General features: G+C 44.0%; 7 protein-coding genes across 14 annotated transcripts; 4 read left to right on the forward strand and 3 right to left on the reverse strand.

The window, feature by feature from the left end:
* Positions 1-15,377: 15,377 nt before the first annotated feature.
* LOC123445663 (cyclin-A2-1-like) lies at positions 15,378-20,323 on the forward strand. The gene is made up of 12 exons (XM_045122681.1): positions 15,378-15,551; positions 16,356-16,667; positions 16,767-17,070; positions 17,382-17,488; positions 17,668-17,760; positions 18,430-18,563; positions 18,767-18,842; positions 18,939-19,015; positions 19,100-19,133; positions 19,222-19,371; positions 19,448-19,588; positions 19,731-20,323. The coding sequence occupies exons 2-12, from the start codon at positions 16,362-16,364 to the stop codon at positions 19,827-19,829; spliced, it is 1,521 nt and encodes a 506-aa protein (XP_044978616.1). The 5' UTR covers positions 15,378-15,551; positions 16,356-16,361; the 3' UTR covers positions 19,830-20,323.
* Positions 20,324-57,960: 37,637 nt separating this feature from the next.
* On the forward strand, positions 57,961-61,548 carry LOC123445664 (pentatricopeptide repeat-containing protein At3g59040). Its single transcript, XM_045122682.1, has 7 exons — positions 57,961-58,123; positions 58,834-59,158; positions 59,328-59,618; positions 59,920-60,168; positions 60,258-60,382; positions 60,591-60,689; positions 60,780-61,548. The coding sequence occupies exons 1-7, from the start codon at positions 58,062-58,064 to the stop codon at positions 61,459-61,461; spliced, it is 1,833 nt and encodes a 610-aa protein (XP_044978617.1). The 5' UTR covers positions 57,961-58,061; the 3' UTR covers positions 61,462-61,548.
* Positions 61,549-64,210: 2,662 nt separating this feature from the next.
* LOC123445665 (pentatricopeptide repeat-containing protein At1g11290, chloroplastic-like) lies at positions 64,211-66,501 on the forward strand. The gene has a single exon (XM_045122683.1). It carries the CDS (start codon positions 64,327-64,329, stop codon positions 66,049-66,051), a length of 1,725 nt encoding a protein of 574 aa, XP_044978618.1. The 5' UTR covers positions 64,211-64,326; the 3' UTR covers positions 66,052-66,501.
* Positions 66,502-66,604: 103 nt separating this feature from the next.
* LOC123445667 (glycerol-3-phosphate dehydrogenase [NAD(+)]) lies at positions 66,605-71,606 on the forward strand. Of its 5 annotated transcripts, XM_045122688.1 has the most exons (12): positions 66,605-67,434; positions 68,021-68,097; positions 68,193-68,265; positions 68,590-68,807; positions 68,895-69,002; positions 69,235-69,298; positions 69,380-69,417; positions 69,502-69,622; positions 69,693-69,747; positions 69,959-70,007; positions 70,087-70,216; positions 71,327-71,606. In XM_045122688.1, exons 1-12 carry the CDS (start codon positions 67,320-67,322, stop codon positions 71,335-71,337), a joined length of 1,059 nt encoding a protein of 352 aa, XP_044978623.1. In that variant the 5' UTR covers positions 66,605-67,319; the 3' UTR covers positions 71,338-71,606. The 5 variants fall into 5 exon arrangements, with proteins under 5 accessions (XP_044978623.1, XP_044978620.1, XP_044978621.1 ...); XM_045122685.1 differs by having other exon boundaries at positions 68,590-69,002; XM_045122686.1 differs by lacking the exon at positions 71,327-71,606 and having other exon boundaries at positions 70,087-70,540.
* An 873-nt stretch (positions 71,607-72,479) lies between these two features.
* LOC123445668 (cytochrome b5-like) lies at positions 72,480-74,561 on the reverse strand. Its single transcript, XM_045122690.1, has 3 exons — positions 74,343-74,561; positions 73,111-73,177; positions 72,480-73,013 (listed from the first exon to the last, which is right to left on the reverse strand). The coding sequence occupies exons 1-3, from the start codon at positions 74,436-74,438 to the stop codon at positions 72,757-72,759; spliced, it is 420 nt and encodes a 139-aa protein (XP_044978625.1). The 5' UTR covers positions 74,439-74,561; the 3' UTR covers positions 72,480-72,756.
* A 19,254-nt stretch (positions 74,562-93,815) lies between these two features.
* Positions 93,816-94,499, reverse strand: LOC123442285 (Werner Syndrome-like exonuclease). Its single transcript, XM_045118307.1, has one exon. The coding sequence runs from the start codon at positions 94,497-94,499 to the stop codon at positions 93,816-93,818; it is 684 nt and encodes a 227-aa protein (XP_044974242.1).
* Positions 94,500-97,446: 2,947 nt separating this feature from the next.
* On the reverse strand, positions 97,447-99,698 carry LOC123445669. Of its 4 annotated transcripts, none has more exons than XR_006631132.1 (5): positions 99,197-99,697; positions 98,925-99,098; positions 98,284-98,483; positions 97,904-97,981; positions 97,447-97,822 (listed from the first exon to the last, which is right to left on the reverse strand). XR_006631132.1 is itself a non-coding variant. In XM_045122691.1 (4 exons), the coding sequence occupies exons 1-4, from the start codon at positions 99,623-99,625 to the stop codon at positions 97,857-97,859; spliced, it is 852 nt and encodes a 283-aa protein (XP_044978626.1). In that variant the 5' UTR covers positions 99,626-99,698; the 3' UTR covers positions 97,447-97,856. The 4 variants fall into 4 exon arrangements, 2 of the variants coding, with proteins under 2 accessions (XP_044978626.1, XP_044978627.1); XR_006631133.1 differs by having other exon boundaries at positions 97,447-97,830; XM_045122691.1 differs by having other exon boundaries at positions 97,447-97,905; positions 99,197-99,698.
* Between the last annotated feature and the right edge of the window lie 44,481 nt (positions 99,699-144,179).

Genomic DNA, 144,179 nt, shown 5'->3' on the forward strand with positions numbered 1-144,179 from the left:
TATGTTCCTAGAGAAAATTTAGTTGAAAGTTGATAGTAGCAACTTTGCGGACTGAGTCCATAAAACTGAGGATTGTCCTCATTGCTGCGCAGAAGGCTTATGTCCTTAATGCACCACTCGGTGTGCTGCACCTCGAGCGTCGTCTGTGAATGTTGTGAACATCCGACATACACGTTTCTGATGACTACGCGATAGTTCAGTGCAAAATACTTGATGGCTTAGAAGCAAGGCGCCGAAGACGTTTCGAAACGTCACATAACATAAGAGATGTTCTAAAGAGATGAAATTGTGATTTCATGCTCGTGCCCTTGTTAAGAGGTATGAGACCTCCGACAAGATTCTTTGTCCACGAAGTAAAGGAGAAAAGCTCAATCGTTGAGCGTGTGCTCAGATTGTCTGAGTACGACAATTGCTTGAATCAAGTGGGAGTTAGTCTTCCAGATGAGATAGTGATGGTTCTCCAAAGACACTGCCACCAAGCTGTGAGAGCTTCGTGATGAACTATAACATATCAATGATAGATACAATGATCCTTGAGCGATTCGTGATGTTTGACACTGCGAAAGTAGAAATCAAGAAGGAGCATCAATAGTTGATGGTTTGTAAAACCACTAAGTTTCAAGAAAGGCAAGGGCTAAAAGGGATACTTCATGAAACGGCAAACCAGTTGCTGCTCTAATGAAACCCAAGATTGAACCCAAACCCGAGACTAAGTGATTCTGTTATGAGGGGAATGGTCACTGAGGCGGAGCTACCCTAGATGCTTGGTAGATAAGAAGGCTGGCTAAGTCGACAGAAGTATATTTGATATACATGATATTGATGTGTACTTTACTAGTACTCCTAGTAGCGCGAGGGTATTGGATACCGGTTCGGTTGCTAAGTGATTAGTAACATGAAATGAAAGCTACGGAATAAACGGAGACTAGCTAAAGGCGAGGTGACGATACGTGTTGGAAATGTTTCCAAGGTTGATATGATCAAATGTCTCACGCTCCCTCTACCATCGAGATTGGTGTTAAACCTAAATAATTGTTATTTGGTGCTTGCGTTAAGCATGAACATGATTGGATCGTGTTTATTGCAATATGATTATTCATTTAAAGAGAATAATGGTTACTCTGTTTTCTTGAATAATCACCTTCAATGGTTTATTGAATCTCGATCGTAGTGTTACACATGTTCATGATATTGGTGCCAAAAGATACAAGGTAATGATGATAGTACCACATACTTGTGGCACTGCCGCTTGAGTCATGTTGGTGTAAATTGCATGAAAGGCTCCATGCTGATGGATCCTTAAATCTCACTTGATTCTGAATCACTTGAGACATGAAAATCATACCACACGAGCAAGGCCTTGTTTTCATTGAGATGAAACAAGAAAGTAACTTGTTGGAAGTAATACATTATGATGTATACCGTCCAATGAGTGCTGAGGCACGCAGTGGATATCGTTATATTCTTACTTCAATGACGATTTGAGTAGATACAGGAGTATTTACTTAATGAATCACAAGTCTGAAATATTGAAAAGTTCGATTCTGTTTCAGAGTGAAGTTCATCGTAACAAGAGGATAAACTGTCTATGATATGATCGTAGAGATGAATAGCTGAGTTACAAGTTTTGTTACACAATTAAGACAATGTGGAAGTTGTTTCGCAATTCATGCCACGAGGAACACCATAGTGTGGTGGTGTGTCCAAACGTCATAGCCGCGACCTATTTGATATGGTGCATACTATGATGTCTCTTATGGAGTTACCACTATGGGTTATGCATTAGAGACAACCGCATTCACTTTAAATAAGGCACCGCGTAATTCCGTTGAGATGACACAGTATAGACTGAGGTTTAGAGAAATCTAAGTTGTCGTTTCTTGAAAGTTTGGGGCTGCGACACTTCTGTGAAAAAGTTTCAGTCTGATAAGCTCAAACCCAAAGCGGATAAATGCACCTTCATAGGATATCCAAAACAGTTGGGTGCATCTCCTATCTCAGATCCGGAAGCAAAGTGTTTGTTTCTAGAAAACGGGTCCTTTCTCGAGGAAAGGTTCCTCTCGAAAGAAATTGAGTGTGAGGGTGGTAGAACTTGATGAGGTTATTGAACCATCACTTCAACCAGTGTGTAGTAGGGCGCATGAAGTTGTTCCTGTGGCACCTACACCAATTGAAGTGGAAGCTGATGATGGTGACCATTAAGCATTGGATCAAGTTACTACAAACCTCGTAGGTCGACAAGGTCGCAAACTACTACAGAGTGGTACGGTAACCCTGTCTTGGAGGTCACGTTGTTGAACAACAATGAACCTACGAGTTATGAAGAAGCAATGGTGGGCCCAGATTTCGACAAATGGCTGGAGGCCATGAAATCCGAGAGAGAATCCATGTGTGAGAAAAAATTGTAGACTTTGGAAGAACTACTTGATGGTCGTAGGACTATTAAGTAAAGATGGATCTTTATAAGGAAGACACACGATGATGGTGAAACGTCACCATTAAGAAAAGCTCGACTTGTAGCAAGGATGTTTTTCGACAAGTTCAAAGAGTTGAGTATGATGAGACTTTCTCACTCATAGCGATGCTAAAGGTTTGTTGGAATTATGTTAGCAGTTGCTGCATTATTTATGAAATATTGTACATAGGATGTCAAAACATTGTTTTCCTCGACGAAAAGGTTGTATGTGATACAACCGGAAAGTTTTGTCGATCCTAAGGATGCTAACAAGTATGCAAGCTCCAGCGATCCTTCTATGGACTGTTGCAAGCATCTCCGTGTTGGAATATATGCTTTGACGATTCGATCGAAGCTTTTGGGTTTATACAAGGTTTGTGAGAAACTTGTATTTCCAAAGAAGTGAGTGGGAGCACTATAGAATTTCTAATAAGTACATGTGGTTGACATATTGTGGATCGGAAGTAATGTAGAATTTCTGTAAAGCATAAAAGGTTGTTTGAAAGGAGTTTTTCAAAGGAATACATGGATTGCGCTACTTGAACGTTGAGCATCAAGATCTATGGAGATAGATCGAAACGCTTAATAGAAGTTTCAACAAGATGCATGCCTTGACAAGTTTTTGAAGGAGTTCAAAATGGATCAGCAAAGAAGAAGTTCTTGGTTGTGTTGTAAGGTGTGAATTTGAGTAAGACTCAAAACCCGACCCCGGCAGAACAAAGAGAATAGGCAAAGGTCGTCTTCTATACCTTATACGTAGACTCTAAAGTATGCCATGCTGAGTACCTCACCTGATGTGTGCCTTGATGCAAGTCTGTTAAGAGGTACATAGAGTGATCCAGGATTGAATCACTGATCAACGGTCAAAGTTATCCTTAGTAACTAATGGACTAAGGATTTTTTTCTCGATTATGGAGGTGGTTAAAGAGTTCGTCCTAAAGGGTTACGTCGATGCAAGCTTTGACACTAATCTGAATAACTATAAGTAGTGAAACGGATTCGTATGGTAGAGTAGATATTTGGAATATTTCCGAATAACACATAGTAGCAGCATCTATAAGATGACATAAAGATTTTTAAAGCTCACTCGGATCTGAAAGGGTTCAGAACCGTCGACTAAAACCTCTCTCACAAGCAAGACGTGATCAAACCCCATAACTGTAAGGGTGTTGGATTCGTTAGAATCACATAGTGATGTGGACTAGATTATTGACTCTAATGCAAGTGGGAGACTGTTGGAAATATGCCCTAGAGGCAATAATAAATTAGTTATTATTATATTTCCTTGTTAATAATAATCGTTTATTATCCATGCTAGAATTGTATTGATTGGAAACTCAAATACATGTGTGGATACATAGACAACACACTGTCCCTAGTGAGCCTCTAGTTGACTAGTTCGTTGATCAAAGATGGCCAAGGTTTCCTGGCCATAGGCAAGTGTGGCAAATGTTGTCACTTGATAACGGGATCACATCATTAGGAGAATCATGTGATGGACAAGACCCAAACTATGAACGTAGCATATTGATCGTGTCGTTTTTTTGCTATAGTTTTCTGCGTGTCAAGTATTTGTTCCTATGACCATGAGAACATATAACTCACTATCAAACGTTGCAACGTAACTGGGTGACTATAAAGATGCTCTACAGGTATCTCCGAAGGTGTCCGTTGAGTTAGTATGGCTCAAGACTGGGATTTGTCACTCTATATGACGGAGAGGTATCTCGGGGCCCACTCAGTAATACAACATCACACACAAGCCTTGCAAGCAATGTGACTTAGTGTAAGTCACGGGATATTGTATTACGGAACCAGTAAAGAGACTTGCCGGTAACGAGATTGAAATAGGTATGCGGATACCGACGATCAAATCTCGGGCAAGTAACATACCGAAGGACAAAGGGAATGACATACGGGATTATATGAATCCTTGACACTAAGGTTCAACCGATAAGATCTTCGGATAATATGTAGGATCCAATATGGGCATCCAGGTCCCGCTATTGGATATTGACCGAGGAGTACCTCGGGGCATGTCTACATAGTTCTCGAACCCGCAGGGTCTGCACACTTAAGGTTCGATGATGTTTTAGTATAGTTGAGTTATATGTGTGGTTACCGAATGTTGTTGGGAGTCCCGGATGAGATCACAGACGTCGTGAGGGTTTCCGGAATGGTCCGGAGACGAAGATTGATATATTGGATGACTTCATTTGGTTACCGGAAGGTTTTCGTGCATTACCAGAAAAGTTTCGGGCTCATCGGTAGTGTACCGGGAGTGCCGGGAGGGGTGTCACGCCCCAAGAGGTCTCATGGTCTATGGGGAGAGATAAACCAGCCCCTAGTGGGCTGGAATAAGTTCCCACTAAGGCCCATAAGGTTTGAGAAGGAAAAAACACAAGGTGGAAAGAGTTTCCAAGTGGGAAGGTGGAATCCTACTCGAAGTAGGATTTGAGTAGGACTCCTCCACCTCCAATTTCGGCCAAAGCAGTTTCCAAGGTGGAAAGAGTTTCCAAGTGGTTTTGAGGCTACCTCCTCCCCTCGCTCCTTCCTATATATAGTGGAGTTTTAGGGCTGATTTGAGACAACTTTTGCCATGGCAGCCCGACCACAAACACCACGGTTTTTCCTCTAGATCGTATTTCTGCGGAGCTCGGGCGGAGCCCTGCAGGAGTAGATCCTTCACCACCACCGGAGCGCCGTCATGCTGCCGGAGAACTCATCTACTTCTCCGTCTTGCTTGCTGGATCAAGAAGGCCGAGATCATCGTCGAGCTGTACGTGTGCTGAACACGGAGGTGCCGTCCGTTCGGCACTAGATCGTGGGACCGATCGTGGGACGATTCGTGGGACGGTCGCGGGGCGGATCGAGGGACGTGAGGACGTTCCACTACATCAACCGCGTTTCTTAACGCTTCCTGTTGTGCGATCTACAAGGGTATGTAGATCCAAATCTCCTCTCGTAGATGGACATCACCATGATAGGTCTTCGTGCGCATAGGAAATTTTTTGTTTCCCATGCGACGTTCCCCAACAGTGGCATCACGAGCTAGGTTCATGCGTAGATGTAATCTCGAGTAGAACACAAAGGGTTTTGTGGATGGTGATGTGCGATTTGCTGCCCTCCTTAGTCTTTTATATATTCCGCGGTATTGTTAGATCGAAGCGGCTCGGACCGACATTACTCGTACGCTTACGAGAGACTGGTTTCATCGCTACGAGCAACCCCGTTGCTCAAAGATGATTGGCGAGTGTCGGTTTCTCCAACTTTAGTTGAATCGGATTTGACCGAGGAGGTCCTTGGAGAGAGGTTAAATAGCAATTCATACATCTCCGTTGTGGTGTTTGCGTAAGTAAGATGCGATCCTACTAGATACCCATGGCAACCACGTAAAACATGCAACAACAATTAGAGGACGTCTTACTTGTTTTTGCAGGGTATGCTTGTGATATGATATGGCCAATGACGTGATGTGATATATGGATGTATGAGATGATCATGTTGTAATAATTAATATCGACTTGCACGTCGATGGTACGGCAACCGGCAGGAGACATATGGTTGTCTTTAAACTAACGTTTGTGTTTGCAGATGCGTTTACTATATTGCTAGGACGTAGCTTTAGTAGTAATAGCATAAGTAACATGACAACCCCGATGGCGACACGTTGATGGAGATCATGATGATGGAGATCATGGTGTGGCGCCGGTGACAAGAAGATCATGCTGGTGCTTTGGTGATGGAGATCAAGAAGCACATGATGATGGCCATATCATGTCACTTATGAATTGCATGTGATGTTACTCCTTTTATGCACCTTATTTTTCTTAGAACGACGGTAGCATTATGAGGTGATCTCTCACTAAAATTTCAAGACGAAATTGTGTTCTCCCCGACTGTGCACCGTTGCTACAGTTCGTCGTTTCGAGACACCACGTGATGATCGGGTGTGATAGACTCAACGTTCACATACAACGGGTGCAAAACAGTTGCACACGCGGAACGCCCGGGTTAAACTTGACGAGCCTAGCATGTGCAGACATGACCTCGGAACACAAGAGACCGAAAGGTCGAGCATGAATCGTATAGTTTATATGATTAGCATAGAGATGCTTACCACTGAAACTATTCTCGACTCACGTGATGACCGGACTTGAGATAGTGGATTTGGATCATGTACCACTCAAATGACTAGAGAGATGTACTTTTTTGAGTGGGAGTTCTTAAGTAATATGATTAATTGAACTAATTATCATGAACATAGTCTAATGGTCTTTGCGAATTACGATGTAGCTTGCGCTATAGCTCTACTGTTTTTATATGTTCCTAGAGAAAATTTAGTTGAAAGTTGATAGTAGCAACTTTGCGGACTGAGTCCATAAAACTGAGGATTGTCCTCATTGCTGCGCAGAAGGCTTATGTCCTTAATGCACCACTCGGTGTGCTGCACCTCGAGCGTCGTCTGTGAATGTTGTGAACATCCGACATACACGTTTCTGATGACTACGCGATAGTTCAGTGCAAAATACTTGATGGCTTAGAAGCAAGGCGCCGAAGACGTTTCGAAACGTCACATAACATAAGAGATGTTCTAAAGAGATGAAATTGTGATTTCATGCTCGTGCCCTTGTTAAGAGGTATGAGACCTCCGACAAGATTCTTTGTCCACGAAGTAAAGGAGAAAAGCTCAATCGTTGAGCGTGTGCTCAGATTGTCTGAGTACGACAATTGCTTGAATCAAGTGGGAGTTAGTCTTCCAGATGAGATAGTGATGGTTCTCCAAAGACACTGCCACCAAGCTGTGAGAGCTTCGTGATGAACTATAACATATCAATGATAGATACAATGATCCTTGAGCGATTCGTGATGTTTGACACTGCGAAAGTAGAAATCAAGAAGGAGCATCAATAGTTGATGGTTTGTAAAACCACTAAGTTTCAAGAAAGGCAAGGGCTAAAAGGGATACTTCATGAAACGGCAAACCAGTTGCTGCTCTAATGAAACCCAAGATTGAACCCAAACCCGAGACTAAGTGATTCTGTTATGAGGGGAATGGTCACTGAGGCGGAGCTACCCTAGATGCTTGGTAGATAAGAAGGCTGGCTAAGTCGACAGAAGTATATTTGATATACATGATATTGATGTGTACTTTACTAGTACTCCTAGTAGCGCGAGGGTATTGGATACCGGTTCGGTTGCTAAGTGATTAGTAACATGAAATGAAAGCTACGGAATAAACGGAGACTAGCTAAAGGCGAGGTGACGATACGTGTTGGAAATGTTTCCAAGGTTGATATGATCAAATGTCTCACGCTCCCTCTACCATCGAGATTGGTGTTAAACCTAAATAATTGTTATTTGGTGCTTGCGTTAAGCATGAACATGATTGGATCGTGTTTATTGCAATATGATTATTCATTTAAAGAGAATAATGGTTACTCTGTTTTCTTGAATAATCACCTTCAATGGTTTATTGAATCTCGATCGTAGTGTTACACATGTTCATGATATTGGTGCCAAAAGATACAAGGTAATGATGATAGTACCACATACTTGTGGCACTGCCGCTTGAGTCATGTTGGTGTAAATTGCATGAAAGGCTCCATGCTGATGGATCCTTAAATCTCACTTGATTCTGAATCACTTGAGACATGAAAATCATACCACACGACAAGGCCTTGTTTTCATTGAGATGAAACAAGAAAGTAACTTGTTGGAAGTAATACATTATGATGTATACCGTCCAATGAGTGCTGAGGCACGCAGTGGATATCGTTATATTCTTACTTCAATGACGATTTGAGTAGATACAGGAGTATTTACTTAATGAATCACAAGTCTGAAATATTGAAAAGTTCAATTCTGTTTCAGAGTGAAGTTCATCGTAACAAGAGGATAAACTGTCTATGATATGATCGTAGAGATGAATAGCTGAGTTACAAGTTTTGTTACACAATTAAGACAATGTGGAAGTTGTTTCGCAATTCATGCCACGAGGAACACCATAGTGTGGTGGTGTGTCCAAACGTCATAGCCGCGACCTATTTGATATGGTGCATACTATGATGTCTCTTATGGAGTTACCACTATGGGTTATGCATTAGAGACAACCGCATTCACTTTAAATAAGGCACCGCGTAATTCCGTTGAGATGACACAGTATAGACTGAGGTTTAGAGAAATCTAAGTTGTCGTTTCTTGAAAGTTTGGGGCTGCGACACTTCTGTGAAAAAGTTTCAGTCTGATAAGCTCAAACCCAAAGCGGATAAATGCACCTTCATAGGATATCCAAAACAGTTGGGTGCATCTCCTATCTCAGATCCGGAAGCAAAGTGTTTGTTTCTAGAAAACGGGTCCTTTCTCGAGGAAAGGTTCCTCTCGAAAGAAATTGAGTGTGAGGGTGGTAGAACTTGATGAGGTTATTGAACCATCACTTCAACCAGTGTGTAGTAGGGCGCATGAAGTTGTTCCTGTGGCACCTACACCAATTGAAGTGGAAGCTGATGATGGTGACCATTAAGCATTGGATCAAGTTACTACAAACCTCGTAGGTCGACAAGGTCGCAAACTACTACAGAGTGGTACGGTAACCCTGTCTTGGAGGTCACGTTGTTGAACAACAATGAACCTACGAGTTATGAAGAAGCAATGGTGGGCCCAGATTTCGACAAATGGCTGGAGGCCATGAAATCCGAGAGAGAATCCATGTGTGAGAAAAAATTGTAGACTTTGGAAGAACTACTTGATGGTCGTAGGACTATTAAGTAAAGATGGATCTTTATAAGGAAGACACACGATGATGGTGAAACGTCACCATTAAGAAAAGCTCGACTTGTAGCAAGGATGTTTTTCGACAAGTTCAAAGAGTTGAGTATGATGAGACTTTCTCACTCATAGCGATGCTAAAGGTTTGTTGGAATTATGTTAGCAGTTGCTGCATTATTTATGAAATATTGTACATAGGATGTCAAAACATTGTTTTCCTCGACGAAAAGGTTGTATGTGATACAACCGGAAAGTTTTGTCGATCCTAAGGATGCTAACAAGTATGCAAGCTCCAGCGATCCTTCTATGGACTGTTGCAAGCATCTCCGTGTTGGAATATATGCTTTGACGATTCGATCGAAGCTTTTGGGTTTATACAAGGTTTGTGAGAAACTTGTATTTCCAAAGAAGTGAGTGGGAGCACTATAGAATTTCTAATAAGTACATGTGGTTGACATATTGTGGATCGGAAGTAATGTAGAATTTCTGTAAAGCATAAAAGGTTGTTTGAAAGGAGTTTTTCAAAGGAATACATGGATTGCGCTACTTGAACGTTGAGCATCAAGATCTATGGAGATAGATCGAAACGCTTAATAGAAGTTTCAACAAGATGCATGCCTTGACAAGTTTTTGAAGGAGTTCAAAATGGATCAGCAAAGAAGAAGTTCTTGGTTGTGTTGTAAGGTGTGAATTTGAGTAAGACTCAAAACCCGACCCCGGCAGAACAAAGAGAATAGGCAAAGGTCGTCTTCTATACCTTATACGTAGACTCTAAAGTATGCCATGCTGAGTACCTCACCTGATGTGTGCCTTGATGCAAGTCTGTTAAGAGGTACATAGAGTGATCCAGGATTGAATCACTGATCAACGGTCAAAGTTATCCTTAGTAACTAATGGACTAAGGATTTTTTTCTCGATTATGGAGGTGGTTAAAGAGTTCGTCCTAAAGGGTTACGTCGATGCAAGCTTTGACACTAATCTGAATAACTATAAGTAGTGAAACGGATTCGTATGGTAGAGTAGATATTTGGAATATTTCCGAATAACACATAGTAGCAGCATCTATAAGATGACATAAAGATTTTTAAAGCTCATTCGGATCTGAAAGGGTTCAGAACCGTCGACTAAAACCTCTCTCACAAGCAAGACGTGATCAAACCCCATAACTGTAAGGGTGTTGGATTCGTTAGAATCACATAGTGATGTGGACTAGATTATTGACTCTAATGCAAGTGGGAGACTGTTGGAAATATGCCCTAGAGGCAATAATAAATTAGTTATTATTATATTTCCTTGTTAATAATAATCGTTTATTATCCATGCTAGAATTGTATTGATTGGAAACTCAAATACATGTGTGGATACATAGACAACACACTGTCCCTAGTGAGCCTCTAGTTGACTAGTTCGTTGATCAAAGATGGCCAAGGTTTCCTGGCCATAGGCAAGTGTGGCAAATGTTGTCACTTGATAACGGGATCACATCATTAGGAGAATCATGTGATGGACAAGACCCAAACTATGAACGTAGCATATTGATCGTGTCGTTTTTTTGCTATAGTTTTCTGCGTGTCAAGTATTTGTTCCTATGACCATGAGAACATATAACTCACTATCAAACGTTGCAACGTAACTGGGTGACTATAAAGATGCTCTACAGGTATCTCCGAAGGTGTCCGTTGAGTTAGTATGGCTCAAGACTGGGATTTGTCACTCTATATGACGGAGAGGTATCTCGGGGCCCACTCAGTAATACAACATCACACACAAGCCTTGCAAGCAATGTGACTTAGTGTAAGTCACGGGATATTGTATTACGGAACCAGTAAAGAGACTTGCCGGTAACGAGATTGAAATAGGTATGCGGATACCGACGATCAAATCTCGGGCAAGTAACATACCGAAGGACAAAGGGAATGACATACGGGATTATATGAATCCTTGACACTAAGGTTCAACCGATAAGATCTTCGGATAATATGTAGGATCCAATATGGGCATCCAGGTCCCGCTATTGGATATTGACCGAGGAGTACCTCGGGGCATGTCTACATAGTTCTCGAACCCGCAGGGTCTGCACACTTAAGGTTCGATGATGTTTTAGTATAGTTGAGTTATATGTGTGGTTACCGAATGTTGTTGAGAGTCCCGGATGAGATCACAGACGTCGTGAGGGTTTCCGGAATGGTCCGGAGACGAAGATTGATATATTGGATGACTTCATTTGGTTACCGGAAGGTTTTCGTGCATTACCAGAAAAGTTTCGGGCTCATCGGTAGTGTACCGGGAGTGCCGGGAGGGGTGCCGGGGACCATCGGGAGGGGTGTCACGCCCCAAGAGGTCTCATGGGCTATGGGGAGAGATAAACCAGCCCCTAGTGGGCTGGAATAAGTTCTCACTAAGGCCCATAAGGTTTGAGAAGGAAAAAACACAAGGTGGAAAGAGTTTCCAAGTGGGAAGGTGGAATCGTACTCCAAGTAGGATTGGAGTAGGACTCCTCCACCTCCAATTTCGTCCAAACCTTGAGGTTTTGAGGCTGCCCCCTCCCCTCCCTCCCTCCTATATATAGTGGAGTTTTAGGGCTGATTTGAGATAACTTTTGCCACGGCAGCCCGACCACAAACACCACGGTTTTCCTCTAGATCGTATTTTTGCGGAGCTCGGGCGGAGCCCTGCAGGAGTAGAGCCTTCACCACCACCTGACTACTGTCACACTAACGGAGAACTCATCTACTTCTCTGTCTTGCTTGCTGGATCAAGAAGGCCGAGATCATCGTCGAGCTGTACGTGTGCTAAACGTGGAGGTGCCGTCCGTTCGGCACTAGATCGGAGCGGATCGTGGGACGGATCACGGGACGGTTCGTGGGACGTTTCGCGGGGCGGATCGAGGGACGTGAGGACGTTCCACTACATCAACCGCGTTTCTTAACGCTTCCTACTGTGCGATCTACAAGGGTACGTAGATCCAAATCTCCTCTCGTAGATGGACATCACCATGATAGGTCTTCGTGCGCGTAGGAAATTTTTTGTTTCCCATGCAACGTTCCCCAACAAGTTAAACACTCATTCATATACGAAATGACTACTCTACCCATCTTCATCGATGTCAAAAGAGTAGTTGAAACTCAGATCGCCACAGGTCTTCAGGCAACCATCGAGCATGGAAAGTCATGAATTTCCCCAATTTCCTTCAAGGTTGTGACTTGTTAACTTTCCTAGTGACCCAAGTACCAATAAATAAACTGATGCATATATCATCAATAAGATGCCCATGATCCACACACCTTTTCACATGACTCAACATATGAGCTCATCATGATCCTATTTTTAAGACATATGTAGAATTCTTCTCTTTAATTATTCTCTCAAGATCTTGAGCCGTCATGGTTTAAACCATAAGCGAAAGCATGAGAATGTCTAAGATCCTCAATGAACTCCACATAGATCACATCTTGTTCATCACATGGAATTCATCTTGATCGTATCATATTTGATTCAATCATTAAGCTCATCCTTGATGCATGCACAACAATATGTATATGACATTCATTTAGAATTCATTAGAACTCCTTCTTGCATCTTCATGGAACAAAACATCCTTCAAATCATCCAATATTCTTAATGCACTACAAATAGAACATTCTTTCAAATGTATAACTCAATGCAAACATTAGTCCATTAGGATTGTCATCAATTACCAAAACCACGCATGGGGACTACATGCACTTTCAATCTCCCCCATTTTGGTAGTTGATGACAATCTCAACAAGAGGATTTATATAATGAATTTTGACACAAGTATGCAATTTACCAAAGTATACATTCAATACTTGGGATGGTTTTGATAGCATCAAGTGTCACAAAGATACTTGAGTTTATCACACTCGATGTACTAACATCAAAATATTACACAAGGATTTTATGTTGGTAGAACCACAATATATAGAGCAAGCTCCCCCACAATATATGCATATGTGACGAACTATGAATTTCCTTGCATATGTTGGTTGAGATACACTAGGTGGAGTTACTCTATATATATTCATCCATGCAATAAACAATAAGCCATACTCACTTTTAGATTATCTTAAATCCTGTAAGCTTCTCCCCCATTGGCAACATGCCAAAATGGGACAAATCTCGAAGACAATGAGTTCCTCCTTGGAGTATGCATATTACACGATGTGAGTGAAATAAAATGCACATATTCAATGACAGGAAATTTGAGGAGATCGTGATATAGAGATTGCAATAAGTATGATATGAAAATAAGCATTTGACATCTGAGGAAAACATTCAAAGATCCAAACAACATATTTTGGATAAAATATAATGTGAATATCCAAATCGATCACATGATAAGTATGGGTCCAAAATACATCCAAACACACCAGTGCATAAAATTATATGCAAAACATACAAGCACTCACTTCACAACCTCTTATCAAGACCATCAATGAATCAATAAGGAAGGAACCAAGTGACCGACAAGGATCAAGTGATACCAAGAAAAGATGGGATCTTACTTATGTGCACAAATTTCTAGGTGTACAATAGTAGTCTATGTATCCACAGAGAAACTTGCATACATAAAATAGTCACAATTGATAAGACCATGATATGCACAAGTGAATCCATTATCATACACATGTGATCCTAACATAAGAGCAAGGCATATGGCACAAAGAACATGACACTGATTGATGTCATTTGTATAACTATGAATTGCTAAGTAAGACAACAAATACCATGCAATTTCATAAAAAATTGCACATGAGAGAACATTTTAGGAATTGATATGCAATGAATTGCTACTCTCCAGCCATGGCCACCCGCCAAATGTGGCGTAGCGACTGGACATTGACATGTTGACTGCAATTCAAGTATAGAGCATGCATGCTCATCTGTTGGTTGGAACACAAGCACATAGCTATGCGATTTGTTCATCTGCATCCGTTTATTCTGCTGGATATGCTTGTGTCGAGGTTATCCTCTTATTAATTGACTACTGGAGCAAAAATAAAATGCACAAAGCATGTTGCTCTGTTGAAACCGACGGAAGGCGGTCACTAGAGTGACAAAAAGGAAGACAGAAGAACAAACAATCTGTTGTTGTGCATGCCTCCGTCGATCAGGATTCAACGCTTTCTAGAAATTTCCATGAGAAGATTTCACTCAGCGAGAGCAAACAATGAGGAACTCAAGTCCAATAGCTTAGGATAATAGATACTCTGTTCATTTTCCTTCAGAATTTTCTGCTCATACGAAGATAGGATAGTTGATGCAATGTGTGGAGCTTTCTTTTGTGTAAGTGAACTTGATGTAAATTGCGATAATATCTCCTGGTATTTGAATCTCTTGTGATAACAATGGTACACAACTTTGCAGTGTGTATCGTCGTTGCGAGCTCTTGTGATAAAACGTAATCAAGTATCAACCAAGAATATAAACCACCAGCATGCATACATGTATGCCTGAGAAATGATAAAAGATAGTATCATGGAATGCACCCTGGCTAGGGACACTCTCTTTGCGTGTAAGTCATCAAATATTGCCAATTACGCGTTGTATTGTCGATAAATAAGGCCATGCACGAGACTAAAAGGGCCACGACCATCACAAAGGAACGAGACAGAGCCACGAGACTAGTATCCCGTGACTTGCTTTCCTTTCTCATGCACAAACCTAACGCGAGGGTTCCCTCCTATCTCTGGGCAACAGAATGACGTCGGATGCCCGAAGGGGGGCCCGACCGACTAACGCGAGGAAAAAAAAAGTGTGAGTAGATGAATCTCACTAACCGTGGGCCTGGGTAGGGCCAGGCCTGGCAAACGGATTGAACCCACGAGACGAGACGAGAGGAGAGGAGAGGGGGGAGGAGCGTCGTCCTCTTCTTCTACGGCCGCCCCAAATCATCCCGCCTCCCCCCTTCAAACTTCAAACCCCGAAAGCTTGGTGGTCGCCGCCTCCGCCTCCGCCGCCCATCCGGATCCAGCCGGCGCGGGGGAGTCGCCATCGCTTCCGCACAGATCTGGACGGGCGCCGCTAGGGTTGGTTCCCCGCCGCCGCATCCCCCCACCCCCCCTCATAAACCCTAGAGCCCGCACCCCCCCCCCCCACCCCCACCCCACCCCACCCCACCAAGAAGCCCCGGCGCCCCGTCCCGCTCTCGGCGAACGGCTCCAGCGACGGCGGCCGGCCTCCTCCAGGGCCGCCTGCCGGCACATCCTCCCTCGCCGCCAGATCGACGGCGGTACTGTCTTTTCTTGCTCGTTCCTCTCGGGCCTCGGCAGATCGACGCCGGCGGCGACTCCTATCGCCCCGCCCGGTGAGTTCTTTCTCCACTCGCCCCCCCTAGATGCAACCCTTCCTTGCGCACCGTGGTCGCCGAATTTGGGCTTTCTTGGTTTCAAGAAAGGGATTTGGGTTTTCTTTTTCAAGAACTGGGGCCGACCTGCTCCTCGTCGCCGAACGAGGCTGCCATCCTCGTGCTGCTCATCCCCACCCACATTTTTAGTTACTTGGATGTGATTTAGTGCTAGCTATTAGGCTCGATGGCTGCTGCCCTTTCTGCATTTTCTTTTCACTTATCTGAAGATGCCCTGTCAAGCATGATTTGGGGATTTTTCTTTTCCCCAAATAGTGCACTCGATCTATCAAATTGTAGATGCACATTTCTTCTACGTGGTCAACATGATTTTCTTCTTGCAAGACATCTGGTAGTGGGGATAAAATGCAACCCAGGGCATTAAGCTTATCCAGAACCAGAAAGAACTACCTTTTCCACAATAGAAGAAAGAAAAAGTCACCTGTATTCATATACTCCCTCAGTAAAGAGATAATATGCTCTTGTATTTCTTTACGGAGGGAGTACTTTGATATAATTCAAGTTGTGCATCTTGTGAACTGGGTTTCATGAATATGGGTTTTCATTATTTATTCCATAGATACAACACCAGAAAGTAATTTTATTGAAATGATGTGTCGCAATGTAATTTAGCGGTTGCTGATATGATTTTTTATGACCTGAGGATTTAGTCTTATTCCCCTTTCAGTTTTGAAATGCTACTTCTTGCTATCTTGGTTGCTCAGTGCATGAATCCGTAATGCTGTTTTCATTTCACCCATTCAGGCTTAAATGGCTGCAAGAAAGGAAAATGCAGTCCTTATTGCTTGCCAAGCTCCCAATGGCCGTGTCACACGAGCTCAAGCTGCTACAAATCGTGGAAGGTTTGGAGCGTCTCTCCCTGCACAGGTACCTGTAAGAACTGAACGAAAACCGGCGACGAAAGGAAAGGCGAAACGGGGAGCTTCGGATGACAACACTTGTGCAAGTGCTCTAATTTCAGCTCCACCTCCTAAAAGGCGAGCAGCGCTCAAGGATGTGACAAACATAAGCTGCGCAAACTCCTCCAGAAATTCAACTGCTGTGACTAAACATCAGGTACCAAGATCCACACATTATTACAGTACCCTATTATGATTTTGTTGACCAATACATTTTCAATGTCAACTAAACAAAAATGTATTTCCTTTGTTCCAGGCAAGGCCCACCCAAAAGGCAGGGCGAAATCCGAGTAAAAACAAACAGTGCATGAAGAAGGTCCCTAAGCCACCTCTTCCTGCTGTTAGTGGAACTTCATTTGTTGTGAATGATTCTCATAATGTTGAAGAGGCTCAGAAGGCAGAGCTTCTGCCACCAAAAGAGGAACCCACTGCTCTGCTCGAAAACAAGGGGTCATTCTCCTTATGGAATATTGCACGGAACAGGGAGAGTGGTGTTCATGAGCCATTCTTTCAGGGAAGAAACACAAGAGATAAATCTGAAACTGCTGACTCAAACACTGGTTAGTTAAGTTGCATTTTCTCTCTCTCTACTGTTTAGCATCTGGGCTTAAAGATAGGTTAGAACTTAAAAATTCGGGAAACTGTTCGGAGCTTCTCTTTGCTTGTAATGTTACACTTCATTGCTGGCAGTCTAGTTGTATCCTGAGCACAGAACTATTGGATCTTTATGGTCTTTCTGTGGCCACAGAACTTAAAACAACAAAGCATACTGTAAATGTTTTTGTTCACTGCTCATTCCAGAGAAACTTGTAGATATTTTTGTATTCTGTTTTTTGGGGCACCAGCTAAAGAATCTGTATCTTTGTTCCAGGGGACTATGTTGGCTTAAATGTTATAGACATTGACAAAGATAATGGCAATCCACAAATGTGTGCTTCCTATGTTGCAGAAATATACAGAAACCTGATGGCCGCAGAGGTATGTTGATATTCTTTTGTAAAAGGGAAGAACTTCTTCTACTGTTTAGACAGACTTATAATTTCCTCATATTTTACATGCCTTCTAAATGGTGTTTCGTTTCTGTGCTGTACTATTAGTTTTTTTTTTTTGTGTGAAAGCATTCAGCCTCAATCTTATATGCTCATGTTACTCCACAGCTTATAAGGAGGCCTAAATCAAATTACATGGAGACTTTGCAAAGGGATATCACAAAGGGCATGCGAGGAATCCTCATTGATTGGCTTGTTGAGGTTTGTATGGACTGCTTCCGATTAAATTTATGCATAAATAGTTAAAATATGTTTTTAGAACTATGTGAGCATTCATCACTGCCATTTTACTGTGCAACTTCACATACAAATTTGATGTATATAACGTCCAAATATGAAGTCATCAATTACACGTCAATGTGTTTTTTTAATCAATTACACGTCAATGTTTTTTTTACGGATTGTTGGAGCCTTTTGCCAATCATTTCTGAGAGGAATAGAGTTCAAAGTTTCCACATCCGTCCTAGATGGACTCAATATATCACATAAATATTCTTTACATTCCTGTCCATGTAGTTTATTCAATTCCCTTTCAAACCTCATAACTCATCCATTCTTCTTGCACCACATAAGTTGCTCAATGCCAAATTCAAATTGTGCCAAGCGCAACATGATCAAACTCGTGCTGTGGTGGTAACGTGTGCCGTATGCATATATAGAAACCCACATAAGCCGTAGAGGCCCCTGTGATAACTAAGAGGTCAGAATACGATGACAGTGATCTTCAGCACCAGAAACGTACTCTACATTTCTCACATGCATATGGGAGACCTGCATTTTCTTTTGCCGCAATTCAAGACCCCTGTTGAAGTTTAATCTTCACTGTTCATGAATCATGAGTTCTTAGCTTATGAAGTTCTATATTTGCAGGTTTCTGAGGAATATAAACTTGTGCCAGACACACTGTACCTCACTGTATATCTTATTGATCAATTTCTTTCTCGGAAATATATTGAAAGACAGAAACTACAACTTCTTGGAATAACTAGCATGCTGATTGCCTCGTAAGTTCTTATTTGTTTGATTTTAATATTTGAACATCAAAAGCTTTGAAATTGATAGGAAGATGTCTCATGAAAAGGTTTGCCTAGTTGCTGAAGGAGATTACTTTGCGGCAAATGCATGAATTATGTTTATTGTTTCTGCTGGCATTGGCGTCAGTGATATATGTCAGTAGAATCAATTAAAGATCTACTTTCTTCTGCAGAAAATATGAAGAGATCTGTGCGCCTCGTGTTGAAGAATTTTGTTTCATAACTGATAACACATATACAAAAAATCAGGTACTTGTTACATGTGAAGTTTGAAGGATTTTTAATTACACATATGTGAAGTGTCATTGTTGATCTGCCATAACTGATATCGTCCTGGTTCAATAGGTGCTGAGAATGGAGTGCGAAGTGCTTAATGATCTGGGGTTTCATCTTTCTGTTCCCACAATCAAAACGTTTCTCAGGTTAGTTACTCAGGATGACTGGACAGATCCTATTTCTTTTCCAATATGACGTCACTGACAAGTGTTTCCTTGAAATTTTATTAGGAGATTCCTTAGAGCAGCACATGCTTCTCAGAAAGTAAGACTGACGCCCAAATATTAGCACAGTTTTCATTCAATTTGTATGTTTGGTGCCTGATCACTAAGTTCCCAAACTACATTTGCAGGCTCCTTGTGCAACTTTGGGCTATCTTGGCAATTATCTCGCGGAGCTGACTTTGACCGATTACAGTTTCCTGAAATTTCATCCTTCAGTGGTGGCAGCCTCGGCGGTGTTCCTGGCAAAATGGACACTTGACCAATCAGACCTGCCATGGGTTCGTACGAGAACTCTGGATGCAGATCTCTGTACATCATGTACTATTTGCTCTTCTAATGTCATGTCTTGTGCAGAACTGTACTCTCGAGCATTACACCTCATACAAAAGTTCCAATATCGAAAGATGCGTACGCGATCTATGGGAGCTGCAGCAGGGCAACACCAGCGGGAGTCCCCCCCTCAATGCTATACGCGAGAAGTACCGGCATGAAAAGGTATGCCCAAATCACCACTTGCTGCTTGAGTACCAATATATAAACAGAATGCCACAGCATGAATCTTTCTCAGTGCAAGTCATGCATACATACGGTTTTAGAATAACTTGACAGCTTATTTGTGTTTTCCATTGCATTGCAGTTTGAATGTGTAGCCAACATGCTGTCGCCGGCCATGCCTGTGTCGCTCTTCCGTAGGCAAGCTAACGACACCACCCCCTTGCTGATCAACGACTCCTAGCAGCACAGCATCAGTCCCCTGCTGATCAACAGCTTGATTTTTTTCGAAGATCTTGTAGCATCCCCTTCCTCCCCCCGATCTGTCTGTGTTGTGTTTTGCTCTCCTCCTGAGCTGAGCTGTTGTTTTTTCCCGACCTTTTTCGAGTCGTGCAGTCGTAGGCGATGGCTCGCATAAATGTTGATTTGAGTTGGCGTGTAGGCTGCTGATGGATGTGCCTATGGCTGGTAATTGTATGATGATGATCCTGTCTGTCTGTATGATAACTGAGTGAGTGCCGCTTGATTTAACGTAGGTTTGGGCGCCTTTCCTAGAGTCTAGTGTGTGCTGTGCAATTGCAGTGCTCTTGACATTAGAAGAGCACCTGAGTCCAGGATGGTTGATTTGATGTAACATGTTGTTACAAGAAGATACATTGTTGTTGCTTGGTTTGTAAATGAACATAAATGTAGCCTGACTGTCTACATCATGATGAACACAGCTGGGGTTTGTTTGTTTGTTGTTTTCTTTTCTTTATGAAATGAAATGAAACTAAGCAAGTGAAGAGCCATCAACTCAAATAAAAAGCATCAAGGTAAAGTTTAATAATTGCTTTGCAAACTAGCTTTTTCCCCTCATATACCGGGTTAATTAATACTCCCTCTGTTCCTAAATATAAGTCTTTGTACATATTTCACTAGTGGACTATATACGGATGTACATAGACATATTTTAGAATATACATTCAATCATTTTGCTTCGTATGTAGACACCCAGTGAAATCACTTAAAAGACTTATATTTAGGAACGGAAGGAGTAGGATGCATGCAAATTAGAGAAAAATGAGTGGATGTGAGAAATGAAGTAATTGAATGTGTCATTATATCATCCAATGCATGCATGGCAGTAGTTAAACCATGGGTTGCTAGTACGAGACAATGCCATTAATTGTTGCCTCATTTACTGTTGATGTCCTTGTATACGAGGGAGTACTTCCTCTATCGTCTATATAGTGTCAAAAAATGTCTTATATTTTGAGACGAAGGGTATGTAATAAGTTTTAATAACTGTATGAAATTTTGATTTCAGTTGAGGGAAAAAAAAAGTGAAAGACATTTTCAGTCGGTACTAGAAATGGCGCTCTGGTTCAGAATTCAGAGGCAACAGATTTTTGTAATTTAGTAAAATGAGGGGAGCTGAATGAATTCAGCAATGAGTATTTAAATATGACGGTCAAGCGGTCAACTGACACAAAGTGACGGCACTTGGTTAAACAATACTCTGTGAAGCCAGACTGGCAGGCACGTTACGCCACTAGTACTTTATTAAGGTTTGGTCGGTTTGAACACATATCCCATCTTTTAAGAGCATGGTTAATAGTATAGCCAACTGCTGGCTATAAGCAGTCTTATAGCCCGTGTAGGTAGCTTGTATAATAGTTGACTATAAAAGAGTATTATTTTTATCATATATGGCCCACCTTTCATTCTTATAAAACACCTAGGAGCACGTGCTAGAGCTGGCTCTTCACAAAGAGCCCGCTTCCCTTCTCTCTCATCCAACTCAGCAAAAATATAGTATTTTAATCCTTACAGCCTGCTGACTGTACCTTTTTGTACTTGCTTTAAGCAGTACTGTTCCGGTGTGGTTAAAACTCGGCGCACCACCTGTAACCGGTAGTGGTCGCATTTTATGACCGGCAAAGGCGAGCCGACGAGGCTCTGGGTCAGCGCCGAGCCCGGACGAAGGCCGGGCGTGTCTTTGCTGGCTAGTCGCCGACGGGAAAGATTCAAGTGGCTAGAAGTGGAGCCGGTACCTGCATGCGACACAAGGCGTTGTCGGGGCTGTGCAGTCCGGTTCATGGCCAATCCATGACAAGGTGCATTTACCGGAGGCCGGAATCACCAAATCCGACGGCAATGGCTGCAGCCGTAGATCCATCGGTTCTGCATTGCGGATGGGACGAGGAGGCACGTGGATGCACAAATCAAAGTGTCGACAAAGCCTAGGGATTGTCCGCGACAATGGGAGGGTGTCGGCGGGGGGCTGGAGGGGTGGAGCCGACACATATGCGACACATGAGTGGAGGAGCGGCATGACTTTTACTCGCGTGCCGAGCGATGGAATGTATTTAGGGGGAAGTTTGGGGCCGGAGTAATTTTTTAACTCCCTTACGGCAGATAAGGGATCAACTAGGTCCCTATTAGTGAAGTAAAAATGATTTTTTACTCCACTAACCGGTTATAGGGGATCGGTTAGAAATGGCCTTAGAGCATCTCTAGTTGGTCACTTAGAAATCTTTATGCACTTTAGCTAAATGTCAGCCAACTGAAAATAGGATTTGGTGTTGGTCGATTTTAAGAGTTTGCCGGAGTGAGCTGGAGGGAAGAAATCAAGGAAGGAGAAGGAATTGGGCTACCCCATTTTATATCTTAGGGTTTAGGATGGGATGGTGGGTGCAATTTCGCCGAAGAAGAAACCAAGACGCGGGCGGGGTTAAAGGGATGGCCCGGGGCGGCAACAAGATTGGCGGTGGGGAACGGTTCCAGGTAGGATGGGGCAGCGAGGTTGCACGAGAGCATCGTCGGATGCGGGTGGCGATCGCAGGCAGTTCGGCTAGAAGAAGGTGGAGAAAGAAGGGCTGCTCACCGTTCAATCTACATCCAATGGTAAAAATGATGGACTGACCCAAATTTAAATCAATCGACTGAATAATGTGTAGCCGTTTCCATCTTTATTAGAAGAGTAAAATTAAGAGCATCACTAGTAGATTTCTTTAAAACTTTTAGATTTAGAGGAGTAAATTTAAGAGCTAGCTGCACCTTACCGATCCCACAAACCTTACCTTTAGATGAGTAAAAAAATTAGGAGTCACCTCACAAATGCAACATAAGTGTCTTCTTTTGCCTATCCACCTCGTCTACTATGGTCCTTGGACCATGAAGGGGCAGTGGATCCCTGTCCTTGTAGGTTTGAGGCTTCGATTTCAGGTGTTTTTTTAGTTTTGTTAGGGTTTGTGCCATGCTCAAAAGGATGAGGTGGCAGCGGCTTCTTGTAGATGAAATAAGTTGTTCCCTACCTAGCCCTGTCCCGACGATGCTTCTAGATCTTTGGTGGACGTGTGGAGGTGTGTCTCCAGCGGATCTCATGGAATTCAATCGGCGTTTGTCTTTGGGGGATTCCCTTGGATCCGGTTTTGTTCATCTACGTATGTGGGTGTCTGCGGGTTGAATCCTTCTGATCTATGCGTTTCTTCACCGGTGGGAGTTGTTGTTCTGATGTGTTGGTTCTATGGGGTCTTAGCACGGCAACTCCCCGACTGTTTACTACAACAATGTTTTTCTGGCTTCGACGAGGGAGGGGCGATGACGGTGACATGCCTTCGGCTCACTTCAGTGCTTATAGTTGTCATTAGATGGTCAATGGACTTCGATGTAGTTTTCACTTATGGTGTTCTTTGTACTAGTTGGTGAATAGATCAGAAGTTTTCTCATAAAAAAAGCCTTATTTTGACCCCGGTGCCACTTTCGAGTTTTTTTTTCATTTTCTTCTCTCTCTCTCTGGTGTGATGCTTCTTCCTCCTGTCCACTGCCATCGGAACCTGCACCGCTGACTGCCCACCTCCCCGATGACAGAAAAATGGAACCCCCAACACCCCCGTAACTCCAACAGCCCTTTGCCGGCGTTGGATTCTCGCAGGTGGCGACGAATTTGGAGGATTTTGGGCAATGCACGACTCGGATTTTGCGCAATGCACAACTCATGCGTGTATGCGTGCTTGTGTGCTGATGCGTGTGTCTGCGTGCTACTGCTCCTGATGCGCGCGTGTGTGTGCTGATGCTGTTGTTGCTGCGTGTGTGTGTGTGTGCTGCTACTGCGCATGTGTGTATTGTGCTGCCGATGCGTGTGTGTGATGGGTATGTGCATGCTCCGCGACCAGCGCACAACCGTGATAGAACCGATGCGGCGTGGTGCTACAACCAGCGCAGCGGCGGCGACCACTGTCAGCCAAATGCTACAACCATCGATGTCGATGGCTGCAACCAATGGTGGCAAAAGCTACAACCCCTTCCTCGGCATTGTAGTGATGCGCATACCGGCGATGCTACGAGCAGCGAGGCAAGCTCCTACTACCGGCAAGATTTTTGCTGGAAACGGCGCCCGATTTTGCTGGAACCAGCTAACACAGAGGCTGCAACAACAACGACTCATTGGATGTTGCGTGCACTTCACCACGTGCTGGAACAGACGGGCAATTTCATTCGGATTGGAGGGTCTGTTTCCTAGAAGCCGCATGCCAATTTGCTGGCAACGACATGCCTTTTTCACTGGGATGGTGGAGCATCGAAGCTACAACCATTGTTTCGCTGAGCTGCAACCGGTGTATACAAGAGCCACGACCTGGCGAACGACAGTGCCGATAGTGTTGCAACCCCAACAGATTTCGGAAAGAACCCACATAGACCAAATAAATTTTGAATACGGGGTCACCTAAAAGTAATTAGTCTCGTTAGATTTCGTCGATTACATATTGTAGCAGTAGGTCACGATTTCAACATGCATATCTATTTTTATGGATGCCAACAAATGAGGATTTTAGTAGTAAAAATGACTCTTATTTTCTGCACAAAGAGTACAACTATATGCTTGAAAATCCACACAAGCAGTAGAATTTTAGAACTGATTTTGCAGGAGGATTGCCACAAGTGTAGATACTCTATAAGCTATCACTGATAGATTTTTTTTTCCCATGAACTGCTGATGTGCTTTGCATGCAGACATAATTCACATCAAATTTTAATATATGTCAAATAAATGCCGTTGTAAAGCACAGGCATATGTGACGTCGTAAAGCACAGGCGTGTAAACTTGAATGTTCTAGAAAAAACATGAGGCCATGGCTCCAACTGACATCGCACCGTTGCGCGCGTGAGGCCATGGCCGTTGCACATGATTTCTATCCGCGACGTCGACATGCTCAACCAATTTTATTTTTAAGAAAGTTGCGATTCCACGGCGTTGCTGGAACCGGCCGGACAAAAAGCTGCAATCACACAGACCAATGTTGGAATCGAAGAGCGTCGAGTCGTTCTCGTCGGCGCCGACTTTGTTTTTGCTACAACCGACGAGTTTTCTGTTAGGACCCGTCTGCAGCAACACATGATATTTATTGCAACCGGCGATTTGTTTTTGCCGCAACGGGTGAACTTTTTTGTTGCAACCGTGCAGTACGTAGTTGTAACCCTAGGCAGACTACTCCAGGGTCCTGTCCTCCTCGGATCACATCAGATCGGATCGTCCAAAGACACGGCCGGCGGCGGCCATGCCGGTCTCGCTCCCGCACGACCTCCTCCTCGACATCCTGCTCCGCGTGGACGACGCGGCCGCGCTCTTCCGATGCGCCGCGGCATGCAGGCAGTGGCACGGCCTCGTCGCCGACCCCGCCATGCTCCGCCGCCGGTGGCCAGAGGACAGGTGCCCCTCCCTCGCCGGCTTCTTCATCAAGAACCGGGCTCGCAATCAAGAGGCCAAGGCGCTCGTCCCCACGCCACGGTCGCCGCAGCCTCCGCTCCTTCGTGCCCACCGTGCCGGACCGCGCCGTGCCGCTGGCCTCCCGCCGCGGCCTCCTCCTCGTGCGCCTCGTCCCTCCCCGTGAGGCCGACCTGGACCAGACGGTCCTCCGCCTGGCCGCGTGCAACCTGCTCCTCGGCACCTGCGACCAACTCCCTCCTCTGATGCGCACCACCTCCGTCAGGTACCGTGACTACGGTTGCTACTGCTGTGCCGTTCTATCCGGCGACGACTCTCGCTCCGGCAGCGTAGGCGCCGACGAACAGCCACCGGGCAGCTCGCCCTTCTACAAAGTGCTAGTCATCACGGCCGGCCATGAGGGCCAACGGATCACGTTCGACACCCACACGTTCTCGACCGACAAGCCGAGCTGGAGCACAAGTCGCTCCTTGCAAACTATCTTCTCCAGTACCATCGGGTCATTCTGCCGGACGGACGCCATCGTGAGCGGCGGCATCATGCACTGGCTGTTTCGCGACGAAGCGGAGCGGTGTTTCTATGTCGTCCAAGTGAATGAGGAGGACAACCATGTCAGTTTCGGGTGGCCCAGGGTGACGATGCTGCCGCACCGCGATCCCCGGCCGTGCCTTAGCCTGAACGGCGACGGCACGCTCTCGGTGGTGCAGATGGAGAAGACAGGTTCCTGGCTAGAGATATGGAGACCGGATGGCCAACGGTGGCTCCACCAGCAGACGATCGAGCTGATACAACCGTACTGGAAGAAGAAGAAGAAGACCCAAGGAAAAGTCAGGTTTTACGTGCTGGGACTGGGAGAGAAGGGTGGCAAATTGCTAGTCATGAACGTGCGCGGGCACGTCTACGCCGCCGACCTCGAGACCGGAGCAATGAAGGAGGTGGCGGATGGGCCTCATGTACGCCCCAACAGCCCCCTGGATGCCGTGCTCTTGGAGATGGACTGGCCGGCGTTCTTCGTTTCACGTCTTGGTACTGGCAGGTATATATAGTTAGCCACGCCTTGTAGGTTGCTTCTACTTGTATACCATGGTTGATTGAAATATGGTTGTTGCTTGTGTTTTTCTTGTTTTGTTGGCGAATCCGGGACTTCCCCTCTCTCGTGTCCCAGTGGAGAGGCAGCTGCAAGACCAAGGCAACACAAGGGAAGAGGCGCTAGAAAGACTAGGAGTCGTGCCTAGGCAGCAGATAGAGGAAAGTACATTACCAGCTGCTCCACATAGAGATAATTAATACTAGTTCGTGAGTCTTTGATCTAATTTTTTTTTATTATAGACAATCGAATAAATAAGGATCATAGTGTGTTAAAAACAAATTATATAAATCTTTTTAAAGATTTCATTATGGACTATATACATAGGGATTGCCTGCAACTCAGCCAGCTGAGACACAGTTATGGTCTCAGTCGGCTGACGTCACCTGGCTTATTTTTTAATTTAAATAGGAATTTTTAGTTGGTCAGCAACCCGCTCGTTTCCTTCGATTTTTATCTGTTGTGTCTTGTCTTGTGGGCGTTGTCTAATTATGAGCCTCGTCGTAGGTTTTTTTACTAGGTCGAGCTTCCGTCCATTGGTTGACACTCTGATGCAAAAAACAATATGATGTTTCCTGTGAGAAAACATTGGAGTTGGGTCGTGTGGATGTGTATGCAGAGTATTTAGAGCGTGCCAAGTAATTCATGTTGAAATTGAAATCATGAAATTAAAAGTTCAAAATTTCAAAATGACATGTTCAAATTGTGCCCTTTTTAAATCATAATTTTAGAAATAAATATCCTTGAATTTGTTCATAAAATATCATGATTAAAAAGATGGATTTTTTAAAGGAAAATTTAAAAAAAAATCCTCATGAGATTAACAATTGTAAAAAGGTGAAAAAAGTTGCGAGTTTAAAACAATATTCACAAATTTAAGAAATGTTCATCGTAGTTGTAATCGGCTAAAATATGATTTACAATTGCGATCCCGCCTTAGAAAAATGCAATTGCAACCCACCTTAAAAACATGCAACTGCGACCTTCCTTGAAAACATGCAGTTACGACGCCGCCTTACAAACATGTAGTTGAGACCCACCTTAGAAACATGCAACCAACCCCTCTTGGAGACATGCAGTCGCAACCCTGCCTTAGAAAAATGCAGTTGAGACCCTGCCTTAAAACATGCAGTTACGACCTTGCCTTAAAACATGCAGTTGCGACCCTGCCTTAAAAACATGCAATCGTGATCCCGTCTTTGAAACATGCAGTTGCGGCCCTGCCTTAAAAACAAGCAGTTCCGACCCCGTTTTTAGTAACATGCAGTTGCGACCTTGCCTTAAAAACATGCACTTGCGACCCTGTCTTAAAACATGCAGTTGCGACCTTGTCTTAAAAACATGCAGTTGCGACCCCGTCTTAGAAACATGAAGTTGCGACCTTGCCTTAAAAACATGCAGTTGCAACCCCGTCTTAAAAACATGCACTTGTGACCCCTCTTGAAAACATGCATTTGCCCCGCGTTAAAAATATGCAGTTGCGACCCACCTTAGAAATGTACAATTGTGACACCTCTTGAAAACATACAGTTGCGACTTTGTCTAAAAACATGTAGTTACGACCACGCTTTAAAAAACATGTAATTATGTCCTACCTTAGAAACATACACTTGCGCCCCCTCTTGAAAAACCTAAGAAATCAATTTAAAATCACAAGTAACAAACGAATATTAATCTAAAACAAAATAAATATACTAAAGTTGATAAAAAGAGAAAATAGTGAAACAATGTTCTACTATATATATAGTGAAGTAAGAAAAAAATATAGATTTTCAACAAATGGCCCCGCTTTCAATGCGGGTCGAAGCCAGCAAAAACAAAAACAGTAATTAATCATGAAAAAATTGTTTTAAAAAGTTATTACAAAGATCTTACCCTTTCACCTGCGAAAAAAAAGAGCTTGTCCCTAGAAGCTATATAGTGAACAGATGACAACACATGCAAAAAGCAAGCAACGTTCCTTGGATCCTCATCTCCCCTTTTCGGTCGGTAAAAAAAAGAATAAGAAAGCCCACGTATTTTAGCTCAGGCAAAAGAGCAAAGGCTCGGCTTAAACTCACACATGGGCTGTTGCTCGTACGAGACCAACCAGGCACCCAGCAGCTCCCGAGATAATGAAAATAAAATGAATCTAGCAAATATGGAAGGTGAAAAGTGATTGAGACCATAGTTGAAACTCAGCTAGCTGAGTTTCAGCAAAACCGATATACATATCTATATATTTTAGAATATAGATTCACACGTTCTATTCCGCATATAGTCCCTAGTAAAATCTTTACAAAGACTTATATTTAAAAACGAAGGAAGTAGTTGACATGCATGGTTCACAAATGTACCGCCCCTTTCATTTAGTTGGCGCCCATGATTGTTGGTACAAAAGACAGCTGCGACCTCGCTCCGGGATAATGTTCTCCTTGTGATCCTCGTTCGTCCAAGGCCTTCCCGGTGCAACCTCTTATGCTATGCCAAGTTATCCTTCTTCTGCCTCAAAGGACCGCAACCGTATTTTATTAGAAAGAAACAAAACTCTTATAAGGTTTTACAATCTATGAGATCTAGATCGAGCATTACAGGAGCAAACCTCAGAAATGGAACAACCAGCTGTTAACCAAGATCGGTTATCAAACCAACCGATTTCCAAGAGAGAATATCCTCCTGGATTGACTGGAAGACCTGGGCAGCCGAGAAAATTTTATTGTCAAAAGTCTTGGCGTTGCGCTCCTTTCAAAGCTTCCAGTGCACCAGAATAACCACCGTGTCGAAGTTCCTTCTAGCATTCTTGTGCACCTTCTCCCTGGTCCGCGGTCACCACTCTTTGATAGAGCCGAAGGCCGAGCATGGGATAGGGAAGTCCACAACTGACCATGCTCTGAGCTTACCCCAGACCTCACAAGAGAACCGACAAAGGATGAAGAGATGATCACGGTCCTCCGGCTCTACATGGCAAAGTGCGCATAAGGGATCGCATGGCCAACCCTGATGCTGAAGGTTGTCCGCCGTGAGGCACTTGCAATGGACCGCCAGCCACATGAAGAACTTACATCGCGGGGTCGCCAAGTTATCCTTCTTCTGTCTCTGCTTGCTGGAGCATACTTGCCTCTTTCTAACTAGTTTATTTACCAAGGAGCAGTGCCATTTGGTGGAGCCGGAGGGGTCTTTCTTTCTCTTATGTTTCAACCTATGCTGGACTGTGGTCATCGCCACGACAAGCCTACCATTGACTCGATCCTTCTCGCCCCTACCTTAGCCGACCTACTAGACCGGGTGGTCTACTGCAAGAGGATTGGACGTCGAGAACACATGCAGTCGAGTTAGGACGAAAAAAAAGGTAACATGAAAAAAGAAATATAAACCTCAAAAGTTTTGGAGAACTAGTACTTTTCAAAGTGCCAATCTTCATAAACATAATGGAAAATCCATGAGCTACATTCAAGTTTGAAAGATCATTTCCACAACTTTCACACTTGATTGCCACCGGTGGTGATTCGTTTTTCATGTTACCTTATTTGTGAGAGAGGGACCATAATTAATGTGTGAGAGAGGCAAGGGGATAGGAGCGGGAAGAGTATGCGGTTGTGGAAAGGGAGCCTTAGCTTCATGGTTAGGCATGCAGTTGTGCAGCCTAACCATCCCTAAATCACTTTTTAAAATTGACAGGTGATGCACAGAGGTTTTCCTTCATTTATTGAGTATCAAGTTCGGTGTGTGATGAAACCACTCATCAAAAAATATACCGATACTCGTAAAAAAAGTTCTTTAAAAAGATCATGCTTATCTTGATACTCATATTAAAAATATATGTGTGCGTCTATAATTGATGTAGACGAGAGAAGAGGAGGGGGCAGAGCTAGCTATACGTGGGCGGACAACCCACGATCGGAAAACTCCCACGTCTCCCTCCCAACCCTAGCCGCCTCCCCCTCCCCCTCCCTTCCTCGTCGTCGCCTGAGGCAGTTGACGGGCAAGCCCGGGGCGCCAAGGATGGTGGCGGCGGGGCCTAGGCTGCCCTGCATCTGCATGCGGAGACCCGGATATGGAGCGGCGGCTCCATTGGCGAGGCACGGCAGGCTAGCAGCCGTGCGGGAGGTGGATCCGGCGTCTCGGCCGCGTGGGCGGCGAGATCCGGTGGTCGTTGGCGTCCTGCGGCGGCTTTTGCGGTGGCCGGTGCGCGCGATCTGGCGCCTCTCCCCTCCTCCCCTGTTAGGCGTGCGGGGCAGCCTGGTCGGGCCGCGCTTTCTTGGATTGCCGGTTTTGTACAGGAGGTGCTGCTGGTGGTGGGGATCTAGTTCGGGCGAAATCCCTGGTAGGCCATGGCCGGCCGCGTCGATGGCGATGCCTGAGGGCGCCGTTCCCCTCCTTGGAGGCGTCGGTATGGACTGATCCCCTCACTTCCCCTTCCCCTAGGTCTCCCGGGCGAAAGCCTTAACTTTGTTGGGCGGCGGCGGCGCTCACGGTGCCGTTTCCTTCTTGAGGGCGCCGCTTTGGGAACCTTGGGGTTGGGTGGCGCTTGTTGGTGGTGGGCGACGGCGGTGGTGCGGCCCTATCCTAGCACGGAATATTTAAAATATTCAGAATAATTAAAATATTTAAAATTAATCTAAACTATATTAAGTTACAAATTCAGGTTTTAATGTTGATATACGTGATTACGTATACGAGTTATTAAAGTAAATACAAAGTTATTTATTTATTTTATATTATTTTAGTACGAAGTGTTTTTAAATTATTTTGCTTATATTGCAGGATCTTTGAGGGGCTGTCGAGGCCAACAAGACGACTGAGGTGTACGCAGTGGTGTAATATCCTACTCAGTACTCACCATATTTATCATTATGTTGTTTCAGATGTAGCTAAGTTTGTTCACTTGATGTTTTAGTTGCAAATTTATGGAGTAAATTCCTATCGTCTTCCCAGGCAGTTCCACCCGAAGGGAACACTTCTCTACGGCCATAAGGTTCTCATTCAAATGCCATAAAAGGCTACACATAGAACTACCGGCAGAGTTTTCTCCTATAGGATCCCTAGCATAAGAACTCGTTCCATAAATTCAAAAATAAAATACCAAGTGAAAACACGAAACTACATCATTTCCACAACATAATTTACATATGGTTTTCCCTTTCGGGAACCCCCGAAGGGTTTACACAAGGATAAAGAAATTACCTTCTAACAACCTTCGCGAGCTTACAAATGCTCTAAATATTGTAGCTCTTTATTACACGATAAGGAAGTACTACTACTACTACTACTTGAGCAGAGAGCTTGCTAGCTGAGTTGCAACTCTGTGCTCTATCTGTGGCTGGTTCTTCTCCGTCTGGTGTCTCTCTTCGCAGCAAGGCTCCTCCTTTTATAGGCAAGAGAGCACCTCTTGGATGGCTTCCGGGAGAAGGCTCCTCTATTATTTTCTCCTTCTTTCTCCTTATCCATCATGCACCTAGTTTTTAGGCCTTCTAGGCTTTATAGGCTTTGTAGCCATTATAGCCCTTCTTTCTAGGGTATTGAGTGCATGTTGGAGAGGTTCGCACACCGTGTCTTGGCTGCCAATGGAGGTGGCATTGTCTTCTTTTTTGATTTTCTTCTTCGTCATGATTTTGTCTTGGACTTTAATCTTCAGGAATATTACAATCTTTGGATATGCATGTGCCCGTACACTGCCTGCTGATATGTGTATGCTGGCATACTTGGCTGGAAACATGCACATGTGTGTGCATTGGCTATTGATATGCGTACGCATACAGGCTGCATTCTTTTTTTTTTTTTTGAGGGGGGTCTTCCCTGCCCATATAATTGATATTTCATATCAATATACACTAAGATTCTAAATTCCTATCAGCATTCAGTCGGAGTATATGTCCTCCGCGCCCGAATGATTGATATGAAATATCAATATACACTAAGATTCTAAATTCCTATCAGCATTCAGTCGGAGTATATTTGGCTCTGATACCAAATATACGGAATATTTAAAATATTCAGAATAATTAAAATATTTAAAATTAATCTAAACTATATTAAGTTACAAATTCAGGTTTTAATGTTGATATACGTGATTACGTATACGAGTTATTAAAGTAAATACAAAGTTATTTATTTATTTTATATTATTTTAGTACGAAGTGTTTTTAAATTATTTTGCTTATATTGCAGGATCTTTGAGGGGCTGTCGAGGCCAACAAGACGACTGAGGTGTACGCAGTGGTGTAATATCCTACTCAGTACTCACCATATTTATCATTATGTTGTTTCAGATGTAGCTAAGTTTGTTCACTTGATGTTTTAGTTGCAAATTTATGGAGTAAATTCCTATCGTCTTCCCAGGCAGTTCCACCCGAAGGGAACACTTCTCTACGGCCATAAGGTTCTCATTCAAATGCCATAAAAGGCTACACATAGAACTACCGGCAGAGTTTTCTCCTATAGGATCCCTAGCATAAGAACTCGTTCCATAAATTCAAAAATAAAATACCAAGTGAAAACACGAAACTACATCATTTCCACAACATAATTTACATATGGTTTTCCCTTTCGGGAACCCCCGAAGGGTTTACACAAGGATAAAGAAATTACCTTCTAACAACCTTCGCGAGCTTACAAATGCTCTAAATATTGTAGCTCTTTATTACACGATAAGGAAGTACTACTACTACTACTACTTGAGCAGAGAGCTTGCTAGCTGAGTTGCAACTCTGTGCTCTATCTGTGGCTGGTTCTTCTCCGTCTGGTGTCTCTCTTCGCAGCAAGGCTCCTCCTTTTATAGGCAAGAGAGCACCTCTTGGATGGCTTCCGGGAGAAGGCTCCTCTATTATTTTCTCCTTCTTTCTCCTTGTCCATCATGCACCTAGTTTTTAGGCCTTCTAGGCTTTATAGGCTTTGTAGCCATTGTAGCCCTTCTTTCTAGGGTATTGAGTGCATGTTGGAGAGGTTCGCACACCGTGTCTTGGCTGCCAATGGAGGTGGCATTGTCTTCTTTTTTGATTTCCTTCTTCGTCATGATTTTGTCTTGGACTTTAATCTTCAGGAATATTACAATCTTTGGATATGCATGTGCCCGTACACTGCCTACTGATATGTGTATGCGGGCATACTTGGCTGGAAACATGCACATGTGTGTGCATTGGCTATTGATATGCGTACGCATACAGGCTGCATTCTTTTTTTTTTTTTTTGAGTTTTTTTTTTTTGAGGGGGGTCTTCCCTGCCCATATAATTGATATTTCATATCAATATACACTAAGATTTTAAATTCCTATCAGCATTCAGTCGGAGTATATGTCCTCCGCGCCCGAATGATTGATAGTAATATCAATTCAAATTCAGTGACATTTGAAGTTGGGTTTTACTCAGGTGGCTGCCCATGCCCTGCGATATCCATATGATCCTCATCTAAGAGATGGAAATCATACTTCGTATCACATTCTTTCTTTATATCTTCAAATCTTATTTTCATTTCAACCCTTATTTCTTCTAATATCTCTTCCTTTAATTCTTTCTTCATTATTTTTGACAATTCTTCAAATCTTTTGTCCATTTCTTGATCTATATATTCACTATCCAAAGGGTCTAGGCCCTTGAGAAGGCATTCTTTATATGTATAATTTTTTGGAGAACCTTCTTCCTTTATATTCTTTCCTGATGATTCTCCCTTGGTTATTTTAAATATTGGCATATTAGATGCATTGTTATCTATATTCTTTCTCTTCTGGATATAATCTTTAGCCTTGGGGTCAATATAATAGTTTTCCCCTATCATTCTTCTTGCCAAAACAAGGCCTCATCAATACCTTCATATTTTTTGAATGTTAAGTCTTGTCCCATTCGTTTTGCATCTAGTTTCTCTATCATGATGTCTTCCCATGTCAAATATATTCCGGGTTTATTTCCGTCAAATAAAACATATAATATTTCTCCTTTTTTGTATTTCAGCCCTTTCTAGTTTTGCCGCCTTCATATTCATTTGGTTAAAATATTCTGCCAAGCTATTTAGAATTGATAGCATATATCCTTTTTCATCTCTCTTATTGGTATATTGGAACCAGAAATTGTCCAGTATGCACCTCTGAACTTCATCAAGCTTGATATGAGCCTTTGGCTTGAAATTGAAGGTATTTGGTTGAAATATCTTCAGCATGTTCTCCTCTCCAAAGAAGAAGCATTCGTCCCTGGTGGGGAATAATCCTTTCTTCATTTCTGCAAATTTGATGCACGAGAAAATATGTCAGGTAAAGTATTATCTTTTCCCTTAATATGCTCAAAAATAACTTTATAACCATTCCCAGCTATGGTGTCTTCAAATAAGACCCATCTTCTGGTTGAACTTTTCTTACTATTAATTTTATTATAATATCGACATATGGCTTCACAATCAGTCCGCACTGTAAATTCTTTGAATCCTAGATATAACCTAAAAGCATTTATTGCATTTACAACTGCAAGGATTTCTCTATCAATATTATTTACCGTTTTTAACTTATAACTTCCTGAAGCATATCTACATATTTTTTCATCTGCTTTCGGGGAATATTTATTAGGTTTTTGTTTTAATATAGCACCCCATCCTACTTTAGATGCATCTGTTTCAATAATAAAATAATTATCTTCTAAAGGCAATTCTAGGGGCTTTAAATTCTTGACTTTTTCTTTGATGGCCTTTACTAATTTTATATCTTCAGAATTAAAATATCTCTGACCATTCTTTCTTAATTTAGCATATAAAGGTCCGGCTAGCTTTGCTAGGTTATCTATGTAATTTCTTGCATAGTTTACAATTCCTAAGAATTGTTGTAGAACTTTTTTATCACTCATATTATCAGGAAACTCTAAAATTTTCTTTGCAATGTGTTCTTGCAAATATATTTTTCCTTCTCCTATTTCATGACCAAGGAAATTTATTCTTTCTTTACAAATTTCCATCTTCTTTTTTGATAATATGAGCCCATTTTGTTCTACCTTGCGAAAGAACACTTCGAGATGGGCTATATGCTCTTTATATGTTTTTGAGAATACTAACAAATCATCTACGTATACTAATATAAAGGCTTGGTTCTCATTAAATATATTTTGCATTTTCCTTTGAAATAGTGCAGGTGCATTCTTTAGACCCAATGGCATTACTAGCCATTCATAATGGCCTTGCGGACAAGTAAAGGCAGTCCTTGGAATGGATTCTTCGGCCATTTTCACTTGCCAAAACCCTGCTTTTAAGTCAAATTTAGAGAAAAAATTGCTTCCTTGTATTCTATTGATCCATTCCTGTTTATTAGGTATGTTGTATGCATCATCTACCGTATTATCATTAAGCCTTTTAAAGTTAATTACCATTCTGGATTTACCTCTCACCTCTTCAGCATGATTTCTCACTATAAAAGCAGCAGACCTATGAGGACTTCTACTTTCTCTAATTGCTTTTAATTTTAATAATTCTTCAATATGCATTTTGAACTCTTCAATATCTTTAGGAGTAGCTTCTATTGGCCCTGACTTAATGATATAGTCTGGATTTATAATATTTATTTTGCAAACTATAGAGTTCCTTTCCCAATGTTTCATCGGTATTTCCCCTATAATTTGTATGTTTTCTAATCTTTGCACTATCTTATCTATATCTTTTTTGGATTTTATGTCTCTATACCAATTTGGTGAAAATTATTGTAATGCTATGCATTCTGTACTTGTATTTTCTATATGATATTCTTCTATGGTCTCACTAAGTTCTTCATCTTTACAGAATTCAAGGGCTACCTCTGGACTTGTACTATATTCTCCATCCAAATTAGATATCTCTACATTTTGCAAAGCTTTTCTTTGCTTTCTTACTTCAGATATGTATGGGAGATTATCCTGATAAGGGATAAATGTAACCCCTTCTTCATGTATAATTGTAGTTTGTAAAGACTGTTGTAAAAACCTTAACCCTATTATCATGTCATCATTTATTACTGATAAATCTCTTATTGTAATTTCATCTATTATATATTTCGTGCCATTTATGTATGCTTCAATATTATATGCTAACTGGTTGTGGATTTTCTTTATTCCTGACATATCGGTAGATACTTCAGCTTTATTATTATCTATAGTTTCAACTATTTCTGGACATCTCATGAAATATTTATCATGTATGATGTTCTTTGTGCAACCCGTATCTAGTAGCGCTAACACTTTATAAGAAATGTTTGGCTTTAGAACTATTCTAACTGGGATTCTTATCCCTAACACTTCTTTGAATGGTAATCGAACAATATATTTGTTTCCAAAACTAGTTATTGCATCTTTTAATTGTATTAATTTATCTCCTTTTTTATCCCTTATTGTTATCATTTGTTCTTTCATCTCTGTGATTTTTGCAACCTTATTATCTTGCTCTTTATTATCTTCTAATTCATCCTTTAGCTTTTCTAATTCTGCTTCTAGCTTATTTATTCTATTTTCTAAGTTTCTAACCCTGCTGGATAATATTCTTTCTTCTGGCTCCCATTCTATTTCCTGTCTCCATTTTTGATTACTGACTTTTAGACAGGAGGTACATGCTTGCTTTAAGCATAAACTACATGTGAATCTATTATCTTGGCTAGGATAATATATACAGAAAGCACATTTTATGTTATAATCCCCTTTTCCTTTAATCCAGTCATGTTCACAATCTACTTGATTCATCATTTCGATCTTTAAACCGGCTAATTCATCAATTAGGTCTATTTCATCATCGCTTGATTCATATTCTGGAGTCTCATTTTCTACTTCATCTGTCTCTATGATTGAATATATTGACTCGTCGTCTTTTATTTCATCATCACATACCAAAATATTCTCATTAACACTATCTACTATTAATACTCTCTCTTGCTCCTCATATTTGCTAGAGTACCTTTTCTGGTCTTTATTAGGGCAAGTTCTACTTAAGTGATCGGGAGAGTTACATATGAAACACCTACATGTTTTATCATATGATTTCTTAGGATTATATCTTCTTACATTTCTTTTATGCAAGAATGGGGCTCTATTATCGGACCTTCTCAAGAAATATCTTTTCTTTGTTCTAAAATTTCTATTATCTCTCCTTTGTGGTTTATAATATTTGTTTTTCCGATGCCTTTCTTCTCCATACGTAAGCGGTATTTGGACAATGTTATTGCAGAAATTGTAATCTGACTTCTTCATAGACCTTTGGGCTTGTATGCCTGTACATACCTTTCTTAATTGTTTAAAAACAAATGTTATGGCTTGAGATATATTTACCACGTTTCCACCTGTTTCTTTTTTATATTCTTCAAATATTATGGATCCTAGAGGGTCTGGCAACTTATTAAAATATCTTTCTACAACACCTACATTAAACCCTTGCTTCGCAGTGGTAGCATTATATAAATAATGTTGAGAGAATTCTTTTATTCCTTTCCAGCTAGTTAATGTTAGTTTTTCTATTTCTCTCAACCTTTCGTTTTGTAGTGAGGTATATCCTAATTCCGGGTCTTCTGCGATGATCATATTTGAAATAACATTTGCAAAGTTATTAGGGTTACTTCCGGCCCTTTTTAATTCTTCATACTGATTAGGATATGTCTCTACCCATTGTTCCCATAGAACTTTTACAGATTCTCCTAAAAATGTTTCAAGATATGTTAACATATCTTCTACCTTAGTTCCTATATTATACTGGTTTTGTATATATTTTTGAACTATTAAACCTTTCCATATGCTGATTATATTCGGCCAATCTATAGGGTCATGAGCTGCTAGGTTTAAAATAGCGCCATCATTCTTATAATTTTGAAATTGCACTGGCTTTTCAAAATCTCTTCTTTTAGCACCCATATATCTATATTGTCCAGGGATATATGTAGGTTGATAATCATCCTTTTCTGGAGGCCATTGTCCAGCTGATCTGGTAGGTCTCTCTCTCTCTCTCCTTCTCTTTTTACCGAAGACTCGCCATATCCCTTTCTTCTTTTATTACTACTTTCTACTTCCATAGCTTCCATTGCATTGTCTAAATTTTGTAGTCCCACATCATCTAGTGAGTTATAAAAATCACTATTCTGCTCCGAATCATTATAATTTTCATCTTCTAACCACATATCTTTTACTAATTCCTCTTCCTCTTCATAACTTTCTAGTAATAACTTATTATTTATATCCCATTGCTCTTCTTCACTAACCACTTCTTCTTCCTGAGCAATATTCTTATCTCTATTAGTGATAGCATCATTATTACTACCAGCATGTTCTCCCCTTTCAATTGATGATGTATTTGGCATAATTGAACCACTAGTTACCAACTTTTTCTCATTTTTTAGTTTTTTTAACCTTGAAATTTCTCTAATTATAAACAATTCTCTTTCTCTTATCTTAGGCCAATCTTTTGTCATAGAATTTTTATATTCCCAATCTATATGCTTTAGCTTATTTTCCCAGTGAATTATTTCATCATCTAAATTAGCTTTTTCCATGCATTCGGTCACACCTTTATTCTTATCATCAATAGATTCTGTTTCTGACATAAAGGATTCTGCGTCTTCTATTGATGCCGATTTATAGTTCATAAATCTAATGCTACTACTTCCTTCACAATTTTGATAACTTATATAGTTTTCAGGTTGCTTTAATTCTTTTTTCTCTATTAATTCACCAATCTTCCACTCTTCTCCCGCTCTTTCTTCAGAACCAATTTTAAGTGGATTCATAAATTTTATACCCTTTGATTGCATACTATCAATTACATCGCTCACATTAACTCTATATCTAGAGTTACTTCTGTTAGTAAGCCTTCCTATAAATTCTATGCTTACTAACAAATTTGTTCCTTTAAAATCTTCATATCCCTTAGTTTGGAAACCAAAACTCATTTTTTCAATAAATTCTTTTACAGGCATCATTAGGTCTGGAGCTATATAGGTTATTAACCTATTTTCATTCATGTCTCCTTCTAAAAATCCTAATGCTGCTTTATCTACTGATTCCCACCTTCGGTCTAATAGAGTTATAAGCACCTTTGCTCCTAATTTCTTTCTTGTCATACCTTTAACTCCTATAATATACATACCTTGATGAATATATTTGTAACCACAATATTTTAGTTCATTTTCAATATTTTTGCTTACTATTCTTAAATCAACTGGGTGTGTTAACACACTTAGTTCTACTTCTCTAGATATTCGGTATAACCCGCTCTTACTCTCAAACATACCCATGTGATATACCTGTTGCGGTTTTATTTTTCTTAGGGTATCCTTTTGATATCTTTCGAGGTCTCTCTGAATATCTATAACTTCTTCAATACTATCAATATCATCGGCTTTACATGATAATCTATGCTTCATTGCGAGTGGTCTTGAGTCTTGCCTTACTAATTGGAGGGTTTTATCTCTTCTAAGGAAGCCTTTAGATATGTCCATTTTTCTGAATTAATATTTCTTGATGATGTTACGATTCCAGATGACGATAGCACAATTTCTTTGTTGTTATGGACACTTTTTAGCTTGTCTAAAACTTGGATTAATAGCTGAAGAATTGTATTATTTTGTCTTATTATAATTTTAGAGTCTTCTTTTGGTGAGTCGTGATCAGAAAATCCTACAGGAGGTGACAAGTATTTGGCTACTTCGTTTAATGCTTGGCTATATTCAGTCATATAATTATGAGACAATCAAAGTTTTAACTTCTTGTAGCAACTTCTTTATATCGAGTATATCTTGTCTTGCTTCTGTGCGAGGGAGTGAGTCTTTGCTTTTACTTAGGTAACGGCCAATTGACAACACTTCTTCTTTAATATAATCGTTATTCTTGCAAAGTACGTTCTGCCTGGCCTTTGCTTCTTCTAGCTTATGTAAGGCGAGATCAATTTTATTGTTCAGACCAGAATATTTATCCGCAAGCTTTTGGTATTCTTTGGATAAACTCTCAAATTTTTGGTCTAAATTATCTTGTCTTTTCCCCCAAGATATGTAAAAGTTATATATCAAATCGACAATTGTATTTAGCTGGCTATGAGATGTATGCCAGGTATGCTCTTCAGAAGGATTTATTCTGCACCTGATATTAATATTCTCTTTAGTATTTATTACCTTACCTGCGCTAACTTCTAAATTTAAATACTTTAACCTATCAATGTTTAAAACGCTGGACCTGATACCAAATATACGGAATATTTAAAATATTCAGAATAATTAAAATATTTAAAATTAATCTAAACTATATTAAGTTACAAATTCAGGTTTTAATGTTGATATACGTGATACCAAATATACGGAATATTTAAAATATTCAGAATAATTAAAATATTTAAAATTAATCTAAACTATATTAAGTTACAAATTCAGGTTTTAATGTTGATATACGTGATTACGTATACGAGTTATTAAAGTAAATACAAAGTTATTTATTTATTTTATATTATTTTAGTACGAAGTGTTTTTAAATTATTTTGCTTATATTGCAGGATCTTTGAGGGGCTGTCGAGGCCAACAAGACGACTGAGGTGTACGCAGTGGTGTAATATCCTACTCAGTACTCACCATATTTATCATTATGTTGTTTCAGATGTAGCTAAGTTTGTTCACTTGATGTTTTAGTTGCAAATTTATGGAGTAAATTCCTATCGTCTTCCCAGGCAGTTCCACCCGAAGGGAACACTTCTCTACGGCCATAAGGTTCTCATTCAAATGCCATAAAAGGCTACACATAGAACTACCGGCAGAGTTTTCTCCTATAGGATCCCTAGCATAAGAACTCGTTCCATAAATTCAAAAATAAAATACCAAGTGAAAACACGAAACTACATCATTTCCACAACATAATTTACATATGGTTTTCCCTTTCGGGAACCCCCGAAGGGTTTACACAAGGATAAAGAAATTACCTTCTAACAACCTTCGCGAGCTTACAAATGCTCTAAATATTGTAGCTCTTTATTACACGATAAGGAAGTACTACTACTACTACTACTTGAGCAGAGAGCTTGCTAGCTGAGTTGCAACTCTGTGCTCTATCTGTGGCTGGTTCTTCTCCGTCTGGTGTCTCTCTTCGCAGCAAGGCTCCTCCTTTTATAGGCAAGAGAGCACCTCTTGGATGGCTTCCGGGAGAAGGCTCCTCTATTATTTTCTCCTTCTTTCTCCTTGTCCATCATGCACCTAGTTTTTAGGCCTTCTAGGCTTTATAGGCTTTGTAGCCATTGTAGCCCTTCTTTCTAGGGTATTGAGTGCATGTTGGAGAGGTTTGCACACCGTGTCTTGGCTGCCAATGGAGGTGGCATTGTCTTCTTTTTTGATTTCCTTCTTCGTCATGATTTTGTCTTGGACTTTAATCTTCAGGAATATTACAATCTTTGGATATGCATGTGTCCGTACACTGCCTACTGATATGTGTATGCGGGCATACTTGGCTGGAAACATGCACATGTGTGTGCATTGGCTATTGATATGCGTACGCATACATGCTGCATTTTTTTTTTGAGGGGGGTCTTCCCTGCCCATATAATTGATATTTCATATCAATATACACTAAGATTCTAAATTCCTATCAGCATTCAGTCGGAGTATATGTCCTCTGCGCCCGAATGATTGAGGGGGGTCTTCCCTGAATCATTCAGAATAATTAGTAGTAGACATTTCTTGGTAAATCAAATTTTTAAGTAGCAGATATTTTAGATTACATTCCTCATCAGGTTCTAGCAGTGATGTGGCGGCAGTGGCGCCTAGTGGCAATTGAGCCCATAAAAATATCAGAAAGATCGAAAATATGAAAAAATTTCGAGATGCGTAGGTTTCATAAATATTTTGGAAAATCAGGGATTTTGATGAAATTCAAAAGATATTTAAAATACTCAGTTTTTGGATGGGCTTGCTTCAAGATACTGGTGTCATTGCAAGGGATGGTGGAGGGGAGGGCACCGATTGGGGCGTGGGGGAGCGGGAGTCGCCTAGTCGGAGTGATGTGGGGATCCCTCATGCCCAATATTTTTTTACTAAAGTTCATAATTCTGGGATTAAATATTGACCATTTTGGCACATATGGTCAATAATATCTGATGTAAACCATTGTGTGGTTGGATGATTAGAAGGATAGTGATACCCCTAGCCCAGGAGAGTTTAAGTCCTAAAGTTGGCACTAGTGCTCATATTTTCTGGATTTATTTCAAGCCTTTCATTGATGTGCGTTCAGTGAGAGGGGACATTATCATCGACTATGAAGGCGTCTGTGTCAACTTCGTCATTCTCAAAATGATGTATGACCTCAATCTTTTGAAGATGCTCATAGAATAGGATGTGTGTGCGTGCGTTCATAAGAATGAATATACTCCCTCCGTCCTAAAATTCTTGTCTTAGTTTGTCTAAAAAATGAAATATCAAAATACTAAAACATGACTAGATACATTCATATCTTAACAAACCTAAAACAAGAATTTTAGGACGGAGAAAGTATATGTGTGTATGAGCGCGTGGACTGTATAGTTCTAATTTGTTTTTTGATATATAACTCAAAAGAACGAAGAAAATTTAGTATAAAGTCGAGGGGTCAAATTTAAGACTTTTGCAGAATGACGTAGGCATAGGAGATGAACTTCTTTCTTATCCTTACCGGCCATGATATATGATTATGACTACATCTTAGTCGAGTGAGACTTACTCGAGCCTTAATCAAATGACACAATAGATAAAAAGAAAGAAAAACTAAAAAGATTTTTTTACGCAAATCTTCATGAAAGTATAAATAAATATAACATCGACTGTGATATAAGAAGTCACGAGACTTAGAAAAGCTGTTATGATAAACAAAATTGCTTCACGTACGACGTTTGTAACGATAAGCCTACGACACTTCTATGAGGCTGCCATCCCTTGTACTATCTTAATCTTGCTTCTTTCATGGATCTCACTTTGCTTGCTGAAATATTCTTATACAGTGGTATCACATGAGATGGTAAGGTAGCACTTGATAGCAGCTAGAACACTCCATCCAAGCCAGCAAAGGGATAAGGCAGCGTGCTAGTTGAAAAAAGAAAAAAAGAAATTACTTTTTAAGAGGTGGGGCCTATCAGGACCGGAGATGCACGCTGATCCAGCCCCGGCCTGAACCCAAGCCCAGCATGTGACGATGCAGTTCGGCTTCCATTGCCCCGAAGTAGCTGCCACGTAGGGTCGGACGTTTATCATACGAAAACGTCGTACGTATAGCAGCGCCGTATGATAAACTATCACCTCAGTTCTAAACTAAACCCGCAATATCCGGCAATTATGATGTCATGAGTTCGGTCGCATGCATGCAGCCTACATTTTTTTCTTGATAATATGTGTCTCATTTATATCATAAAGATCAAAGTACAAGTTACATAAAGACTGAAATAATAAAATTAAAAAATTAGAATAACATTTCTGAGTTTGACACCAACGTCTATCACTTGTCTTCGGCACCACCACAATAGTCACCGAAGAAAGGAATGATGAATCACCTCCTCATTCAAGCTCGAGGCGGCTCCTCGTGTAATTTGATGGCTCACCAAAAGTAAAGCCCTTGATGTTGAACGAATTATACCGGGGCAAAACCCGGACACGTCATCAAATTACAGATTTGACACCCTACCACGACTAAGACATCGAAGTAGGAAACCATACCTGTCATCGACGAACCACAAACCCAATACATGTTCCGTTTTTTAAATGCCGTCAATGCAGATCGCAATTTGCATCTGTTTCTCCTGAACTATTTTCCAAGCTCCATGCCGATGCTGAAGCAAACGCTGTCCAACGACGGAGCCCGAGGACACATGTCCACCACAAAAATGCCACCGCATGCAGCCTGCTAAATAAAGTGGGAAGCGAATCAACGTGTAGCACAAAGTATACGATATGGATACGATACATGCCCAGAGACTCTTTCTTTTTTGCATCGCCCAGAGACCGGATTGGACATCGTATTTTTGAACGAAACGGATTGGACACCGTGACGACTTCCAAAAAAAGAGAAAAAAACCCTAGGCAAATTACTCCAGCACACACATCCTCGAGTAATGGCGGCGGCGTGGGAAAACCTTACATCAACAGAAGATAATGCGTCGGCAATGGCGGTCTCGCTCCCGGACGACGCCCTCCTCGAGATCCTGCTCCGCGTGGGCGACGCGGCCGCGCTCTTCCGTTGTGCCATTGCGTGCAAGCGGTGGTGTGGCCTCGTCGGTGACCCCTCGTTCCTCCGGCGCTGGTGGCCGGAGAAGGCGTGCCCCTCCCTCGCCGGATTCTTGGTCCAAAACCAGCAATGTGCCAAGACGATGCTCGTCCCAACGCCGTGGTCGGCGCTGCGACGAGGGCTCCGCCATACCATCAGCTCCTTCGTGCCCGCCGATGCCGAGACGGCAGAACTCTTGTGCCACGCGGAGCCGCTGGTCTCGCGCCGCGGCCTCCTCCTCGTCCCGTCCGGCGCGGAGGAGATGGACTCGAGGGTCACCAACATGGCGGTGTGCAACCTGCTCGACGGCAACGTGCAACAAGCTCCCTCCTCTAGAGTTAGACGCCTATGCTCGCCACTTCTACCACGACCGGCGCGGACTGTCACGACGACGACGGCGACGAGCACCCACCGCCGCCATCCTTCTACAAAGTGCTGATCGTCACCGCCGGCTTCAAGACCCAGAATAATGACCAGAAGTATGATCTCCAAACATTCTCGTCCGGTGAAGAAAGTTGGATCACCCGAAGAATGCACGTCCATGCCATGGGTGTCAACGTCCTTGGGTGGTCTAGCTGCCAAAGCGACGCCGTCGTGAGCCACGGCATGCATCGCACATTGGCTATTCCGTAGCAAGAACGACCAGTGTTTCTTCCTCGTTAATCTGGATTGCAACGAACATCACTTCTCCTTCACGAGGCTCCCGATCCCGATGACGGCTTACTCGGATCATCGGCCCTGCCTTAGCCTGGCCGCCGACGGTACGCTCACGGTGCTGCACATGGAAAAGGCAGGTCACCGCCTAGTCATATGGAGACAAGAAGAGAGCCAACGGAACGTGGGTACTAGTGGTACCACACAATGGATCAACACTCGGACGATCGAGTTGATACAACCCCGGAGAAAGGAAACACAAGAAATAACGATACGTTGCATACTACTCCCTCCGTTCCTAAATACAAGTCTTTTTACATGTTCAATTAATGGACTACATATAGATGCATATAGACATATTTTAGAGTATAGATTCATTCATTTTGCTTCGTATGTAGACATCTAATAAAATATCTTAAAAGACTTATATTTAGGTACGGAGGGAGTAGGAGAGAAGTGTGGCAAATTGCTTGTCAAGGACCGGTGTTATGGGCGGGCGTACGTCGCCGACCTCGAGACCGGAGCAATGGAGGAGGTGGAGCACTGGTCTCACGTACGCCCCGGTGGCACTTCGGATGTCGTGCTCTTGGAGATGAACTGGCCGGCGTTCTTCGTTTCACGTCTTGGTACTGCTGCAGGTATCACTAGCCGTTGTTATGTACTCTATGTGTCTTTTTCTTCTTTTAGGTTGATTGAGTGTTGCTATAGTACTTATCATGGTTGATTTATATATGGGTGTTGCTTGTGCTTTTCTTTTTTCGTTAGTGATGAACCCCGCCTTCGACTCTCATGTCCGAGCGGAGAGGCAGCTACAAGAAGGAGAAGGCGATGAAGGGGAAGAGGCGGAGACTCAGAGTTGCGGCAAGGCATCAGATAGAGGAAAGGACATAACCAGCTAGTCCACATAGAGACAATATTACCTTGTGTGTGTGATTTGATGTAAAAGTTTATTTTATAGATACCACTATTCGAAAATGATAAATTGATGGCGTGTTTAAAACAGACCTTAGGCTAATTGAGAGTATCATATGGTAGTATCATTTTTTTTGGAAAAAGAGGTTAAGACCCTTGGCCTCTGCATCAATCGATGCATACAACCATCTTTATTATTTATGCAACAAAGGTCTGACAAGAACATACATCAAGCCACCTGAAGCCCCCACTCACACCTTCAGAACGCGATAATGTGGAGTGCTCTCACTCCCCATATTTAAAACCGGTGTCGTCGCCGATCCATCCACATAACATATCGGAACTAACAGCCGGTGGAGTAGACCTAAAGCGTACACCACACGCACACGTTTTAGAAGCCACCATCATCATTGAACCGCTGACCCATCTTCAGAAGAGAAATACGCCTCATCCATGCCAGTCCGGCCATCCATCGACGCCACCACGGTGCCCAACGGTGCCACCTCCCTGCGCTCATCAATCCAGACGCGAAGACTCTGTAAGATCTGTCGTGCGTAGCACCTGCCGAACAGGCATGACAAAGCGTAGTACCTGTTGGCCAGGCATGACCTGACATCATCACCGAAGCTCCGTGCAGGACAAAGACGCTCCACCTCCTGCCTCTGTCTTCCAGCGCTTCTCCACAAACGATGCTCCCTAGAGAGGAACGACACCGCAATGCCGCCATCGTCCGATCTAGAAAACCAGATCCTAGGGTTTCCCCTGGAGCAACACGAGTGGATCGACCTCCCTGCGCTCATCCATCCATACGCGAAGACTCGTAAGATCTGTCGTGTGTAGCACTACTACTGCGACAACAGACCTTCCCTGGTACGGCGCCAGGAATCCTGCTGCTACGGCTACGTCTTTAGGGACTTCCTTGGCAAATATGCAAAGGATTTCCCCGCGGCGTTGGAGTCTTGCGTTGTTGTTTCCTTGAAGAGGAAAGGGTGATGTAGCACAGCGGCGGTAAGTATTTCCCTCAGTTTTGAGAACCAAGGTATCGAACCAATGGAAGATCTCGTCAAGTCACAAGTACCTGCACAAACACAAAGAGCTTGCACCCAACGCTATGAAGGGGTTGTCAATCCCTTATAGATTGTTTGCAAAGTGAGAACTGAAAGCAACAAAGTAAACAAGCAAAGTAAAAGTGAAAGTGGAAACGATAGTTGTGAATAGACCCGGGGGCCGTAGTGTTCACTAGTGGCTTCTCTCATGAAAGCAAGTAGACGGTGGGTAAACGAATTACTGTCGAGCAATTGATAGAACCCCGCAAAGTCGTGACGTTATCTAAGGCAATGATTATATCTATAGGCATGTGACAGCCCGATGCCGACATTTCAGAAGATTCCCTTTCCTTTCCGTTTTCGTCGTGTGTCTATTTTCTTTTGTCGCACCATCATCGCATCATTCGCATCATCTGCATTGCATCGGCATCTTCGTTGCCGCCAGTTTTCAAACTTGCATCCGTCCTTAGTTGCCAGTTCGCGTCGTTGTCCGTTCTGAGCCCGACCGCACTCGCACGCGCCCGCGGCACCTTCGTAACCCTGTTTTTAAAGTGCGCGTAAAACTTTCTCTGATTGGGTTGAGATTTGACGTGTGGTCTTATTTTAATATAGGTAGGCCGCCTGTCAAGTTTCGTCGCGATCGGAGTTCGTCTGGTTCCCGAACGGTCGACCGTAGCGGCACCGTATTCGGTCTACCGTCGGACATCTGTCGGTGTTTTAAAATACGTTGTCGGGTCGTCCGTTTTCCCTCTCATCTTCGCCTAGCCCCTCTGCACAGTGCGTCGACCCTACTTGCGGCTAGTCCGAAAACCTCCTGAAACCCGAACCGGGCGGTCGTGACCGTTGGTTCCGGATCAACCCCGTTTTACCACAAACAGTCATCGGTTTGTCCATTGGACTCCCTAGCCTATTCATTCTCGACCGTCCGATTTATATCGGAGGGTCCAGTCAACCCTATCCAACCCACCTATTTATTTAAGCAGGCAAACCCTAGTCCAATCAGTCCCAACCGCTGCCGCCGCACATCACCTGGTCTCTTCCTCGTTTTTTTACCTCCTCCCCAATCAGACAGCCAGGTCCCCAGCGCCCGCAGCAGCCAGATCGAGGAAGCCCTCGATCCCATCGCCCAATCCATCCAGCGCCGCCAGTGGCCTCGATCCACAGAAGCGCCAGCCGCCGCAAGTCCCGCTCGCTGCTTCCCTGCGGTGCCGAGCCCCGCGTTGACCGAGGTTGCAACCTCCCCGCGCCCTGCAGATCGCGCTAGCCGCCGCTGCTTCTCGCTCGCCGCTTCCCCCCGCGTGGGATCCTGCGGTGCCGAGCCCCCGCGTTGACCGCGCCAGCCCCGGGCCCGATCCAGCGCGCCCCTCGAGCGCTGCCGCTGCTGCGTCCCGTGCAGATCGGGAGCGCCGCCAACCCCAGCCGCGTTGACCAGGCCGCATCGCCAGCGCCAGCAGCCGCGTTAGCCAGGTGGGCCGCGCCAGCACGCCTCGGCCTGGTCCGCCTAGTCCGGCTTGCCTCGTCCCGCCTCGGCCCAGGCCCAGCTAGCCGCCTCCAGGCCGCCTCCTCTCATGGGCTAGGCCCAAGGTGAGCGCCCCTCTACCCTCTATCCAGCGCATGTGCACGTTTTAGTATCTTGCGCTTATCAGTTTTGGCCCGATTAGAATTTAGGGATTTTCAGCGACTTAATGATTTCAGGAAAATTAGGATATTTTCATATGCCCGTAGATTTTAAACCGTGTATCGGATCGCGACGTATTGAATATGTAACTTGTGTAGAATTCCGCGTAGATTTCGAATTTCTAACTTGCATAATTATTTGACGTAGTTTTACGTGCCAAACGCCTAGTTTAGCGTGCTGTCCCAATAGGGGAACGTCCCGTATTTATTATTCTTGCGGTCCGGATTGTCCGTATACCGTAGATTAAATGTCCATGTTTTAGGGACCATTTTTTCATGTATTTTTAGAGCGGTCAATTGTATTTTTGCGTGTAGGGAATTGTCGGTAATTTATTTTCCCGCGTATAGGTTATTTTTCTCGCATTTATGTACGGCATTATTTTGTGTTGCAAACTCCACATATTTTATATGTTTCCAGGATAGAAAAATCCATGGGATTTTTCTGTGCGATTAGTTTTAGCTTTTGAGTAAGTAAGTTCGCGCGATATTTTGTCGTGATGCCCTTTTGTTTAATTCGTAGGATTTAATCCGTTCTTCGTTTGACGGAGTTGTCAACTAGGGAGTTGTTCTTGGATGTTTAGACTAGCCCCTGGTATTTTTGGTTGCAATAGAAATGCATGTTTAAGTGTGGTTTGATTGCTCTCAAGTTGCTAGAAATAGTGCTGATTTGGAGGTGCTGAAATATTTCTAAGTCTGGAATCTGTTATATTTTGTTGCTGTCTTGTCTTGCTTGCATCTTGTGATCTGTAGCTCTTTTGAGGTTGGTCCAATGAAGTTAGTTGTACCCCTTGTGTTTATCTAGCATGCTGTAAATTTTCATGCCATTTGGAGTCCTGTAGCAATAGGTTTTGATGCTGTCAATATTGCTTAAGATCGAAAACTTCACTTCCATAAAGTGTTATTTTCACTAAGTCTGAAATAGTGTGTGGGAAGCCATTTTGTGACTTCTTTTCCTAATGTTCCTTGCTGCCATGCTAGATGATGTTAGTTGTTTGTAGTAGTGCTTCTTGCCCTCTTCCGTGCCATGCCTTGCTTGAGCATATCGGAGTTGTGTAGCTCGTGGTTGTGGGGCGTAGAAAATGTTATGTGGCTGATTTTGGCAGATTGTAATGTTTTCTTGATTTGCTCGTAGATGTTGAACCGTAGCTCCAATTTGATCGTGTCCTACATGAAACTTGCTTAGAATCTCGTGTAGTTTCATTTTCTCTTGCGGGTTGTATGTTTTGAAGAGCTTGTGACCGCCGTTGCACACATATTGCACTCATGTCATCATATCTTGCGGTGCTTGTATCTTTTGATCCGTAGCTCCGTTGGAGATGTTCTTTATGTGTAAATTGCTTGTCTTGACGCGTAGAATCACGTGAACCTATTTGTTTTGCTGTTTAATAACTAATTAAATGTGTTAATTCAGATCTGGACAGAATTGTAAATTAACATGTGAGGACATCTCGGAGATGCTATATGTCATTTCCGACCTCATTTAAAATGTCTAGATAGGTAGTTTAATTTCCGCTTCACCTCTTGCATGTTTGACAACATTAATGTTGCCGTGTAAATAACCGGGAGTGAACTAAATAATTAAACGTGGAGTTTCGTCAATATGCAAACTCGTTGCATATTGAACTTCACTTAATGTGTAGTTTTGATTGTGTGAAATCGTCATGCCGTGACTTGCATGTATTCAGCTGCTCATGCATCATTTGTGTTGTGCATTGTGTGGTGAATTCCGTGTGATGATTTGTGTTTCCGGTTTGCTTTGTCTCGATAGAGTTCCGCAGCGTGCCGGATTGTAAGGACCCGTTCGACTACATCGGTTCGTCTGCTTAACGGTGGCATTCTTCTTCCAAGAGGGATCTCAGGCAAGATGATCATTTCCCCAGATACCATTACTATGATTGCCATGCTAGTTTCATCGCCTCTATCAATTATGTCTCGTTGCCTACCACATGTTAAATATCAGCCTCTCAACAATGCCATGATCACCTTCAACCTGTATGACCTAGCAAACCACTGATTGGCTATGTTACTACTTGCTTAACCCTGTGTAGCGTTGCTAGTTGCAGGTGCAGTTGCTTCCATGTGAAAACATGGGTTCCTTGTTATATCACCCTATTTAATGCTATTTAATTTAATGCACCTATATACTTGGTAAAAGGTGGAAGGCTCGGCCTTTCTAGCCTGGTGTTTTGTTCCACCTTTGCCCCCTTAGTTTCGGCTACCGGTGTTATGTTCCATAATTGAGCGCTCCTAACACGATCGGGGTTGTTATGGGGACCCCCTTGATAATTCGTTTTAGATTAAAGCTGGTCTGGCAAGGCCCAACATTGGTACTACATTTGCCCAACATAATAACTTGATAATATTGAAATGCATAGGGAGTTAGCGCTACCCGAGGAGTAATTCTACATAATACAGGGAGGGCCAGTGCTGAAGGTGTTGGTCCAAAACAGAGCGCCGTGCGGGGCCACCGCGAGGAAACTCGAGGTTTGGCACTCGTGCGCTTCGCTTATCCGTCGTGTCCTGAGAACGAGATACGCGGCACCTATCGGGATCGTCGACACGCCGGGCGGCCTTGCTGGATTAGTTTTACCTTTGACGAGATATCTTGTGCATCGGGATTCCGGTGATGCTTTGGGTAATCTCAGAGTTGAGGTTTTCCACTAGGGAATCCGACGAGATCGCGAGCTTCGTGATTGAGGATTTCTATGCGGCTTGTGGTAATTTGTGATGGACTAGTTGGAGCACCCCTGCAGGGTTAAATCTTTCGGAAAGCCGTGCCCGCGGTTATGTGGCAACGTGGAAACTTTGTTTAACACTGGTTCTAGATAACTTGAAGTTAACTTAACTAAAACTTGCCAACTGTGTGCGTAACCGTGACTGTCTCTTTCGTGAGTTCTTTCTCCGATCGAGGACACGGTGGGGTTATGTCTGGCGTAGGTAGGTGTTCAGGATCATTCATTTGATCATCAGTAGACACGTCCGTTATGCGTAGATCTTATCCCTCTTATTTCTTGTACTCGTAAGTTTAGCCACCAAATATATGCTTAGCCGCTGCTGCTACCTCACCACTTAACCATGCCTCACCCATTAAGCTTTGCTAGTCTTGATAGCTTTGGAAATGAGATTGCTGAGTCCGCTGTGGCTCACAGATTACTACAACACCAGTTGCAGGTACAGGTAAAGGTTACTTGACGCGAGCGCGTTGATTGTTCATTTGGAGTTACTTCTTCTTCTTCTTCATCGATCTAGGATGGGTTCCAGGCCGGCAGCCTGGGATAGCAAGGATGGACGTCGTTCTTATTTTTCTCGATTGTTTTCGTCCGTAGTCGGACCCTGCTCTTACTCTTGATGATTATGTAATGTACTGATGTGACTCTGATGTAGCTTGTGGCGAGTGTAAGCCAATTCTATATATATATCTCATCTTTTCAGTACATGTACTTGTAAAGATATCTATTCTTGCGACACGACGAGATGCGCTTCTATCCCTGACGAGGCCTTCGTGTCAAATTGAGGATAGGGTCGCATCTTGGGCGTGACAAGGCATCACGTCCACTAGTGGGGACAGGGCCTATAGCCCCGGCCCGTAAGGGGCTTTAGTCCCGGTTCACCAACCGGGACTAAAGGGGCGGGACTAAAGGCCTAACCTTTAGTCCCGGTCCTGTTCCAAGCCGGGACCAAAGGTGCTCCACGTAGGCGCCTCGGAGCGCCCTCAGGGGTAGGCCCTTTAGTCCCGGGTCTTAACACGGACCGGGACTAAAGAGTTTCTGCAGATTTTGTTTATTTTGGGGTTTTAGGGTTTTAAGGTTTCGGTGTTCGGGAGATTAACGTGATGCCTCGTTTGGTGTTCGGGAATTAGTTTTCATATAATTCTAAATAGAAATAATATATATATATATATATATATATATATATATATATATATATATATATATATAAGATTAACTTATCTTACAAGCGAGCATATATATACAATTATATGAAGATCTGAATTATCGGGACTAGAACCCGTCTATTTGATTACATGGACCAACATCAGTAATGGCCCCTAGCTACACTAAATCGTCCTTTGTCATCTATAGCTTCCGTCCTCAGAAAGGTCGCAAGCTCCTCTGCAACAGCAATCGCGCGTTGCTCTGGTAGGGACTTCTCCCTCATGGCCGTGTACTATATAAGAAGAGGAGATGAATATGAATATCAATCATGATAACAAAGAATGACGGGTAAAAATAGAGGTGTGAATGTTCATTGCTTACGTCGTATCTGTGATCCTTGTGCTCAGAGGTAAACGTGCGAATGGTCTCGCAAACATAGTATCCGCATAGATGCGTCCCCCGTGGCTGCTGGTCGCACTTTACGAGAATAAAATGATACAAGCTAGCATGACATTCTGAATATCAACCCGATCATATTGTGAAGAATGATACAAGCTAGCACGACATTCTGAATATCAATATCAACCCGATCATACAAACGTGCAGGACGACGCAAGATAGAGAATCGACCCAGAAAACACCAAAAACATGTTCCACGTCCTTCCTTGCCCCTTCCTGATGTGCAGCAAATAACTTGTGCTTCTCTGTTTGTGGCATTTATATTTTCTTCACGAATGCCGCCCATTCTGGGTATATCCCATCTACAAGGTAATAACCATGTTGATATTCCTTGTCATTTACAAAAAGTTCACTCGAGGAGCTTGGCCTTTAAGCTGCTTGATAAACAATGGTGACTGATTTAGCACATTGATATCATTGTTTGAGCCAGCAATACCAAAGTAGGCATGCCATATTTGAAGATCTTGCGAAGCAACAGCCTCCAGAATAAGACTAGGCCACCCTTTATCACCGCGAGTAAATTGGCCCTTCCATGCAATAGGACTTTTTTTTCCAACATCAATGCATATAGTCCAGGAGGAACCCCCCCCCCCCCGCGTCGCCCCTCCCTGGCGACCCGGGGGCAACCCTAGCGTCGCTGCCGCGTTTTCCCCCCTCTCTCCCTCCCCTCCGCCGCTGCCAGAGGGCGCCACGGCACTGGCGTGTGGCCTTGATGAAGGTGGCGGCGGGGAACTAGGGCCTGGACGGCGGCGGGGATCTAGCGCCTGGACGGCGGCGGCTCCCGGGGCGGTGGCTCCCGATGGCGGCGGGAATCTAGGGCCTGGACGGCGGCGGCTCCGGCCGGTGGCGCGCGGCGTCGCCTGGTACTGCTGGACGTCTCCTGTGCGCGACGGTATAGTGATGGTAGCCGATCCAGCCCGATCCACCGCGCCAACGACCGGTTCCAGGTGCCTTCTCCTGGTGCTTGCTCGCCAGATCTAATCCGGTTTTGGCGGTGCCGACGGCGACGGCTAACCCGGGACCATGGTGGTGGCGGCGTCCCCTCCGTCGGGGATGATGGGCCTGATGGTGGGAAGACATGGTTGTCGGTGAAAACCGAGCCGACGGCGGACGATGACGGCTTTCTGCGCCGTTACCTTGATGAAGGCTTCGTTTTGTAACTACTGTTGATCCACTCGTGCTGCTCCGGGGGAAACCCTAGGATCTGGTTTTCTAGATCGGACAATGACGGCATTGCGGTTTCGTTCCTCTCTATGGAGCATCGTTTGTGGAGCACCGCAGGAAGATGGAGGCAGGAGGTGGAGCGTCTTCGTCCTGCACGGAGCTTCGTTGGTGATGTCAGGTCATGCCTGGCCGACAGATGCTACGCTTTGTCATGCCTGGTCGGCAGGTGCTACGCACGACAGATCTTACTGAGTCTTCGCGTCTGGATGGACGAGCGCAGGGAGGTGGTGCCGTTGGGCGTCGTGGTGGCGTCGACGGATGACCGGACTAGCAAGGATTATGCGGATCTCTCTCCTGAAGATGGTTCAACGGTTCGATGATGATGGTGGCTTATAAACCGTCTGCATGTGGTGTACGCTTTAGGTCTGCTGCACCGACTCTGAGTTCTGATACGTCATGTGGATGGATCGGAGACGACACTGGATTTAGATATGAGGAGTGAGAGCACTCCACATTATCATGGTTTGTAGGTGTGAGAAAAGGCTTCGGGTGGTTTGATGTATGTTCTTGTCAGATCTTTATTGAATAAGTAATAAAGATGGTTGTATGCATCGATTGATGCAGAGGCCGGGGGTCTTAACCTCCTTTTTTTTTTAAAATGCATACAGTCCAGGCTTCCTAACATGCCCGGAAACCCATGACCTTCATCAATGTGAAGTAAGCATTCTCTATCTTCAGTGTTGGGGCTTCGTAAATAATCCACAACATAGGTATCAATCACTCATTGCACGAAATTCTTCAAACAATCAATTGCGGTAGTCTCACCAATCTTGAGATATTCGTCAAGACTGTCTACAGGTGTGCCATAAGCCAATTGACGTATTGCCGCTGTGCATTTTTGAAGCGGAGAGAGCTCTTCACGGTTAAGGGCATCTTTCTTTGTAGTGAAGTATGGAGACCACTCGCCTAGCACATTGACGATGCGAAGAAAGAGAGGTCGTCTCATCCTGAATCTTCTCCAAAATATTTTAGCAGGATAGAGAGGGTTGTGGGAGAAGCAAGGGACAAGTGATGCTATTAATCTGCAGTCATGCGCGAGGAGTGGCAAAAGTGAATAAATAGAATAAAAAATGACATGAATTAATGGATGGCTGCAGTTTATATTAACCTGTTCTAGTTCTTATTTTTTTTTTTTTAGCAAAGTACAATCGAAGTCGCTCACATACACGAGCGTACACTCACCCCTATGAACGCACACACGCACATTCTACCCCTATGAGCACTTTCGAAAGACTAAGCCGACACATCATCTTGAGATTAACATGTTCTAGTTCTCATTCTTTTTCTGTCAAATGCGTACTAAATCCACGGACATATGATGCAAAATCCATACAAATTTTGCAGCCCATGCTTGCCCTTCCCAGTGACTAGGTGGTGACTGGCCGGAGGAGCTGCTGCTGGCGGCGAATCGAGGAGGAGCCGGTGGTGCTGCAGCGAACAGAGGCAGCTTAATTAATGTAGAAACTTTTAGAATGAGCGTAGAAACTTTTAGAATTTGCTGGAGCGCCTGACATCATACAATAGTAACATATGCATGATACTACTATATGTTACTCGTAGAATCCAAGGCCTCCTTTGGTTCATATGAATTTTACACGAATCCTGAAGTGTAGAAACTTTTAGAAAAAATAATCCGTTTGGGCCCTTTGGGTTTTAGGAATGGATTCCTATTTCTATGTAGGATAGGAGTCAATCATTCACATTTCAAAGGGAAAAAACATTAACCTAGACTCGATACAAAATTTTTGTCCTATACACCACATAACATCTCTTTCCGTATAGGAAGTGATATGCGTGTCATCTCACTTTCTATGATTTTCATGTTCCTATACTATTCTTATCCTATGAACCAAATGAGACCCAAGTACCTCTTAAATTGATCGCATGTTGGGCTCGACAGAGTGGCATACCCTCTTTCCGAGTTGTTTCCTCCAAGGGATTTCCTTGGCCATCTCGGATCATTGCCCATGGCTATTCTCTATGATATATAATGTCGTTACTAGCAAATGTGTCCTTGCGTTGTAAAGGGAAAAACAAATCGTCATATACAACACACATGCTTCACTACGGAGAAAACACCGGCTTCTATTTACCAGGTCGAAATCAAGAGTGCCCAATCAGAATTTGAATTGCATTGGTGGTACAATTGTTGTTTTCCTAAAAAAAGTTAAATATGAATATATATTTTTCTTTTACAAATGTTTATATGACAATAACGTTCAGCGAGCCGGCGTCGACGGTGACGGGGCCAACCAGAGATGAGGGACACGACGCAGGGCGGCAGTTGTGAAAACAAGGAAACATTTCTATCTTTGTGAATGCTTGGTTCACAAAGCATGCTCCAGAATAACAAAATTATCTTGACTCCACTCGTTTCAAATAAGGATTATGCCTCCATGAGAAGCGGATACATGCCTCTTACAAAAGCAAAAAAAACATGTTTTAATTGTGTCTCTCGCAAAAGCAAACATGTACCTTCACAAGAAGCAAATCTATGCCTCTCGTGGTAGTAAACATATGCCTCCGTGAGAAGCAAATTTGTGACTTTTGCGCAAGGAAAAAAACAACATATATTTTTTTTAAAATTCTCCAGAATTTCGAAAAAAACAAAAACCTGAAAAAAAAACTTCTAAAGCCCGTAAACGCTTAAAAAATTAAATCCAGAGAAAGCGTATAGCACGGGACACATGTCGGCACATGAGAGCATGCCGCTTGGCACACTCTTAGCTCACCAAAAAATGACCCTTGAGGGGCTTCCGTAGGGAGTACCATTCAGTTAGTTGCTCTTCTATTTAGTGCGGTGTGTGCTGGCGAACGAGCCAACGCGCACTTCCCTTCCCCGGCGTTAGCGAGATTGGACGCCCACTTGTTTTTTTTCTTTTGTAAGGATTGCAAAAAGGTTCCAAAATTACAAAAAATGATTTTTTTTAATATTATATTGAAGGATAAAACATTGTTCATGGATTAAAAAATGTGTGAATTCTTGTAAAATGCCACATATTAAAAAAATCACGATTTTCAGAAAATGTTGGCTAATTTGTAAAACAATGTTCACAAATTCTGAAAAAACGTTAATGATTTTTTAATGTCCAGGATTTCGTAAAAAATTATTCTTATATTAAAAAAAGTTGGTGAATCTGAAAACAATCCTAATTTCCTAATGGTCGTGATTTTTTCTAAAGTTCATAAATGTAAAGAGATCCCGAATCGTAAAATTTGTTGGAGGATTCAAAAAATGCTCATGAGTTTCATAATGATTTAAAAATATGAAGAAACATTTGAGAATTTCTTAGAAAATATCCACGGATTTAAAAAACGTTGATGATTTCAAAAAAAATGTTCACGAGTTTAAAACGTGTTCATGATTCATAAAAGAGTTGATAATATAAGAAATAGTTGTCAAAACCAAAACAAATAGGAAAATAGAAAAACTAAAGAAAAAGCGAAAATGATAAAAGAGGAAAAACCGAAAACAAAAAAGGAAACCCCGGGTTGCTGCTGGGCTGGGCCAAACGTAGGCAGCTGGAATGGAGGTATGGGGTGGGGTGGGGTGGGCGGCGCCTCCAAAACAAAACGATGGTCTCCTCCTCATCCGGAGACAGACAGAGTCAGAGTCTGCCTGCCGATAAGGCTCCCCCGCGCTAGCTGCTCCCACCGTTTGCTCCGGCGAGCGCCGGCGATGGAGGCGGCGATGGGGACGCTCGGCTCGCAGTCCCCGCTCTCCTTCTCCTCCAGCCTCTGGTAAATCCCCCCCACCCCCATCTCCACCCCCGCCTCGCGCAGCGCGCTCAGGGTTCACCTTTTTGTGGGATTCGCGGGTTAGTTTGGCCGCGAGGGGTTTGCCGTGCTTGTGCGCCTAGGAATCCAGTGTTAACCAACCGGGCTTGTGTTGTGTTGTGTTGTGTTGTACGGAGTATGTTTCATTCCACCTTCAGCGTAACCTGTGGGTTGGTCACTTCACTGGAGCGACGGTCTGGGTGCCTTTGCCTTGTTTGCTCAACAACAGCTACTTCTTGTTGCAATTTGGCTCTGCAATTACGTACGTATGTTGCTGCATCTTCAAACGAACCCAGTTCATACAACGAATTCTATTCCTTTTCCTTGGGTTTGTTTGATCCTATTCCTAGGTGAAAGGCCTTCAATTTGGTCCAGCTTGATGCTTGTCAGACTGCCAGGTCTATTTTATTTTTTATTTTACTGATCCCCCCCTTGTTAAAGGGATGCATGGAAGTGGATAAGTGTCAACTCTTGAGGACTCCCTCTCTCCCAAAATAAGTGTCTCAACTTTATACTAACTCTTAACTCTAGTATAAGTTGTTTTAAGCTTGAGACACTTATTTTTTTGGATGGAGGGAGTATGTGATAATGGCATATGCGTTTTGCTTGCAAAAAGAAGAGGGTTCATTTCATTAAATTGCCTTAACCTTCTGAAACATGTTTCATGGTGTCAGCAACGCAAAGGCATCCTGTGGCTGGCCTGTTTACAACGTGAAGAAGGTCGAGGGCAGTCAGCGGCTCGACGTGGTCTGCCATGGAATGCTGGCGCCCAGAAAGTTTGTGCGCAAGAAGAGAGAGGAGGAGGTCTTCAAGGACGCCGATGACGAGGCCAAGCAGAAGAGCTGGAGGAAAATGATGAGTGAGATAGAGGAGTCTGGATCGGCCGTGTCTTCCATTCTCAAGACCCAGCGGAACACGACGGGGGCGCTACCAAGGGACACTGTTCTTGGCACTCTTGTGCGGTTCAAACAGCTCAAAAAATGGGATCTCGTCAGCGAGGTATATATGCGCTTGCTTGCTTGCAGCGTATTACTTAATCTGAAACTTTCCTGGTGACCGACTAAGCAGCATGCTACCGCCGATTCTTTAGTCCACGCGCAATAATATGCTTTCAGGATTCTGAAATGTTTAAATGTCAGCAGTGCCCTTCCTTCCTTTCTTTCTTCAGATTCTTGAATGGCTTCGAACACAACATTGGTGGGACTTCAGCGAGATGGACTTTTTAATGCTTGTCACAGCTTACGGAAAACTGGGGGATTTCAGCAAGGCGGAAAGGGTCCTCAAGTACATGAACAAGAAAGGTTACCGGCCGACTGTGATATCTCAGACCGCTCTCATGGAGGCATATGGAAGAGCCAAGCAGTACAGAAAGGCCGAGGCTGTGTTTCATAAGATGCAGACGTCAGGCCCTGAACCATCACCCATCACATATCAAATCATTCTGAAATCGCTTGTTGAGGTGCACATTTCATCGACCTATCGCATTTTATGCAGTCCAATGTTTCAGCCACTATGATATTTGAGAAACTAGTCCTCCTGTGCTTAACAATTACTCTCTTGTCAAATTCAGTGGTAATACCGCCGTTTACTACTTTGATTCAGCATAATGCACCGTAATTCTATGATTTGTATGCTCTTTTGCTCTGTTAATATTTACTGTTTTCAGCCCATGCACCTATCAAAAAATTAAACATATTTATAGCAGTTCCTTGAACAATTGTACCTTGGTCCGTAACAAATATGTTTGGGGTTGCTGACAGGGCGACAAATATAAGGAAACTGAAGCTATTTTCAAGGACCTTCTCAATGAAAAAAGAGCTTCTTTTAAACCAGACCAGAAGATGTTTCATATGATGATCTATATGTACAAGAAGGCTGGGGACTATACCCAAGCGCGTAAGCTATTTGCGCAGATGCCCGAGAGAGGAATCCCACAGTCTACAGTGACTTTTAATAGTTTGATGTCATTTGAAGCAGACTATAAGGAGGTTTCAAGTATTTATGATCAGGTGCTTCCCCAGATTAACTCAACAATCAGCATAACTTTAAGATATAAACCTGTTTACTTATCTTTCCTAACAAATGGCATAACTTTCAGATGCAAAGAGCCGGACTAAAACCCGATGTTGTGAGCTATTCTCTGCTCATCAAAGCTTACGGGAAAGCTAGGAGGGAAGATGAAGCATTGGCGGTGTTTGAAGAGATGCTTGATGCTGGAATCAGGTTCGATTTTGTGTTAGCATGCTGGCACTTGAAAATTGGTCATTGCTGGCTTGTGTAATGATGATTCCTGTTGCTGGCATAATTTGGTTAAAGTCATGAGCCTGACATGTTTAAGCTGCCAGCGCTTCATACATGTGAAACTTGAGTTACAATGGCTAGGTCGGGCTGCATAGCCACAAATTCATGTTGTGCCATGTTATATTTCCAGGCCAACACGCAAATCATACAACATTTTGCTTGATGCGTTCGCAGTATCGGGATTAGTAGAAGAGGCCCGAACAGTTTTCAAGACTATGAGAAGACACAGGTACGTACGACTTGCATTCTTTAATTTAAACTTCAGAAAGGTCGGTGCATCTGCTGGTTTCTTACCTTGTCACACTATTTGCTTGTGCAGGGTTGAGCCTGACCTCTGCTCTTACACAACAATGCTCTTAGCTTACGTAAATGCTTCTGATATGGACGGGGCTGAGAAATTTTTCCGTCGGATCAAAGACGATGGTTTGAGGCCAAATGTTGTTGCTTATGGAACTCTGATGAAAGGTTACTCGAAGTTGGATGATGTTGAGAAAGTAATGCGGGTTTATGAGCGAATGCGGATGCAGGGTGTTGAGCCCAATCAAACCATCTTTACCACCATCATGGATGTACATGGCAGGAACTCAGATTTCGGAAACGCTGTCATTTGGTTCAACGAAATGGAAACACGTGGATACCCACCAGACAAGAAAGCGAAGAACATCCTGCTTTCTCTCGCTAAAACACCTGAAGAACAAGAAGAAGCGAATGAGTTGACGGGGAACGGTGTGGTTCAGCTTGAAGTAAAACCCAATGGCATGCCCGCCGGTTTAGGTACCAATGGTGCTGCTGGCGTCCATGAAGCTGGGCTAACTGATACTGCACGCCATGACTCCTTAAATGGCGCATCCACAAGTGATCTAAATGGTGGAAACAGGGCCAGGAGCAGTGGTTTTGAGGATGAAGATGACGATGATGACGATTACAACGAGGAAATGGATGACGAAGAGTTAGATTTAGTTTCTTTCAAAGATAAGCGAGAACTAAATTTTGCGACTTGATATGTCTAAAGCATTGGTGTATATTTTTTTGCTGCAAAACTTATGATAGATTTTCCTATAAAAAAGGACTTTGTGGTATTCTCGAAATATGTCAATACATTGCCTAGGCCTCTCTAAAGTTGGTCAAACCAGTGGTAGATACCTGTGGCATAATTGACATTATTTGTGAGGTAAGTTGTTACCTTTTTGGTTGATTTCAGAGAAATGCTGACCATTCTTATGTTGTATAAGGATTACATTCGTTTTTTTGTATCAAAAAACATGGATTTGTATACGGTGAAAAGGTGGAACCAGCTGGCACTTTGTATCAAGAAAGTAGTTGAGTTTTGTCTATGAAACCCTTCTCTCTCTTTTTTTCCCTTTTTTTCCCTTTGACGGCAACCATATATATCTTACTCCGTATTTGGGAGTGATGGTGGGCATGCTGTAAAAGGAAATTGGATAGTAATTTGGGTGACAGAGCCAACAATACCATGAGACTTTACAAATATGAGATTGTTTGTTTTTGTCTACTTAGCAAACAACTGTTGGAACTTGGAAGAGTGTATTATTACGGCTAGGCATGGATCCATTAATTATACTCCATATGCATTTTATTTTATTTTTGTATAGTTTTGAGGTATATATATATATATATATGTTTCTTCAGAAATATTCAATACTTTAGTTTTCCAAAAAGAAAAATCACTACAAACCAGCACTTGGAACAAGTAAATCCAAATTCAAACCAAATCAATTAGGGACTAACCATCAGATGTCTGATTTTCGTTTTGTTTTAGGTCATATTTTTATCCAATGTCCGTTTGACACATGTACACTATCTGTTGTTTGTGATTCATACCATAGATCGGGGGAAAATCCATCATAAACATAACAAATCATGCTACCAAAAATTTGAAAACCCACTTAATCTTATTTTGAAAAAACTCGATGACTCAACAGAGGTAGTTCTGTCGCATGAGACAGATACATCAGCAAATATATGAACCTCAAGTCGCCTCCTTTCCTTCTCCGAAAACAAAGAAAATGAAGAAGAAATCACCCACTTCTTCCCCCAATCAGCCGCACTCGAGACTCAAAATTTCAAAAACAAAATTGCCAAGCGTTACCCTGTGTTATGGTATCGCTCAAAAAATATTAACCCACCATGGATAAAGTGCAATGGATGAGATAAGCAACTCATGACCAAAGCACTAAATCAAGCGTAGGTAGGCACAAAAAACAGAGGGGAAATTAGATGATGAACCCAACTTAGACATATAGGAGGGCAGAGGTGGCAAATCACCGAATACCTTTCACCGGTAGGTCCGACGACAACTGACAGGTGCCTCCGCCCACCGATGGATGCAAGATGATGGATAACCCGCCCGGGAGAGCTCTTCCGAACTCCTATATACACCGCCCTTCCTTGCTCCTCCCGTCGTCGACAAAAAGGCCCAAACTCATGCGTGCACGGTGCAACGAATGACCCGACCATCAAGCGTTGAGATTTGTGCAGAACGGACGGCTTAGAAAAATGACCCAAGCGAAATGAGAAACAGAGAACTAAAAATTAAGAAAAGTGAAGCAATGTGTTTCGTTTCTTTATATTAATTATTATAAAAATCTTCTCAAGCGCCGGTGCACACCACGGTGATCGCCTAAAATTTAAAGGAAGCCCATGCCCTTTCAAGCGGATTGGCCGGCGATCTTTGCTTCTCGGCTTGACAGCCAAACAACATCGTGACACTTTACAAAAACAATGAGATAGTTTTTGTCCTTTTAGTTAGTATTCCTTTTATCCCATAATATAAGAACATTTTTTAGAAAAAGCACTCTTACATTATGGAACGGGGGAAGATTCTTGCTATTTCAAAATGGTATCATGACATAAACTTTTTTGATACTTGAGGCATAAGGTATCATTTCTCAATGAAAAAGGTCAAGCTAATTAGCTAAAACTGCTTTTCTATCTTGTGAGAAAGGCTGGATTTGCAAATGACCCTCGCCTAAATGCTTCTGAGCCATGCCGCGATAAGAGCAAAGGAGTGAATGCGCTTTCGTGGTTGCGAAACTTTGCTACAATTGAGAATGCACTTTCCAGTAAGGGGCATGCTACACGTCGGTCGGCAAATCCATCGGATACGGAGCCATGAGATCTCGACACGATCTTGTGACTGAGCTTCGTCCTTATTTTTGCAACATGAATCGTGCTACAAGAACCATTTTCAACACATGCCATGTTGCAGAAATATTTGTAACAAATGTTGTGTTGTCGTTTTTTTTTCTTGCAACAAAGGTCTTGTTGCAGGAGTTTTTAGAAGAATTATTCTTACAACACAGGTCTTGTCATTGATTATTGTTGTAACATATTTATTTTTATAACATTGATCTTATTGCATAAACGTTCTAGATGGGATCACATGGCTTGTCGCGGTTAACAAAAACGGATGCGTCCGTGGCAAAACGCTGCACTCGAGAACAAGATGATTTGAAAAACACCCTTATATTTTGAAACAGAGGAAGTATTATTATGGATAGGCATGGAGGAATTATGAATGCATTTGATTTGATTTATGTATAGTTTTGACGTACATGTATTTTTTTATTCCCACAAATACTCAATACTTGAGTTCTCCAGGAAAAGGTTGACCAAAAATTTTCAAATCAGAACGGGAAATTCAAAATCAAAATCAAATTCAAACCAAAGCAATATGTTTATAGTTCCTTCAAATCTCTGACGGCCCCCCTCCCGGCAAAGACGGCGCGCGACGACGTCTTCTCGGGCGCCGGCGCGCACCGTCATTTCGCCGCCGTCCCCGGTTCGGACGGCGACCACCGCCCTCCGGCTGCGAAGCGACCCCGAGACCTGCTCGCGCCGTCTCGATGCCTCTGCCGGCCCCCGGCATCATCCTCCACCACGCGCGGACGCCGCGGGGGTTCGTCCAGCTCCTCGCCTCCTCCTCCTCCCCGCTTCCGCCGATCCCGTCCGCCGCGGCGCAGTGCCATGGGATGGCCACCAAGATCGGCCTCGCGGCCAGCAACGTCTTCGCGGGCACCGCCCTCCTCGCCTTCTACTGCCGGTGCCGCCGCCTGCGCGACGCCCAACGTCTGTTCGACGAAATGCCCGAGAGGAGCGGCGTCACCTGGAGCGCGCTCGTCCACGGCCACGCGCGGTCCAGCGCGCCAGGCCTCGCCGTGGGGGCGTTCGGACGCATGGTGCGTGCCGGCTTCCCCCCCACGGCGTCGGCCGTGTCCAGCGCCCTTGTCGCGTGCGGTAGGATGGAGGACCCGGGCGTCGGGGCGATGCTCCACGCCGCTGGCCTCAAGTGCGGCAGCATATGTGGCAGCGTGGTTGTTGGGACTGCGTTGGTGGACATGTACGCCAAATGCCGTGATGTGCCTGCTGCTCAGCGGGTTCTTGAGGAGATGGAAGAGAAGAATGTGGCCACCTTCACCGCACTTGTGGGCGGGTTCGCCTCAGCCGGAAGACCTCGCGAGGCCATGGTCTTGGTCAGGGAAATGGAACAGTCAGGGGTGGCACCAAACATGATGACATACAGCAGCCTTCTCAGCTCATTTGCGAGCCCCCAGGACCTAGACCACGGGAGGCAAGCGCATTGTGCGGTGGTAAAGAAGGGTCTCGAGCACAATCCGTATATTCTGTCCACTCTTATGACCATGTACTCCAGGTGTGGCAGCTTAGAAGATTTCAGGAAGGTTCAGATGGCTGTTTCATGTCAGGATCAGGTGTCGCTCAACTCCGTGATCTCGGGGCTCTCCTGTTTAGGAAGAGGCGATGAGGCGTTTCACCAGTTCTTGGAGATGAGAAGGCATGGCGCTGACATGGATATGTTCACCTTTGGCAGCATGCTGAAGGCTATAGGGAGCTCATCCTCACTGCTGGAGGGAAGACAAGTCCATGCTCTGATCCTCAAAACTGGGTATGAGTCTGATGTGAATGTCCAGAACGGTTTGATTTCCATGTACGCCAGGCGTGGCGAGATAGGGGAAGCCAGGGATGTTTTCGCTTCGGTGGAAGCGCCTGATTTGGTTTCCTGGAATTCGCTTCTGACAGGATATGCTCAGCATGGTTATGGCAATGAGGTGGTTGAGGTGTTTGAACAGATGAGGAGACTGAATGTTCAGCCAGACAACACAACCTTCTTGTTGGTACTTACAGCTTGCAGCCACGCCGGTTTGGTGGATACAGGGTTGGAGTATTTCCACTTGATGAAAACAAACGGGTTTCTCGTAGGGGCACGGCTAGAGCACTACGCGTGCGTGGTCGATCTTCTTGGTCGAGCAGGCCATCTCCAAGAAGCCGAGACTTTGATCAATGACATGCCTATAGAACCTAGCGTCTCGGTGTATAGAGCTCTGCTTAGTGCCTGCCAGATCCATGGCAACCTCGAGATCGCAGTCAGGGTGTCGAGGCGCCTCATTGAGCTCTACCCCCACGACTCGTCTGCCCATGTTCAGCTGTCAAAGGTCCTTGCCGGTGATGGCCACTGGGGTGATGCTGCCGAGGTCAGGGAGGCCATGGTGGGTAAAGGGATAGTGAAGAACCCTGCTTGGAGCTGTGTCGAGGAGCGGGTACAGGTTGGATAAGAAGGTTAAGATCCCATAAATTTGCCATTGTTAGCTGGGGCTGACTTAATGGTCAGCTTGCAGTGTTTACTGAAGGTAATGCCAGAAGCCAATGAACCTCTGATAAGCTTTTGCAGAGCAACGACAGCTCATGGCATCAATGGATAAGAAAGCAGAGATCATATTTTCATCACACTACTATGTACTTATCCGCCATAAAGCATAGGAATTGTGCAGCAATGTTGATGAAATCCCTGATATTGCAAGGATTTTGTGCTGCTGAAACCAAGAACATTCGAGTGCTTGGGTAACCAAAGCCTAAGATTAAACTGTCAGGACCCGAGTCTGATACATGAAGAACAGGTTTTCATGTCAGACCTTTAATTGTTTTTAGGGGGATCAGCACCTGTACCACTGCTAACTGATACATGCTGGATAAGAAGGTTGAGATGACAGCACCCTGTACTTATACATCGTTTACAGCATACGAGCCGCAGCAATGTTGATGAAAATCCCTGATGCTCCAAGGATTCATGCTGCTAGAGACAAGACTATCGGACCGCTGACCAACGAAAGCCTAAGATTAAATTCATGAGGACCCCAGGTTTGGCACATGAATGTCAGTATATCAGCACTTCACTACTGTAGTAAGTACTTTTTAGGAAAAAATCAGCCCACCTTTACTTGTCTTTAGGGAAATCACCACCTTTACTTGCCATTTAACCCTGCACTTGCACATCATTACGGCCTATGAATTGCAGGTTAATTTTCCAAATTCTGTGTGCAAGGCTTGGTGACACCTGAAGGATGGCTGGGCCGGGCGGGCCTTTCTGCTTTGGGCCAGGCGCGAGCGAGCGAGCACACGTGCGCCAGGCTCCCCTCCGACTCCGATACCACCGAGGCGAGCGAGCACGGCTCACCACCAGACCAGATCGACGAGTCATCGCCATCCTCCTCCTCCGCCTCCTGTCGCCACCGCAGGCAAAGCAAAGCAAGGCAATGCCGACGGCGGCGGCGGCCTCGTTGTTGCGGGCGGCAAACCGCGGGTAGAATTAGATAGGCGCCAAATCTTGGGGATGCCCGCCCGCCCCCTCCTAACATTCTTCACCGTTTCTTGTTTATAAAAATCCCCTCTTGGCTCTTCCTCCCCGATTCTATATATATTCGCTGCTGCTGTGCGAGGTTGCTCTCGGCCTGTCCTCCTCCCTGTTCTCGCTGTTACCGCTCTTGTTCTTGGCGCCGGTGCTGCTGTTGCTGGATTGGTCCGCGTTCCGTGCCGGTCGCCGGAGATGGAGAACGGGCACGCCGGCAGGCACCGGGTGGCTGTCATCGGCAGCGGCAACTGGGGCAGCGTCGCCTCCCGCCTCCTCGCCTCCAACACCGCCAAGCTGCCCTCCTTCCACGGTAACCACTCTCCAGAGATGCTCCGCTCCATTCTCTTCTTACATACCCTGTACCTGTACACAGTACTACTCTCGTTGGCTCTGCCTGCCTATGTGCAGTACGCGTTGTCGTCTCACCTGTTGGATGGTGATGCCATTTTGATTGCTTGTTTCTGTCTGTTTTGGGAGCATGTGAGATGTGACCATGCAATGCAATAGGCGACCACATGTATCCTATCCTCTTGGTGGACTGTTTTGGTAGTCCAAGAATATCAGATGACAGCACCTGGTGAAATTGACTCCTGAAATGACTCTATGCAGCCGTATGTATGCAAGACATTTCCACTTAGCAATCTTTAGAAACAACGTGAACCTGAAAGACTGTCGTTTTCACTCAGCAACATGTAGGAGAGCGGACATGTTTGTTATCCTTGAAACTGATCTATAGCATTTCTTCGACCAACTTGATACTAGCTAGAGCTCTCTTTGTTCTGTGTGTCCTCCTGCATACACGATAGTAGAAATAAATTTGAACAAGATGCACTTTTGATCACTGAAGAGGCATGTGTGCACCTGTTGGTGTTGATTTTGGGGTGAATTGTTCGCAGATGAAGTCAGGATGTGGGTGTTTGAAGAAACATTGCCAACAGGCGAGAAGCTATCTGAATCCATTAACCAAGCAAATGTAAGAGTTGAATCTGTTTCCATCTGTCTTGTTTTAATTCTCGAGCGGGTAATGACTTGTACAGTAACAAATGGTTTTATTCTCACATGTTTCAGGAGAACTGCAAGTACTTACCTGGTATTAAGCTTGGAACTAATGTAGTTGCTGACCCCGACTTGGAGAGTGCAGGTAATTAACTGCACCGTAACCCATTTCCAATTATCATTAGGAGGAAAGACTACTTTGGATGCTAGCAAATACATGCAGTTCTAGTTGAACAAGGAAACTTATGGGAAAAACTTAGATATAGTATAGTAACTAGAGGTTTGCTGTTCCCAGTTATGCTTATTAATGTTTGCTTTGTTTCCCTATGGATACTACTTCAGAAAAAGAAACACACATAACAGTATACGTTTCAGATTTAGTTTTGCTTTCACTGTCGTTTCAACTATACATCATGCCTTTTGCATGTTGTCAGATAATTGTCCATAATAATTAATCTGGCTTTCTCAGTCAAAGACGCGGATATGCTGGTCTTTGTGACTCCCCATCAATTTGTGGAGGGTATATGTAAGAAGCTTGTGGGCAAACTAAGACCAGGAGTTGAGGCTATATCCCTCATCAAGGGCATGGAGGTCAAGATGGAAGGACCATGCATGATATCAAAACTAATTACCGATACACTTGGAATCAATTGTTGCGTCCTCATGGGTGCTAACATTGCAAATGAGGCAAGCATTTTTTTCAACTTCTCATGCAAATTTCTTTTATCCTTCAGAGGCACAAAAGAATTAAGTGGGTGTGTATCTCATATGCAGATCGCTGTTGAGAAGTTCAGTGAAGCAACAATTGGATATAGGAAAGATAAAGAAGCAGCAAACCGATGGGCTAAACTTTTCACAACTCCTTACTTCCTAGTTTCTGTTGTAAGCTCATCAGCCATAACCTCATGACAAAATAAATTCCCACATTAGATTTGTGTGAAATATTAAAGTTTTCTTCCTACTAAATGGTAAATTTTTCAAATGTGGTTATGAGGTATTGAGGTACCAATGAACATAAACTGCAGCAGTAAAATTCTTATTACTGCAGCTTTAGTTGTAGTTTTGAATTGAAGTCTTATTACTGCAGCTTTAGTTATGCACCCTTCATGTGCAGGTGGAAGATATTGAGGGAGTTGAACTATGTGGGACACTGAAAAATGTTGTGGCCATTGCAGCAGGTTTGGCAAATTGTAGTATTATATGTTGATTATATTCACTGTTTCCTTTCAACTCCACTGATGTGATGAATTAACTTGCAGGACTTGTTGATGGCTTGGATATGGGAAACAACACCAAGGTATCAAATATATTTTGAAATCATTTTGAATGAAAAAAATAATGTGCACGCAATAATCATATGATTTTTTTGTTTGTGTACTAGGCTGCAATAATGCGGATTGGTTTGCGGGAAATGCGTGCTTTCTCTAAACTTCTGTTCCCTTCAGTCAGAGACAACACTTTCTTTGAGAGCTGCGGTGTGGCTGACCTTATAACTACGTGCCGTACGTATCTTCATTGTTCTCAATTAACCACTGAGCAGGCATACTAAAACATGTTATTGTTCCATGGCAGTTGGTGGGAGAAACAGGAGAGTGGCAGAAGCCTTTGCAAGAAATGGTGGCAAAAGGTTTCTTCTCTAAACCCTGCATCTCCTTTGTTTTAATGTAGGAATAGTTTTGACTCTGTCTACCTCTGTTGAAGTATCCAAACAAGATGCCCTGTGTCTTTTTGGCATATGCTAAAGAGTTAGGCAGTTAGCATAGCGTGACTATGTTCTTTGATTCTTTCCGCCTGCTGTGATTATTTGATAACTTTTTATCTCTCCAACTTTATGACAGGTCTTTTGATGAGCTAGAGGCAGAAATGTTGCATGGACAAAAACTCCAGGTAAAGAAAATATCTGGAAACCATGATGTATGATGAAGGCATCGATTGCTTGGTCCATTTAACATTGTTAGTTTCACAGGGGGTATCCACAGCAAGAGAAGTCTATGAAGTGTTGACTTATCACGGATGGCAGGAACTATTTCCGCTTTTGTCAACTGTACATGAGATCTGTATTGGACAACTGCCACCTACATCAATAGTTGAATACAGTGAGCATACGCCCAACCTCTCCTTCGTCGGTGGTTCTACTCCATGTTACTGAGCTACATACTGAAATATGTATTGCTGCCTGAGTTCTCACTATAACGAAACAAGGCGGGGTATACTAAATGTAACCTATCAAAGTGCATGACCCTATGAGTCAAGGCTTATATATCTAGTTGGTTGAAACTGCTGTTTGTGAACCTTACTTGGGAATCAGCAAATTCCATGGTGTTCCATAACATGGTACTCAAATGAGAAAGAACACCAGATGTAACTATGCTCAAATTGCTTCAAAATCAGGAATTAATGAGATTTGAGCTTTGCATTTTTTTCCCTTTGCATCCAGGAATATTTGACTTGGTCAGATAAGTGAGTTTAGTAGTAACTCAGTGTATAATGTTGTGAAAAATATTGTGTCGTGTTATAACCATGTTGGATAAATCAGTTGTAGTTTCCAAGTATCAGAAAAAATAATGCAATTGAGTGTTCATTGGTGGAACATTGTGTCATATATGTAAGAGGTCTCAAATGATTTAATTTACAATGTTTGACAACGGTACTTTTGGTTATAAAACTGGGGGCTGTTTCCAATCCTGAACTGTTGGTCAAGACAGTCGTAACGAAGTTCAAATCTGTATGCGACTGTATTATAATTTTGAAATGGAGGTTTGGCATTGTAATTGTGAGGTACTTCTAGTGGTCAAGAAATTGTGAGATGCTTGTGCTGATGTGACTATTAACTGTAGAACCATAAACATGGGGACATGTATATATTAGAAGGTACTCCATTCTTATTGCAGTAAACACAAGTAGAGCATTAGAGCTGTAGTACATTCAAATTCTTCACCCTACTTTTACTGAACCATCTGCATCTGGACTCAAACATCCTAGAAGTTGACATTTGAAGCTGCTAATAAGTTAGCACACTTGTGGGATCATGAAAACCCAAAACTAAAATTTATGTCGGTGATTTCTTTTGTCCTATACTATTCCTGACATGCTCAAATTGGATTCTTGGCCCAGTTTAGTTTTCTTAAATAAAAACAAGTACGAAATCATATTGGTCCTAGTGATGTTAAGATACTGAATCTACCCTGTCCTGAACCCATTTTCAGGGCTCCGCTGAAGGTCACTCTTGAAGATGCCATCAAGAACAATTCAGGCTTCATAAAGTTTTCGAAGACCAAGCACTCCATTACCTTCCAATTCCCGGCAAAGCAAGGCCCGGGAAGTTCTAGATGCTAGATGCTAGCTCATTTCTGTTTATTCATTTGTGGCATCATCTGTCACATCTTACATATGTGCTGGCTTCAGCAAAACCAAACAAGGAGTCATCACCTGTTTGTAATAGTTTATAAACCATGCTCTTTGGAATTAGTGATGTGCCTTTGTTTTGCTCGGCTGTTAAATGTTTTTTAAGAGGTAACGTTTGCATCAGCAGTCATGGCTGGGAATCTTTCCCTGCATGCTGGTTCCTCTCTGGAATCCTGTCACAGTCGTGTGTGTATGACATGTGGGACCTGGCTATGAACATTGGCATCAGCATGACTAGGTATCTTTGCCTGCATCCCTCTTTGGAATCCATGTGCATGACATGTGGGACCTGGCCAAAAAATGTGCTACTTCACTGTCTAAGCTAATTATGTTGGCTAATTAAACACCTGCCTAACTTGGCTGCCAATGCCAATCTGCCAATTATTATGACTGATGTGTTTGTTTTTGTTTTTGTGAAAAGATGTAGCTTGCTATTGCTAGAACAGTAAAGATTTGGTGCACCTACAGGCCATCCAGTGACAACATCCAACACCAGAAACATGTACTGAAATTGTGTTGAGCAATTCGAGCTTTGTAAAGTTTTCGAATACTCAGCATCTCATTACCTTGTAATACCAGACAAAGGCAGGCTCAGCATTTCATTTGTGGCATCATTTATCATATCTTACAAATGTGCTTTTGTTGTTCTCAATGCAGCTGTTAAATGTGGTCAAGACGTCAGGTTATATCCAAGTGTAACATGTGCATCAGCATGACTGAAACCTTTGCCACAATTTTCATGTGTATGACATGTGGGACCTAGCTAAATGAAACCGGCACTTTTCTGAATATTAACATGTCGATTTGCCTCTTATTTCTGTGCAAGATGTAGCCCTGCCACTGCAACAGCAGTACAAATTTGGTGCACCTACAGGCCATTCAGTGTGACAACATCTAGCACCAGAAACATGTACTGAAACTGTGTTGAACAAGGGACATAAACACAGTGACACATTACACAACTAACCACATCAAATTAAGAATATGCATGTCTCAACATTCACCAGCAATATGGAAAATATAGCCAAGTATCTAATCCGTTTTACCCGAGTCATGATTCAACAGCGGACGTCTTAGAACCATAACGCAACGACGGGTCGAGAACAGTTCCCAGATTTCATGACAGGACAGTGACGCTGGTACAAAATATGCAAATCCCCACTAAAAACTTATTCAGCTCTTGAACCCTTTCCGAATGACTGACTGATATGACTGATATAAGATGACGGTACTAGACAGACTCCGACTTGGTGTAGATCCGTACGGCGACGGCCAGGCCCAGTATCGCCAGGGGGACCAAGAACTGGAGGATCTTGATGATGAACTCCGGGGTCTTGTCCTGGTTGTAGTGTGGCTGCTTGGGCGGCATGTACTTGACCTTGGTGGGTATCGTGGTCGCGTCGATCTCGCCGACATAGTACTCGTCCATCATCGCCCGAGCGGTCGTGCTGTGTCCCACATCCTCAAAGTCATCGGTCGCGTCCTTGGCTGCAGTGTAAAAAGAGCAAATCTGTAAGCTGAATTGCATTCCCTTGTTTGCAGCCTTGTTTATTTATTACCAAAGAAAGATGCGATGGGGCAGTACCAGTTGAAGACAGCAGGACGTCGTCGCCTCCAGGGTGGTCATCAAGGAACTTGGTCACATTGTACACCTACAGGAGCATGGCATGTTCTTCAGTGAGTCTTGGTTTTCACAATTACACGACACAAGAAGGCCTTGCGGATATAAAAAAGCATGTGCATGGCACTTCATAACTGCAAGTCACGTAGGTTTCCCTACAAGGACTGTCACGTGTATAGAACTGCAACAAAGTTGTAAATCATGTGCAGGAAAACATGAGAAACAAGAAGTGCACACTTGAGGCTGCAACGCCCAGCTTTTGTAATTAAGCCAGAAAAATATTTCTGGTCAGGTCAGCATCTTCTTTGGAAAAGCAGGGTTGAAGAAGACGACAGATCACCAACCGACGTTGACGCGCAAGCACGCGGCCAACCAAATCGGTACAATGGCAACATTCAACAAGAATGAAGGCCATAATTACATGCCAGCTATTAATTAGATTGGATGTAGAGCGCAAAGAATGATAACAGGGCCTCAGCGGAGATATCGGTGTAGTGAATGTGAAGCGGTTGAGCAGTATGTATGGATGGGATCTAGTGAAACCAGTAGCAGGATGGCTAAAGGGAAGCCCAATTGGTCAGTAGGCAATCGCAACTAACTGCCCTCAGTGCATAGCGGCAAGTGGATCGTCCTTGGCAGGCGAGATGAAGACAAGACCAGCTGACTCTGTTTGTCATTATTTTAGCCATACGGTGCTTAGTCTAGCAAACATATACATACATATAAATGTTTGAAGAATTACTAGTATGAGATTGAGCTATTATACAGTAGAGTAGTAGTCGTAATTAACAAGGTTTACAGCATGTGGGCGTCAGGTTGGTAGGGGTCGGATCTGCTTAGATGCGATCCGGAAACCAATCCATCCCTAGTAGAGTATGTAGCAGAATTGTGATAGATGAAGCAATTGATGAGCAGCAGCAGCAGCAGCAGCAGTAGGGTTGGTGGAATTAGAAGAAGGAATTGGGAGGCGAGAGTTGGCGGCGACATGAGATCGTCGGTTAAGTCGGCCTCGGCCTGGGTGAATAATTGGAGGCTGGTAGGAGACGGGATGAGGGAGGGAGGGAGCGAGGAATCCGCGTGTGTAGCCGCAGGGCCGGCGGATCAGGTGCGGGTGCCGGCGGAGATCCCGAGGAGGAAAAGGAAACAAGAGAAGGGCGGGCGGATCTCGAGGAAGAGAGGAGGAAGGAAGGGGATACCTTGCCGGCGATGACTAGCCAGCAGTCGTCCTTGGAGGCGTGCTTGGCGACCTCCTCGAGGGTGAAGACCTTGGTGGTGGAGGAGGAGGACGACATGGCCGGCTTCCGAGGAGGAGGAGAAGGAGGAGCTCCTCCTGGACCTGGACCTCGAGTCAAGCGAGCGTGATGGGGTTTGTTTGGGGAGGGATGGATGGATCCAAGGGGGAACGGAATTGATTGATATCAGGGGAGGGGAGCGGAGGGGAGGTGGGCGTGTGGTGGCGGCGGGTAGGTGCGTGCGCTATGGGTATGGGTATGGGTATGGTGGGCCCCTCCTGTCATCGTCTGGGAGGCTGTGGGGTTGACCCACCTACCCCCGGCCACCCGCCCACCCACACCATCCATCCATCGGCATCTGGACCGTGCTCTGTGGGCGCCGCAAAACAACAGTAGTAGTAGTAGTATGAACCCGATTTGTACTGTACTGCATTAGGTCTATCTCTATCAATAGGGGAAAAAATTATACTATATAGGATTTATTTTACCATCTCGACCACAAACATTCAGCCAAAGAGCTTTCAAAAATTATCAAGATGCTATCCCGGTTCACCATCTCGAACCCCTGCTCATAGAGGTGGAATGTGGGTACGTATATTTATAAGAATGAATGTATGCGCGTAGTTTATACGAACGCTCATGTTTTATTTCTTTTCTACCACCCGTGTCATGTGCCCGCGCGTATGGCTTAAAATAGAAATACTCATGCTAATAATCGTGTCTATCGTCCACGCACGCACCCACAAGCATGCGCACACACTCACGTCACACGACGACTACCATGACCGGTGCCATGCCACTTTTAAATTGATCGATAAGGATATTTACATATAGTGTTATCTTAGAAATGCTCCATGACGCCGCCTCCACCCCTAGCGCCAGCTTCCGCTAGGGTCCCCCCGCCTTAACCCCGTCGCCGTCGCCCGCCATTGCCTTCCGGTCGTCGGTCGCCCTCGCCCGGAGCTCCGCCCCTCCCCCTCCCTTCTCTAGATCCCGCCCTAGCGCCGCCTCCCCGGGAGACGGCCGGGGCGGCCCGAGCTCCTTCCTCCGTTGGCCCCTTCCTTCCTCCTGCCCCTCCCGCCGTCATCGACCCTGGCCCGGGTGGTGTCGGCGACGGCGGGATCTCCTTTCCCCGTACACGTGTTTCCCCTTCCCTAGGCAGGGGGGCAGCGGTCCGGCGACCCGGTTGTGGTGGACGGCGGCGGGTGGGGTGGCGGCGCTGCTCCTCGGCGGCAGGGCGGCATGATGGCGTCGGGTGGCCGGCGGCACGCCCTCGGCCCAGATCTAGGCCCTGCAAGCCCCATCTGGGTCCTAGTGGGCCGGCACCCGACGCGTCTACGATGTCTTTTGCGTGGTGGGGAGGAGGAGCAGCTTGGACGGGGGGCTGCGACACCGACGATGTGCTTGTTGTAGGAGCAACTTGGACGGGGGGCAGCGACACCGACGATGTGCGTGTTGTAGCGCGATGGCGGGAGCTTTTTGCGGGCTATGAGATCCTGGCCGGGTCTGTGGACCCACGGGCCTGGTATGCTCCTGCTATTGTGTCCGGTCGGCTACGATCATTGACAATGGAGGTCGAGCCCTCCCGCATGCCGACGGTGCTGCTGTTCCTAGTCCCGACTCCTTTTCGTCGCTATGCAGGCCTCACCTTGCGATGCCGTGGTGAGTAATACGTCTCCAACGTATCTACTTTTCCAAACTCTTTTGCCCTTGTTTTGGACTCTAATTTGCATGATTTGAATGGAACTAACCTAGACTGACGATGTTTTCAGCACAATTGCCTTGGTGTTATTTTTGTGTAGAAATAGAAGTTCTCGGATTGACCTGAAAATTTACGAAGAACGTTTCTAAAATTAATAAAAAATATTAGCGAAACAATTAACCGGAGAGGGGCCACCACCTGGCCACAAGCCTTGGTGTTATTTTTGTGTACAAATAGAAGTTCTCGGATTGCCTTAGGTGCTTGTTGCCGCCGTTGCCGCGGCCGCGGTCAGCACCGGCTCGTCAGCATATCCTCAGATGATGCTGCCGGAATCGCCACGCGCGTCTTCCACGCAGCCGATTCCCGGCTTCCACGTCTACATGCAAGGCAGCCGCTTCTCTAGGGAATGCTTGCCGGATGTGAGCATCGTGGTCCCTGATACGTCTCAAACGTATCTATAATTTTTGATGGTTTCATGCTGTTATCTTGTCAACTTTGGATGTTTTATATACCTTTTATATCTTTTTGGGACTAACTTATTAATTCAGTGCCAAGTGCCAGCTCCTGTTTTTTCTGTGTTTTTGACTCTTTTCAGATCTGATTTTGGAACGGAGTCCAAACGGAATAAAATCCCCGAAATAAATTTTTCCAGAACAGAAGAAGATCGGGGGACTTGAGGACCAAGGCAGGGGGCCCACAGGGAGCCCACAAGCCCTGTTGCCGCGGCCAGGGGGCCCGCGACAACCAGGCTTGTGGCCTCCCTGGCGCTCCCCTGCCCTAGCTCTTTGGCCTATAAATTCCCTAAAATCACAGAAAAAATCAGGGCATCCACGAAAACACTTTTCCGCCGCCGCAAGCTTTCGTTTCCGCGAGATCTCATCTGGAGACCCTTTCTGGTGCCCTGCCGGAGGGAACTTTGGAGTTGGAGGGCTTCTACATCAACATCATCACCTCTCCAATGACTCGTGAGTAGTCCACTTCAGACCTACGGGTCCGTAGTTAGTAGCTAGATGGCTTATTCTCTCTCTTGGATCTTCAATACAAAGTTCTCCATGATCTTCATGGAGATATATCCGATGTAATCCTCTTTGGCGGTGTGTTTGTCGAGATCCGATGAATTGTGGATTTGTGATCAGATTATCTATGAATTATATTTGAGTCTTTGCTGATTTCTTATATGCATGATTTGATATCCTTGTAAGTCTCTCTGAGTCTTGGGTTTTGTTTGGCCAACTAGATCTGTGATTTTTTGCAATGGGAGAAGTGCTTCGTTTGGGTTCATACCATGCGGTGACCTTTCCCAGTGACAGAAGGGGCAGCAAGGCACACATCGTGTTGTTGCCATCAAGGATAACAATATGGGCTTTCATCATAGATTTGAGGTTGTCCATCTACATCATGTCATCTTGCTTAAGGCGTTACTCTGTTCTTATGAACTTAATACACTAGATGCATGCTGGATAGCGGTCGACGTGTGGAGTAATAGTAGTAGATGCAGAAAGTATCGGTCTACTTGTTTTGGACGTGATGCCTATAGATATGATCATTGCCATAGATAACGTCATCACTTTGCGCGGTTCTATCAATTGCTCGACAGTAATTCGTTCACCCACCGTCTACTTGCTTTCATGAGAGAAGCCACTAGTGAACACTATGGCCCCCGGGTCTATTCACAATTATCGTCTCCACTTTTACTTTTACTTTGCTTTGTTTACTTTTTGCTTTCAGTTCTCACTTTGCAAACAATCTATAAGGGATTGACAACCCCTTCATAGCGTTGGGTGCAAGTTCTTTGTGTTTGTGCAGGTACTTGTGACTTGACGCGATCCTCCTACTGGATTGATACCTTGGTTCTCAAACTGAGGGAAATACTTACCGCCGCTGTGCTACATCACCCTTTCCGCTTTGAGGGAACACCAACGCACGGCTCCAAGGCCGCGGGGGAATCCTTTGCATATTTGCCAAGGAAGTCCCTAAAGGCGTAGCCCGTAGCAGAAGGATTCCTGGCGCCGTTGCTAGGGAAGGTCTTTTGTTGCCGTAGCAGAAGTATTTCTGGCGCCGTTGCTGGGGAGAGATCAAGTCAAAATCTATCCAAGTAGGTGTCACAAAATCATCTCTTGCATTTACCTTTTTTGCGAGTTGCCTCTCGTTTTCCTCCCCCCCCCCCACTTCACATTTGTTGTTTTCATTTGCCTTTCTCCTTTGCCGTTTTCTTTTGTCTTTTTGCTGTTCTCTTTTACCCGTTTCACTCGCTTACTTCTTGCTCGTTTGTGTGTGGGATAGTCCATCAATGGCTAGACCCACCACTCCATACGATACCCCTGAGAACAAAGTTCTCAATTTCAAGCAGAATGAGGAAGAAAATTTAAAGGACGCTTGGTACAGAATTTGCAATGCTCAAAGTAGATCTACTCGTAAGCAATCCACTACCGTTCTTCTTCGCAATTTTTTTTGTTGGAATCTCTCCTTGGAATAGGTATATTCTTGATACCATCATAGGCGGGAATTTTTTGGGGAGCCATACTGTTGACTCCTATGGAGCTATCATGAATTTGGTAGGCTCACCCCCGCTCATGGTTAATGGAACTACCTTGACCTTGGAACACGTGATGCAAAGGCTTGACGCTATTGAAAACAAAATTGCCACAATTGAACTTATTGAGGGTTTGGATAGAAAGATCCACAATCAAATTACTCAATACGGATCCAAAGTGGGAATGGTTTTGAAAAATTTAAGGGAGAAGGAACCTATAGTTAATGATTCCTCTAGAATTGGCAAACTAGAAGATGTCATCACCAACTTGGGTTCCGCTTTTGCCGCTGTCCAAAATACTCCAAATCTCAAAAAGACCGTCAAGTCTGTTTTTGTTCCTAAAGCTAGTGGTGAGTCATCCAATAAAGATGAAGATCTTAAGATGATAAATGATCACACTACTTATGGTTTGAGCATCAAAGATGACTATAAGTGATTCCATCACCTTATGCCTAGCTAAGGGCGTTAAACAACATCACTTGTTGGGAGGCAACCCAACGAATCTATCATTTTTCTTTCTGTTTTATGTTTTCCACACTTTCATAATTCTGTTATGATTGTGTTTTTTGTGTTTTTTTTGCGTTTGTGCCAAGTAAAACCGTTATGATTAGTCTTGGGGATGATCGTTTGGTCATGCTGGAAAGGACAGAAACTTTCTGCTCACGAAAAGAATTTTCATTTTTTTTCTGTAAGAGCTTTTGAGTTGATTCTTTTTTATGCTGATTGCTACGCAAATTCTTCAGACTGTCGTAAGTTTTCAGAATTTTTGAAGTCGTAAGTTTTCAGAATTTTTGAAGTAACAAAAGTATACGAAGTATACAGATTTCTACAGACTGGTCTGGTGTTAACATATTCTGTTTTTGTTGAGTTGGTTGCTTATTTTGATGAAACTATTGATAGTATCGGGGGGTATTAGCCATGGAAGATTGAAAATACAGTAATACAACATCAACATAAGTAGAATTTAAGTTTTCTACAGTACCTAAGGAAGTGGTGGTTTGCTTTCTTATACTAATGTTATCATGAGTTTCTGTTTAAGTTTTGTGTTGTGAAGTTTTCAAGTTTTGGGTGAAGTTCTTATGGACAAAATGTTGGGGAACGTCGCATGGGAAACAAAAAATTTCCTACGCGCACGAAGACCTATCATGGTGATGTCCATCTACGAGAGGGGATGAGTGATCTACGTACCCTTGTAGATCGTACAGCAGAAGCGATAAGAGATCGCGGTTGATGTAGTGGAACGTCCTCACGTCCCTCGATCCGCCCCGGAACAATCCCGCGATCAGTCCCACGATCTAGTACCGAACGGACGGCACCTCCGCGTTCAGCACACGTACAGCTCGACGATGATCTCGGCCTTCTTGATCCAGCAAGAGAGACGGAGAGGTAGAAGAGTTCTCCGGCAGCGTGACGGTGCTCCGGAGGTTGGTGATGATCTTGTCTCAGCAGGGCTCCGCCCGAGCTCCGCAGAAACACGATCTAGAGGAAAAACTATGGAGGTATGTGGTCGGGCAGCCGTGAGAAAGTCGTCTCAAATCTGCCCTAAAAGCCCCATATATATAGGAGGGGGGAGGGGGGCCTTGCCTTGGGGTCCAAGGGAACCCCAAGGGGTCGGCCAAGCCAGGGGGGAGGACTCTCCCCCCCCCCAAACCGAGTCCTACTTGGTTTGGTGGGAGGGAGTCCTTCCCCCTTCCCACTTCTTCCCCTTTTTTTTTCTTCCTTTGATTTTTTCTTCCTTGGCGCATAGGATTTGGTGGGCTGTCCCACCAGCCCACTAAGGGCTGGTGTGACCCCCACAAATACCTATGGGCTTCCCCGGAGTGGGTTGCCCCCCTCCGGTGAACTCCCAGAACCCATTCGTCATTCCCGGTACATTCCCGGTAACTCCGAAAACCTTCCGGTAATCAAATGAGGTCATCATATATATCAATCTTCGTTTCCGGACCATTCCGGAAATCCTCGTGACGTCCGTGATCTCATCCGGGACTCCGAACAACATTCGGTAACCAACCATATAACTCAAATACGCATAAAACAACGTCGAACCTTAAGTGTGCAGACCCTGCGGGTTCGAGAACTATGTAGACATGACCCGAGAGACTCCTCGGTCAATATCCAATAGCGGGACCTGGATGCCCATATTGGATCCTACATATTCTACGAAGATCTTATCGTTTGAACCTCAGTGCCAAGGATTCGTATAATCCCGTATGTCATTCCCTTTGTCCTTCGGTATGTTACTTGCCCGAGATTCGATCGTCAGTATCCGCATACCTATTTCAATCTCGTTTACCGGCAAGTCTCTTTACTCGTTCCGTAATACAAGATCCCGCAACTTACACTAAGTTACATTGCTTGCAAGGCTTGTGTGTGATGTTGTATTACCGAGTGGGCCCCGAGATACCTCTCCGTCACACGGAGCGACAAATCCCAGTCTTGATCCATACTAACTCAACTAACACCTTCGGAGATACCTGTAGAGCATCTTTATAGTCACCCAGTTACGTTGCGACGTTTGACACACACAAAGCATTCCTCCGGTGTCAGTGAGTTATATGAGCTCATGGTCATAGGAATAAATACTTGACACGCAGAAAACAGTAGCAACAAAATGACACGATCAACATGCTACGTCTATTAGTTTGGGTCTAGTCCATCACGTGATTCTCCCAATGACATGATCCAGTTATCAAGCAACAACACCTTGTTCATAATCAGAAGACACTGACTATCATTGATCAACTGGCTAGCCAACTAGAGGCATGCTAGGGACGGTGTTTTGTCTATGTATCCACACATGTAAATGAGTCTTCATTCAATACAATTATAGCATGGATAATAAACTATCATCTTGATACAGGAATTATAATAATAACTATACATTTATTATTGCCTCTAGGGCATAATTCCAACAGTCTCCCACTTGCACTAGAGTCAATAATCTAGCCCTCACATCACCATGTGAATTACATTGTAATAAATCTAACACCCATACAGTTCTGGTGTCGATCATGTTTTGGCCGTGGAAGAGGCTTAGTCAGCGGGTCTGCTACATTCAGATCCGTGTGCACTTTGCATATATTTACGTCCTCCTCCTCGACGTAGTCGCGGATGAGGTTGAAGCGTCGTTTGATGTGTCTGGTCTTCTTGTGAAACCTTGGTTCCTTTGCTAAGGCAATGGCACCAGTGTTGTCACAGAACAAGGTTATTGGATCCAGTGCACTTGGCATCACTCCAAGATCCGTCATGAACTGCTTCATCCAGACACCCTCCTTAGCCGCCTCCGAGGCAGCCATGTATTCCGCTTCACATGTAGAATCTGCTACGACGCTTTGCTTGGGACTGCACCAGCTTACTGCACCCCCATTAAGAATAAATACGTATCCGGTTTGCGACTTAGAGTCGTCCGGATCTGTGTCAAAGCTTGCATCGACGTAACCTTTTACGGCGAGCTCTTCGTCACCTCCATACACGAGAAACATCTCCTTAGTCCTTTTCAGGTACTTTAGGATATTCTTGACCGCTGTCCAGTGATCCACTCCTGGATTACTCTGGAACCTGCCTGCCATACTTATGGCCAGGCTAACATCCGGTCTAGTGCACAACATCGCATACATGATAGAGCCTATGGCTGAAGCATAGGGGACGGAGCGCATATGCTCTCTATCTCCATCAGTTGCTGGGCACTGAGTCTTACTCAATCTCGTACCTTGTAACACTGGCAAGAACCCTTTCTTGGACTGTTCCATTTTGAACCTCTTCAAAACTTTATCAAGGTATGTGCTTTGTGAAAGTCCTATCAGGCGTTTTGATCTATCCCTATAGATCTTAATGCCTAGAATGTAAGCAGCTTCTCCTAGGTCCTTCATAGAGAAACTTTTATTCAAGTAACCTTTTATGCTCTCCAAAAGCTCTACGTTGTTTCCAATCAGCAATATGTCATCCACATATAATATTAGAAACGCCACAGAGCTCCCACTCACTTTCTTGTAAATACAAGATTCTCCAACCACTTGTATAAACCCAAATGCCTTGATCACCTCATCAAAGCGTTTGTTCCAACTCCGAGATGCTTGCACCAGTCCATAAATGGATCGCTGGAGCTTGCACACCTTGTCAGCATTTTTAGGATCGACAAAACCTTCGGGTTGCATCATATACAATTCTTCCTTAAGGAAACCGTTAAGGAACGCCGTTTTGACATCCATCTGCCAGATTTCATAATCGAAAAATGCAGCTATTGCTAACATGATTCGGACGGACTCAAGCATCGCTACGGGTGAGAATGTCTCATCGTAGTCAACTCCTTGAACTTGTGAAAAACCCTTTGCCACAAGTCGAGCTTTATAAACGGTCACATTGCCGTCAGCGTCCGTCTTCCTCTTAAAGATCCATTTGTTCTGAATAGCCTTGCGGCCCTCAGGCAGTACCTCCAAAGTCCACACTTTGTTCTCATACATGGATCCTATCTTGGACTTCATGGCTTCTAGCCATTTGTTGGAATCTGGGCCCACCATTGCTTCTTCATAATTTGCAGGTTCATTGTTGTCCAACAACATGATTGATAAGACGGGATTACCGTACCACTCTGGAGCAGCACGTGGTCTCGTCGACCTACGTGGTTCGACAGAAACTTGAACCGGAGTTTCATGATCATCATCATTAACTTCCTCCTCAACCGGCGTCGCAACGACAGAGGTTTCCCCTTGCCCTGCGCCACCATCCAAAGGGATGAGAGGTTCGACAACCTCATCAAGTTCTATCTTCCTCCCACTCAATTCTCTCGAGAGAAACTCCTTCTCGAGAAAAGCTCCGTTTTTAGCAACAAACACTTTGCCCTCGGATTTGAGATAGAAGGTGTACCCAACCGTCTCTTTTGGGTAACCTATGAAGATGCACTTTTCCGCTTTGGGTTCCAGCTTTTCAGGCTGAAGCTTTTTGACATAAGCATCACATCCCCAAACTTTAAGAAACGACAATTTTGGTCTTTTGCCATACCACAGTTCGTATGGTGTCGTCTCAACGGATTTTGATGGTGCCCTATTTAAAGTGAATGCAGCTGTTTCTAATGCATAGCCCCAAAATGACAACGGCAAATCAGTAAGAGACATCATAGATCGCACCATCTCTAACAAAGTACGATTACGACGTTCGGACACACCATTACGCTGTGGTGTTCCAGGCGGTGTTAACTGCGAAACAATTCCACATTGTCTTAAGTGAGTACCAAACTCGAAACTCAGATATTCACCCCCACGATCAGACCGTAGGAATTTGATCTTCTTGTTACGATGATTTTCCACTTCACTCTGAAATTGCTTGAACTTTTCAAATGTTTCAGACTTGTGCTTCATCAAGTAGACATAACCATATCTACTTAAATCGTCTGTGAAGGTGAGAAAATAACGATATCCGCTGCGTGCCTCCACGCTCATCGGACCACACACATCGGTATGTATGATTTCCAACAAGTCACTTGCACGCTCCATTGTTCCGGAGAACGGAGTTTTAGTCATCTTGCCCATGAGGCATGGTTCGCATGTGTCAAGTGAATCAAAGTCAAGTGACTCCAAAAGTCCATCGGCATGGAGTTTCTTCATGCGCTTTACACCAATATGACCTAAGCGGCAGTGCCACAAGAATATGGCTCTATCATTGTTTACTCTAACTCTTTTGGTCTCAATGTTATGTATATGCGTATCGCTATCGAGATTCAATATGAACAATCCTCTCACATTTGGTGCATGACCATAAAAGATGTTACTCATAGAAATAGAACAACCATTATTTTCAGACTTAAAAGAGTAACCGTCTCGCAATAAACAAGATCCAGATATAATGTTCATGCTCAACGCAGGCACTAAATAACAATGATTTAAGTTCATCACTAATCCCGATGGTAGTTGAAGTGACACGGTGCCGACGGCGATTGCATCAACCTTGGAACCGTTTCCTACGCGCATCGTCACTTCGTCTTTCGCCAGCCTTCGTCTATTCCGCAGTTCCTGTTTCGAGTTGCAAATGTGAGCAACAGAACCGGTATCGACTACCCAGGCACTACTACGAGAGCCGGTTAAGTACACATCAATAACATGTATATCAAATATACCTGATTTTTCTGTGCCCGCCTTCTTATCTGCCAGATACTTGGGGCAATTGCGCTTCCAGTGACCCATACCCTTGCAATAGAAGCACTCTGTTTCAGGCTTAGGTCCAGCCTTGGGTTTCTTCGGCGGATTGGCAACAGGCTTGCCGCTCTTCTTCGAATTGCTCTTCTTGCCTTTGCCGTTTCTCTTGAAACTAGTGGTCTTGCTCACCATCAACACTTGATGCTCTTTACGGAGTTCAGACTCTGCGACTTTCAGCATCGCAAACAACTCACCGGGAGACTTGTTCATCCCTTGCATGTTGTAGTTCAACACAAAGCCTTTATAGCTTGGCGGCAGTGATTGGAGGATTCTGTCAGTGATAGCTTCTTGCGGGAGTTCAATCCCCAGTTCAGCTAGACGGTTTGAGTACCCAGACATTTTGAGCACATGTTCACTGACAGATGAGTTTTCCTCCATCTTGCAAGCATAGAATTTATCGGAGGTCTCATACCTCTCGATCCGGGCGTTCTTCTAAAAAATAAACTTTAACTCCTGGAACATCTCAAATGCTCCATGACGCTCAAAGCGACGTTGAAGTCCCGGTTCTAAGCCATACAAGACTGCACATTGAACTATTGAGTAGTCCTCCTTACGTGCTAACCAAGCGTTCTTAACATCCTGATCAGCCGTAGCGGGTGGTTCATCTCCTAGCGCAGCATTAAGGACATAATCCTTCTTTCCAGCTTGTAAGATTAGCTTAAGATTATGAGCCCAGTCTACAAAGTTGCTTCCATCATCTTTCAACTTAGCTTTCTCTAGGAACGTATTAAAATTGAGGATGACACTTGCGTGAGCCATGATCTACAACACAAAAATATATTCAAAGTGGACTTAGACTATGTTCAGGATAATTAGAGTTCAACTTAATCCAATTATATGCTAAACTCCCACTCAAAAAGTACATCTCTCTAGTCATTTGAGTGGTTCATGATCCACTTACACTATCCCAAGTCCGATCATCACGTGAGTTGAGAATAGTTTCAGTGGTAAGCATCCCTATGCTAATCACATCGACTATATGATTCATGATCGACCTTTCGGTCTCATGTGTTCCGAGGCCATGTCTGCACATGCTAGGCTCGTCAAGCTTAACCCGAGTGTTCCGCGTGCGCAACTGTTTTGCACCCGTTGTATGTGAACGTTGAGTCTATCACACCCGATCATCACGTGGTGTCTCGAAACGACGAACTGTAGCAACGGTGCACAGTCGGGGAGAACACAATTTCGTCTTGAAATTTTAGTGAGAGATCACCTCATAATGCTACCGCCGTTCAAAGCAAAACAAGGTGCATAAAAGGATTAACATCACATGCAATTCATAAGTGACATGATATGGCCATCATCACGTGCTTCTTGATCTCCATCACCAAAGCACCGGCACGATCTTCTTGTCACCGGCGCCACACCATGATCTCCATCATCATGATCTCCATCAACGTGTCGCCATCGGGGTTGTCGTGCTACTTATGCTATCACTACTAAAGCTACATCCTAGCAAAATAGTAAACGCATCTGCAAGCACACATGTTAGTATAAGGACAACCCTATGGCTCCTGCCGGTTGTCGTACCATCGACATGCAAGTCGATATTTCTATTACAACATGATCATCTCATACATCCAATATATCACATCACATCGTTTGGCCATATCACATCACAATCATACACTGCAAAAACAAGTTAGACGTCCTCTAATTTTGTTGTTGCATGTTTTTACGTGGTGACCAAGGGTATCTAGTAGGATCGCATCTTACTTACGCGAACACCACAACGGAGATATATGAGTTGCTATTTAACCTCATCCAAGGACCTCCTCGGTCAAATCCGATTCAACTAAAGTTGGAGAAACCGTCACTTGCCAGTCATCTTTGAGCAAAGGGGGTTACTCGTAACGATGAAACCAGTCTCTCGTAAGCGTACGAGTAATGTCGGTCCAAGCCGCTTCAATCCAACAATACCGCGGAATCAAGAAAAGACTAAGGAGGGCAGCAAAACGCACATCACCGCCCACAAAACCTTTTGTGTTCTACTCGAGAAGACATCTACGCATGAACCTAGCTCTGATACCACTGTTGGGGAACGTCGCATGGGAAACAAAAAATTTCCTACGCGCACGAAGACCTATCATGGTGATGTCCATCTACGAGAGGGGATGAGTGATCTACGTACCCTTGTAGATCGTATAGCAGAAGCGATAAGAGATCGCGGTTGATGTAGTGGAACGTCCTCACGTCCCTCGAACCGCCCCGCGAACAATCCCGCGATCAGTCCCACGATCTAGTACCGAACGGACGGCACCTCCGCGTTCAGCACACGTACAGCTCGACGATGATCTCGGCCTTCTTGATCCAGCAAGAGAGACGGAGAGGTAGAAGAGTTCTCCGGCAGCGTGACGGCGCTCCGGAGGTTGGTGATGATCTTGTCTCAGCAGGGCTCCGCCCGAGCTCCGCAGAAACACGATCTAGAGGAAAAACTATGGAGGTATGTGGTCGGGCAGCCGTGAGAAAGTCGTCTCAAATCTGCCCTAAAAGCCCCATATATATAGGAGGGGGGAGGGGGACCTTGCCTTGGGGTCCAAGGGAACCCCAAGGGGTCGGCCAAGCCAGGGGGGAGGACTCTCCCCCCCCCCAAACCGAGTCCTACTTGGTTTGGTGGGAGGGAGTCCTTCCCCCTTCCCACTTCTTCCCCTTTTTTTTTCTTCCTTTGATTTTTTCTTCCTTGGCGCATAGGATTTGGTGGGCTGTCCCACCAGCCCACTAAGGGCTGGTGTGACCCCCACAAATACCTATGGGCTTCCCCGGAGTGGGTTGCCCCCCTCCGGTGAACTCCCGGAACCCATTCGTCATTCCCGGTACATTCCCGGTAACTCCGAAAACCTTCCGGTAATCAAATGAGGTCATCCTATATATCAATCTTCGTTTCCGGACCATTCCGGAAATCCTCGTGACGTCCGTGATCTCATCCAGGACTCCGAACAACATTCGGTAACCAACCATATAACTCAAATACGCATAAAACAACGTCGAACCTTAAGTGTGCAGACCCTGCGGGTTCGAGAACTATGTAGACATGACCCGAGAGACTCCTCGGTCAATATCCAATAGCGGGACCTGGATGCCCATATTGGATCCTACATATTCTACGAAGATCTTATCGTTTGAACCTCAGTGCCAAGGATTCGTATAATCCCGTATGTCATTCCCTTTGTCCTTCGGTATGTTACTTGCCCGAGATTCGATCGTCAGTATCCGCATACCTATTTCAATCTCGTTTACCGGCAAGTCTCTTTACTCGTTCCGTAATACAAGATCCCGCAACTTACACTAAGTTACATTGCTTGCAAGGCTTGTGTGTGATGTTGTATTACCGAGTGGGCCCCGAGATACCTCTCCGTCACACGGAGCGACAAATCCCAGTCTTGATCCATACTAACTCAACTAACACCTTCGGAGATACCTGTAGAGCATCTTTATAGTCACCCAGTTACGTTGCGACGTTTGACACACACAAAGCATTCCTCCGGTGTCAGTGAGTTATATGAGCTCATGGTCATAGGAATAAATACTTGACACGCAGAAAACAGTAGCAACAAAATGACACGATCAACATGCTACGTCTATTAGTTTGGGTCTAGTCCATCACGTGATTCTCCCAATGACGTGATCCAGTTATCAAGCAACAACACCTTGTTCATAATCAGAAGACACTGACTATCATTGATCAACTGGCTAGCCAACTAGAGGCATGCTAGGGACGGTGTTTTGTCTATGTATCCACACATGTAAATGAGTCTTCATTCAATACAATTATAGCATGGATAATAAACTATCATCTTGATACAGGAATTATAATAATAACTATACATTTATTATTGCCTCTAGGGCATAATTCCAACACAAAAAGATAAAGAGTGGCAAGATGTCAAGCTTGGGGATGCCCAAGGCACCCCAAGTTGATTCAAGTATGCCGTAAAAGCCTAAGCTTGGGGATGCCCCGGGAAGGCATCCCCTCTTTCGTCTTCAATCCATCAGTAACGTTACTTGGGGCTATATTTTTATTCACCACATGTTATGTGTTTTGCTTGGAGCGTCTTGTATCGTAGGAGTCTTTTATTTTTGTTGTGTCACAATCTTCCTTGCTGCACACCTAGAGAGAGAGACATGCACTCACCGTGTTTTTGTCGAGCTTCACTTATATCCTTTGGTTAGACAATTCAGCTCACATGTGTTTCACTTATATATTTTGAGCTAGTTGATTTTGCTCTATGTGCTTCACTTATATCTTTTAGAGAACGGAAGCGCGTGGCTTGGTAGTTGATCTATGCTATGAAAGTAGTCTCAAAAGGGGTAGTTATCCAAAGGGATATGAAAACTTCCACCTTCATGTGCATAGAATAGTTGGAGAAGTTTGATTCATCTCAATTAGTTTTGAGTTGTGGTTGTGTTAATATTGAATTTATACTAGTAAGGTGTTGTGGATCTATAAATACTTGTGTTGAAGTTAGTGATTCCCGTAGCATGCACGTATGGTGAACCGCTATGTGATGAAGTCTGAGCATGATTAATATATTGATTGTCATCCTTTGTGTGGCGGTCGGGATCGTGCGATGGTTTATACCTACCAACCCTTCCCCTAGGAGTATGCGTTGAATGCTTTGTTTCGATTACCACTAAAACTTTTGCAACAAGTATATGAGTTCTTCATGACTAATGTTGAGTCCATGGTTTAGATGCACTTTTACCTTCCACCATCACTATCTTCTTTAGTGTCGTGCAACTTTCGCCGGTGCACAAAACCCACCATTAGCCTCCCTCAAAACAGCCGCCATATCTACCTACTATGGCTTCTTCAAAGCCATTCCGAGATATATTGCCATGCAACTACCACCATGACATGTGCCACCATTTCTACATTGCCATTGCATGATCATAAATAGGTAGCATGATGTTTCCATTGATGTCTATGCCATGCTAGATCATTGTCATGGTACACTACCAAAGGCATTCCATATAGAGTCATCATTGCTCTAGGTTTTGAGTTGTAAGTGTGATGATCATCATTGATGGAGCATTGTCCCATGTGAGGAAATAAAAGAGGCCAGCGAAGCCCATTTACAAAAAGAGGCCCAAGATGCCCACCAAAAAAAAGAGAGGCCAAAGAGCCCATAAAAATGAGAGAAAAAGAGAGAAGGGACAATGCTACTATCTTTCCACACTTGTGCTTATTAAGCACCATGATCTTCATGATTGAGAGTCTCTCGTTTTGTCACCACCATATAGCTAGTGGGAAATTTTCATTATATAACTTGGCTTGTATATTCCAATGACATGCTTCCTCAAATTTGCCTTAGGTCTTCGTGAGCAAGCAAGTTGGATGCACATCCACTAGTTTTCTTTAAGAGCTTTCACATACTCTTAGCTCTAGTGCATCATTTGTATGGCAATCCCTACTCATTCACGTTGATATCTATTGATGAGCATCTCCATAGCTCGTTGATATGCCTAGTCAATGTGACCATCTTCTCCTTGTTTGCCTTGCAACCTCCACCACACTCCACTCCACTTTTAGTGCTAAAACCATGGCTCATGCTTATGTATTGCATGAGAGTTGAAAAAGTTTGAGAAAGTAAAGGTGTGAAAACAATTACTTGGCCAATACCGGGGTTGTGCATGATTTACATTCGTTGTGCAAGGATGATAGAGCATAGCCAGACTATATGATTTTGTAGGGATAACTTTCTTTTGGCCTTGTTATTTTGAAAGTTCATGATTACCTTGCTAGTTTGCTTGAAGTATTATCGTCTCCACGTCAATAGCAAACTATTGTTTTGAATCTAATAGATCCGAACATTCACGCCACATAAGAGGAGTTACAAAGGACATCTATGCTAGGTAGCATGAAAGCATCAAAAATTCATTCTTTATCACTTCTCTACTCGAGGACGAGCAGGAGTTAAGCTTGGGGATGCTTGATACGTCTCAAACGTATCTATAATTTTTGATGGTTTCAGCCTGTTATCTTGTCAACTTTGGATGTTTTATATACCTTTAATATCTTTTTTGGGACTAACTTATTAATTCAGTGTCAAGTGCCAGTTCCTGTTTTTTGTGTGTTTTTGACTCTTTTCAGATCTGATTTTGGAACGGAGTCCAAACGGAATAAAATCCCCGAAATAAATTTTTCCAGAATAGAAGAAGATCGGGGGACTTGAGGGACAAGGCAGGGGGCCCACAGGGAGCCCACAAGCCCTGTTGCCGCGGCCAGGGGGCCCGCGGCAACCAGGCTTGTGGCCTCCCTGGCGCTCCCCTGCCCTAGCTCTTTGGCCTATAAATTCCCTAAAATCGCAGAAAAAATCAGGGCATCCACAAAAACACTTTTCCGCCGCCGCAAGCTTCCGTTTCCGCGAGATCTCATCTGGAGACCCTTTCTGGTGCCCTGCCGGAGGGGACTTTGGAGTTGGAGGGCTTCTACATCAACATCATCACCTCTCCAATGACTCGTGAGTAGTCCACTTCAGACCTACGGGTCCGTAGTTAGTAGCTAGATGGCTTATTCTCTCTCTTGGATCTTCAATACAAAGTTCTCCATGATCTTCATGGAGATCTATCCGATGTAATCCTCTTTGGCGGTGTGTTTGTCGAGATCCGATGAATTGTGGATTTGTGATCAGATTATCTATGAATTATATTTGAGTCTTTGTTGATTTCTTATATGCATGATTTGATATCCTTGTAAGTCTCTCTGAGTCTTGGGTTTTGTTTGGCCAACTAGATCTGTGATTCTTGCAATGGGAGAAGTGCTTGGTTTTGGGTTCATACCGTGCGGTGACCTTTCCCAGTGACAGAAGGGGCAGCAAGGCACGCATCATGTTGTTGCCATCAAGGGTAACAAGATGGGCTTTCATCATAGATTTGAGATTGTCCATCTACATCATGTCATCTTGCTTAAGGCGTTACTCTGTTCTTATGAACATAATACACTAGATGCATGCTAGATAGCGGTCGACGTGTGGAGTAATAGTAGTAGATGCAGAAAGTATCGGTCTACTTGTTTTGGACGTGATGCCTATAGATATGATCATTGCCATAGATAACGTCATGACTTTACGCGGTTCTATCAATTGCTCGACAGTAATTCGTTCACCCACCGTCTACTTGCTTTCATGAGAGAAGCCACTAGTGAACGCTACGGCCCCCGGGTCTATTCAGAACTATCGTCTCCACTTTTACTTTTACTTTGCTTTGTTTACTTTTTGCTTTCGGTTCTCACTTTGCAAACAATCTATAAGGGGTTGGCAACCCCTTCATAGCGTTGGGTGCAAACTCTTTGTGTTTGTGCAGGTACTTGTGACTTGACGCGATCCTCCTACTGGATTGATACCTTGGTTCTCAAACTGAGGGAAATACTTACCGCCACTGTGCTACATCACCCTTTTTGCTTCGAGGGAACACCAACGCAAGGCCCCAAGGCCGCGGGGGAATCCTTTGCATATTTGCCAAGGAAGTCCCTAAAGGCGTAGCCCGTAGCAGAAGGATTCCTGGCGCCGTTGCCAGGGAAGGTCTTTTGTTGTTGTAGCAGTCCGTTCCACACCCGTGCCGGTGACCATTGACCTCAACGTCACGCTGATGGCAGGCGGATCATCGTCTGGAGGCATGAGGAAACGCCAGCGCAATATGCCAGCCGACATGCTCACCGGCGCCCGCAATCTGTTCGACTGAATGCCAGCGGCCGTTGACGACGACACGGCCAACCGTTTCCTCGAGAACATGATCTTCGAAGGCGGTGTGCCGACGGCTGGTGCTTACTCCGCGGCTGCGTACGATCCCGATGAGACTCAAAGCCAGGACGGCCGAGCGCCATTCACGCAAGCCACCAATGATCCACATGACGCCTTCATGCAAGATCAGGTCGGCCTAGACGGCTTCCTGCTCGACCATGAGTTCCTAGTGGACTACGACCTTGAGGAGGAGGATGATGACATGGACATCGACGTGGAGCCTTTGTTCGAGGAGGAGCTCGCCAACCAAACTGCTGCCTGAACGAAGTCGAAGCGCAAGAGCAAGCGGACGAAGGCTTACACGTCGATCGAGGACAAGCTTCTTTGTGAGTGTTGGAGGGGCATTGGGCAAGACCCGAAGGTCGGCGCCGAACAAAAGTGGCCAGCCTTATGATCCGTGTTCATCGTGAGTTCCATGAGAGCAAGAAGTTTCCGCCATACCAAATACAAAGCAAGCGTGGATGTGTGTCACTTTTGAAGCGTTGGGGTTGATTCAACAAGAGTACAACAACTTCTGTGTCACCCATGTGAGCATCTAGGGACGCCCCGTGAGCGGCCTCGGCATGCAAGACATGATATGCATGCCCTCTCATTCCCTTTTGGTGCCACACATTTGTCCTGTGGATTGCATGTCTGTTTGCTTGGTTTGAATTGCAGGTGTTTCAAGCTTTGGAGGCATTCAAGCTTTCGGGATGGGTAGCGGTGGCATAGAGTGATATGTTGATGATGTTGGTCATGGAGATGATGATGATTTTTGCGTGAGGTTCTTTTGTGGTTGCTTTTGGGTGATGTTCTTTAACGTCTTCACAAAAATATGGTTTACTTTATGTGTAAACTATGTTTTATTATTCATATTTGCTGTAAATCTTCAAAATTGGCAAGATTGAGTTTTTATAATTGGCAGGCTGGCGAGGGTTGCGGTGGAACAGGCCCTGCATCACGAAACTGTAAAATAAAGTATCCGTCGGTCCAAAAAAAAACGATTTTCACAAACTGTGAACGCGAGATACAGTTCCACGTTATACGGGGTCTGCTAGAGTTGCGTTTAGACAAAAAATATGGTCGCGGACCGTAGCAATGCTCGGGCAGTTAACTCCAGCAAATTTACAAAGGTCTAACACCAAGAGTTGGGCAAACAAGTAAAACACATACTAACACTTAACATTAGAACCATAGGGGAAATATAAAACAGCAGGGTGATCATGATAAACGAAGTTCACATTTTGTACTGAAAGAAACCCAAGCCTGCATGCTACTAGCTAGTTCATCATGTGATCATGCTAGATTGAAGCGGTCGCCAGGGCGATCGTAGCAACGAGAGCGGAAGTGCTGCCTAACGACCTCGAAGCTGAGACGAGCATCCACCGCCGCGTATCTGATCCGCTCAAGGCTCAACGGGAAGGCGCCCCATCCCGACCTCCTCAACCTGGCGCACTCCCCGTCCTTGCTAAACCTCGTTCCCAGAAAGTAGTTGGCCAGGTCGATCAAGGACGGCGTCACCTTGCCGCAGACGCTCACCGGAACGTCGACGTCCCGCTGCAGGTCCATGGCGGACGCGATTTCCAGCCCGTAGTAGGCCAGCATCTCCTGGTCCTGCTTGATCCCGGCTCCGCAGAAGACGATGTCCCCGTCGGCGAGGAACCGCCGGAGCATTGCCGGTATGTGCCTCGCGTGCACGATGTGGTAGACCAGGCACTCGTTGGCGACGCAGAGCTGGAGGACGGCGGCGCGCTGCTTCTGCTCGTTGGGGAGGTCCTTCTGCTTCTTCCCGAAGACGGAGTCGGTGAACTCGGTGTCTAGGCCGACGAGCTTCTTGTCGTCGGCGTCCCGGAGGTAGGTCGTCCACACGCGCGATATCCACTCCTCCACCGTGGATGCCCGGACGGTGACGGTCGCCTTGATGTCGATGCCCTGCGTGTCGAAGTAGTAGGGCGCGTCCTTGTGCGGCTGACGCGCCATTTGGCTGGATTCCAAGGTTGCAGGATGCATGGTGGGAAGAGGTGAAGAAGATGACCGCCGGCCCTGGTGCGGCAGCGACGACGTACGTGCGGCCGAGGAAAGAGGACGTCGTTGTGTCGTGTGCGAGCTATATAACGTACGTCGTGTGCGGCCGTCCTGATGGATTGTTTCGGCAGGTATATGTACAACACATGCGTGCGTGTTCTCATCTCACGTACGTACGTGTAGTAGGAGTCGGATTCCTCTCCTGATCCGTGTAGGAACGTGATTCCATCGTGATCAGGAGTAGGATTGATGGATTTCGATGGGCCAAGTATATACAGTATGTAGTCAAAGCCCAAGAGCCGCGAAGCGGGTGGACAACTCGGAGGGAGAACCAACCGCAAGGTGGACGTACGTGTTTTCCATATTTAGAAAACATGTTCACCTTTCAGAAAGTATTCATAACTTTGAAAAATGTTTGATATTTTCGAGAAATGTTCGGAGTTTTCGTAAAATGTTTGTACTTTCGAATTTATTTGGAAATTTCATAAATTTTGAACAATTTTTTAGAAAAGATTTTTTTGAAATTCCTGGACACTTTTTGAAACACAAACATGTTGGTGAAAATCGTGAACAAATTTGTAGAATGAGACTAATGTTTCAAACAAGAACATCTAATCAAAATCATGAACAAATTTCGAAAAGGAGAACAATTTTTAAAACACAGATATTTTTATGAAATCATTATTTTTTTGGTTGAAAACAAAACATATTCTTAAATATGGAAATTTTTGAAAAATCGTGCAGTTTTTTAATACAAGAACAATTTTTGAAACACAAACATTTTTCAAAATATGAACACATCCTGAAAGCAAGAACATTTTTGGCAATTCCTGGTCATTTTTTTAAGCGCAAAGATTTAAATATAAATTGTGAACTAAATTTTGAACAGAAGTACAATTTTTGAAGTTATATTTTTAGGAAATGACAAACAAAAGGAATAGGAAAAGGGAAAAAATAAAACGATTTTTTTAAAACGAAAACAATATATTGTTTTTGAAAAATAAGAACCTTTTTTGGAATCCCGGACATTTTTTGGAAATACGAAACATTTTTTGAAAATCCATTTTTTTTAAGATATGAATTTTTTTTAAACGACAATTATTTGAAATTTAGAACATTTTTTTAAGCAAGACCATTTTTCGAATTTTAAGAATAATTTTTGAACAAGAACTTAGTTTAAAAAAGATAAAATAACCTCGGAAAAAAGGGAAAAAAAGAAGAAATAGAAGATAAAAAGAAGAAATAGAAGATAAAAGAAAGAAAGAAGAAAATTGAGAAAAACAAAAAATTCGGTAGAAAAAGAAGGTTCAGGGAACCTCCTCCTAAAAGATTCCCAAAACCGGTGGCTGAAATAGAGTTCGGATGGTGTGCCGAGCCTCGACTCTTTGCTGCAAAATGCGGCGAATATGATTTTCCGCCTTCCACTCCAACTCCAACGATAACTCCGGCCGCGGACCGCTAGAGCTTGAACCCTTCGCGGAGCCGCTGGTGCTGCGCTTCGGGGCGATGCAGGGCAACGAGAGCTCAGGCATCCCGGACTTTGACACTGCCAGGGCGGACGTGTACGGCGTATCGCATGGCCCAATCATGTTTCGGTTTCGCAAAATATTTCAGTTTCAGAAACACCACGAAACTTAAATATTCCGGCATTCTGGATCTGAAAATCGAGTTATCAATGAAATGAAGGAAAGCTGTTCTAAACTGCTCTGTCACTCAACTGTATCGATGGACTGACAGTTTATCATCAGTTGTTTCGGAATGAATTCACATTCACATAGAATCATATCAGAGATGGTATTAGTACAAGACAACTGGACATTGTTTGCTGTCTTTGCATCACAGCTAACTATCACACCAACGCCAAACATCTTCTAACAAAACTATGTATACCCAGTTGCCAACTCCTCAATTAAGTTAAGTAGCAAAAACAGATACGTACTACAAGATTGGATTAAAAGGTGAGTTCCCTCCGTTTGTTGACATAGGCCGATTTTCGCTTACCGAATTCTCTGTGAGATTGCAAACCAAACACTGTCAGGTTAACAGCACTTGAATCATAAGGACCCAGCAGCATAACTGAAGTCGCTAAACACCTCTCTTAAGGAGTGAGCTCTGAACAATAATCAAGAATGGAGTTCTAGGAAAGCCTTCGGCATCTATACTTAAAATGCATGATACTGAAATGAACACAACGGTGACAGGGAAAGAGAATAATGTGTGTTGTTCCACGAAAGAAAAACTGAATTGGAATAGAAATTCTCAATGTTTGCGTCAGTTATGAAGTTTCTACTGTTATAGATGACATAACGTGATGACTGTTGGATCAAGAAAACCAAACAGTTCAGTTTGCTTCAGTTGCCTGGGCTGCTTGACATGGTTCATCGATACACATACACCCTGGGCTGCTCTATGAAATCAGGTGATCCTGTTTTGAGGTCAAATTGCTTATTCCAGAACAACAATGAACCTAGACTTCTACTAGACCATCAATTTGGCTCGTCTCCCTGCGTGGCATCGTAGCAGTATAATTCGACTCAGCAACACTGATTTGGGAATCTGAATTATGAGCAAGAACAACCGGGACAGGGTATGATCTCCTGCACACACCATTTGCCATCGAAGACCTTGAAATCACCGTCGAGAATGTTGACGGCAATCTCCCGACGGCGCCCCGGGACTCGGGGAGCAGGTCCATCTCCCCCTTGTAACACTCTATGAGGCATTATGGCCAGACCGAAGAAAAAGCCACATGAAACAACAAAAGTTACACCAAGCAAGAAATATATAAATTTAGGTACTAATTTGCATGACAAAATGAAAAGAAAATAAAGAAAGAAAAAGCGCAGTCTGGCATATGTTTTGGGGACAAAAGTTAACAGGACAACAAGTTTTCCCATGGTCGGATTGGTAACTTGTTCTGAACTGCTTTATTGTTCAACTGTATCAAAGGAACTGATAATTTATCTGCTGCATTATATTACAGAATGAATTTGCATACACGTAGAATCATATCAGAGACGACATTACAACAAACACAACTGGACAGTGTTTGCTGTCTATGCATTACAGTCAACCAACCATCCCGTCAACATCTTCTAACAAAATTATGTATGCAGAGTTGCCCACTCTTCGATTAGGTAGAAAAAACAAATCCTAAACTGCAAGACTTGGTTCAGGCGAAGTCCCTCCATTCGTTATCCTGCCATGTCAACACAACTGGGGGCCCTTCCACAACACCTTGATGCAAGAAGCATGCTGATTTTTGTTTACCTGATTCCCTGTGAGACTGACACCCATCTGGCTCATGGCACTTCAATCACAAGGATCGAACAACATAACTGAAGTCGGGCTGAACATACCTCTGTTAAGGAGCGTACACAGAACTATAATCAAGAACGACATTGTAAGAAAGCCTTCAGGATTCATCCTAGTTATCACTGAAAATACATGGCATTGAAATAAGAAACGATGTGGCAACAGTGTATGACAAAAATGGATGGAGCTGCAAGAAAGCCTTCAGCATCTATCTCTTGCTAGGACTGAAAATGCATGACACTGAAGTGAGAATGGTGACAGGGAAAGATAAAATAATGGGAGTTGTTCCAAGAAAGAAAAACAGAAATAGAATAGAAGTTCTTGATGTTTATGTCAGTTTTGAAGTTTTTAGGTATCATACAGTAGATGACATTACGTGACTGTTGGAACAAGAAAATCAAACAGCTCGGTTTGCTTCAGTTACCTCGTCCCCTGCAATCTTTGGACCCTCTCTGCTTCTTCTCTGATACAAACAAGGTTGGTTTTGATCTCTTTGCAGATCCTTCCTTCGAGTAGCCTGACTGGAACCCAGAGCTTAGGCTCCAGCTCCACCACATACGAAAGCGTGGTCTGAAATTCCTGGCCCGCCGAAATTTCCCCACCTTTGTCGGTAGTACCATCGACCTACATGGGATTGAAGTGGGAACCAGATTACTTGGTTGAGTTTCAGTCATGAAGCAGTATACTACTGTCAGTGGCTTTCAGTTATACCATGAACCTGTACAAACATTAGTTGGCGAGACATATTGCATCTAGAATCCTACAGCACTAGCAATAACAATGAATGATCTTCCTGTTGTTACAGGGAAACATGGAGGACAGGAACATATTTTTACACCCTGGGCTGCTTGACTGTCGTGATCCATCGAGAAAAAAACAGTAGCTTGATGAATCCAGCAGGTGACATGCTAATGAAGTCAAATTCCATATTCCAGAACAACAATGAATCTAGTCTTCTTCTAGGCTACCAATTTGGCTCTCATAGCAGTATACAAATTCATCTCGTTTAACGGCAATTTGGGAATCTGAATTATGAGCAAGAACAACAGGGTATGATCATTTTACCTCGTGGACAGACCATTTGCCCTCGAAGACCTTGAAATCGCCTTCGACCATGTTGAATGCGATCTCCCGGCGGCGTCCCCCGGACTCCGGCAGCAGCTCCATCTCCCCCTCGTAGCAGTCTATGGTGCCCTTGGCGTTGAACTTGAACCCCAGCGCCAGATCCTGCTCCCCGACCTGCACAGTAGGATCCAAACCCACCGTCAGTCAATCAGAGCAGAGCAGCACGCGACCTGCTCGACGAATTGCTTGGGCGAGAGGAGAGGAGGGCGGACCTGGTAGAGGCGGGCGAAGGCTTTGTCCTGGTCGAGGAGGCGGCACTCGGAGAGGCCGGGGATGAAGCCGGCGAGGCCCTCGTAGTCGGTGAGCGTGGCCCAGACGGCCTGGAGAGGCGCGCCGACGCGCACCCGCGCGCGCACCAGCCGCCGGTTCTTCTTCCCCGGCAGCTTCCGCACCTCCATCTCGAATCCATACCGCTCGTCCCGGTCCTCCTCCACCTCCCTGTCCGTGTATTCTCCATCGTCGCCGGCGACATCGGGCGCCGGCTCGGCGGACGAGAAGGAGAGCCGGAGGGGGCTCCGGGAAAGGGCGGAGCGGGAGCCGAGGCGGATGCGCGCGGGGGTCCAGGAAGCGGCGGTGTGGGTTGGGCGGGGGGAGGAGGAGGAGGAGGCGAAGCAGCACGAGGCGGTGGACGGCATGGCCATGGCCGGCAAAGCTTCCGCCTTTCCTTTGATTTGCAGTGCTGCCTGCCTAGTGGCCTTCTGCTACGGGCACACGCACCGTGTCATCATTTGGTAGAGACCGTGACACGTGGACGCATATGAATGGTGAATCTGCGTTTCTTCTACTTCTTCTTCTTCTCTTGCCAACCAAATGTTTTGTTTGGTACCTTGTCTTTTGACGGCGGCTAGCCATCTGATCTGATGCATACGACTGCTCGATCTCATTAAACAGCTCGTGTCTTTTCTCTGTTGGTCTCGTTCAGTTCGGCAGCCCGTTATCCTCTGAAGCTCTCCGCTGCGGCAAGGTGGTCGTGTTGCTGCCACTCAACTCCGGCGATCGCCGCCGACGTTGCCGTGGTGCAATAACCACTAGTGTCGAGTAGATGCCTTGGTAGTCCGGCATCTCCATGGTAGCATCGACGGCGCCAGATGGCGCTGCATTGCAGTGTCGGCGAAGCTTCAGTGTCGTGCTACGTCTCATTGAAACTCCGACGCACTGCCACTCCGACGATGCTTCAATGCAACTCAGGCGGAGCGGCAAGCTCCGGCGACGATTCATTAATTGCAACCACGCGAGCTGCACTGCAACTCCGGCGAGCCCCCTTTGCTTCATCGGCTGATGCAGCCAACTGCCAGCCTTCAGTACCGCACCCTTGCAGCATCATCGGAGCGTCGATGTACCGATGCGGCGTCGACGGAGTTCCAGTGGCCAGATGCAGCACCGACTGGGCTGTCACGCCCAAGATGCGACCCTATCCTCAATTTGGCACGAAGGCCTCGTCAGGGATAGAAGCGCATCTTGCCGTCTCGCAAGAATGGATATCGTTACAAGTACATGTACTGAAAAGAAGAGATATATATATATACAGAATTGGCTTACACTCGCCACAAACTACATCAGAGTCACAGCAGTACAGTACATAGCCATCATGAATAAGAGCAGGGTCCGACTACGGACGAAAACAAACGAGAAAAGAAGAACGACGTCCATCCTTGTTATCCCAGGCTGCCGGCCTGGAACCCATCCTAGATCGATGAAGAAGAAGAAGAAGAAGCAACTCCAAATGAACAATCAACGCGCTCGCGTCGAATAACCTTTACATGTACCTGCAACTGGTGTTGTAGTAATCTGTGAACCACAGGGGACTCAGCAATCTCATTTCCAAAGGTATCAAGACTAGCAAAGCTTAATGGGTGAGGTATGGTTAAGTGGTGAGGTTGCAGCAGCGGCTAAGCGTATATGAGGTGGCTAAACTTACGAGTACAAGAAATAAGAGGGGGGTGATCTACGCATAACGGACATAAACTACTGATGATCAAATGAATGATCCTGAACACCTACCTACGTCAGACATAACCCCACCGTGTCCTCGATCGGAGAAAGAACTCACGAAAGAGACAGTCACGGTTACGCACACAGTTGGCATATTTTAATTAAGTTAACTTTAAGTTATCTAGAACCAGTGTTAAACAAAGTTTCCACGTTGCCACATAACCGCGGGCACGGCTTTCCGAAAAGATTAACCCTGCAGGGGTGCTCCAACTAGTCCATCACAAATTACCACAAGCCGCATAGAAATCCTCAATCACGAAGCTCGCGATCTCGTAGGATTCCCTAGTGGAAAACCTCAACTCTGAGATTACCCAAAGCATCACCGGAATCCCGATGCACAAGATATCTCGTCAAAGGTAAAACTAATCCAGCAAGGCCGCCCGACGTGTCGACGATCCCGAGAGGAGCCGCGTATCTCGTTCTCAGGACACGACGGATGGAACTAGCTACGGGTGCCAAACCTCGAGTTTCCCCGTGGTGACCCCGCAGGCAGACCGTTTGGGACCAACACCATCAGCACTGGCCCCCCCTATTTATGTAAAATTACTCCTCGGGTTCATGACGCCCTATGCATTTCAGTGTTAACAGAATTATTATGTTGGGCAAATGTAGAACCAATGTTGGGCCTTGCCGGACCAGCTTTAATCTAAAACGAATTATCAAGGGGGTCCCCATAACAACCCCGATTGTGTTAGGAGCGCTCGTTTATGGAACATAACACCGGTAGCCGAAACTAAGGGGGCAAAGGTGGAACAAAACACCAGGCTAGAAAGGCCAAGCCTTCCATCTTTTACCAAGTATATAGGTGCATTAAATTAAATAGCATTTATATATGGTGATATAACGAGGAACCCATGTTATCACATGGAAGCAACTACACCTGCAACTAGCAACGCTATCAACAGGGTTAAGCAAGCAGTAACATAGCCAATCAGTGGTTTGCTAGGTTGAACAGGTTGAAGGTAATCATGGCATTGTAGAGAGGCTGATATTTAACATGTGGTAGGCAACGAGACATAAACGATAGAAGCGATAAACTAGCATGGCAATGATAGTAATGGTATCTGGGGAAATGGTCATCTTGCGTGAGATCCCGCTTGGAAGAAGAACAACTCCGAGAAGTTGACGAACCATCGTAGTCGAACGGGTCCTCACATTCCGACACGCTTGCGGAATTCTATCGACACGGAGCAAACCGAAAACAAACATCAACAAAGATATTCACCACACGATGCAAGACACATATGATGCATGAACGATCTAGTGCAAGGCATGGCAATCACAACAATCAAACAATACACATTAAGTGAAGCTCGATATGCATATCGACGAAACTCCACGTTTAATTATTTAGTTCACTCCCGTTCAGGTATACGGCTATATTAAATGTTGTTAAACATGGCACGAGGGTGAAGCACAAATTAATCTACCTAGCTAGGTGTTGGGGAACGTCGCATGGGAAACAAAAATTTTCCTACGCGCACGAAGACCTATCATGGTGATGTCCATCTACGAGAGGGGATGAGTGATCTACGTACCCTTGTAGATCGCACAGCAGAAGCGTTAGAGAACGCGGTTGATGTAGTGGAACGTCCTCACGTCCCTCGATCCGCCCCGCGAACAATCCCGCGATCAGTCCCACGATCTAGTACCGAACGGACGGCACCTCCGCGTTCAGCACACGTACAGCTCGACGATGATCTCGGCCTTCTTGATCCAGCAAGAGAGACGGAGAGGTAGAAGAGTTCTCCGGCAGCGTGACGGCGCTCCGGAGGTTGGTGATGATCTCGTCTCAGCAGGGCTCCGCCCGAGCTCCGCAGAAACGCGATCTAGAGGAAAAACTATGGAGGTATGTGGTCGGGCAGCCGTGAGAAAATCATCTCAAATCAGCCCTAAAACCTCCGTATATATAGGTGGGAGGGAGGGGAGGAGGCAGCCTCAAAACCCAAAGGTTTGGCCGAAATTGGAGGTGGAGGAGTCCTACTCCAATCCTACTTGGAGTAGGATTCCACCTTCCCACTTGGAAACTCTTTCCACCTTGTGTTTTTTCCTTCTCAAACCTTATGGGCCTTAGTGGGAACTTATTCCAGCCCACTAGGGGCTGGTTTATCTCTTCACATAGCCCATGAGACCCCTTGGGGCGTGACACCCCTCCCGATGGTCCCCGGCACCCCTCCCGGCACTCCCGGTACACTACCGATGAGCCCGAAACTTTTCCGGTAATGCACGAAAACCTTCCGGTAACCAAATGAGGTCATCCTATATATCAATCTTCGTTTCCGGACCATTCCGGAAACCCTCGTGACGTCCATGATCTCATCCGGGACTCCGAACAACATTCGGTAACCAACCATATAACTCAAATACGCATAAAACAACGTCGAACCTTAAGTGTGCAGACCCTGCGGGTTCGAGAACTATGTAGACATGACCCGAGAGACTCCTCGGTCAATATCCAATAGCGGGACCTGGATGCCCATATTGGATCCTACATATTCTACGAAGATCTTATCGTTTGAACCTCAGTGCCAAGGATTCATATAATCCCGTATGTCATTCCCTTTGTCCTTCGGTATGTTACTTGCCCGAGATTTGATCGTTAGTATCCGCATACCTATTTCAATCTCGTTTACCGGCAAGTCTCTTTACTCGTTCCGTAATACAAGATCCCGCAACTTACATTAAGTTACATTGCTTGCAAGGCTTGTGTGTGATGTTGTATTACCGAGTGGGCCCCGAGATACCTCTCCGTCACACGGAGTGACAAATCCCAGTCTCGATCTATACTAACTCAACGAACACCTTCGGAGATACCTGTAGAGCATCTTTATAGTCACCCAGTTACGTTGCGACGTTTGATACACACAAAGCATTCCTCCGGTGTCCGTGAGTTATATGATCTCATGGTCATAGGAACAAATACTTGACACGCAGAAAACAGTAGCAACAAAATGACACGATCAACATGCTACGTCTATTAGTTTGGGTCTAGTCCATCACATGATTCTCCTAATGATGTGATCCCGTTATCAAGTGACAACACTTGCCTATGGACAGGAAACCTTGACCATCTTTGATCAACGAGCTAGTCAACTAGAGGCTTACTAGGGACAGTGTTTTGTCTATGTATCCACACAAGTATTGTGTTTCCAATCAATACAATTATAGCATGGATAATAAACGATTATCATGAACTAAGAAATATAATAATAACTAATTTATTATTGCCTCTAGGGCATATTTCCAACAGTCTCCCACTTGCACTAGAGTCAATAATCTAGTTCACATCACCATGTGATTCCAACGAATCCAACACCCATATAGTTATGGGGTCTGATCACGTCTTGCTCGTGAGAGAGGTTTTAGTCAACGGTTCTGAAACTTTCAGATCCGTGTGTTCTTTACAAATTTTTATGTCATCTTATAGATGCTGCTACTACGTGCTATTCGGAAATGCTCCAAATATCTACTCTACTATACGAATCCGTTTCACTACTCATAGTTATTCGGATTAGTGTCAAAGCTTGCATCAACGTAACCCTTTACGACGAACTCTTTAACCACCTCCATAATCGAGAAAAATTCCTTAGTCCATTAGTTACTAAGGATAAATTTTGACCGCTGCTAGTGATTCAATCATGGATCACTCTCTGTACCCTCAACAGACTTTGAGTCAAGGCACACATCAGGTGCGGTACACAGCATGGCATACTTTAGATTCTACGGCTAAGGCATAGAAGACGACCTTCGTCTATTCTCTTTATTCTGCCGTGGTCGGGTTTTGAGTCTCACTCAAATTCACACCTCACAACGCAACCAAGAACTCCTTCTTTGCTGATCTATTTTGAACTCTTTCAAAAACTTGTCAAGGCATGCATCTTGTTGAAACTTCTATTAAGTGTTTTCGATCTATCTCCATAGATCTTTGATGCTCAACGTTCAAGTAGCATAATCCAGGTACTCCTTTGAAAACTTCTTTCAAACAACCTTGTATGCTTTACAGAAATTCTACATTACTTCTGATCCACAATTTGTCAACCACATATACCTATCAGAAATTCTATAGTGCTCCCACTCACTTCTTTGGAAATACAAGTTTCTCATAAACCTTGTACACACCCAAAATCTTTGATCATCTCATCAAAGTGTATATTCCAACTCCGAGATGCTTGCACCAGTCCATTGAAGGATCACTGGAGCTTGCATACTTGCTAGTATCTTTAGGATCGACAAAACCTTCTCGTTGTATCACATACAATATTTGCTCAAGGAAACCGTCGAGAAAACAATGTTTTGACATCCTACGTGCAATATTTCATAAATAATGCATCAACAACTAACATAATTCTAACAGACCTTTAGCATCGCTACGAGTGAGAAAGTCTCATCATAGTCAACTGTTTGATCTTGTCGAAAACATCTTTGCGACAAGTCGAGCTTTTCTTAATAGTGACTTATCACCATCATCGTCTGTCTTCTTTTAAAGATCCATCTTTACTCAATAGTCTTATGACCATCAAGTAGTTCTTTCAAAGTCTACACTTTGTTTTCATACATGGATCCTCTCTCGGATTTCATGGCTTCCAGCCATTTGTCGGAATCTGGGCCCACCATCGCTTTCTCCATAACTCGTAGGTTCACTGTTGCTCAACAACATGACCTCCAAGACAGGGTTACCGTACTACTGTGTAGCAGTACGCGACCTTGTAGACCTACGAGGTTTGTAGTAACTTGATTCGAAGCTCAATGATCACCATCATCAGCTTCCACTTCAATTGGTGTAGGCGCCACAGGAACAACTTCCTATGCCCTGCTACACACTGGTTGAAGTGATGGTTCAATAACCTCATCAAGTTCTACTACCCTCCCACTCAATTCTTTCGAGAGAAACCTTTCCTCGAGAAAGGATCCGTTTCTAGAAACAAACACTTTGCTTTCGGATCTGAGATAGGAGATGTACCCAACTGTTTTGGATATCCTATGAAGATGCATTTATCCGCTTTGGGTTCGAGCTTATCAGACTGAAACTTTTTCACATAAGTGTCGAAGCCCCAAACTTTCAAGAAACGACAGTTTAGATTTCTCTAAACCTCAGTCTATACTGTGTCATCTCAACGGAAATACGCGGTGCCCTATTTAAAGTGAATGCGGTTGTCTCTAATGCATAACCCATAAACGATAGTGGTAATTCGATAAGAGACATCAGAGCATGCACCATACTAAATAGTGCGTGGCTATGACGTTCAGACACATCATCACACTATGATGTTCCAGGTGGCATGAACTGTGAAACAATTTCCACATTGTCTTAACTGTGTACCAAAAACTCGTAACTCAGATATTCATTTCTATGATCATATCGTAGAGAGTTCATCCTCTTGTTACGACGAACTTCACTCTGAAACGGAATTAAACTTTTCAGTATTTCAGACTTGTGATTCATTAAGTAAATACTCCTGTATCTACTCAAGTCGTCAGTGAAGTAAGAACATAATGATATCCACTGCGTGCCTCAGCACTCATTGGACTGCATACATCAAAATGTATCACTTCCAACAAGTTACTATCTTGTTTCATCTCAATGAAAACAAGGCCTTGCTCATGTGGTATGATTTGCATGTCACTAGTGATTCGCAATCAGGTGAGTAAAGATCCATCAGCATGGACCCTCTTCATGCAATTTATACTAACATGACTCAAGCGGCAGTGCCACAAGTAAGTGGTACTATCATCATTAACTCATATCTTTTGGCACCAATGTGTAACACTACAATCGAGATTCAATAAACCATTGAAGGTGATTATTCAAGCAAATAGAGTAACCATTATTCTCTTTGAATGAATAATCGTATTGCAATAAACACAATCCAATCATGTTCATGCCTAACGCAAGCACCAAATAACAATTATTTAGGTTCAACACCAATCCCGATGGTAGAGGGAGCGTGCGACGTTTGATCATATCAACCTTGGAAACACTTCCAACACGTATCGTCACCTCGCCTTTAGCTAGTCTCCGTTTATGTCGTAGCTTTCATTTCGCGTTACTAATCACTTAGCAACCGAACCGGTATCCAATACCCTTGTGCTACTAGGAGTACTAGTAAAGTACACATCAACATTATGTATATCAAATATACTTCTCTCGACTTTTGCCAGCCTTCTTATCTACCAAGTATCTAGAGTTGCTCCGCCTCAGTGACTGTTCCCCTTATTACAGAAGCACTTAGTCTCGGGTTTGGGTTTAATCTTGGGTCTCTTCATTAGTGCAACAACTGTTTTGCCGTTTCACGAAGTATCCCTTCTAGCCCTCGCCTTTCTTGAAACTTAGTGGTTTTCCAAACCATCAACTATTGATGCTCCTTCTTGATTTCTACTTTCGCAGTGTCAAACGTCGCGAATCGCTCAAGGATCATTGTATCTATCCTTGATATGTTATAGTTCATCACGAAGCTCTCAAAGCTTGGTGGCAGTGACTTTTGGAGAACCATCACTATCTCATCTGGAAGATTAGCTCCCACTTGATTCAAGTGATTGTCGTACTCAGACAATCTGAGCACATGCTCAACGATTGAGCTTTTCTCCTTTACTTTGTGGTCAAAGAATCTTGTTGGAGGTCTCGTACCTCTTAACAAGGGCACAAGCATGAAATCACAATTTCATCTCTTTAGAACATCACTTATGTTCCGTGACGTTTTAAAACGTTTTCGGTGCCTTGCTTCTAAGCCATTAAGTACTTTGCACTGAACTATCGTGTAGTCATCAGAAACGTGTATGTCGGATGTTCACAGCATCCACAGACGACGCTCGAGGTGCAGCACACCGAGTGGTGCATTAAGGACATAAGCCTTCTGTGCAGCAACGAGGACAATCCTCGGTTTTATAGACTCAGTCTGCAAAGTTTGCTACTATCAATTTTCAACTAAATTTTCTCTAGGAACATATAAAAACAATAGAGCTATAGCGCAAGCTACATCGTAATTCGCAAAGACCATTAGACTATGTTCATGATAATTAGTTCAATTAATCGTATTACTTAAGAACTCCCACTCAAAAAGTACATCTCTCTAGTCATTTGAGTGGTACATGATCCAAATCCACTATCTCAAGTCCGATCATCACGTGAGTCGAGAATAGTTTCAGTGGTAAGCATCTCTATGCTAATCATATCAACTATACGATTCATGCTCGACCTTTCGGTCTCATGTGTTCCGAGGCCATGTCTGCACATGCTAGGCTCGTCAAGCTTAAACCGAGTGTTCCGCGTGCGCAACTGTTTTGCACCCGTTGTATGTGAACGTTGAGTCTATCACACCCGATCATCACGTGGTGTCTCGAAACGACGAACTGTAGCAACGGTGCACAGTCGGGGAGAACACAATTTCGTCTTGAAATTTTAGTGAGAGATCACCTCATAATGCTACCGTCGTTCTAAGCAAAATAAGGTGCATAAAAGGATTAACATCACATGCAATTCATAAGTGACATGATATGGCCATCATCACGTGCTTCTTGATCTCCATCACCAAAGCACCGGCACGATCTTCTTGTCACCGGCGCCACACCATGATCTCCATCATCATGATCTCCATCAACGTGTCGCCATCGGGGTTGTCGTGCTACTCATGCTATCACTACTAAAGCTACATCCTAGCAAAATAGTAAACGCATCTGCAAGCACATATGTTAGTATAAAGACAACCCTATGGCTCCTGCCGGTTGCCGTACCATCGACGTGCAAGTCGATATTTCTATTACAACATGATCATCTCATACATCCAATATATCACATCACATCATTGGCCATATCACATCACAATCATACCCTGCAAAAACAAGTTAGACGTCCTCTAATTTTGTTGTTGCATGTTTTACGTGGTGACCAAGGGTATCTAGTAGGATCGCATCTTACTTACGCAAACACCACAACGGAGATATATGAGTTGCTATTTAACCTCATCCAAGGACCTCCTCGGTCAAATCCGATTCAACTAAAGTTGGAGAAACCGTCACTTGCCAGTCATCTTTGAGCAAAGGGGGTTACTCGTAACGATGAAACCAGTCTCTCGTAAGCGTACGAGTAATGTCGGTCCAAGCCGCTTCAATCCAACAATACCGCGGAATCAAGAAAAGACTAAGGAGGGCAGCAAAACGCACATCACCGCCCACAAAACCTTTTGTGTTCTACTCGAGAAGACATCTACGCATGAACCTAGCTCATGATGCCACTGTTGGGGAACGTCGCATGGGAAACAAAAAAATTCCTACGCGCACGAAGACCTATCATGGTGATGTCCATCTACGAGAGGGGATGAGTGATCTACGTACCCTTGTAGATCGCACAGCAGAAGCGTTAGAGAACGCGGTTGATGTAGTGGAACGTCCTCACGTCCCTCGATCCGCCCCGCGAACAATCCCGCGATCAGTCCCACGATCTAGTACCGAACGGACGGCACCTCCGCGTTCAGCACACGTACAGCTCGACGATGATCTCGGCCTTCTTGATCCAGCAAGAGAGACGGAGAGGTAGAAGAGTTCTCCGGCAGCGTGACGGCGCTCCGGAGGTTGGTGATGATCTCGTCTCAGCAGGGCTCCGCCCGAGCTCCGCAGAAACGCGATCTAGAGGAAAAACTATGGAGGTATGTGGTCGGGCAGCCGTGAGAAAATCGTCTCAAATCAGCCCTAAAACCTCCGTATATATAGGTGGGAGGGAGGGGAGGAGGCAGCCTCAAAACCCAAAGGTTTGGCCGAAATTGGAGGTGGAGGAGTCCTACTCCAATCCTACTTGGAGTAGGATTCCACCTTCCCACTTGGAAACTCTTTCCACCTTGTGTTTTTTCCTTCTCAAACCTTATGGGCCTTAGTGGGAACTTATTCCAGCCCACTAGGGGCTGGTTTATCTCTTCCCATAGCCCATGAGACCCCTTGGGGCGTGACACCCCTCCCGATGGTCCCCGGCACCCCTCCCGGCACTCCCGGTACACTACCGATGAGCCCGAAACTTTTTCGGTAATGCACGAAAACCTTCCGGTAACCAAATGAGGTCATCCTATATATCAATCTTCGTTTCCGGACCATTCCGGAAACCCTCGTGACGTCCATGATCTCATCCGGGACTCCGAACAACATTCGGTAACCAACCATATAACTCAAATACGCATAAAACAACGTCGAACCTTAAGTGTGCAGACCCTGCGGGTTCGAGAACTATGTAGACATGACCCGAGAGACTCCTCGGTCAATATCCAATAGCGGGACCTGGATGCCCATATTGGATCCTACATATTCTACGAAGATCTTATCGTTTGAACCTCAGTGCCAAGGATTCATATAATCCCGTATGTCATTCCCTTTGTCCTTCGGTATGTTACTTGCCCGAGATTTGATCGTTAGTATCCGCATACCTATTTCAATCTCGTTTACCGGCAAGTCTCTTTACTCGTTCCGTAATACAAGATCCCGCAACTTACATTAAGTTACATTGCTTGCAAGGCTTGTGTGTGATGTTGTATTACCGAGTGGGCCCCGAGATACCTCTCCGTCACACGGAGTGACAAATCCCAGTCTCGATCTATACTAACTCAACGAACACCTTCGGAGATACCTGTAGAGCATCTTTATAGTCACCCAGTTACGTTGCGACGTTTGATACACACAAAGCATTCCTCCGGTGTCCGTGAGTTATATGATCTCATGGTCATAGGAACAAATACTTGACACGCAGAAAACAGTAGCAACAAAATGACACGATCAACATGCTACGTCTATTAGTTTGGGTCTAGTCCATCACATGATTCTCCTAATGATGTGATCCCGTTATCAAGTGACAACACTTGCCTATGGACAGGAAACCTTGACCATCTTTGATCAACGAGCTAGTCAACTAGAGGCTTACTAGGGACAGTGTTTTGTCTATGTATCCACACAAGTATTGTGTTTCCAATCAATACAATTATAGCATGGATAATAAACGATTATCATGAACTAAGAAATATAATAATAACTAATTTATTATTGCCTCTAGGGCATATTTCCAACACTAGGCATTTTAAATGAGACCGGAAACGACATATAGCATCTCCGAAATGACCCCACGCGTTAAATTCTAATTCTGTCCAGATTTGTCCTAATCACATTTTATGTTTGTTAAACGGCGAAACAAAGTGGTTCACGTGATTCTACTCGTCGTTCTGGACCATTTACATATATGGCTCATCTCCAACGGAGCTACGGTTAATTAACCATGACCTAAACCGTTTTTAACACGATGACACGCAAACCGATGCAAACAGCACACTAAACAGATCTAATTATGCATGAGAGTTGGTTTTTTTGTGAAACTAGAGAAAATGCTAAGCATCTTACATGTTGAAAACATTTTAATCCGGTGCACGGTCTAAAAGCTACGAGTGTTTGAAAAATGATGTTTTTTCTGAAATTCGGATTCGAATCCCAAACCCGTGGGCAGAAACTAATCCTATGCAAAGGGTAAAATTCGTGAAAAAATAGAAATGAATCCGCGGGGACTTGAACCCACGATCTCCTGGTGCAGTACTGCTGAGATAGCCAACTCGGCTAGGCATCTGTTCGTGTTATAGAATACATGCGCCTCCAAATAACCTTATATGCCAGAACAGATCTGAAAGCACCACGAAGTTCAGTACGGGAAGGATTGTTCACAGCAAGGGACGGGGAAGCCATGGCGGTCTGGGCAGGTGAGGTCCGGAGGCGCGGGAACGGCAGGGTTCGATAGATCCGACACCGGGGGTTCCATTCCCGGCGTCGAGGAGGCTTGGGGGCGCGGGCATACGAGCTCCATGGGCGGCGACCATGGCGTCAGGTTCCTGTCGAGACAGAACTGCGAGAGGTTAGCATGAACAGAAGAAGAGATGGGAAGGAGAGGAAGGAAATGCCTGGGGCAACCGAGAGGAAGGCACGGGCGACGTGATTGTGGCCTCGCGGTTGCCGGCCGCGGCGCCGGTCTTCGGACAGCAAGGCCAGGACGCACGGGGCCACGAGCTCAGAGCTCCGGCTACTTGCGGGTTCCTGCAAGACAGGGAGAGAGATGGTAGGAAGGAGATGGAGACGAGGGGCTCTGGCCTGGAGCTGATGGGGTTTTTGGGCGGCGACCGGCCCAAGCACGACGAGCAGAGGGGGGAGCGGGAGGAGAGGCTGAGCGCATGGGACTCTGGGTAGGGAGGCGGCGCTGTCGTGAGGAGGGAGAGGAGATCGAGGAAAATAGTGGGGATCGGGATTGGGCTAGGGTTAGGTCTAGGTGGACTACAAATAATAACTTGGTTAGTCCAAAGGGGCATTTGGACCCTTCGATATAAATCGGACGGTCGAGAATGAATATGCTAGGGAGTCCAATGGACAAACTGATGACTGTTTGCGGTAAAACGGGGTTGATCCAGATCCAACGGTCACGATCGCCCGGTTCGGGTTCCGGAAGGTTTTTCGAACTAGACTGCACGCAGGTCAATGCAGTGTGTAGAGGGGCTAGGCAGGGAAGAGAGGGAAAAACGGGCAGCCCGGCATCGGGTTTTTTTTAAACACCGACAAACGTCCGACGATAGACCGAATACGTTGCCGCTACGGTCGACCGTTCGGGTACCAGACGGACTCCGATCGCGACGAAATTCGATAGGCAACCTAGCTATAACTAATCACGACCGCGTGCCAAGTTTCACCCCGATCAGAGAAAGTTTTCAACACACTTTTAAAACAGGGTTTTGACATTGCCGCGGGCGCGTGCGTGTGCGGTCGGGCTCAGAACGCACAACGACGAGAACCGGCAACTAACAACGGATGCAACTTTTTGAAAACTGGCGGCAACGGGATGCCGATGCAATGCGGATGATGCGCATGATGCGATGATGATGTGAGAAATAAAAATAAACACACAACGGAAACAGAATAGAAGGGGAATCTTCTGGAACGTCGACATCGGGCTGTCACAACTCTCCTACACTACAAGAGGATCTCGCCCCGAGATCGAAGAATGAAAGGGGGAGAGGATGAGAAAGAACAAGAGGTAAAAACTTTGTCGCTTCTTTGGCAAACGAGTGAAACCAACGATATTTGAAGGTTGCAAGGAGATGAGGAATGATATGAGAAAGAAGCAAGAATTCACCGAAAATTTCGGCAGCACTTCGGTAGGAAAATGGGACAATTTTTTTTTAGAAGGTAGGAGAATTAGACAATATTCATAACAAACAACTAAATAGAACAAGGGAACACCATGATCTTGATAGAACAACATAATAGACCCAAAAGAGCAACGTCACAAAGCCCGTGGAACAATAGAATAGGAACTAGCTCATACGGAAGAAGAAAACGAAGAAAAGAATGACAACTATCATCACAATAGAATTGAAGAGCCTCCGGACAGAGAATTGACGTAGTGGTTGAAAACCAACAACGAAAAGAACAAGATAGTAGTGGGCTTATAAAAATCATCTCAACAAATATGAGGTGACAACCAACCACTAAAAGAAACAAGGATAGCTTGGGAGCAACAAGAAATGAACACTTCTTACACCAAAAGGATAACTTGAGAACTAGGATTAACGACAAGCACCATAATAGCAACAATCCATAGGAAAAGCTTTAGGTGAAATCCAAACCAAGATAGCTCAATGAAGAAATCATGGGTTGCAAATATCTCATGATCATAGAATTGGTGGGTTTAATTATCTCATTCTTGAAATAAAATCTCTTCGAGACTCCTACACTAACAAGAAGGCTATAATACCACCTCAAAGGATAAAGGAAGAACAATTGCACATAAATGCAAGAGAAAGGATACTTGGGGTTCTCCAACAAGAATCTTGGAGGACACTTCAGAAAGAATGAAATCTTGACGAACCACCATGAAGGACCTCCGTATACAACTGAATGATGCAACAAATATGAAGGTAGAAAAGAATAAGATTATGACCTTGCCAAAATTTAGATGAAGCCTCACAAAGAGATACTTAAAAGAACTTGGAACTCCGGAAAAGAAAGATAGGCACTTGAGAAAAGAATTGATATCATGAGTCCTCCGGAAGAAGAATTGAAATCACTATGAACAAGAATAAGAATTATGTTATGCTTATCCTTCACCAAATTAAATTGACGACAATCAACGGATTTAGCATAACACTTATTCCTCTTGAAAATATTAAAGAGAGATAGATAAAGCACAAACTAGAAGAAATCTTGAAAGAGGCACCGGTAAGAATTCACAATTGAATGGGAACACCAAGAATTAATGGAGATACATGAGAATGAAGAGATCATGATCCACCTGAAAGAAAACTTGAACAAGGCGTCGGAATAAACAGAGACGAACGAAGAGACAACAATTAAGAAGAATTGAGGATGAAGCCGAAAGCTGAGAACGAAGAATCTTCTAAAATGATGGCCTTCGGAGGAACGAGAAATAAAAACAACTCAGAGAAGCACCGGATAGCACGAAAGGGATTACTCATGATTGACAACAAATGAGAGGATACACGAAGCTGAGATGATAGTCTTCACAAGAATGGAGCAAGACTGAGAGAAACTCTCCTTCGAATTTGCAAGCTGAGAATGATGACGAGGAACAACACCAAGAATAGCTGAGACACTCCGGAATAAGAACAAGGAAAAATTTAGCCAATGACGACAAATAAATTTGAAGCGATCTTGAAGAAGGAATATGACTGATGAAATTCATACTTACGTCATAGTTGAAAAGAATTAAAGATCTCCGGAAAGATTAGAAGAGACATATAAGATCCTGGGAATAACCTGTGGGTTATGGGCCCACTCGAAGAAACCACCGTTGAAAGGATTGAAAGAAAGATTGAATGCACCGGTACAAATGAAAACTACATGAGGTTAGCACCTCGAAATAACTGAAGGATTGAAAACCAGAACTTCTGAAATATCTTTAACACTCCGGATAGAAAGAGAGAAATGAATAACAACATAGGCTGGTAAGAATTCCCAACATAGGAAAGAATTTACAAGGATGAAAAGGATAAGATGAACACGGACAACTGAATTAAATTCACCGGGAAGGAACAAAATGAAGAAATGATGAACTCGACTCCTGAGAATGTTCACAATGAATCACCGGCTACAAAAAGGAAGAAGAGATAGCGGAAGCATCACTGAATAGGAAGGCACCTGGATGAAATCCAAACACTGAAGAAAAGGGCGGGAGGGCGGGGAAAACAAAGACAACTTGGGACAGATGAGATGAACTCCGGAATAACATGAGAGAATGATCTTGCAAAATTGGAAAGGATTGAATTCCCTTGAAGATAAGCACACCGGTTGGAAAAGAATTAACATGACGACTCCGGTTGATAAGAAATAACTAGAGAATTGATTTTAGCAAAAGAATTAGCATTCACATAAAAATATGAGAACACAGATTAGGAAAGATCTGAAATCACCACTTGACATCGAAGTAACACGAATTACCACATTCAAGAACACAAAGGGCGCGGCTTGCAATTAGCCAGAACAAACTCATGAGAAAGATTTCGTCCGACATTTTCGTGGACAGGAATCCACTAGATGTCGAACCCCAACCTAACATCATGCATTTGTTGGAAGAATGTCCCATAAGTAACTACTTGAATTCCCACCTAAGAATTCCCGAAATATCTGGTCATGCAATCTGGTACACGGATACAAGGAGTAATATCACACAACTCCTATACTAACCCGTCACTTGTATCACATCCGTCAACACACGACCAGAATCTCGGACCTTCATCTACAACAGACCCTCGTGATCACAACGATACAAAGTATGGCAGTACTCCCGAACAATCTGCACCAGTACTGGGGACATCGGGGTTATCTCGCCACTACTAGTATTGAAGCAATTACGAACATCCTTCGTTCTGAGATACTAAGAAATCTGAATGATAACGATATGCTCAAGAATCCCCTGGAGCTCATCTCCCCTGAAACTCAAAGGAGATAGGAGGCACCAAGACAGAATTCCATCACATCAGCATCATATAGATTCCAAAAATATCTGCGTGATCCTAAAATTTTTTTTGAGTGAGAAGAGGAGTAGAGTAAATTATTACGTCAGATTCCTCACCAGAGCATAGAAGAGGAGAAAAAAGAATCCTACTCTCCGATATATAACTAGATTCAGAGTAGTTTTTTACTAGACTCGACTTGGCCAAGTTCGATCAATCAAGGGGCTCCCAGGTCGGTACTGCTCTGATACCAACTTGTCACGCCCAAGATGCGACCCTATCCTCAATTTGGCACGAAGGCCTCGTCAGGGATAGAAGCGCATCTCGTCGTCTCGCAAGAATGAATATCGTTACAAGTACATGTACTGAAAAGAAGAGATATATATACAGAACTGGCTTACACTCGCCACAAGCTACATCAGAGTCACAGCAGTACAGTACATAGCCATCATGAATAAGAGCAAGATCCGACTACGGACGAAAACAAACGAGAAAAGAAGAACGACGTCCATCCTTGCTATCCTAGGCTGCCGGCCTGGAACCCATCCTAGATCGATGATGAAGAAGAAGAAGAAGCAACTCCAAATGAACAATCAACGCGCTCGCGTCGAGTAACCTTTACCTGTACCTGCAACTGGTGTTGTAGTTATCTGTGAGCCACAGGGGACTCAGCAATCTCATTTCCAAAGGTATCAAGACTAGCAAAGCTTAATGGGTGAGGTATGGTTAAGTGGTGAGGTTGCAGCAGCGGCTAAGCGTATATGAGGTGGCTAAACTTACGAGTACAAGAAATAAGAGGGGGATGATCTACGCATAACGGACGTAAACTACTGATGATCAAATGAATGATCCTGAACACCTACCTACGTCAGACATAACCCCACCGTGTCCTCGATCGGAGAAAGAACTCACGAAAGAGACAGTCACGGTTACGCACACAGTTGGCATATTTTAATTAAGTTAACTTTAAGTTATCTAGAACCAGTGTTAAACAAAGTTTCCACGTTGCCACATAACCGCGGGCACGGCTTTCCGAAAAGATTTAACCCTGCAGGGGTGCTCCAACTAGTCCATCACAAATTACCACAAGCCGCATAGAAATCCTCAATCACGAAGCTCGCGATCTCGTAGGATTCCCTAGTGGAAAACCTCAACTCTGAGATTACCCAAAGCATCACCGGAATCCCGATGCACAAGATATCTCGTCAAAGGTAAAACTAATCCAGCAAGGCCGCCCGACGTGTCGACGATCCCGATAGGAGCCGCGTATCTCGTCCTCAGGACACGACGGATGGAACTAGCTACGGGTGCCAAACCTCGAGTTTCCCCGTGGTGACCCCGCAGGCAGACCGTTTGGGACCAACACCATCAGCACTGGCCCCCCTGTTTATGTAAAATTACTCCTCGGGTTCATGACGCCCTATGCATTTCAGTGTTAACAGAATTATTATGTTGGGCAAATGTAGAACCAATGTTGGGCCTTGCCGGACCAGCTTTAATCTAAAACGACTTATCAAGGGGGTCCCCATAACAACCCCGATCGTGTTAGGAGCGCTCGTTTATGGAAGATAACACCGGTAGACGAAACTAAGGGTGCAAAGGTGGAACAAAACACCAGGCTAGAAAGGCCAAGCCTTCCACCTTTTACCGAGTATATAGGTGCATTAAATTAAATAGCATTTATATATGGTGATATAACGAGGAACCCATGTTATCATATGGAAGCAACTACACCTGCAACTAGCAACGCTATCAACAGGGTTAAGCAAGCAGTAACATAGCCAATCAGTGGTTTGCTAGGTTGAACAGGTTGAAGGTAATCATGGCATTGTAGAGAGGCTGATATTTAACATGTGGTAGGCAACGAGACATAAATGATAGAAGCCATAAACTAGCATGGCAATGATAGTAATGGTATCTGGAGAAATGGTCATCTTGCCTGAGATCCCGCTTGGAAGAAGAACAACTCCGAGAAGTTGACGAACCATCGTAGTCGAACGGGTCCTCACATTCCGACACGCTTGCGGAACTCTATCGAGACGGAGCAAACCGAAAATAAACATCAACAAAGATATTCACCACACGATGCAAGACACATATGATGCATGAACGATCTAATGCAAGGCATGGCAATCACAACAATCAAACAATACACATTAAGTGAAGCTCGATATGCATATCGACGAAACTCCACGTTTAATTATTTAGTTCACTCCCGTTCAGGTACACGACTATATTAAATGTTGTTAAACACGACACGAGGGTGAAGCACAAATTAATCTACCTAGCTAGGCATTTTAAATGAGACCGGAAACGACATATAGCATCTCCGAAATGACCCCATGCGTTAAATTCTAATTCTGTCCAGATTTGTCCTAACCATATTTTATGTTTGTTAAACGGCGAAACAAAGTGGTTCACGTGATTCTACTCGTCGTTCTGGACCATTTATATATATGGCTCATCTCCAACGGAGCTACAGTTAATTAACCACGACCTAAACCGTTTTTAACACGATGACACGCAAACCGATGCAAACAACACACTAAACAGATCTAATTATGCATGAGAGTTGGTTTTTTTGTGAAACTACAGAAAATTCTAAGCATCTTACATGTTGAAAACATTTTAATCCGGTGCACGGCCTAAAAGCTACGGGTGTTTGAAAAATGATGTTTTTTCTGAAATTCGCAAAAATCTTAGTGCAGCAAAGGGAAAACAAATATGGGGTAAAGCTGGAATTCGAATCCCAGACCCGTGGGTAGAAACTAATCCTATGCAAAGGGTAAAATTCGTGAAAAAATATAAATGAATCTGCAGGGACTTGAACCCACGATCTCCTGGTGCTGTACTGCTGAGATAGCCAACTCGGCTAGGCATCTGTTCGTGATATAGAATACATCGCCTCCAAATAACCTTATATGCCAGAACAGATCTGAAAGCACCACGAAGTTCAGTACGGGAAGGATTGCTCACAGCAAGGGACGGGGAAGCCATGGCGGTCTGGGCAGGTGAGGTCAGGAGGTGCGGGAACGGCGGGGTTCGATAGATCCGACACCGGGGGTTCCATTCCCGACGTCGAGGAGGCTTGGGGGCGCGGGCATACGAGCTCCATGGGCGGCGACCATGGCGTCAGGTTCCTGTCGAGACAGAGCTGCGAGAGGCTAGCATGAACAGAAGAAGAGATGGGAAGGAGAGGAAGGAAATGCCCGTGGCAACCGAGAGGAAGGCACGGGCGACGTGCTGGTGGCCTCGCAGTTGCCGGCCGCGGCGCCGGTCGTCGGACAGCAAGGCGAGGACGCACGGGGCCACGAGCTCAGAGCTCCGGCTACTTGCGGGTTCCTGCAAGACAGGGAGAGAGATGGTAGGAAGGAGATGGAGACGGGGGGCTCTGGCCTGGAGCGGATGGGGTTTTTGGGCGGCGACCGGCCCAAGCACGACGAGCAGGGGAGGGAGCGGAAGGAGAGGCTGAGCGCATGGGACTGTGGGCAGGGAGGCGGCGCTGTCGGGGGGAGGGAGAGGAGATCGAGGAAAATAGTGGGGATCGGGATTGGGCTAGGGTTAGGTCTAGGTGGACTACAAATAATAATTTGGTTAGTCCAAAGGGGCATTTGGACCCTTCGATATAAATCGAACGGTCGAGAATGAATATGCTAGGGAGTCCAATGGACAAACTGATGACTGTGTGTAGTAAAACGGGGTTGATCCGGATCCAACGGTCACGATCGCCCGGTTCGGGTTCCGGAAGGTTTTTCGAACTAGACTGCACGCAGGTCAATGCAGTGTGTAGAGGGGCTAGGCAGGGAAGAGAGGGAAAAACGGGCAGCCCGGCATCGGGGTTTTTTTAAACACCGACAAACGCCCGACGATAGACCGAATACGTTGCTGCTACGGTCGACCGTTCGGGTACCAGACGGACTCCGATCGCGACGAAATTCGATAGGCGACCTACTTATAACTAATCATGACCGCCTGCCAAGTTTTACCCCGATCAGAGAAAGTTTTCAACACACTTTTAAAATAGGGTTTTGCATTGCCGCGGGCGCGTGCGTGTGCGGTCGGGCTCAGAACGCACAACGACGAGAACCGACAACTAACAACGGATGCAAGTTTTTGAAAACTGGCGGCAACGGGATGCCGATGCAATGCGGATGATGCGCATGATGCGATGATGATGTGAGAAATAAAAATAAACACACAACGGAAACAGAATAGAAGGGGAATCTTCTGGAACGTCGACATCGGGCTGTCACATGGGCTCAGCACCCCCGACGGCGATGATGCGATAAGTGGTCAGTTGCAGACCGATGGCAAGCCTCCAACGGCGATGCTGCACCACAACACGAGAAAAACTCTGATGCAGCACGTAGACGAACCCTGTGGAGATCCAACGACTCCGTCGACGCTCCATTATAGCCCCGGGCATGCTCCATTACAACTAAGTGAAGCTTCATTGCGGCTGTGGTGGAGCTCCAACGACCCCGGCAACACTCCATTGCAGTCCAGAACGCGCTCTATTGTAGCTGCGACGGAGCACCAACGACTCCACGGTGGCGCTCCATTGTAGCCGCGCGGTAGCACCAACGACGCCCTGACGACTCTCCATTGCAGTGCCTGTGGCGCATGGCGCGACGACGAGCAAAAATGCCGATGCTACAAAGCTGGTGGCGAACAATGCGAGTCGTCAACTACTAATGCTGCGAAGGGATTGAAGAGCTCCGCCATACACGACTGCAAACGTGGGTTTGTAGTAGCAGCACGCGACGCTGGACGCAGGTGGTCGGAGGAGCGGGCACGGAGAGGTGAGAGAAGGAGATAGGTAGGAGGAGTTGGGCGCAACCTTGTGTCCCGGTGGTCTGGGGAGCTGAACGAAGAGTGGGAGAAGGGACGAGGTAGGAGACGATGGGAGAAGAAGATAAGGATAAAAAATAACTTGTCATCGAGAAAAGAGCAGGTGCGTTGTGCGTGGTCCACCAGGACGCGTGGTGTCGAGGGGACAAATCATCCGGTTGTTTTTAAACGCATACCTTGTCTTTTTGCCTAGTTTAATCGGTTTTGATATAGCTAAACATTTCGAATGTTAATTTTACTGAATCAGTCGGAATTTTCTTTATGTCAAAACATTTTCTTCCTATACATTTGGACAAGTCTTTGGAGTCAAGCTAGTCGACCAAGCTAATTTTTGACAGTAAGGGATCTCCAACGGCAAAAATTAAATGAACACCTCGATTTTTCCACGGTCACATACATGTTCATGAGCAATTGGGCAAGTACCGGCCTTCCAATGTCATTCCCCAAATACCCCTTTTTAGTAAAAAGATGTTCACTCTTATAGTTTTATTTGACATAGAAATATATAATTAATACTCTCTCGGTCCCAAACTTCTTGTCTTATATTTGTTTAGATATTAATGTATCTAGTCACATTTTAGTATTTAGATACATCCATTTTTAGAGAAACCCAAGAAATAATTTTAAAACGGAGGGAGTACTTTCTCTGTCCCAAAATAAATGTCGTTGATGAAATATAAAATTTATATTAGTTTAGTATTAAATCTGCATCACTTATTTTAAGACGAAGGGAGTATATTATAACAATGACAGTAGTCGTGGAAGACACCTTCCCATCGGACACAAACAGGGCCGGTGACTAGAGCTATTTGATCATTAGATATACACTAGAAGGGTTGGGCACACTTTGCTACACCGTTGGTGATGTTTGGTTAAAAGAAATATTCGCTCTGTTTTAAAATATAAGGCGTTCCAAAAAACTAATACCACTACATGAATTTGTTTACGGACGGCAAAGGACCATTCCACGGAAGGTAAAGACCTTTGCCGTCCGCGGGCTGACGGTAAATTTTTCGGCACTGAAAGTCACGGTAAAGACCTTTTTTGCCATCTACCGGGGAAAGCGGACCACAAAGATCTTTATCGTCGGTCTATCTAGACCAGCAGACGGCAAAGGGGCTAGACGGCATCGGACAGCTGTCCGCCCCGTTAGGTGCCTAACGGCAGCCTTTACCATCCGATAGCTGACGACGGCCTTTGTCGTCTGACAGCTGACGTCACCCCTAGCTTCGCCAGCCAGCTGCCTGTCATGTCCTTTGCTATCTGCGTAAGAGGTCATTTGCCGTCTGCCTTAGTGGTCCTTTGCAGTCTGCGTGAGAGGCCCTTTGTCGTCTTCCTGATTCTAGCTGACGGCAAAGTGACCATATGGGTCAAACCTGCTGCTCCCAGGTTGCACATGTAGCTACCACTGTCTCCTTTGCCATCAGCTCGCAGACAGCAAAGGCATTTTCCATCGGTTGGCAAACAGCAAAATGCTTGTATTGCCACTTTTTTGTTTGTTTTTAGTTATTTCCATGCATTTCAGAATACATCTATGATATATATAATTTCAAACATCATATATAGTTTCAAACATCATATAAGAAGCATAGGCCATGTATCCAACATCATCGTGAGAATATTGAGCAAGACAACAAATAGGCTAGCTTCACATTGTTCATCCATATATACACATAGTTTCAAATATCACATTGTTCGTTCATATATACACATAGTTTCAAATATCACATTGTTCATCCATACAAATCGAAACAAAAAGAAAACAACAGCAGTCCATCAATGACAGCTTTCATGAAGTGAATCAAATCTGCAAAATGAGAATAAGAAAGTTAGAAGAAGAAGAAAAAGACTAGAAGAAGAAGAAGAAGAAGAAGAAGAAGATGAATAATAATAATAATAATAATAATAATAATAATAATAATAATAATAATAATAATAATAATAAGAAAGAGAAGGAAAATAATAAGAAGAAAGAAAGAAGGAGCTCATTCTTCTTCTTATATTCTTTCTTTTTCTTTCCTTTCCTCTTCTATTCTTTATTTTTATTTTTATGTCATTTTTGAGCTTATTATGTCATTTTTGAGTAAAATAAGCTAAGTATATGACATTTATGAGCTAACCAAGGTTATTATGCCATTTTTGACCTAACTAAGCTAATTATGTCATAAATGGACTAAATAAACTAATTATGTCATTTTGGAGGATAATTAGCTAAGTATGTCTTTCTTGAAGAAAATAAGATAAGTATGTGACATAATAGGGCTAACTAGCATGTACGAAGCTAAGTATGCATTTGTTAAGCAGAACACTAGAGAACCGTCGTCGTCATCACAAATGTGAAGTATCGGGGTCGCTTGGGGCGGTTTCACCTAGAGAAGGTTGCCCTGGAGAACGGTTGTGCGATGTGGCTCGGGACTTATTCTACACCAAATATCATTTGCAATGTCTCGTTAGCGTGATGACACAAAAATGTTAATACTAGTAACTAGCGACCATTCAAATGAAACTCACCGTTCCAACCGCATAAATGACTGGCATCGGTGGAGGGGTTTGACCGGTCTTCTTGCACATAGACTGTTCATTTGGTTTTGACGAGTCAGTCATATTAGTTAGTAATGAAACGAACATTACATGCATGATTTGGTTAATATGAAAAAGAAACTTACCACAAGGAGCTCGTACATGGCCCGGTTAGCCGCCTCACTCTGTGACCTCTCCTCCTCCAATAATCGAGTTGTCTTCTCCTTCGCGGCCCGAGCCGTCTCCGTCGCCACCTGATTCCTATCCTGCAGAAGCTCCTGAAGAGCAGCCTGGGTCGTTGCTCTCTCTCTCTCTCTCTCTCTGAAGAGCAGCCTGCAACACCACTCCTCGTTAGCATTGTAATCATCGATGGCCACACACACAATGTAATGGAGGAAAGTTTTTTGAGTCTGTATAACTAACCTCGTTGGCCAGATCTACTGGCTGTGGACGAGTCCTTATCACGGGACATGAGCTCGTTTGGCGCGCCTTGATCTCCGGGAGAGTGAGAGGACAACATATCAGCCCATCTCCAATGGCTATCAAGTCATGTGGCCTCCCGCCACCAAATATCATCACCAGCTCTGGATCCAAAGGTTGCTGACTTGGGTTGAAGTCCTCCCCTTTCCTTTCCTTCCCCACCTCCTTGTAACTCACAAGCTTGTGGTGGGAGGAGATTTTGGTGAACTTCTCTGGATGATCGAGGTCAAACTCAGAGAATGCCTTAACCTTCTTGTAGGAGGCAGTATGGGCCGTGGCATAGAGGTTGTACACCTCTGGCACCTTTGTGGTATTGTGATGCGCCTAAAAGAGATCAACAAAGTATTAGTAAAGGGCTTGAGCTAGTATGAAGAATGAATTGCATGAATCATGAAGCAAACCACATACCCAGTTCCGCCCGAACTAAAATAAGTTGGCGTTGCCTTGATGATGTGGCACACCAACCATTTGGGCACGCCGGTCCTTCGAATTGTCGTGGATGGCTCGCCATTGGCCTGTGCACCACTCATCTACCAATGCCTCTCAACAATCCATCTTATCTGCACACTATCTCGGGGGCACCTATAAGTTAGTAAAGAGAAATTTGAGCGCTACGCCTACGAATCAAATCAAGGGAATTAAGTACAAGGACTTAAGAATAGGTAATTATCTTCATGTACTGCTCCTTCCTCAGAAACTTTTCGCAGCACGACGATTTGTCCTTAATACTACGCAATGCGTAGTAGTCTCGAACAACCTGCGACTGAGCCTCGTGGCGTAAGTTCTATAATAGGCGCTTGCACTTGGTATCGATAACCTTGGCCGCCGCCTCCTCGTATCCCTCCTAACACGTGTAGAGGGTTTGCAATCAAACGAGACAACACCGATTAGTACAATAACTAGTTATATTGTTAATTTTAGATTGTGTAAAAGGAGAAATTATCCAAAAGTTGTTGATCATCATTTCGGCCCTCGTGTGGCACAAGACACCATCGATCATCTCCTTCGGCAGGCCCTGGGCAGCCTTGTAGTGCTCCCAGCTAAATACTAGTTGAGGAAGCTAACCCTCACTGGGCAACGTGACAAACCTTCATAAATTTTGGCGGCAAAGCACACCAAGGACGGTGTTTGGCTTGCGGACTCCACGGGGTGATCCCAACCCCTAAATGTCACGGCCGGTTTCCAAATAAAATAATTTATTGGAAATCAGCCATGTGCGTCTCCAGTGTAGAAAAATGTTTCCCACTGATAGACTCATCTTGATACAGAAAACCAGCAGTACTTAATATTAAACAGGTGGAGCAGGGGTTGCTCTACAATTTATTACAGCATGTCCAAGTCTCACACAGGCGGATATGTTACAGTGGTAATGGGATAACTCTACTACTCGTAATAAAAGGGGCACCTCACATCAGAGTAATGTGACATGACAAATACTACTACGCACCAAGCATCAGAGAAAGGCTTGACGACTTATATGTGGCGGCGGAAGCGGTTAAATAATTCAGCAGCAGACTCGAGGATCGCAAGACTAACTTGGACTCCTATAGACATCGGACTCGCTATCGAACTCTTAATCCATGAGGTCTCCTTTATTCATATCTGGCCACATCAACAAGTCAGTGAGTACTTCAAAAAGTACCCGCAAACAATTTGCGTAAAAGATGAGATGCATGTAGTCAATTATTAATATGCATGGTTCAGATCATAATTTATCAAATGGATGTGTTAGGAGTAAATTAAGTTAGTGGATAAATCGGACGGTAATCCTCCCGAGATGTCCTATCACAAAGGTAAAAATGCACCGATCGGGTGTCTCGAGCGACGCCTCGAAAGGTTAACACGGGTTTGTTTACCACCGTCGGGCGTCTGAGCAACACCTCATACAGGGCATAAAATAAATAACAAGCCACAAACGGGCGTCTTAGCAACACCACAGAGATGGCGTAAAAATAAATAACAAGCCACAGTCGGGCGTCTTAGCGACACCACAGAAAGGGCATAAAAATAAATAACAAGCCACAGTCGGGCATCTTAGCGACACCATAGAAAGGGCATAAAAATAAATAAGAAGCCACAGTCGGGCGTCTTAGCGACACCACAGAAAGGGCATAAAAATAAATAACAAGCCACAGTCGGGCATCTTAACGACATCATATAAAGGTCATAAAATAAATAAGAATTATCTGGGTGGTACAACCAACCTTGAGGGTAATTTTTGAACCAAGAAGATAATAATAGAATATTCCACATTACCGTTAGATATCCACAACCATTATTTTTCCACCACTTGTACTCCAAGGACCTACTCTAAGACCGACACTTGACTTGTCAAACAACCGTCCTTAACCGTGGACACGGCTACTCGAATAGTTTTGACTCTGCAGAGGGTGTACTATTTACCCATAGCTCACTGGTTCCGATAGCCCATATGACTAATCCCGCGTATGGTATTTTAGAAACAGACACTCAGAACAAGCACATACCCATTTTACCCCGCGAAGCCCGGCTCCACCCTGACTACGCCGCCAGGGCAAAACCATAAGACGGGGAGGCTCTGACCTCGACTAGCATGGGATCAAATTTATACCGGGCGCTACAAGGGAGTGCCCTCCCTCTCGGTCCCAAACCAGAAACACCCATGCCCCCTGACCGGATGACTGGATTTAGTCCAGGGCCATGGATACCTTCATCCCGGCCCCTCTACTTGGTGTGTGACTGATAATAGGCCTACGACCGTGAAAGGACGTGGATGTCGCCTAGAGGGGGGTGAATAGACGCTTTAAAATAATTACGGTTTAGGCTTGAACAAATGCAGAATAAAACTAACTTTAATTTGTCAAGCACAAAACCTAAAACAACTACGCTCAACTATGGGCACCAACAACTTATGCTAAGCAAGATAATCAACTAAGTGATAGCAAGATATATGACAAGAAACAATATGGCTATCACAAAGTAAAGTGCATAAGTAAAGGGTTCGGGTAAGAGATAACTGAGGCACGTGGAGACGATGATATATCCCAAAGTTCACACCCTTGCGGATGCTAATCTCCGTTGGAGCGGTGTGGAGGCACAATGCTCCCCAAGGTGCCACTAAGGCCACCATAATCTCCTCACGTCCTCGCACAATGCAAGATGCCGTGATTCCACTAAGGGACCCTTGAGGGTGGTCACCAAACCCGTACAAACAAGGTTGGGGTAATCTCCACAACTTAATTGGAGGCTCCCAACAACACCACGAAGCTTCACCACAATGGCATATGGCTTCGAGGTGACCACAAATGTTCGGAGTAATCTCCACAACTTAATTGGAGACCCCGACGCTTGCCCGGAGCTTTACACCACAATGATTGAGCTCCGAGGCACCACCAAGCTTCTAGGGGTACCAAGTACCCAAGGGTAATAAGCTTCTCAACTTCTCACTTCAATGTATTACCGTGGAGAACTCAAACCGATGCACCAAATGCAATGGCAAGGGCACACGGAGTGCCCAAGTACTTTTCTCCCAAATACCACCAAAGCAACTAATGGTAGGTAGGAAAGTGAGAAAGAACGAAGAAGAACACGAAGAACTCCAAGATCTAGACCCAAGGGGTTCCCCTCACTTAGAGGAGAAAGTGATTGATGGAAATGTGGATCTAGATCTCCTCTCTCTTTTCCCTCAAGAACTAGCAAGAATCATTGGAGGGATTGAGAGTTAGCAAGCTCGAAGAAGGTCAACAATGGGGGAAGAACACGAGCTAAAGAGATAAGGTTCAATGGGAAGAAGACCCCCTTTTATAGGTGGGGAAAAATCCAACCGTTATGCTTCACAGCCCGCACAAAGCGGTACTACCACTCATGGGAGCGGTACTATCGCTCGGTATGTTCACCAACCATGCTGAGGCCAAAAAGGATGCGCAAAAACAGTCCGACGGAGCGGTACTACCGCTAGGGAGCGATAGTAAAAAATTACTACCGCTCCGGAGGCGGTACTACCGCTAGAGGAGCGGTACTACCGGTGGATACTGAAACTGCTCTAACTTTCGCATACGGACTCCGAATTCAACGAAACCAAGTTTGTTGGAAAGTTAACGACATGGGCGAACACAATATTGGTAGAAATATCAATAAGAAGCAAGTGAGAAAAGGCCCATAAGAAAATGGTGAGAACCCTTCTTCGAATAAGACCGGTAAAAACTCCCAACATCGAAAACATCATAGAAGATGCATATGGACTCCGTTTTTGATGAACTCGAGCTTGTCAAGAAGATGACCATAAGCTCTAAAACTTACAAAGAGAAACACCAAACAAGAACCAAGAAGTATGATGCAAGGATGCAAATGGTTTGAGATCTCAACGAACGATACGATCAAGCTACTCACTTGAGAGCCCCCCTTGACAGTACGACAATATATCCTAAAACAGAAAACCTATCAAGGGCAACCCTATACCTTGCACCTCGTCCTCTTGAGCTAGATGATGATGATCTTGGCTTCCTCAAGATGGACCACCTTTCTTGATTGCGTTGGTTTGATGAAGACTAGTTGATTGCTCCCCCATACACACTATGGGTGAGCCGCTCTTCAGCATATCTTCACAAGTCCATTGCTACCATCCTTCACCACTTGATGTCATCCTCCATGGGTTGTATGAGACCTTCCTCTTGACGCAAGCCAATGGAAACACACCTAACCCCACATAGAACTCTCATGAAGACCATGGGTTAGTACACAAATACGTAATGGACAATGCTTACCATACCATGGGATCACTTGATCCTTCTCGGTACATCTTGTACGCTTTGTGTGTTGATCATCTTGATTTACTCTTTGTCTGACGATCTTGATCAACCTTGTGTCTCTATGACCATTCATGATATGGCCATGAACTTGTGCCTTTTGATCTCCATCTTTAAAGCACTAGCATAATCTCCACCGTCACCAGCATCATACCATGATCTCCATCATTTTGTTGCCATCGAGGTTGTCGCACCAACCATGCTTGTACTACTATTGCTACCGTTTAGCGATAAATTAAATCATTACATAGCGCTTAATGAGTGACACGAACGTCATACAATAATTAAAGACAACCATATGGCTCCTGCCGGTTGCCGTAGCATCGACATGCAAGTCGATATTAACTATTACAACAAGATCATCTCATACATCAAATATATATAACATCATGTCTTTGGCCACATCATATCACAACATACCCTGTAAAAACAAGTTAGACGTCCTCTAATTGTTGTTGCATGTTTTAAGTGGCTGCTATGGGTATCTAGAAAGAACGCTTCTTACCTACGCAAAAAACACAACGATGACATGCAAGTTGCTATTTAACCTTCTACAAGGACCGCCTCTGTCGAATCCGATTCAACTAAAGTAGGAGAGACACACACCCGCCAGGCATATTTATGCCACAAGTTGCATGTTAGTCGATGAAACTGGTCTCTCGGACGTGGATGAGTAAGGTTGGTCCGGGCCGCTTCATCCAACAATACCGCTGAATCAAGAAAATACCAAGGAGGGGAGCAATCGGAATATCAATGCCCACAAACTCCTTTGTGTTATACTCGTGATGTCATCTACGCATAGACCTAGCTCATGATGCCACTGATAGGGAACGTCCCATGGGAAAAAAATCTTACGCTCACCAAGATCAATCTATGGAGAATAACATCTACGAGAGGGGGAGTGCATCTACATACCCTTGTAGATTGCTAAGCGGAAGCATATATAACGCGGTTGATGTAGTCAAACATATTCGCGATCCAATCATGATCCGTCCCGATCTAGTGCCGAACGAATGACACCTCCGCGTTCAGCACATGTACAGCTCGATGACGATCTCCACCTCCTTGATCGTGGATAGGTAGATGAGTTCTCCATCAGCACGCTGGCATGGCGGCGGCGGTGGTGGAGCTGATCTGGCAGGGCTGCGTCGTGCGCTACCGAATCATTCTAGAGGAAGAACGAACTAGGGGAGGGAGAGAGAGCTGTGCCATGACCTTCTTGGGTGCGGTTGCGCGCCATGACCTTTTCGGGTGCGGCTGCCCGCCATGGTCTTTATTTCTCCAATATATATAGGAGGGAAGGGAAGGAGTGGGCCCATCACCTTGTTGGGTGCGGAGGCGCTAGGAGGAGTCATCCTCCTATTCGGACTCCTCTCCACCTCCTCACTTTGGGCGCATAGGCCCATAGGGGCTGGCCACCCAGCCCACCAGGGACTGTTGCGCCACCTCTTAGGCCTATGTGCCCCCCCCGGGTGGGTGGCCCCTCCCGGTGAACCCCCAAAACCCATTCATCACTCCCGGTACTTTACCTGTAATGTCCGAAACCTTTTCGGAACCCGTATACCTCTTTCCTATATATCAATCCACATTTCTGGACCATTCTGGAACCGATCGTGATGTTCGGGATCACATCTGGGACTCCGAAAAACCTTCTGTGAATTGTCACCGAACCTTAAGTGTGCAGACCCTGCGGGTTCAAGAACTATGCAGACATGACCTGAGACACTCTCCGGTCAATAACCAATAGCGGGACCTGGATGCCCATATTGACTCCTACATATTCTACGAAGATCTTTATCGGTCGAACCACGATGTCAAGGATTCAGTCAATCCCGTAAAATGTTCCCTTTGTCCGTTGGTATGTTACTTGCCCGAGTTTCGATCGTCGGTATCTACATACCTAGTTCAATCTCGTTACCAGCAAGTCTCTCTAGTCGTTTCGTAATACAATATCTCATGACTAACTCTTTAGTCACATTGCTTGCAAGCTCATTGTGATGTTGTATTACCGAGTGGGCCCTAGAGATGCCTCTCTATCGTACGGAGTGAGAAATCCCATTCTCGATTCACGCCAACCCAACAGACACCTTCGGAGATACCTGTAGAGAACCTTTATAGTCACCCAGTTACGTTGTAACATTTGATAAACACAAGGCATTCCTCCGGTGCCTGGGAGATGCATGATCTCATGGTCATAGAAATAGATACTTGACATGCAGAAAATAGTAACAATAAAGTGACACGATCACATGCTATGTTCATAATTTGGGTCTTGTCCATCACATCATTCTTCTAATGATGTGATCCTGTTATCAAATGACAACTCATGTCTATGATCAGGAAACCTTCATCATCTTTGATCAACGAGCTAGTCCTTAGAGGCTCACTAGGGACAGTGTGTTGTCTATGTATCCACGCATGTATTTAAGTTTCCAGTCAATACAATTCTAGAATTGATAAAAAACGATTATCATGAACAAGGAAATATAATAATAACTAAATTATTATTGCCTCTAGGGCATATTTCCAACACTTTCCCTATCTCCCTGCATGCAAGCCGCTTCATCTAGCGATGGAGGGGAGCAATAGTAGGAGACGATGGAGCAGAAATCAAGGGCACCATCTCTATATGAATTTGTTGATCTGCGAAGGTAAGACATGGACCCACTTTTTCTTAGATCTTTTTTATTCATTCATCCCGCCATTGATCAATTTGGTGGCTAATTCTTCTCTGGACATCCATGTCTCTGGGTCCAAGGCCCTCGTCAGGAAGTGGTTGAACATCAAGGGAAAGACGCATGATTTCAACGTGGATTGTGAAACTAAGGTGACAACGCCTTTTCTCTCAAGAATTTGTTTCAAATATTGAAGGATTTTTCTTTTCAATAAAGGATTTGGTCGATAACCTTTTGTATTTTGTGTTATATCAGAGTTTATTAATTTATATTTTTCTTACATTTTGTTAAATTGCTCGGCTCCTCAAAGGATTCAGTATTACTCTTGATCCCTAGTGTAGAACTGATGAATCCCAGTGAAACAAATTTGTTTTCATTTGCGGTCTTTTTTCTCTGTTTGGTCCATGGTTAAATTTTTATTGGTGACACATGAGGAAATGGTGGTGATGAACGGAGGTCCAGCTAATCGTAGAGGAGCGCATTCATTTGGTCCACGGTTCCCTCTCCCCCCCCCCCCCCCACTCTCTCTCTCTCTCCATACATGGTTAGCTACCTCTTTACATTTTCTAATTTTTTGCTACTTGGACATAACTCTCCTTTTCTTTTTGTAAATTGACATAAAATATAAATGACCAACCTATCTAAGTGTATGTTCAAGCAAACTAACTTACCCGATTGTTCATTTTTTCTAATGTCGAGGCGGAGCTCCAAACACAAATGCATGGAAGATCAGAGTTTACCAGAGAAACATGCATAGGCTACCACCACTGTGCTTCCTCCAAACGCTGGAAGAGTTTGCAGGTTACAACCTCTGGTACATCCTCACTTCATGCTCATGCTAGCGACGTGGAACCTCCAATCGATCGATCTCCTGAGCGTGCTACAACAAGTTCAGTGTGACGCTCACTTCCTCTTACACCTCTTCACTTTCCATATAGGGAGCAAGATTCTCAGTTCCTGACTTCTTGCATTTGTGATTGGCATGGTGTTTTATATTTTTCAGCATTTCCAAGTTCATAGAAATAGTAAGAGTCTATGTGCTTGGCAATTTGTAGTCTCTTCTTTTAGTAGTGTTGTTTCTAAATTTGACTTTCATTTATATTTGAATTACAGATAGTTCATAGGTTATTTATGGATAGTTGATAGATAACCATTTTATAGTTGTATAATTCTCTTTTTATGATCATCATAATCAAGTTCCACTTTGTAGTTATATATGTTTTAACTATGATATTTTCACACTATCAGTTTCGCAGAATGTAGAGATCTCTTTTTGTTTTTGATGAATTAGCTTCTGTTGACAGCTGGTTATCAAGTCCATGATCAATATGAGCATAAAGACTATCAGCCTTGTCACATGGCTTGTTCAAGTAGTACCAGATTAGCCTCCCCACACAAAAGTACTATTAGATGTTTCATATTGCATTGCAAGTGGACAACAAGTCGACATGGTTGCAATTTTATAGTTGTATAATTCTATTTTTATGATCATCATAATCAAGTTCCACTTTGTAGTTATATATGTTTTAACTATGATATTTTCACACTATCAGTTTCGCAGAATGCAGAGATTTCTTTTTGTTTTTGATGAATTAGCTTCTGTTGACAGCTGGTTATCAAGGCCATGATCAATATGAGCATAAAGACTATCAGCCTTGTCACATGGCTTGTTCAAGTAGTACCAGATTAGCCTCCCCACACAAAAGTACTATTAGATGTTTCATATTGCATTGCAAGTGGACAACAAGTCGACATGGTTGCAATCAATTGTTGATATTTATGTGAAGGATTGAAATCGGTCTGGTTAGAAGTTCTTCGAAGGCTGACGAAGGGTTGTGACACAGGTGGTAACACAACATGCTTGTGTTTATTGTATTGGAGTAAGTACAAGGTACATATAACTACCATGAGATTGTAATGTTTTTTTATGAGTCCGCCCCCTTACTTTATATCAATACCAAGGACCCTAGGGTACATGGATCCTAGTCGGCTACGTACGGAGAGGCAAGGTCCTCCACAAATCCAGCATCTTGATGTATATGTCAAGTCTTGTGGAACCTTCTTATTATATGCGAGCCACCCAATGTGGCCCAAGTAATAAGGAACAAGGGGTCCTTAGCCCTGCCCACTAGGCCGGGAGACCGTAAGATAATCGATGAAGACCCTATGCAATTTTGCTTCTTTGAAATAACCATTCAAAACCATTTCAGGTGTATGTAAAGTACTAAATACTAGTATGTTTTTCAATGAACAGATGAGTCCTTGATTGCACTGTCATGAAAAAAGAAATTTCTTATAGATATAGATTGACTGAAACAGGGATGAACAATGCACTTCTCTATTGGCTTACATGCATAGGCTACAAGCAACGACGAGCAATACACACATATTTTGTCCATTCCAAGTTTGAATGTTCAATAGGCCATGTTGTCCTTCCCTTGGTTGCATCTATTCAAATTCTTACTCAATAAATTTATTTTTTGAATTTGTGCAAGAAGATGTAAAGCCTCCCAAATAGTTTTCTTTCTTTATTTTCTATCCACATTCAACATATTTTGGGACAATCTTCCTTAGAGATGAAACACACACATGTACATGTGGCCCGATAATTGACAATAGAGCAAGTTGGATGCCCAAGAGAAAAATACGATTCGGTTTTCTTCTAACTATAAACACTGTCACTTTGATGGGGTCATACAAATAGCTGGTAGTCATCAACAATCTAGTTCTCATTATTCACACCGACAATCAAAACACCGCGGTATAATGATGCATGGTAGTATAAGGCAATAGTATGTTGTGCGTTCATTTGTTTGTCCAGCGTAAAAAGGCCATCAAAAGAATCAAAACACCAAGTTGAAGGTATAGTATGTCATTCATTTGTATTGTCCAACATAAGAAAGTCGTCCACTACATAGCCCATTGTCAAACATACGGTATGGTAATATTGGATGCTCACCCCTAAAGCCCGCCACCAAGAATATGCTAGCTCATTGAGTCCGACTAAATTTTGTGGTTGTACATTAATTACCAATACACCCATACAGGCCCATAGATGCTTGGCATTGGCTATGGTGTGAGAATGAGGTTGGCCAAGGTAACGAAGTTAACCAACGAATATTAGCAAATTTTAAATTCTAGTAATCTCTTATCTAAGAGAGAAATAATGGTACACCGGAAGAAACATAAAATAGGGAATGCTTTAGATATTTACATGTATTAATTTTATAGCCAATCATTACATAATATTTTCCAACCTCATTTTTGTCCACTATTAAACTGGACATATATGTAGGCGATCAATAGTTGGAAGAGGGGCTAAACTTAGAAATTTTGATAAAGCATTGATTCTTTTAAGATAAGGCCTCGACCATCCATCTTTAGAGAAATAAAATCAGAAATTTATACAATACCTAACACAAAACATTAATATTGTCTACAATATTGCACGTTAGTGACAAAATCTTTTCCTATAAATATGAACCATGGAGTAAACATTCGTTGTACACTCATCAGTTCCACTTACAAAGGATATCACAGAGTACATCGGGTTCTCAATGGCGCAGTGCATGAGGAGAAGTGTTGAAGGACTTCTACTACTTTGTTTCCTTCTTGCGGTGTGTTTTGCCTGTCGTGGATGCGCACATGGTAATTAACAAATAAAACGTTTTTTTATTGGACAATAGATTGTTGACATAATATTTTATGCCATCTTGTGTGTACATATGCTATATGCTGCTTTTATTTACATGCTGAGACCATAAGTATATTTTTATTCTTTTATGCGTGTTAGATGATAGCATAAAGGCGAAGAGGAGCAATATGATGATTGAAGTAAGCCATGTAGTTCGACCACCTTGTTATAAGGACAAGCACCAAGTTGGAAACCTGCAATACTGTTGTAAAACAGATAAGCTATGCTGGGAAGATCTCAGCGAGTGCTTCACAAATTGTCCATGCAAGATTAATTGTCCATCACCACCAGCAACAGGGTAGTTTTCGTGCCTGCCTTTTTTTGCGGGTACGGGCGTTGATATGATGATGTGTTAATTAGTTATAAAATATGCTATATTTCAGAAATTTGATGTATCATTTACACATTTAATAAAGCTATTGAGTTACTTGCATAATAGCGCCGCAAAATTTGCCAAATATCATTTCTTTGTTCAATATTGGTTTTTCCTTTGTTTATTCGGCGACCATCGGGGCCTATCATCTACCTAAGAATTGGATGCTTCATCGTGTAGTTGTGTGAAGATATAAATAAGCACTTGTGTTCTGCTATTATTTATTCTCTTCGTGTGTTCTACATACGATCGATTTTCCTCTGTTATTTGGGTGACAATCTCTAGTGTTGTAGTCCAGTAATATTTTTTCTATAGAATTTCTATTACAATGGTTATGTGGAAAAATCATGTGTTAGCAAAGTACCAACAAGGATACAACTGAGCTCTTCTAAAACATTGCCATGTTTTCTCGTAGTAATCATCAATTCGAGCGAATGGTCGTGGCCGGGGTCAGTTTCGCCTCCTAGGTGTGGTGCTCTAGGCTCGCCAACTCAGAACGTGAGGCCCGATTGGCTGGCATTAACAATGGAAGCGTCTACACGAGCTAGGGCACGAGGACGGGGCAGAAGAGAAAAGAGGAGATGATGGAATGCGTACCAACAATAGCCATATGTTTATAAATTGGACATCAAACACCTAACCAACTTGTTGTACGCTTGCAAACCTCAAGGTTTTAACACAAAATACCCATCACCCCCTGCCATAAACCCAGGCTGGAAGGAGACTTGGCGAATTGATCATCTATTCAACCTCCAACCAAATGACATAAATCGAAGAAAGTTGGAGGAGGAGGTGGTGTTGCTGCTGGATGACATCGTCTTGAGATCTTGAAATGCATTTGGATAAGACTAAGGATCAGAATCAGCTCTACCCATCCAAATGTGCCCCCCATTTGTCATCCTCAATCTACAGTGTTATTGTCAAGGTTCAATTGCCATTTAATTTTGATGACTTATATCTATTTTCATTTATGAACCGGATTTTTTCAGATTTCTTGTTTCCATCCAGGTTACTAGCGCTTCACAATTCAATGTTGTGTTGTTTCATTGGTGTGTGTACAAATTTATTGCTACAACCATATTTATTACTCCATATATGGATAACCATGGATTAGTTGGGTATTCTACAAGTAGGGGCGCATGGGTGTGTTCAACACTCGTTATCCTTGGAATTGGACAAACCCACATGGACGATGACTCAAACACGTTCACTAGAATTCATAATGCAACAAGTTTGGCAAAGAAAAATGTAACCGTCTGTTCTCTTCTAAAGAGCAATTTCGTTTTTTAGACAAATGTCAGATGCGAAGATTTGGACCGGTCTTAAGACCAATGAGCGTGACATGATTGGGCAAACCGCTCCATGGAGTGGAGGTTTTTCGACCGATGTGCCCTGCTCCATGCGGCGGTGGATCTCGTGGTCATCTCCTCTGTCGGAGGTGGTCGGCCTGAAGCTAGTCCCAGTGCTCTAACCTGGATTGGTGCTTAGCCTACCACATTAGCAAAATTCAAACGTGGCATGTTAATTAACTAGGAGAGAGAGAGAGAGAGAGAGAGCAAACTGGTGACCCCACGAGGAAACGGTACAAGGCGCTGGTTCCCAGTTAGAAGGTGGAGTTAATGGATCCTGTGCGTTAAGTGAGTCGTCACCTCTCCTTTTCCCCACTCTTCCCCAACTCCCCCTGGTGCAAGTGTGCAACCCATGCCGCCGCTTCCTCTTCCAAGCCTCAGTGCAGCCACACCACCCATTGCCCGCAGCGCTGCCTCGCCCCTCATCGTTGCCCGTAGCACCGCCATCCCATCTTCAGCCAGCCGCATGGACCATCGCCGGGAGAGGGTCGCAGCAGCACCACCAGCAGCTGGTCCTCCTCTGTTTGCTGCAGCACCAGCAATTTCGTCTCTGTTTCCCGCGGCACCACCGGCTCCTCCTCGATTCGCTGCCAGCAGCATCTCCTCCAGCAAGTCACCACCTAATCATTGGTAAGGGCAAGCATACGTTGCAAAATTTGTATGGATTCTGTATCATAGGTCCATGGATTTACTACGCATTTGACAGAAAGAGAAAGAGAACGAGAGAAGGTTAATATAAACTGCAGTTATCCATTGATTCGTATAATTTTTTCAACCTATTTATTCACCTTTCTCACATCTCGTGCCTGACTGTAGATTGGTAGCATCACTTCTCTCTTACTCTTTCAATCTAAATTTTCCTAAATCCATGGTTCCTACTTCCTAGTTTGATATAAACTGCAGTCATCCATTGATTTCGTATCAGTTGTTCAGAAGTCATGGCCATCAAATTTCATGGAAACTGAAATCTAAGTCCGTCGATTATGAGTTTCTAGCCATATTCTCTTATAGAAAGTACAATTCTCATCCATTGAGTGTTTGTCGAAACAAACTTGCTGATTTTACTATACACAAGTCAGCTTGTATTTTTAGTTAATGCACAATAGTAGTATTAGCATATTCAGAAGTATCACTAACTGAAGGACAGCTGCATATATATGTAAATCTGTAGCAGTCTTTTTTAAAGAACGAAACTGAGTTCGGTTCAGTTCAAAGTTTTGCTATCTAGTCCAACAAACTGTCAAATAGTTATCTAATGATACAAATTATAGTTCAGATAGTCAAATACTAGCTATCTAGTGATATAAACTACAACTCAGAATTGTCAAGTAGCTTTTTGTTGCAGAATCAAACTGAGTTAAACTGTTAGTACGAAAAGTTTAAATTTATGTCATTGTTCCCTTGTTCAGGAACCTAAACAAGTGTTGCTATCTTCTTTACAATTTATGTTTGATTTTTATTCTTACTTTGTTGTTACATGTTTCAGGTCAATGTATACCCATCCACCTCATCGTTTTCTTAGTTTATCAAGCAGTCCACAAACCCCACCATTCCAGCCAATGCACTATCCATCCCATATCTCCCTCCTCAACAATAGCCACAAGAGAATCTCCATTTTGGCGGTGCCCCCCTGACTGGCACTCTCTGGCAATAGCTAGACGAATGCTGATTCTGTGACAACAAACCTTCCCCTGCAACGGCACCAGAAGAATGCTGCTAGCACTCCCCGGCAACAAAACTGGAAGAATGTTGTTGATGACCCACCAGCGCGTGGGTTCGCAGCAGTTTTCGAGGGTAGAGTATTCGACCCAAATTTGTTGATCGCCAAACAGGAGGTGAGAGAATACTCTCGAGTATTAGCAGCTGAATGTGTCAGATTCAACCACACCTGAAAGATTAGTATCTGCAAGCAAAGTAGTAACAACAAAGTAGTATGATAACAACGGTGTCAGAAATGATCTGTTGACACGGGAGACAATTTCTAACGATTGTATCAATGGCGCCAAGTTGCCTCGTTGACGGAAATTGTCACTTCCCGTCAACGACCAGCGAATCAAGATTGTAGCAGGTAGCAGCAGTGTAACGAGTAACGGCAGTGGCAAGGAACAGCAGTAGTGACAGCAGTAGCAAGTAGCAACAGTAACAAGCGACAGTAGAGCAAGTAACAGCAGCAGAGCAAGACAGGTAACAGCAGCAGAGCAAGACAAGTAACAGCAGCAGTAGGACAAATTCGTAGACAATGTGTCGGTGATTTGTTTGGATGATATTCATCATGCAACAGTTCTAACACGGAGAAATATGTGGCTAGCTCTCGTTCGTCAATGTGATGTAGGCATGCATTCCGTGTGTCGTCATACGTGCTTAGGGAAAAGAACTTGCATGACATCTATTGTCCACCCCTCCCGTGGCAGCGGGGTCCAAAACGAAACTACGGGATATTAAGGTTCTCATTTTAATAAAGAACCAGACCAACGCATTAGCACTTGGTGAACACATGAACTCCTCAAACTATGGTCATCACCGGGAGTGGTTCCGGTTATTGTCACTCCGGGGTTGCCGGATCATAACACATAGTAGGTAACTACAACTTGCAAGATCGGATCTAAAACACACATATATTGGTGACAACATACACTAGTAGAAAACGGGCCTTTGGCCTGGACCATTTAGTCCCGGCCTGTCTCTGGGCCGGGACTAAAGGCCCGGCCACGTCGCCCCAATTCTCAATGCCTCCCTCGAGGCTTTAGTCCCGGCCCGTAAGGAGCCTTTAGTCCCGGTTCGTGTCCCAAACCGGGACTAAAGGGCTACGCGGCGGGCAGTGGTGGTGGCAACCGTTCGTATCCCCCTTTAGTCCCGGTTGGTGGCTCAACCCGGGACTAAAGGACTAACACGTGGCCTGCCGTAGTGGGGCGACCGTTGGCATACCTTTTTAGTCCCGGTTGGTGGTTGAACCCGGGACTAAAAGCCTAACACGTGGTCTGCCGTAGTGGTGGCAACCGTTTGGTATACCTCTTTAGTCCCGGTTGGTGGCTCAAACCGGGATTAAAGTCCCAAACGTTTTGCATCCCGCGTCGTTTCGGGCGATGAAAAGCACGAACCGAAGCGTACAGTCGCCATTTCTCTGTTCTTTTTCTCTCTCGCGTCGCCCTCTCTGTTCTTCTTCTCTCTCGCGTCGCCCTCTCTGTTCTTCTCCTCTCTTCTTCCCTTCTCTTCTTCCACCATGCCAAGTACCTTTCATGAGGTGGTCGCGCATGGCACGACGAAGCTCCGTGTCGTGCACACGAACCTGAGCACGGAGGTGCCGTTTTTCCTTCAACAGTTGAGGGAACGATGGTTTAACCACGCACCGGTTCATGAGAAGTTCTTCGGGCTGGATCTGGAGTACACGGCCGATCAACGTGGTGTTGCCGTCATCCAAATATGCTTCACAAGCCATGTCTTGATCTTCCAATGGGCGAAGTAAGTTTTGAGGCTTTCTTTGATCCAAGATAATGACACTGTATAAGTTTATTTGTTTCTATCATAGTTGGTTCCCTTCAAATAGTTGTAGTGAAACAATTTTGATTAGTTGAAGGGGAGCACAATCTAATTGGAATAGTGTTCCATAATCTGAAAAATCGTATTAGAATCAACTAGTGTTTAATATGTTCCATTGGAATCATAGTTGGTTCCCATCAAATAGTTGTAGTGAAACAATTTTGATTAGTTGAAGGGGAGCACAATCTAATTGGAATAGTGTTCCATAATCTGAAAAATCGTATTAGAATCAACTAGTGTTTAATATGTTCCATTGGAATCATAGTTGGTTCGCTTCAAATAGTTGTAGTGAAACAATTTTGATTAGTTGAAGGAAACACAATCTGATTGGAATAGTGTTCCATAATCTGAAAAATCTGATTGGTTCAATATGTTCCATTGAAATCATAGTTGTAGTGATACAATTTTATGCGGTGTTCTTTGATCCAAGGTTATGAAAATTGAATATAGCTAGTGATCTCTCTAGGTTCCATTGGATAGCAATATGATATGTCATAGTCATGAAAATTGCATATAGCTAGTGATCTCTCTAGGTTCCATTGGATAGCTATAGTGATCTCTCTAGGTTCCATTGCATATGTTCTATTTGAATCCTAAAGATAAGTTTCTCTTTAGTTGTAGTGAAACACCATCTCGTAGTAAAAGTAAAAAAACACCATCTGAGTCTGCTTCAAGTAGAGGTTCTTTACAAAAAAATACCATGCCATAGAGCTTGAAGATGATCAAGAGCCTTCGAAGTCAGCGCGATGTCTGAGTTGGACACAACAGGAAGATAAGAGATTGGTACATGCTCTTGTCAGTTTGAAATATCTATTACTTCCGTATAACTTTTGGTTGCATGCTAACTTACATGTTGCTTACGTAGGCAAGCTCCTGGTTGGAACTTTCAACCGATCCCATTGAAGGGAATGGCAAGAAGAGAGATAAGTATTGGGATGACATAGTTGCTCAATATAATAGTCTCACTCCCATAGATCGTCAAAGAAATGTGGTGCAATTGAAGAGGCATATTCAAAACGTGAAGAGAAAGATCAACATTTTCCATGGTGAGGAGCAGCTACATGCCTTCTCCTTGGAGAAATATCAAGCCAACAAACACTCATCTTTCCAATTCTTGATAATGTGGAGAGAACTGAAGGACAATGCAATATGCTTGCAGCAATGAGAAAAATGAATGCAGAGCAAGATAAAATAGATATCACATATGGTGTTGTTGATGTGGAAGATCAGGAGCACCCGTCGGGTCGTGATACATCTAAGGATGACCGGAATGGTGCACGGCTGCACGCACATGGCACGACCGAACTCAGGGTCGGGTACATGAACAAGAGCACGGCGGTGCCAAATTTTCTTGGACGGTTCCAGGGCATGGGTTGACGCCGTGCCAGAGCGTAAGGCGTTCTTGGGGCTTGATCTGGAGTGCACGGCCAACCAACAAGGTGTTACCGTCATCCAGATGTGTTTCAAACAGTATGTCTTGATCTTCCAATGGGCGAGGTAAGTTTTGAGTCTATCTTTGATCCAAGGTTATGAAAATTGCATGTATTGATCTTATCTAGGTTCCATTTGATAGCAATATGGAGTTTCTATATACGTTTCATTGGATAGTTAATTGAGGGTTTCTTAATCAATTCATAGGATAACAATATGTGTTACAACATTGGAATCCTTTAAAGATCAATTTCTCTTTAATTAGTTGTAGTGAAACAATTTTCCACTGGTAAGTTTTGAGACTTTCTTTGATCCAAGGTTATGAAAATTGCATATATTGATCTCCCTAGGTTCCATTGGATAGCAATATGCAGTTTCTAGGTTTCATTGGATATATTGTTAATTGAGGGTTTCTTGATCAATTCATATGATATGAAAATTGCATAGGATAACAATATGTTACAATATTGGAATCATATAAAGATTAATTTCACTTTAGTTGTAGTGAAACAATTTTTCATTGGTAAGTTTTGAAGCTTTCTTTGATCCAAAGGTTATGAAAATTGCATATACTGATCTCTCTAGATTCCATTGGATAAAAATATGCAGTTTCTTTATATGTTCCGTTGGATGGTTAATTGAGGGTTTCTTGATCAATTCATAGGATATGAAAATTGCATCGGATAGCAATATATTACAATATTGGAATCCTATAAAGATCAATTCATATGATATGAAAATTGCATGGAATAGCAATATGTTCCATTTGAATCGTTATGATAAATTTCTCTTTAGTTGTAGTGAAACATTTTTCCTTGTTGCAGCAGTATGTAACATTTGTTCTATTTTAATTTGTTGATGTTGCAGTAGTGACAAGAATTGTCCAGAACTCAAGGACTTCCTTCGCAGCGGCATTCGTTTCGCTAGCGTTGACATAACGAACGACATGCCGAATATGAGGCACAACTTTGGTATCGTATTGAGATATCAGCTGAGTGCCACATTGATATCCAAGGCCTATTCCAGCTTCAATATGAGAGGACTTCGATGGCTAATATGGCAGTCGCCTTGATCGACGAGGAGTACCATGATATGAAGACTTCATTCCCGAAGTCTCAGCATAGAAAGTGGGGTAGACCCCACTTAACCCTATCAACGTTCGGTATGCAGCAAAAGATGCATACGTTGCATATGAATTGTACCACAAGATTATAATCGTGAACTATGGCCAGCTTCACCTCGCACCACCAGCTTTGGGACATTCTGATTCAGATTCAGATTCAGACGAGTAGTGTTCACAACGATGAACACTTGTATATATATATGTATGCTAGCTATTATTATGTATTGCTTGCATGTATTATTATGTACTGCTTGGACCAATTTATATATATCTAGTTTTTGTTTGTGCCACTATATAGTTTCCAAATTTGAATGGTTTAACCCTTGCTTTATTCATCACCACTTTAGGACCATGATCTTCCACACTGATGGCGTAGATGCCGGAATGAACGGAAGTCGCCCTGCTGCAATGGGATGATTCGTCGAACAGGGTCGGCTGCATTGGTTGCGGGAGCTCATGGCATAGCCAACAAGGCCAGACGGGAGCTCGGCCAGGGCGGCGGATTGCCAAACTTTCGACACGCTCCGCCGATGTGGGTCCATAACTAAGAGGACCTATAACTAGTTAGGGAGAAGAATTGGAAGTGAATGTATTTTGAGAACCACGGGCATTGGTTTATATAGGCCAAACTTAGTGCAAGCATTCACGAGTAACAAACGACAACACTATATAATATATCTGTGGCGTTGCAGCATGTCCTACGTCAGCAATATAGTCCGACTGGTAAGCTAAGCAAGTCCCACATTTCGGTGGCGTTCCGCTCTGAGTCCACGCGAGCTCTAACTACACAAAGCCGGCGAACCAATTCGTCCAACGCCATCATTATTTGAAAAAAATTAGTGTTGGCATCGCATCAAATCCGGGCGCCACCAACATAAGTTGTGGCTAGCCATTTCTCCACTGGTGTATGTTTCAGAAAAATCATCAACAAGTTTTGGACGATTCTGAGAATTTTCATTTTTTGCACAAAAAACAACACCACGAAAATTCTGCTGAAAATAACGTCAGTTCGGATTAGTTCAAAATAAATCATATGAAGTGCATCAAAACCATATAAAAGTATTGTGAATATAGATAAATATGGCATGAATACTTCATAAATTATCGATACATTAGAGACGTATCAGGGGGCTGGTCATCTGATATCGTAGGCTTCTAAATCAGATCTAACATCTCGTTTATGACTAGTTTCTCATGCTCTTCCTCGGCTTGATAGGACATCGGTGCCAGGGGTAGGATCTGATCTGACATCGGTCCTGGGCCTTTGTGTAGGAGCAGATTAGTTATCTCGCCCTCCAACTTGCGTCATGAGATCCGTGCTCATGGTCGGGTCCGACGAGGGGTTCCTGCTATCATCTTGAGCCTGATCTGACGTCGGGATCGGGGTAGGTGTGTCTTGTTGTTCCTCGATCCG

Source organism: Hordeum vulgare, chromosome 3H (assembly GCF_904849725.1).
Source record: "Hordeum vulgare subsp. vulgare chromosome 3H, MorexV3_pseudomolecules_assembly, whole genome shotgun sequence".
In the NCBI taxonomy this organism is placed as follows: domain Eukaryota; kingdom Viridiplantae; phylum Streptophyta; class Magnoliopsida; order Poales; family Poaceae; genus Hordeum; species Hordeum vulgare.

Coding starts and splice junctions, on each gene's coding strand:
- LOC123445668 (XM_045122690.1), bottom strand. CDS start 74,438: ATGTCGTCCTCCTCCTCCACCACCAAGGTCTTCACCCTCGAGGAGGTC. Junction 73,178..74,342: donor GGCTAGTCATCGCCGGCAAG/GTATCCCCTTCC, acceptor ATGCTCCTGTAG/GTGTACAATGTGACCAAGTT. Junction 73,014..73,110: donor CGTCCTGCTGTCTTCAACTG/GTACTGCCCCAT, acceptor TTTACACTGCAG/CCAAGGACGCGACCGATGAC.
- LOC123445665 (XM_045122683.1), top strand. CDS start 64,327: ATGCCTCTGCCGGCCCCCGGCATCATCCTCCACCACGCGCGGACGCCG.
- LOC123445669 (XM_045122691.1), bottom strand. CDS start 99,625: ATGGCCATGCCGTCCACCGCCTCGTGCTGCTTCGCCTCCTCCTCCTCC. Junction 99,099..99,196: donor CCTTCGCCCGCCTCTACCAG/GTCCGCCCTCCT, acceptor CCTACTGTGCAG/GTCGGGGAGCAGGATCTGGC. Junction 97,906..98,283: donor CAAAGATTGCAGGGGACGAG/GTAACTGAAGCA, acceptor GCTCCTTAACAG/AGGTATGTTCAGCCCGACTT.
- LOC123445664 (XM_045122682.1), top strand. CDS start 58,062: ATGGAGGCGGCGATGGGGACGCTCGGCTCGCAGTCCCCGCTCTCCTTC. Junction 60,169..60,257: donor TTTCAAGTATTTATGATCAG/GTGCTTCCCCAG, acceptor CATAACTTTCAG/ATGCAAAGAGCCGGACTAAA. Junction 60,383..60,590: donor ATGCTTGATGCTGGAATCAG/GTTCGATTTTGT, acceptor TTATATTTCCAG/GCCAACACGCAAATCATACA.
- LOC123442285 (XM_045118307.1), bottom strand. CDS start 94,499: ATGGCGCGTCAGCCGCACAAGGACGCGCCCTACTACTTCGACACGCAG.
- LOC123445667 (XM_045122684.1), top strand. CDS start 67,320: ATGGAGAACGGGCACGCCGGCAGGCACCGGGTGGCTGTCATCGGCAGC. Junction 69,299..69,379: donor TGTTGTGGCCATTGCAGCAG/GTTTGGCAAATT, acceptor ATTAACTTGCAG/GACTTGTTGATGGCTTGGAT. Junction 69,418..69,501: donor ATATGGGAAACAACACCAAG/GTATCAAATATA, acceptor TTTGTGTACTAG/GCTGCAATAATGCGGATTGG.
- LOC123445663 (XM_045122681.1), top strand. CDS start 16,362: ATGGCTGCAAGAAAGGAAAATGCAGTCCTTATTGCTTGCCAAGCTCCC. Junction 19,016..19,099: donor ACAATCAAAACGTTTCTCAG/GTTAGTTACTCA, acceptor AAATTTTATTAG/GAGATTCCTTAGAGCAGCAC. Junction 19,134..19,221: donor CAGCACATGCTTCTCAGAAA/GTAAGACTGACG, acceptor CTACATTTGCAG/GCTCCTTGTGCAACTTTGGG.